We start from the raw sequence: 144,179 nt of genomic DNA, 5'->3' as shown, positions 1-144,179 counted from the left end.
CCAGTGAAGCTAACAGGGTAAGAAACAATGAAAGGAACAGGAATTGAAGTTGGGGGAGTAGTGGATGGCTGGAATATGTAGGACTTTATTAATCATCATAAGAACTACTTTATTCTGAGACAGGAAACCATTGGAAAGTTTGAGGAGAAAAATGATTTGATAATTATAGAAATGATAATCCTTGTAATACTCTAAAAGGATTAATTTTCTCCAGGCTCTAAGCACAGGGAAGGAGCTCTAAGTTGGAAAACTGAGTTTTCATTTTACTTCTGTGTAAATGATGGTTTTCATCCTTTGATATGTTTAAAAGCTTTCTTGAAATATTTTTTTTCCCCTCTGAGTAAATCACAAAGCTGGGCTCTGCTACCCCAAGACTATATTTTAACTTGAATATAAGACAGCTATTAGGTATGATGGCCCTAATAACATCCTATCATTATTAAACATAAAAGCTGATGATAATTACCACCTCACCTTGGCATAGGCTGTATCATTTTATGCAAAGCATTATTTTTGTTACTTGCTGCTTTAGGAAACCAAGCCTACTGGATTTTTTTAAGTTTTTTTTTATTGTATAATATAACATATATACAAAGCAAGGAAAGAAAAAAAATGATAGTTTTCAAAGCATTCTTCAACAAGTAGTTACAGGATAGATCCCAGAGTTTGTCATGGGCTACCATACCATCCTCTCAGACTTTTCCTTCTAGTTGTTCCAGGATAGAGGAGGCAAGAAGGAATAAATATTTTTTTATCATCATAATCAATTTTTCTTTTCTTTTTTTGAGAAAAATAACATATGTACATAAAAGCAGTAAATTTCCAAGTACAGAACCACAATTAGTTGTAGAACAGATTTCAGAGTTTAGTATGGGTTACAATTCCACAATTTTAGGTTTTTGCTTCTAGCTGCTCTAAGATATTGGAGACTAAAAGAAGTATCAATTTAATGATTCAGCAATCATATTCATTTGTTAAAACCTACCCTCTCTGTATAACTCCACCATCACCTTTGATCTTTCTCTCTCTCTCTTTAGGGGTATTTGGGCTATGCCCATTGTTTTAGTTTGCTAGCTGCCAGAATGCAATATACCAGAAACAGATGGCTTTTAAAAGAGAAATTTAAAAAGTTGCTAGTTTACAGTTATAAGGCTGAGAAAATGTCCCAATTAAAACAAGTCTATATAAATGTCCAATCTAAGGCATCCAGGGAACGATACCTTAGTTCAAGAAAGCTGATGAAGTTCAGGGTTTCTCTCTCAAGTGAGAAGGCACACGGTGAACACAGTCAGGGTTTCTCCCTCAGTTGCAAGGGCACATGGTGAGCAAGGCATCATCTGCTACCTTTCTCTCCTGACTTCCTGTTTCATAAAGCTTCCCAGGAGGCATTTTCATTCTTCATCTCCAAAACCCTGGCTAGTGGACTCTCTGCTTCATGGTGCTACAGCATTCTCTGCTCTCTCTGAATTTCCTTCATTCTCCAAAATGTTTCCTCTTTTATAGGGCTTCAGAAACTAATCAAGACCCACCCAAAAGGGTGGAGACACATTTCTCCCAATCCAGCTTAACAACCACTCTTGATTGGGTTACATCTCCAGGGAGATGATCTAATTACAGATTCAAACATACAATATTGAATAGGGATTATTCTGCCTTTACGAAATGGGGTTTAGATTAAAACATGACTTTCTAGGGGACATACATCCTTTCAAACCAGCATACCCATTCTAACTTTTTCATGTTGGAAGCAGCTGTCACTAATATGGGGTAGGGAGGTGAAACTAGCTGATGTTCAGGAGAGGCTGGGCCCTCTAGGATTCAGGACTTATCATGTCCAGTACACATCAAGAGGTTGTAGGTTTCTGGAAAGTTACCCTAGTGCATGGAACCTTTGTAGAATCTAATATATTGCCCTAGATGTTCTTAGGAATGGCTGGAATGGTCCTGGTTGGGTTTGGCACGTTATGATAGGTAGCAATATCTAACTGAAGTTCGCATAAGAGTGACCTCCAGAGTAGCATCTCGACTCTTTGAACTCTCTCAGCCACTGATACTTTTAGTTACACTTCTTCTCCCCCTTTTGATCAGGATGTATGTTGATCCCATGGTGCCAGGGCTGGACTTATCCCTGGGAGTCATCTCCCATGCTGCCAGGGAGACTTTCACCCCTGGATGTCATGTCCCATGAAAGGGGAAGGGCAATGATTTCACTTGCAGAGCTGCGCAAAGGGAGAAAGAGGCCACATTTGAGCAACTAAAGGGTCCTCCAGAAATAATTCTTAGGCATACCTATATGTAGGTTAAGCTTCTCCACTACGTACATAAACTTCACAAGAGCAAGCTCAAGATAAGTACTTGGCCTACTGATTTGGTATACCTAATATTTGACACAGTATCAGGGGTTTCCTGGTAGAAAAATTTAATCCCATAGCCTAAGGTTATACCAAGTGGGAGCCTGGAGCTCTCCAAACACACTGGGCACACAAGTGGAGTCTTTGCTGAAATGCGCACTGCCCATCCTCTACACTGAGACCAGTGGTCCTGGCTGGAATTGTGCTGGGTCTCCATCCTGCTCAGCTGGCTGCCACAGTCAGGAAAGAGGCAGCCCATAAGAATCTGTGGATATGAAAAATTACTCATTATAAACAGCCTGCTAAGATGGCCTTCATAAGTTCTTGGGGAGTATGATACAGCAGAGCTTATGTAAGCAATGATGTGATATGCATGTATCTAATTATGTATCCCATGAGTGAAGTCACTTGTTGATAAAGTGCCACTTTTGTGTAATTTAGTATATAAGGGACTACTGCTCTGTAAGCATCAGAGCAGAGCTGAGGGAAAGATTAAAGATAACCACTCTACCAGAGGCTCCTTGTGCTTTCTTTATACTCACTACCAGACCAGAGCAACGAAACCTTAAGATATGACCCTGACAGAGCCATCTGCTGGGAAGAAGCAGAAAGTGTAGTCTGACAAATTTCCTATCTTTCTAGCTTTTATCAGACCTTCAAGAAGTATTGTCTCACCTCCATGATATCTTTCCTTAGTTTGGTGGGGAATTACTGACAAATTAAATGCAAAAGGGAAGCTTCACTGCAAACCCAAGCAAATACAAAACCATAGAGAAGTTAAGGAAATCAACTTGCAAAATAAGTTTATCAAGATAACCAAATGCCTAAACACAATAGGACAATTGAACTCCAGCACACAAAAGAACAAATAGCAAGAAAGTTGGAGAAAATGGAATTGGATCTCAGGGAAATGATGGATAACATGAGGCATGCAAATATAAGAATCATTGGTGTCTCAGAAGAAGAAGAAGACAGGAGTAAAGGGCTAGAAAGCTGAAGAGATATGGGGGGGGGGAATTCCAAACCCTTATAAAGGACATAAATATGCAAATCATAGAGGCCCAATAACCCCAAATAAAATAAATCCAAATATAAGCCTACTCCAAGAGCCATACTAATCAGACTGTCAAATGTTGAAGAGAAGCAGAAAGTACTGAAAGTAGCACAAGAAAAATGAACCACCACATACAAGGGAAATCACATAAGACTGAAATTGAACTATTCAACAGGCACCATAGAGAGGAGCTGGCAGTGGTATGATATATTTAAGATCCTTAATGAGAAAGACTTCCAGCCAAGAATTCCTTATCCAGTCTAGTTGTCCTTCAAAATTGAGGGATAGATTAAAATCTTAACAATCAAACAAAGGCTGAGAGAAATTGTCAACAAGAGACCTACCCTACAAGAAATAGTAAAGGGAATTCTGTTGGCTGAAAAAAAAAGACAGGAAGAGGGCACAGAACAGAAGAGTACCTGTAAAGATAACTTAAAGGATAAAAAGAGAAAGAAGGAAAAATATATATATAGATCTGACAAATAAAAACTGAAGGATAAGATGCGAGATTCAAGAAATGTTTTACTAGTCAGGATTCTCTGGAGAAACAGAATCAACAGGAGATATCTGTAAAAATGAGATTTATGAAAGTGTCTCATGCAACCATGGGGACATAAAAACCCAAAATCTGTAGGGCAGGCCACAAGCTGGCAGCTCTAATTTACCCCCCAGAAGAGTCTGGTTGGCTGGAGTGGAAAGAGAGAGATTCTCTTTTCTGAATGTTCTTTAAAAGCCTTCATTAAATTAAAGTGATTACATTAAGCATTATTCATTGCACAAGACCCTCCACTTGGCCAACTGCAGATGTAATCAGCCATGGATGTGGCCAATGCGCTCATGATTTAAGTCCATGAAATGTCCTCACAGCAACAGATAGGCCAATGCTTGCTTGACTAGACAACTGGGCACCTTCAGCTGGCCAAGTTGACACATGAATCTGACCACCACATTCCACCCCTTGTCAACTTGGCAGCTATACACATCACTTTAAACCATACTTAATCTCTAAATAGAAAACAACAACAGGTACATTTTTTTTACTTGCCTGGCAATACTCAAATGTCTTACATAAAATTGGAAACAAACTAAATCTCTGTAGAATAGAGGACAAGTCCATGCTAATATTCACTCTTAAACTTGATATCCTACAACTTAAATACCATAACATAGACAGTACAACTTATGTCATATAACAAAGGAGATAAATAGAAAGGAAAACAAAGATATTTGCTTTATGTACAAATACATAAATATTAATTAAAAACCAAGGAAGAAATATTCATGCCATTACAATCCTCATTTCTGTAACTGGTCATGTGCTTGTAGTTCATATTTATCATTACCTACTTCCAGTACCCTCAGTGAAAGTATACTGCTGACCTTGCCAGCTGAAAGCAAACTGCTTCTGGTGGTTCTTATTAACAGGTATTGAGAAAAAAAGCATTTGCCAGATCAATAGCTGCATATCAGGTGCCAGGTGATATGCTGATTTGCTCAAGCAATGATACCACATCTGGAAGAGCAGCTGCAACCCCTTTCTGGGGTGTCCTTGAAGGACAGTGGTTAGGGGAAATCCTCCCAGTGGTCAGAGCTTTGAGCCATGCATCTGGTTGTTCATTTTGCTTGGAAGGGGAATTGGCCAGGCCCGAGTTTTCTCTTCCTCAGTCAATTCACTGTAAGGAACTCCATAAGAGCGGTCTAAAAAAGAGAAGGTAATGTGGCAGGAGTGGGGCCATGGGCATTTGTGCCACTTCCTTATGTAACTTACTTATGCCTTCAGGACTAGCTTGGGCCCTATCTTGTATATAACATTTCCATTTTATGATGGAGTGCTGCTGTGCACACCCAACTGTATGGCTTTGTGGGCACCCATCTTATTATAAGCAACTCAGGTCTCATGGTAACCTGGTGTCCCATGGTTATGTATTCAGTCTCTATTTGAGATCCAGTAACAGGCCAAAAGCTGTTTCTCAAAAGAAGAGTTGTTACCTGCAGAGGATGGCAAGGTCTTACTCCAAAATCCTAAGGGCCTGCATTATGGTTCTCCTACAGGGGCCTGCCAAAGGCTTCAGACAAAAACTCTATTTATCACTGACATTTCCAGTACCATTGGATCTGCTGGATCATATAGAACAAATGGCAGAGCATCTTATACAGCAGTCTGGACCTGTTACAGAGCCTTCTCCTATTGAGGTCCCCACTCAAAACTAGCTACCTTTCTGTCACTTGGTAAATGGGCTAGAGTAGCCAAAAATCTCCAAAATCCAAGGAGATGAACTATCATTGTGCCTCTTTTTTGGTCACAGGAGGGACTAGATGCAGCAACTTATCCTTCACCTTAGAAGAGATATCTCAACACGCTTTACACCACTGGACACCTAGAAATTTTATTGAGATGGAAGGCCCCTGTATTTTTGTTGGATTTATCTCCCATCCTCTGACATACAAATGCCTTAATAATAAGTCTAGAGTAGTTGCTACTTCTTGCTCACTAGGTCTAATCAACATGATATCATTAACATAATGGACTTGTGTGATGTCATGTGGGAGGGAGAGATGATCAAATTCTCTGTAAACAAAATTATGGCTGGAGAGTTGATAAACCCCTGAGGTAGGACAGTGAAAGTATACTGCTGACCTTGCCAGCTAAAAGCAAACTGCTTCCGTTGGTTCTTATTAACAGGTATTGAGAAAAAAGCATTTGCCAGATCAATAGCTGCATATCAGGTGCCAGGCGATGTGCTGATTTGCTCAAGCAATGATACCACATCTGGAAGAGCAGCTGCAATTGGAGTCATCACCTGATTAAGTTTGTGATAATTTGCTGTCATCCTCCAAGACCCATCTGTTTCCTGCACAGGCCACATAGGAGAGTTGAATGGGGATGTGGTGGGAATCACCACCCCTGCGTCCTTCAAGTCATTAAGAGTGGCAGTAATCTCTATAATCCCTCCATGAATCTGGTATTGCTTCTGATTTACTATTTTGCTAGGTAGAGGCAGTTCTAGTGGCTTCCACTTGGTCTTTCCTACCATAATAGCCCTCACTCCACAAGTTAGAGAGCCAATATGGGGATTCTACCAGTTGCTCAGTATGTCTATTCCAATTATGCTCTCTGAAATTGGGGAAATAACTACAGAATGGGTCTAGGGGCCCACTGGACACACTGTGAGATGGACCTGAGCTAAAACTCTGTCGATCACCTGACATCCATAAGCTCCCACAGTTTGGTGGACCGGGGTGATGTTTTGTGTCCCTTGGAATTAATGTGTCCCTTGGAATTAATTAACCAGTGTCTAGATATCTGATCCTTTCCTTTCCCCAGTATACAGTTCCCCTGGTAAAAGCTGATCAATCTCCTTGTGGAAGGCTGGGAGGAAGATTAACAGTATAAATTTATGACAGCATGACAGGGTCCTTCCACAAAGTGACCTGGCCTTCCCCTAATTCAAGGGACTGTGGGTCTGTAAACTGTCTCAAATCTGGGAATTAAGTAGCCATGACTCTTTGTTTTTGTAATTCAAGTTAGAGTTCTTTTCACTTGACCTAGAACTCTTGTGCTTACGCAGCTCAAACAAGAATTTAGTAGACTGCTCATCTATTTCATTTCTGGGTACCCCATAATCTACTAGCCAGCACCATAAGTCTCTGTGTGCCAGAGTATTTTGACTCCTGCTTTAAGTGTGCTGTCCATTATGATAGCCACTCCCACTTTGTCTTTGGTGATTAAGTGCTGCCACTTGGCTTCTGCCAATTCAGAATCTGATCATCCCCATTGTGTTTAAGGATTGTAGCTCAGTGACATCTGTTCCCACAGTAATATCTGACTTCAGTACTTTTCAGGGATGATGGAGCTAGCCTCACAAATTTATTTCTCACAATTCTGGTAAAAATTGTGTCCTCTGAACATTCCTTGGGTATATGCATAGGCCTTCCATGATAAATCCATTCTAACATTCCAATCTCTCTAAGCCTTTGGATCCTCTCCATTACGTTACACGAGGGCAGTTCTGACTTTTCAACCTCAGGTAATGTCTGCTACCTTTAATCTATGTTTCAGCCAACCACCCAAACAAACTGTTAATATCCTTTCTAACCCTTCGAGCTACAATACTGAATGAAGAATTTCTGCCTCATCAGCCCATATCAATAAATTCAGCCTGTCCAGCTGAATTCCTTCCATCATTATCTCACATTGTCAGTACTGAGCTGTTTAAGTCAGGGTTCTCTAGAGAAACAAAACTGACAGGAGATATCTGTAAATATGTGATTTATGAAAGTACCTCATGCAACTGTGGGGATGTAAGAGTCCAAAATCTATAGAGCAAGCCACAAGCTGGCAGCTCCAAAGGTTCTCAATGAACTCCCCAGGCGAGGCTGGCTGGCTAAAGCAGAAGGAGAGATTCTCTCTTCTGATTTCCCTTAAAAGCCAAATCAGGTGACTTTGAAGATTAGATTGTTACTTATTGCAGAACACACTTCCCTTAGCTGACTGCAGATGTAATCAGGCATTGATGCAACTAAATATGATGAATTAAGTCCAAGAAATGTCCTCACAGCAACAGACAGGCCAGTGCTTGCTTGACCAGACAATTAGTCCCCGTCACCTGGCCAAGGTGACACATGGGAACCTGAGCATTACAGATGCCTTTACACAAGTAACTTTAAATGTCAACAGAAACTCACCAATTAAAAGATACAGATTGGCAAACTGGATTAAGAAATATGATCCATATATATGCTGCTTAGAAGAGACTCACCTTAGACCTATGGGCACAAACAGATTGAAAGTGAAAGGATGGAAAAAGATGTTCCATGCAAGTTGTAACCAAAAGAAAGCAGGAGTAGCTATACTAATATTAGGCAAGATAAACGTTAAATGTAAAGATGTTATAAGAGACAAGAAAGGACACTATCTATTAAAAAAAAGGGACAGTTTACCATGAGGAGATAACAATCATAAGTGTTTATGCTCCCAATCAAGGAGCTCCAATGTACATGAGACAGGCATTGACAAAACTGAAGGGAGCAATAAACGTTTCAACCATAATAGTGGGAATATACCACTCTCCTCTATAGATAGAATGACAGACAATCAATAAGGAAATAGAGAACTTAAAACAATGTGATACATGAATTTGACCTAATAGACCTATATAGATCGTTTTGCTCCTAAACACCAGGATATACATTCTTCTCTGGTGCTCATGGAACAATCTCCAGGATAGATCATGCTGGGCAAAAACAGATCTTGATAAATTTAATAAGATCAAAATTATTAAAGTACTTATTCTGACCAAAACAGAATGGAACTGGAAATGAATAACCACCAAAGAATAAGAACTATCACAAATATGTGGAGGTTAAACAACACACTCAAACAATCAGTGAGTCAAAGAAGAAATTGCTAGAGAAATTAGTAAATATCTGGGGATGAATGAAAATGGAAATACAACATATTAGAACTTATGGGATGTGGCAAAGGCAGTGCTAAGAGGGAAATTTATTGCCCTAAATACTTATAACAAAAGAGAAGCATAGGGAAAATTAAGGACTTAACTTACTTACCTGGAGGAACTAGAGAAAGAATAGTGAACTAACCCTAAAGCAAATAAAAGAATAGAAATGTGCCTGTTTGAAAGGATATATACTTTAGAAAAGCATGTTTTAATCCTGATCCATCTTGTGGGCTCAGCCATTTCTTTTAATCCCTATTCAGCACTGTAGTTTGGAAACTTGATTAGATTATCTTCATAGAGATGTGACTCACCCAGATGTGGGCATTAACCTTTGATTAGAGGGAGATGTGACTTCACCTGTTCCAGGTGGGTGTTGATTAGTTTACTGGAATCCTTTTAAAAAGGAAACATTTTGGGAAAAGCTTAAGTCATAAGAACCATGAGAGCCCATGCAACCAAAGACTTTTGGAGATGAAGAAGGAAAATGCCCCTGGAGGAGCTTCATGAAACAAGACGTCTGGAGAGAAAGCTAACAAACATCACCATGTTCACCATATGTCTTTCCAGTTGAGAGAGAAACCGTGAATTTTATCATCTTTTCTTGAATGAAGGTAACCTCTTCATGGTGCCTTAATTTGGATATTTTTATAGACTTGCTTTAATTTGGACATTTTCAAGGCCTTAGAACCATAAACTTGCAACTTAATAAATTCCCCCTTTTAAAAGCTGTTCTATTTCTGGTATATCACATTCCAGCAGTTTACAAACAAGAACAAGAAATAACAAAGGTTAAAGTGGAAATAAACTGGAGGACAAAAAATCAATAGAATCAACAAACCAAAAATGTTTCTGAGAAAATCAATAAAATCAATGGACCCCTAGCTAGGCCGGCAAAGAAAAACAGAAGATTCTATTTACAAATTTTATTTGTAATAAATAAAATCAGAAACAAGAGAGAGGTCATTACCAGGGTTCCTGAAGGGATTTAAAAAAACTTGCATGAGGATACTATGAACAACTATATACTAATACACTGGACAACTTAGATTAAATAGACAAATTCCTAGAAAACATGAACAACCTACACCGACTCAAGGAGAATACACTGACTCAAGGAGAAAACATAGATCTCATCAACCCAATTACAATTAAAGAGATTCAATTAGTGATCAAAAATCTTCCTACAAAGGAAAGCCCAGTTCCAGACAGCTTCACAGGGGGATTTTATCAAACATTACAAAATGAACTAATACCAATCTTGCTCAAATTCTTACAAAAAACTGAGGCAAAAGGAAGCTACCTAATTCATTTTATGAAGCTAACACCACACTAATACCAAAACTGGATAAAGAAGCTATATGAAAGGAAAACTACACAGAAATCTCCTAATGAACACAGATGCGAAAATTCTCAACAACATACTAGCATATTGTGTCCAATGACACATTAAAATGATTATATGTCATTACCAAGTAGTTTATACAAGGAATTCAAGGGTGGTTCAACACAAGAAAATCAATCAATGTAAAATGCATATTAACAAATTGAAGGGGAGCAATCACATGATCATATTGATTGATGTGAAAAGGCATTCAACAAAGTTCAACATCCTTTTCTGATAAAAACTCTTCAAAAGGTAGGAATTGAAGGAAACTTAGTCAATATCATAGAGAGCATATTTGAAAGACTCAGTCAGTCAGCATCATACTTAACAGTGAGAGCTTTCCCCCTAAGATCAGGAATGAGACAAGGATGCCCATTGTTATAACTATCATTCAACACCATACTAGAAGTTCTTGCTGGAGCAATCAGGCAGCAGAAAGGAATAAAAAAACATCTACATTGGAAAGGAAGAAGTAAAACTGTCATTCTTTGTAGATGACATGATCCTATACTTGTAAAATCCTGAGAAATCTATGAAAAGCTACTTGAGCTAATACACAATTTCGACATAATGGTGGGATACAAGACCAATGTACAAAAATGTTTCTATGTAATTTTTCTATACACAAGTATTGACCTAACTGTGAGACAACTAAGGAAAAAATTCAATTCAAAACAGCAACAAAAAGAATTATGCATCTAGGAATAACTTTAACCAGGGATGTAAAGGACCTGTACACAGAAAATTATTTAAGAAAACAGTGGTAAAAGAAATCAAAGAAGATCTAAATAGGTGAAAAGACATTCCGTTCTCATGGATAAGAAGGTTGAATGTCATTAAGATGTCAATTCTACCCAAATTGATCTACAAATTCAATGCAATACCAATCAAAATCCCAAGAACTTATTTTGAAGACTTGGAAAAACTAGCTATCAAATTTATTTGTAGGGGAAAGAGACCCCGAGTAGTTAAAAATATACTGAAAAAGAAGAATGAAGTGGGAAGACTAACACTTCCTGACTTTAAAGCTTATTATAAAGCCACAGTTGTCAAAACAGCATGGTACTGGCACAAAGACAGAAGTATTGACCAATGGACTTGTATCCAGAGTGCAGAGGTAGACCTCCAAATCTATAGTCAATTGATCTTTGACAAGGCCCCCCAATCCACTAAACTAAGACCAAATAGTCTTTTCAATAAATGGACATGGGAGAACTGGATATCAATAGCCAAAAGAATGAAAGAGGGCTCCTACTTTATACCTTACATAAAAAATAATTCAAAATGGATTAAACACCTACATTTAATAGCCAGTACCATAAAACTTCTAGAAGAAAATGTAGGGAAACATCTTCAAGATCTAGTAATAGGAGGTAGCTTTTAAAACTTTACACCCAAAGCAGAAGCCATGAAAGAAAATATGGACAAAATGCTTCTGTGCCTCAAAGGACTTTGTCAAAAAGATGAAGAAACTGCCAACTCAATGGGAGGAAATATTTGGAAACCATATATCAGATAAAGGATTGATATCCTGTGCACAGAAAAGAATTATACAAATCAGCAACAAAAAAAGCAAGCAACCTAATTTAAAATGGGTAAAGAAAATGAATAGACATTTATCCAAAGAGCAAAAACGAATGGCTAAAACGCACATGAAGAGATGCTCATTTTCATTAGCTGTAAAGGAAATGCAAATCAAGATGACAAATATCATCTCACACCTATAAAAATGGCTGCTATTAAACAAACAGAAACTACAAATGTTGGAGAGGATGTGGAGAAATTGGAACACTTATTCACTGCTGGTGGGAATGAATAATGATACAGCCACTATGGAAAACAGTTTGGTGGTTCCTCAGAAAACTAAATATCATGTTGCGTTATGACCTTGCAATATCAATACTCAGTATATAACCAGAAGAGCTGAAAGCAGCAACATGAACAGACATTTGCACACCGATGTTCATAGCATTATTCACAATTGCTAAAAGATGGAAACAAGCCAAGTATCCATCAATGACTGGATAACAAAATGTGGTATATACATATGATGGAATGAATACTATGCAGCACTAAGACAAAATGAGGTCCCGAAGCACATGACAACATGTTGGGACATAATGCTGAGTGAAATAAGCTGGACTCAAAAGGATAGATACTGTATGTTCTCATTACTATGACCCTGGTAAAGGTATAGCTGTACATTATAATGTAGAATATAAGGTAGCTAGAGATACACCGAAGCTAGAGATGGGTGAATAGTTGCCCAGTGAGGTTGAACTTAAATTTCAGTGAATGATAGAAGTGATGGTAGTTCATTAGTGGAGTTAGGAGCAACATTTTCATATCGAAGGTGAGTATGATTGAAAGGTGTTGTATAGAGCCATGTGTCCCACTAATTAACTCTACAATTATAATAAGTTCTTGCACGATATACTTCAAAGGGCTGATCTTGTACAAAGAGTAAATAATAGAGGGAAATAGGAGGGATACTAATATTACATGCTGTGTCTATAGTTAACAAGAAGACATCAACTGTACCAGAGCACTCCCAGGATTAAATAATTGGAGGTAGAGAGGAACAAGAGGATAAGGGGAGGTTTGACATTGGTGAGGCTGTGTTTATTGGTTCTTTTCTCTTTGGACCAATGATTGTTGTTTAAAATTGACAGTGCTGATGACTGTACAGTGAGGTGAGGACACTGTAAGACATGGATTGGTTATTTTGGGCATTATCCATTTGCCCAATAGACAGAGGGGTCTGAAAGGTACAATGACTGAGTAGCAGAAAGGTGAACCGTGATGCCTACGTATGATAGAAGATTGGCTGGCTACAATAAGGAGTGAAGTCATGAGACATGCAATGATGTGAATGAACTTTGGGGTCATTATGTTGTGCAAAATAAGCCAGAAACAAAAGAACAAATGTGGTATGGTCTTTCTTAGTAAACACGTATAGGGAAAATGGAGCCTAGATTGTAAGCTCTTATAGCAGTCATACTTAGTATGGGGTTGTAAGTGTATTTCTAGATTCTGAGGTGCTGTGCTATATGTGTATAAGCTGGTATTTCCCTGGAATTTTGGGTATCTCTGTTACCCAAGACTCACAGCTGGAGTTCTACAGCTCTCAAAGTCAGGATTGCTACATACAACAGTTAAAGTAACTGAAAAAGAGAGATCAGGCTTCAGTGAGAGATATGAATGAAACTGACCTGGTTGTGACCAAGGTAAATAAGAATACAGGACAAAGGATGATATGTACGTATTCTAGAGCTTCACCTACTATACAAGACCAAAGGCAGAGAGGTTTATTGTGTCTAGAAACTAAATGTTCTGTAAGACACAGTCTAAATCTGCGTGGATAGCTCATATAACAACCCAAACATATGGGCCTGGAATGGGAATGAGGCCTTTTTATTCTATACAGCTTAATATAAAGCCTGGATATATTCCAGACTGCAGTGGACTGATAATTAAAAAGTATTGGTAAAGTCTCTTGAGGGACTGGAGAAAAAATATGGAACTATTAAACTTTTCCAACTGGGAAACTCCTGGTACTCTCTCAAGCATTACGGTCTCCCAGGTAAATAGGCCAAGCCTTTGATTTTGAGGTTTTTTCCCTTATGAAACATATTTCTGTAGCAGAGATGCTAAGTCTACCTATGGTTATACCTAAGCATTGTTTCTAGGGAGGGTCTTTTGTTGCTCAGATGGGGCCTTTCTCTCTCTCTCAGCCCAACTCTGCAAGGAAAATCATTACCTTCCCGCTCTGTGTGGGACTTGACAGTTGTGGGTGAAAGTCTCCTTGACAATATGGAACATGATTGATTCCTGGGGATGAGCCTGGCCCTGGCACTGTGGGATCAATAACACCTTCTGGACTAAGAGAGAAAACAAATGTAATAAAGACATCAGTGGTGGAGAGAGACCAAATAAAGTCAAGAGGCTACTCGAGGCTTCTCTTATGCAAGCTTCAGCTAGATATAGCTAATTGCCATGGTTTGCCAAACCCCAACCAACCTCATACCTATTAACCCTAAAGAACACCTAGAGCTCTAACAGATACTCTACAAGTGCTTCATGTACTAGGTCTGCCTTCCAAGAACCTATTATTCAGAGGGTTCCAGGCCAGCTAAATTCTGAAATGCACAGGCCCCAGCCTCTCCAAGAGCATCAACCATTCCATCCCCTTATCCCAAATTATTGACATTCCTTTTCAACATGAAAAAGTTGGAGTGGGCATAGCTCAAAGACTCCTATAGATTGGGAAAAAGTTCAAAGCAAAAGGAGGAGCTATAAACACAGAAGATAAAAGATTTAGGAAATGAGTCTGACTGCTGAATCACTATATTGATATTTCTTTTAGTCTTCAGTGTTTAGGAGCAGCTAGAAGGAAAAAATTGAAATTGCAGAACGGTAACCCATACCAAACTTTGAAATCTGTTCTGCAACTATTTGTTAAAATGTACTTTGTAAATTATTGCTTTTCTGTGTGTATATGTGTATATATAGGTTATATTTCACAATAAAAACATAAAAAATAGATGTTTGAATATTAAATCATTACCACCAAAACATTGGTCTCAGGCTGATGGCAACTTATTTACATTTGAATGTTTTGGTTTTTGGACTGAGTGAGGACACATACAAATCTATCTATATGAATCTATAAATGTAAATTATTTTTGTTGACTGACTTGATTTTTATGTAACAATCAAATACAGTTTTCAATCCTGATGTTTTGTAAAATAATATTCAATGGAGATGAACAGTATTTGAAAATCTTACAGTGTTCTGAAGGCTAAAAGAAAAAGGGAACTCTGAAATCTCTACAAGTAACATTGTGTTTTGCTCTGCCGTTTTTTCAGGAGAATCTGTTTAGTAGCATCTGTTGCTTTCAGAAAGCTAATGTCTAATAAAGAGACTCTAAGAAGAAGGTTTAAATAAAAATGTGTCCTTTCTTCAATAGCCACATAGTTCTCCCACACATAAAGCTTCTTATGCAATCAATGGGAGCTCTGTGCCAGGGGAACAGATACAATAATTGGAAAGAAAATGAGCATCAAATTGAAAGTTACTCTTGTGGTTTTATTTTGGCAGATGTGGTGATGGTACTAAATTCAAAGAGTTTCCCACGAAGGAAATTTTTCCCCAATAACTTCCATTTTCCAAATAAGGCTGCCCCCCCCAAAATCCACCTGGGCCTGAACCTCAGGCCTTTACGAATCAGATAATCATGTTGTACAATATATGGCTTTCAGAATCTTTTTTTTTTTTAATTTTTTTTATTAATCAAAAAAAAGAAAAGAAATTAACACAACATTTAGAAATCATTCCATTCTACACATGCACTCAGTAATTCTTAGTATCATCACATAGATGTATGATCATCATTTCTTAGTACATTTGCATTGATTTAGGAAAAGAACTAGCAAAACAGCAGAAAAAGATATAGAATGTTAATATAGAGAAGAGAATTAAAATAATAATACTAATAAAATATATATATATATATATAAAAAGGAAAAAGAAAAAAACAAAAACAAAAGATACAAATACACAAACAAACAAACAAAAAACCATATTTCAGGTGCAGCTTCATTCAGTGTTCCAACCTAGTTACATTACACTTAGGTATTATTGTGCTGTCCATTTTTGAGTTTTTGTATCTAGTCCTGTTGCACAGTCTGTATTCCTTCAGCTCCAATTACCCATTATCTTACTCTGTTTCTAACTCCTGCTGGTCTCTGTTACCATTGATATATTCCAAGCTGATTCTCGAATGTCGGTTCACATCAGTGGGACCATACAGTATTTGTCCTTTAGTTTTGGGCTAGACTCACTCAGCATAATGTTCTCTAGGTCCATCCATGTTATTACATGCTTCATAAGTTTAGTCTGTCTTAAAGCTGCATAATATTCCATTGTAGGTATATGCCACAGTTTGTTTAGCCACTCGTCTGTTGATGGACATTTTGGCTGTTTCCATCTCTTTGCAATTGTAGATAATGCTGCTATAAACACTGGTGTGCAAATGTCCGTCTGTGTCTTTGCCTTTAAGTCCTTTGAATAGATACCTAGCAGTGGTATTGCTGGGTCGTAATCCATTCTGCCATTCTATGTCTTTTGATTGGGAAATTCAGTCCATTAACTTTTAGTGTTATTACTATTTGGATAATATTTTCCTCTACCATTTTGGCTTTTGTATTATATATATCATATCTGATTTTCCTTCTTTCTACACTTTACTCCATACCTCTCTCTTCTGTCTTTTCGTATCTGACTCTAGTGCTCCCTTTAGTATTTCTTGCAGAGCTGGTCTCTTGGTCACAAATTCTCTCAGTGACTTTTTGTCTATAAATGTTTTAATTTCTCCTTCATTTTTGAAGGACAATTTTGCTGGATATAGGAGTCTTGGTTGGCAGTTTTTCTCTTTTAGTAATTTAAATATATCATCCCACTGTCTTCTAGCTTCCATGGTTTCTGCTGAGAAATCTACACATAGTCTTATTGGGTTTCCCTTGTATGTGACAGATTGTTTTTCTCTTGCTGCTTTCAAGATCCTCTCTTTCTCTTTGACCTCTGACATTCTAACTAGTAAGTGTCTTGGAGAAAGCCTATTTGGGTCTAATCTCTTTGGGGTGCGCTGCACTTCTTGGATCTGTAATTTTAGGTCTTTCATAAGAGTTGGGAAATTTTCAGTGATAATTTCTTCCATTAGTTTTTCTCCTCCTTTTCCCTTCTCTTCTCCTTCTGGGACACCCACAACACATATATTTGTGCGCTTCATATTGTCATTCAGTTCCCTGATTCCCTGCTCAAGTTTTTCCATTCTTTTCCCTATAGTTTCTGTTTCTTTTTGGAATTCAGATGTTCCATCCTCCAGTTCACTAATTGTAGCTTCTGTCTCTTTAGATCTACCATTGTAGGTATCCATTGTTTTTTCCATTTTTTCTTCTTTGTCCTTCACTCCCACAAGTTCTGTGATTTGTTTTTTCAGATTTTCTATTTCTTCTTTTTGTTCAGCCCATGTCTTCTTCATGTCCTCCCTCAATTTATTGATTTGGTTTTTGAAGAGTTTTTCCATTTCTGTTCGTATATTCAGCATTAGTTGTCTCAGCTCCTGTATCTCATTTGAACTATTGGTTTGTTCCTTTGACTGGGCCATATCTTCAATTTTCCGAGCGTCATCCATTATTTTCTGCTGGTGTCTGGGCATTTGATCAGATATCCCTGGGTGTGGGACCCAGCTGGTTGAAAGGTTTTTCTGTGGAATCTCTGGGCTCTGTTTTTCTTTTCCTGCCCAGTAGGTGGCGCTCGTGGCGGTCGTTTGTCTGCCGGGCAGTCGGCCCGGGAAACCGTGCATGGAGGCGGGGGTCGCTGGCCGTGGCTTGGGAGAGTGCCAGTCCTAATTGCCCAGCTGGCCCGAGATGCCAAGCGTGACGGGAGGGCCCCGCTATCCAATGTTTCCAGTCAGACCGGGGAGCCACATGCGTGGAGGGGACCCCAGTCGCCAGCCGCCCCGGCCAGGAAAACGTGCGCCCCTCGGGTATCTCACCGCAGCAGATTCTCCCTGCCCGTTCAGCCGTTCCAGAATGGGGTACGCTGTCTTTTTGGTCTCTGTCGTGACTCCGGGAGCTGTTTTGTGTTGTTTCTGTTTCTTTAGTTGCTTTTCTGGAGGAGGAACTAAGACCCGCGCGTTTTACTAAGCCGCCATCTTTTCCGGAAGTCCTCCAGAATCTTTTGAACTCAAATCATTTTGCTATATTTAAAATACCTTAAGCTTTTAAAACTGCTTTTCTCACTATTTTAATTCAATTTCAGAAAAGCTCTCTGTAAGAGAAAAAATATTGAGAAAGAAAAAGTGAAAATGTGATATAATGGCATAAATGAAACTAGCATTCAAGGGTTATGATGCTCAGCTGTTTTTCTCCATATGACACTGATTTATTTCTCATTCTCGTACTCTCTCTATCTGTCTCTCCATGAGTTTCTTTCTATTTCTCTCTCTTTCTCTTTATACACATATATAGTTATATAAATACCATGTATGTACACACACATATGTACATATTTTTAATTTAAACACATATGATTTTCTTCTTTATTTCCTCTTCTATTTCAACTTTAATGGGTTGATATGCTCCTTGAAATTTTTCAAAAATATATCATTTAGAATGGAAAAATTTATTTTTTTGTACAGAAGTTGAAATAACAGTTTGAAATGCAATCTGGGTTTGACATTTAGGTCTCAAAAATCACAAAGAAGAATGTTATCTGAATATACATAGTTATGCTGACCACGTGTCATAGTTTGCTTGGAACAGTCCAGGTTTATGCCTACAGTCTGGTGGGATTTATTAATAGCTCTCCTCCTACCTTCAATAGTATCTGGGTTTGAAGGATAAAGTATATGGGTGTTTTACCAGCTTCCTGAAAACTATTGGAGAAAAATAAACATTGAAAGTAAGTATAATATATGAGTTTATTAAGTCTTCACGTGAATAGATGAATAAACTGTTCTTTAGGTACTAGATGTCAATAGAACATAGCCTGAGATGGGACTGTTGAGAAGCAATGGTTGTTCCAATGTTTCGTGCTATTTTAAGCAACCCTCATACAGTTTCAGTCTTTTTGTGAAATCAGAAACACTATTATCAGCTTCTCTGTGATATTCTCCCACCAGGGTTTTCAGCATGCTAACTTCTGGCTCTGGGCAAAAACAAGCAGTAAAAATGTTGACTCACCTACTGTATATTCTATACAAAATATATGATGAAGTTCAGTTCCTAAACTAGTTATGCTATAAAGGGGTGTTTTTACTCTAGGAATTGAAATGCTGCAGATCTTAATTTATTATTTAAATAAACGAGGAAGAAATTAAACCACAATATAGAATCTTTGCCGAAAAAAACCCTCATACCATGAAAAAAATTTGTTACTTATAATAACATTATGTGATTGACTTTTTTCACTGAGATTTTCCTTTACATAATAACGAGACTGTATATGTGAGACATTGGTAAACAATGGAAAAATGTTAATTTGTTTAAATAGATGTAGATATGATAGCTTCTGTAAAGGAGAAATTTCCTCTGTATGGAGAAATTTCCTTTAGCATTGCCCCTTGCCTCTCCTTGGACCTTACTCACGTTTGCTGGTAGGTAGACACATGTCTGCTCCCTTTCTCATGGGAACCCCATGGCAGTGCTGTGTGCAGAGTAGGTCCAGTCTAGTGTCCACTCCTGACAATTGCTGTCACATTATTCTTAAATTCACCACTCCATGACTCTGACATTTAATTTTTTAAAAAATTAGTATTATCACTGAGATCAGGAAGGCAATGGTAAGAGTTCCAAAATCCAAGAATAGTTTCAAAATAAACGATTTGAATAGGAGTAAAGGTGCCGGTAAACCAACATGTTGAAATTCTAACATCTGGGTTAGCAAATAATGATTTGAATTTAGCAAAATAATTAACATGTGAAATTTTCCTTCTTAGGGAGGACTTTAAATTTTGTTCTTAATGATGACTAGATCTCATATACCTGGGTGTCAACTCGATCCGTTAGGGTTTGTAATAACATTCCAAGCTGGTGGTTTTGTTTGTCTGTTATAATGAATGTATGTATGCATCGTTTTTACTAAAGAAAAAAAAGAAGAAAAAAGAAAACAAAGAGGCAGGGATGTGATTTTGTTCCTCATGGTATCTTGGATGGTTGTTTGGTATATGGGTACTCAGTAAACACAAATGGAAAGGAAGGAGAAAGGAAAGAGTGGGGAGTTAGTAAACAAAGGAAAATAAGTTCTCTGAACAGTTTGTGGTGCGTAGTGCCTATGCTGGTATCTTACATATGTTTGTATAATACTCTGAAACATTATGGACTAAATTGATCTTTTTCAGGCTAATCCAGGAATTAACAACTGTGCATAACGCTATTCACAGGGGGATATCTACAGTGATTTTCAGATGATGATTGACAACAATCTCTGGAATGTAGCTTGTTCCATAATTGACGTGGGAAATCAAAAACTATTTCAGGTATTTGAAACAGAAATTTAAGGTATGGAATGTTGGAAACACTGGGAAAGTCAGTGGTAGGTATGGTAGGGACTGGAACAACCAGAGGGGATGAGGGAGGAGGGTGTCACCCAGAGGCCAGAGGCCAGGACTGCTTCTAGGCTGGAGTTTACGAAGCGTATTCTCTGCTCCATGCTAGAAGGAATGCCATTGCTTTTCTGGAGCTGTTGGGATCTTGCCGCTGCCTTTTTTTTGGGAGGGGGCAGGCAGTGCGTGGCCTGGGAATCGAAACCCAGGTCTCCCACCTGGAAGGCGAGCCTTCTACCACTGAACCCTGCATGCTGCTGCTCCCTGTTGGTGCTGCCTGACCAACCCCAGTTCCAAAGGCCCCTCCAGTTATTGGCAGGTCCCACACTTCCCTGTAGTAGCCCACAGTCTTCTGTAAGTGTTAAGGCTTCAGAAGCAGAAACAGGTGCCTTCCTCCTTCTTCCTGCCTTTTACCTCCTGACAGGGTCTCCGCTTGTAGAACCAACCAAGAGCTAATGGGAAATGGATCTGAGCAATGCTGTTGGCAGACTTGGAGCCTCCTGAGGTACAAAGGCAGCAGAGGATGGAAGTGGAGAAAAGAACCAGAGGGCAATCAACCAGCACAGCTCATAACTGTATTCATCTGGTTGTCACATATATTTAGATCTTTTTGTTAGGGTGCTTTTTATATTTATTTTTCCATAATGCAGGAAGGATAACTAGAACCATCTAGTGTAACCATTTGAAAATAAAGACTTTGAAAGCATTCATCTCCTTTGGTTATGACTAGTCTAGTTTGTGAGGAATAAAGTTAGAGAAAGAGTGAGAGAGAATAAAAGGCAAACACAAAAGAAAAGACAAGCACTCTCAACTGATATGTTCAGTCTGTAATCAAGATAATCGATACAAAAATTTGTCACAACTACGCTGAAATTTTATTAGAATCTTTCCTCACTTATCTTCTTTCTTCCTTTCCATCTCTCTCATCATTCCATTCTCTTCTCCACTCAAACTTGCACAGACTGTTCTGCATAGTCACATATGTACTGTGTTCTGCATAGTAACATAGAGCAGTCTGCATATGTACTTGCTTAATCCCTTTGATGGCAATTGAAAATATTATGTGTTTGTCTTGCTCAGTTTCATAGCAACTTGCGTTTGTATTAAGGTGAGTGTGTCTCTTAACTGGTGATAAGGACAATACAGGTTTTGCATGTGTGCAGTCTAATGATCTCACAGAGTAATCATCTAAAGGTGTCACAGAGCACTGAGCACGTCCATCAGTGCCCAGCTCACCAACAAATACTCAAGAAGAAAAAATGCCTCCAGCAAGCCATCATCTCACCCGTTTTAGAGAACGACCTTCCTATTTATTTTTTGACACAAACAAGGCTAGAAATCTTAAAGTTCTCTTCATTTAATTCTTTTCATTCCTACCTTGTTCTCTTTCACCCATACTCTTTTTTCTTTCCTCCTATTTCAGAAAAGCCATCCCCCACCTCATTTCTAAGATGTGTCTTGCCAAATATTTACATTCTCCTCATCAACTATTATTTTCTGTCCATGATTCTCAGAAACCTTCCCTTTGGTGGTTCCTTCCCTCATATGTGAAGTACACCCATCTTAGTAAAAGGGTCCCTTGGCCTTACCTTCACCACCGACCTCCACATTGTCCGCTCAGGATACCGCTCATATTTGCGTGGCTGACACATGCTGCTTCCACCCCTCACAGGTATTCCCTCTCTCACTTTTGCAATCTTATTTTTTCCGTTTCAGTCCTGAGAGTTCACAGCCCCCCAATCATCAATTCCAGAGATTTTTTTTTTAAGGCCATATCCTACCAGACTTTATAGAATTTGTTAATTCTTAAAATATAATGTGTATTTGAGAAGTAAAAAGACACGCAAAATGGATGTTAAAATTATCTATCATGCCACTGTTTTTAAGTCTGTATTATGGAAAGAAATGAAAGTCCTCTTCTCATCTTCCAACCAGCAATGCAGAAATAATTGCCTATTAACATTTTTACGTTAATTCCAGTAACTCTGGTAATTCCAGTTTTTCTAGTGATCATTTTTAAAACTTTTTAAAACTTTTAATATCTTTATTTGCATCATTATACTTATCATGTGAACACATATAAATTATATGCTCATATTTAAAAAATCATTTCATATTTAAAAATCATTGCTCTTTTTAAATCTCCTTATTTGCTAATCTTATTTTTAAGCATATCATTTATTTATTTATACACATATAAATCATACTTATTTTATGGTCTGCTCTGATGATTTCAATATCTGCTGTCTGTCTGTTTCAGTTCTTGTCAGGTTTGTTTTTAGTTTACAATTCCGAGTTTTGTTCTAAGATCTGGGAGTTTTTCAAACCACGAAGTTTTGTTTTTATTGGTTTTTCTTGGAATTTTCTCTGTAAGGTACTTTGAGTTTTGATTTATAGATTTTTTTTTTCTCTAGGGAAAATTTTTATAAGTTTCTTTCAGAAACTGTGGAGGGCTATAAACTTAAAGCCACTTTATTTCAAATTTTTGTATTCATTATTTTTTTTAAACATTTTAAATGTAAATATGAGTTGCCTATAGAGAAGTGCTCGAGTCAAGAGTGGACTCTGAATTATCAAAAGGTGAACACACCAGTGTACCCACCACCCAGTAACAAATGAGGCCGTTGTCGTTACATGATCTCTCCTCATACCCTCCCAAAGTTAACCATTAAACTAACAGTTAATAGTGACTTTTCTCCATGCCTTTTTGTTTGTTAAAATTTGCAAGCCTACAGCCTAACTTCACTGATCGCCAACATTTTGCAGGCCCTGGGTTGTTTCTTTTCTCACCCATACCCTGAACTATGCTGTGTAAAATGGAGAGTTGGTCTTTGGAAATTCTTGTTCAGCAATTTGTAGTTATTACTGTTTTCCCATTTCAATAGGGGTTTGACGTTTAATTGTGTCTGCATTTTAGCTGTTACTAGAAAAGGGGGAAACTCTGAGACAGGGTGTTCACAGACCAAGCTGGTTGAGGAGGGAAAGTCCTAAAAAGGAGGGAACACGTGCATAATTTGTGGTTTAAATGGGGTGATTTTGAGAGTGAAGGGATGCTACTCTGATGCCAAAAAAAAAAGACAAATTTTTTCTGCTTAGGGAAAACCAAGATATATGTTTATCCTTTGTATGGGTTACTACATACTTTCAAGAGATGGGAGTAAAAGTAAAACCAGATATGTGGAGTGTGAACCCCCTACTAATGCTATAGGCTTCACTAAGGGTACGATAGGCGAGCAGCTGCCTGTGTTATCAGACCTGCACTGTATGTCTACAAAAGTGTGGTGGTGTCAGCCATTGCGCTTTGGTTTGAATGAAGGTTAGGAAAAAAAATCCAGATATCTTATGAGCAATGATTAATAAATTAGTATATTTTTCATAAGAAGTAGACAAATATAGACTTGAATAGCTCCTCATAAGGGATGTACCTGAGGACGGTTAAACATCAGTAAGTCCTAAGGTTCTTGAACTAAATTAAAGGCCACTTTCAGCTTTGAAGTTCTGTAATTCCCTGTTTTCTTCCTGTGCATTATAATGATAAGGAAAAAGTGCCATTTCCATTTTCGGAAATTTGGAAGTTTGTAAAAGAAGAAACATGGGAAATTGTCAGAAACATTTAGTAAATAAGGAGAAGCCAGTCACTTATGCCTCTTCTCTTTCAGAATGTTGGAGAGTCATATTTACTCTGGATTATACTATTAATTGAAATGAAAAGCAATTAAATAATTTCTCTATAGCTTACTTTCAGAAATAGGAAGAATATTCTAAATATTGGCATTTCATATCTTCCTTACAAGTGCCCACATTTCTTGTGAAATCTTTTCATTCTTCAGTAAGGAGATTATAGTCAAAACAAGTGCAGTGAGGCTCTGATTTTGCCTTGCAGCTATCAGAGCCCTTTAACAGGAGCTCAGTGCAAGGGGCCCTGGTCCGGCCATCTGGGCAAAAAAGTCCATTCAGTCCTGCCAGAGCGGATGTAGCATCCTGAAGAGAAACTTTGTGGTGTATAAGGGAAAGGAACTTCGTTTTATGATCTGAATCAATAACTTTGTCATAATACAACGTTGGGAGACTTGTTTTGACAGGTTTTTCAATCCTTTATAGAAACCTCTTACAAAATCTCTTCATCATATTTTTAAGTGTTATTATCTTTTTAATTTTTGGCAGCCCATGTTACCAGAGTTTAGAATGTATCTTCCTAAAGTTTCATTAACTTTGCCAAGAAAAGAGAAAAATTTAAGATTTTTTCTCCTTTTCAATCACAGCATATAGAAGTTTTTGATTTTCATTTAACAGAGGAAATGAAAGTTTTTATCTTTCTTAAGTATTAGTATACTTAGATGAAGAAAAAATTCTGTTGGCATAAATGCTACTAATGTTTTGAAAAATAAAACAAGGAAAGGTGAGGTAGCGGATCGGAGATGATTTTTAAATCTTTTTCATTCTGGGATTTTCCTGACAAAAATTTCCTCTCCCCACCTCAACATACACACAATTAGATGATACTTAAATGTATCAGCTTCTCCTGGGGGTCAGTAACAAGTGAAAGAGAGAAACGTAAACATATCCTTATACCTTCCTGCTTATAAAGAATCAGACTTCGTGCCTTCTGATTCAGTATTTTCTACGTCATTATTTTCTGGTGAGAAGTGAATGAGTATGAGGGAAGTAACTCAATTAATCAACACACATTCATCAACTCTAAAATGTACATCTATAGTTTCTCTTTTTATTTTCTAAATCAATTCTTGAATCTACAGATTTATGGATGTTCTGTAGGTTATCATGTGGCTTTTTATTCTAAGCCTCTAATAACTGTTCTGTACACATTGTATCTAGCACAAGGGATAAGCTCTTGGGTGCGTGCTCAGTGCTCTCCAGGGTTAACAGCAGTTTAAGGATGCAAGTGTCAATCTGGTAAAGAGAAAGACCGGCCAGCCCTTGGGAGACCCAAGGAGTGAGGCTTCCTAAGAGAGCAGTGACCAGGTGAGTTCTCATGAAGAGGTTGTACATCTTTGTGCTAATCATGTTGTTGATGAGATCTGGCTACTTTTGGGTTGTGTCCCTTCCCTGTGGGCCTGTGATCTACTCCCCCAAGATGGGGAAGCCTCATTCACCCTACAGAATCGCTGTTCTGTCACTCACAGCTTATGTGGACTCATGACTTCTGTTGCTTCAGAACCCCTCCGATCTCCTGTCTCAAGGCCTTGCTCTGTGCATCTTGACAACTCCAGTCCCCAAAGATTGCTCACATCCGTCTCGGTTCAGAGTCGGACCAGAGAGAGAACTGATTGGTCTTGTCTCTTCTCACTGGGCAACAGCACTTCAGAAGCTTTGCCCCCATCAGCTAGGGCCTGGGGAACAGGAGCAGGACTGTGAGCTGCCCAGTAAAGCTGCCTGGAGCCTCCCTCTCTGCAAGTGCGCTTTCCCTTAAAGAGAGCTCCCGATTTGCAGGATCATAACCATGAGTCCAGCTTCTCCCCCACCCAATCTGTGTAGGCTTTCTGCCTGTGTGCTTTGTTACTGCTATGGTCGAGGTTATCGCTGATCTCTTTAGCCAAATACATGGTCATTTCTCAGCTTATCTGTCCTTTCAGCAACAGTCTGCTTCGTTGATCATTTCCTTCCTATTGAACTGTTTTCCTCCTACTTGTCAGAAGTCTATAGATTCTTTGTTTTCCTCTTAAACAGCAGGTACATTAACTCAATCTTCTTTACTATTTTCTCCTCTTTTATCCAACCTTTAATCTCAGGACCCCCAGGCTTAGTTCTAAATGCTGTATTTTTACCTACCTACACTTTCTTTCTGAAAAGTGTCTTCTAAATCTCTGGTTTTAAACACCATCTTTATTCTATTAACTAACAAATGTGTATTTCTAACTCTAAATCTCTTTAGTACCAAACTTCAACATGACAAATTTGTTTGAAATCCATCAGACAATCACTAAGTAAATACAAACAATAATGCTGTATTCTTGGCATTATCCCCAAACCTGTTCATCCCTGATTTTCTCTTCCATCCAGTTGCTCAAGTTCAAAACATGCCAATAAATAAAACAAGCTAACAAACACAAAAGAAGATGCTAAGGGTGTTAAGTAATACCATTCCGTGATTTAATGCAAAAGTTGAGCTTAATATTTATTTTTTGGTAGATGTCTCTAACAGGATCATATAAACTGCTTTTCAACTAATGTTACTAAAATGAGTTCTAAGAAAGTCACTGCTATGTGGAAATGCCTCTAGAATAAGGAGCAAGTCTGCTTTTTAATTTTCATTCATCCACAAAATTCTTATCGTCAGCTATAAGATGGGACCAAACAGAGTGTATGCATAAAACTCAAAAACTTTGATTTAGCATGTCAAGCGGTGATCTGAGACTCATTGATAATTCTGGTATCCTAAGATGAGAAATGTGGAAACATTTTAAAGATATCAGCAGTTTATTATTATTGTTGTTGTCATTTATTATTGTTGTTGCTATTTTATTATTACATAGAAGATGAAAACTGGTCTTTTTAAGGGGGAGGAAAAGCCTTGATGGACTTTTGGTTAGGTAAAGATAAAGCTTCTATCTCACCCTGAAACCAATGTATTAGGGCAATAAGGTACGACATTAATTTGCAAAGCAATACAGGCTGTCTTTCACTGTGGACCTGAGGAGTAGCTTTGGATTATGTGTCAGGCTTGGTCTTGTCCAGTGGGTGGACATGGCATTGGTGGACATTACCAGTCCCTGAACCCCCTGGCTGGTGGGCCTCAGGGGAAGGAAGTCCCTGGGAAGGAAGCCCCTGGGCTGGCCATGGGGTGCGGCAGGCACACCTGACTCTGGGAGCACTGCTGCGCAATACCCCCTTTGATGTTTCCTCTTCTCATTTGCATCTCCGAGCCTTCATTCAAAAGCACTGCCTTGATTGCATTGCTCTTTTGAGAACTAATGTGAGAGAAGCAATGTGAAAACAGCAGCAAACAGTTTAACGACAGGCCAGTTAGGAGACAAGGCCATTCTACTTTGTCATCATTAGTGTCTGTTCCCAGAGCACAGAGGAAAAGCCATAGCTCCAGGAGTGACCATTTTGAATAAGTGGAGGGGAAAACAACTTTCTGGTAGACTAATACAATTTAATTTTCCAGGAATTGGGAAAAATTATTTGTGGAGGAAGTCCATTAGAAGAATGTGTTTGTTGCATTTACACGATGGGCCGTCAGGGCCACTGTGTTTTAGAGATCAAAAGAAGCCTAGCAAATAGGACTTGTTGGAGTCTCAGGTTGGTGAGTCCTTGGCGACATTCTAGTTACACTCTGGATTTATTTGTAATGTAGTATATTTTGCATTTTAATATAACAATGTCTCAACATATATTTCAGATTGCTTTATGTTCATGGAACTCCCTCTAGGTGTTATTTCATTTTGATATTAATGCTATTTTGTTACCTGATAAAGGCAGTGGATTCCTTTGTCTGGTTACTCAAATGAACAACTTCTGAGATGCTGGGGTTTTCAGGATGGATAAAGTTTATTAATACATGTGGAGCAGGGGAGCAGATGGCCTGTTGGCCCCAAAATCTGTCTCCCTGAACTGCAATAATTTTGATTGTTTTATAGCATTAAAAGATGGACAGGGTTTAGGATAATGAGCACAGTGGCTCCAGATGATTTAATTCAAGATGATGTAATAATTAAATTATTGAGCATGTGCAGATTGATTTCATGCTTACTCACAGAATGTATGTAAGAAAATATGCTGATGGGTGTGATTTTTAGTATTATAATGAGGTAGGTGACATGTAGGTTAAAGTCTAAGCTACTGTGCCTGTCAGGCAGGCCCTTTTTGGTTATATCCAGCTGCAGTTATCAAGATTACTTTGGACTTGGGGTGTGTTAGCTCTAGACTGACCCAGGGCCCTTCCTTAATGAACATTAGGGGCTGTGTTTAGGGATCACAACACTCTCAAGTCGAAAAACTGGATAAAAGGGCACAAATGAAGGTTAGTCACAGAGTTTTCGCAATCACATGCGCATAAGATGAAAGCTATACAATCATTGTCAGAGATCAAAGTAGCTAGATTTTAATTCAGAGATTCCATTGTATTTCCCTCTGTCTAATGTATCAGAAAATAAAAAGGAACATCTGTATAATGCTTCAGCCATTATCATCCCTTAAATCCTAAATTCTCCATTACAAGTTTAATCCTCAGAAATTGAAGCTTGGATTATTGCAATGAAAATATTTTTAAGTCTATGGTGTGTTTTTTTCCTCCTCTTTTGTTTTTTCTTGATTAATAAATCATTTTGTTTCCTGGTGTGTTTTACTTGCCATGAACATTTCCTACATTTGTTCTTACATTTCTCTTAGAGCTTATTTGCAGAAACATGTAGTTGATTTTCTCTCACCAAAGTATGTATTTCAGAGTCTGCATACAAATATTTTGAAATAAGCAGAAAAGACATTTAAATGATATAGACATATTTCAGTATTGTGCCCCTTATCATAATGTATATTTTATAATTAAATTATCTTCTTATGTTGTATTTGACTTAGTTCTTTAGCTTTAAAGGCAAATTTATTATTTTTTACTTCATAGTGGAATAGGCTCTGAGAGGACTTTAATATTTTTAGTGCATGGACATAAGCTTGATTGGATAACAGAAGGCCATTCTGAATGAAGGGATGTTTAAAACATTAGATAACTGTTTTAATAAAATACTCTATTTGAGGGGAATCCTTAAGTAGCCTCATATAATATGCTTTGTACTCATATGCCTTCTAATATTCTCTATATGTCATAGTGTTAGAAATGTCCCGTATATTTGATTAAGACCGATATTTAGCCTGTTATGCTCAGATCTATTCCTGCCTTTGCCTCAGGGCCAGAGCCCTGAAAGTTATGGTTTCCAACTTCCTAATCAACCATTACCTGCTAATTTAGGAGGAAATTGCAGGTCAGCAGGTAGAGGAAAGGGTGCCAGCCGTGGGGGCAGCCTCCTCCTGGACTCCTGCCGCCCCTACCTCCATCATGGGTGGCAGTGACACTGACCCATGCCTTGGGGTAGCAGCAGTGACACCCGTCCCCTGGGGTAGCAGCAGCTTTCTGCAGAGCCTGTTCTTTGAGTTGCTTCAGCTTCACAGGATTTCCTTTTTCAGGTCCTCTAACAACTTTAATATGTTTTTCCATGTTAAATTTCCTTTATGAAATAACCCAGGGTTATAAAATAGCCCATTGTCCCTCTACACCTAGTAACCCTGAGTGATACAGATACTGTGTGGCTAGCATAATCATTATTATATTTCGTCTTTAAGTGCTTTCAATCAACACTTAAAGTTTAGTTAGGTAATTGTAATTGGAATATGTGAGTAAGTAATAGACCCCAAATTTAGAAAATGTAAATGAATATTGAATCTTAAAGGATCGATTCGTTCATTTTTGTATTTTTTAAAAAAATATTACTTAATATGGCATTAAATACAGATCTATTTAATTTAGTTATTTCCCAGGCTTTTAAATAACGATCCTAACATAGCTTTCCCAATTTTGAAAAATTATTGGTGCTATTTTTAGGGAGTATAACCTATTATTTTTTAAAAAGTGAGTTACGCTTAGTTTATTTTGAAGAATCCATGCCGACTGTAAAATTTTTATATGCCGTTGCTGAAATTAGTTCTTAAAATTTTTAAAAAAACATCTTGATAAAAAAACCATGCAAGTTTCTACGTGTGTCGTCAACTCAACTGTGTGAGGTTTAAGACCATCTGGGACCTAACTACAGGGCTGCCTTAAACAGACACTACAGGCTCTGATTAGTTACCTAATATGGGGGAGAGTCAACTTATGTTCCCTTTAATAACAAGTGTCATTATTTTGTTCATGCAGATGTTTCAGTAGATAATATATATTTTTAAGAATAAATGAAGTACTTTGGAAGATATCTTAACTATATGATACCAAATTACTTTAAAATTAGGAAACCATAGAAATGTGAAGAAAAAATGAAATGTAATATTTATCAGAACTATAAAATGATAACTTTTTAGAAAATTTAGAAAAAGAAAAAAGTGGAAAATTTCCCATACTGTAGTAACATTTTGAAAAGCACTGTGGGAAATGTGAAATGTAGAGTCCAAGGTTAGAAACACGTACATTCAGCGTCCGTCATGACTATTAGTGGTTCTCCCTCTTCAGCAGGTAAAATCGATGGTTCTCATGCTTCAGCAGGTAAATTCAGGGCAGCATTTTTCCCACTGATGAAAATGTAAAAATAAAGAAATTGTGAAGATAAGGAAAGAAATTAAAATAGAAGATCAGAAACAAATTTTTAAAATTACCTTAGGAGTACTTCTTGTTCTTGCCTCTTTCCTTTGAGATATTCTCCCTTTAATTAATCTCCCCAGACTAATACAAGTAAATATTAGCTATGTTTTTAAAAAAGGGCCATCCTATCTGTTAGCCTTCCATCAGCATCACTAAGGGGAAGTCATTTGATGGGCAAAGTGACAGAGCCTACTTCCTGGCGGTGCTGTCATAGGACAGGGGCCTAGGACAGGAGCTAGAACAGGGGGAAAAAGGGGGCAAAAAAAAAAGTAGGAGAGTCCTTGGCATATACAGGTTCTCAGTAAGTGATATCTGTCTTTATTTCACATAAATTTAGCATCTCAGCTCAAGGCCTAAGTTGTTTCAGCGCTGAACACAAAATCTCCTCAGATGTTAAACTTTCCAAGCTCAGGTGTCATGTTGAATGGACATGTGTTTTGTAGACAGTAGAGGGTCATGTCAGCAAGTGCCAAAATGGTCCATGAAATTGCTGTGAAATATATTAATGGGTGTGTTCTAGTTTGTTAGTTGCCAGAATGCAACACACCAGAGATGGATTGGCTTTTAATAAAAGGGGATTTATTTTGTTAGTTCTTCAGAGGAAAGCCAGCTAACTTTCATCTGAGGTTCTTTTTTACATGAGAAGGCACAGAGCAATCTCTGCTGGCCTTCTCTCCAGGCCTCTGGGTTCCAACAACTTTCCCCGGGGTGATTCCTTTCTGTATCTCCAAAGGCCTGGGCTGAGTTGCGAGTGCTGAGATGAGGTATGCTGAGCTGGTTGGGTTGTGTTACATTGAGCTCTCTCATTTAAGCACCAGCCAATGAAATCAAACATCATTCACTGCAGCAGGCACGCCTCCTAGCCGACTGCAGATGCAATTAGCAACAGATGAGGTTCATGTACCATTGGCTCATGTCCACAGCAACAGAACTAGGTGCCTTCACCTGGCCAAGTTGACAACTGAATCAAACTACCACAGGGTGTTTCTCAGAAAAAGGTTTTGTGACTAGACAAGCCAGGAAACATAGAATTTAGGACTTTTTAAAAGAAATTTTCATATGCCAACATAGTTTCCAAATCTCCTAGTGGAGGGTATATGGTACACATAGAATTTCCCAAACGTTTATGAATAAGCAAACTTCAGTTTTTCCATGAGGCATCTCATGACTAGTTTTCAGGGCAGGGATTTTGGAGTGAAGTGTGTTTTATAATTATCGTGTCTACAAACTATGATGCATAGTTCTTTTGACGTCTATCTCCATCATGCTTTCCTCCTGCCTGAATGTACTTTGGTCCATTTGATCACTGGGTAAATCAAACATAAAGGTGTTGCTGCATTAGTTTTCAGAAGAACATGGGAAGTCATTACTTAGTCACCACTAAGGCAGAATAAAAATGTCTTTATTTCCAGGTTTACATGTCCGATTGCATTAGATTTCATTGCAGTGCCCCTAGGCAGGGGTTGTTCCTGCTGTTATGGTGGGGAGGAGGCAGGGAAAAGAGAAGATGAATGAAACCTAGTTTTAAATGAAGAAAATCGACATTGGCCATCCTTCTCATTGGCATTGCAGAGAGTATTATTTTGTTTGTACAGTTTGAAATAATGTACCTCGACATCAGTGTGCCTTAGCATAACATTTTGGTGTGTACAGGCTGACGTGAATGTAATTATCTGTCTTTCCTATTGGAGAGAAGGGGAAACTTGGGTCATTATACAATTTAAAAAGTAATTTTAAAATCCCTCTCCAGATACCCATTGTCTTCCTAGGACAATCAGGAAGAGAATTTTAGATTCATAACTCCACACATATATTCATTAAATCAGCACATTGCATCTGACACTTTATAAGTCCACAGATACTTATATGTGACTCCAGAGAGCAATAGAAATATTAGTAGGGGTTCTTCAAATATATTTTAGTGATTGCAGTTGTGCATATTGGCAGGGTCTGTCCCTGTTCTTTGTGGTCTCTTAGTCATGAAAAGCAGCGAAGGAACACAGCCTCCAGGTGTAAAAACCCGGGGCCTGGATGATCTTGGGGTGAGAGGCTTTGGAACTCATGCAGATCAAGGCAGTTGTCTCTTCTTCCATACAGTCTCTCGTCTCTTTCAATAGCCTTTCCAGTCATGGAATTGATAGTTTATTTTGATAATAATCCCTTCTATTGCAATGGTTATTGGATATGTTATTCTTCACAAAAATTGCTACAGTAACATGAAATGATAGCCTGAGAAAAAGAGCATCATTAAAGCTAAAGTTAAGGGTATGCATATCTGCATTAAATCCTAATCTTGTTAACATCATAGCCTCCAAGGCAAAACCAACTCTCTAAAAATCTTCCACATTTGATTCCCTTTGATGTTTAAATCATCACACAGCAGTAATACTCTTCTCTTGGTAGCAAAGATGTTTTCTCAAAGAGGTTTAGGAAATTTATGATTATCTTTATTTTGAAAATGTTAAACATAATGTTGGGATTGGGACAAAATCAAAGCAAAAGAGATGACTCAGGAGATACTGTTTATTTTCCTTATGATTTTAACCTGGTGAAATGAACTATCAAAACAAAACTCAGCAAAGCACCAGGCCTGTGGGGTTTAGTAGAGATGAAGCTCTGTGGGCAGCTTGTGGCAACTGTCCTAACAACAGAGCACAGTTAGCAGGTTAACCAGCTGACCTCCATCACCGGAAACAGTTCTTTCAGTGTAGCAGGGAAGCAAGAGGAAAGCATCCAGTTAGGAGCCTCAATCTGCGAATGCCCTAAATTCAAAAGACTGATAGCCATTCAATAAATGTGGAGAAACTGAGACTATTTTACATCACCTACATATCAATATATCAAATCTAATTCTATGAAAAAAAACTAATGAGGCAGAATCATTTCCCATAGACATCGTATTGGAAAACATCTCTGTCACTCTGAATATATAACAAACACTAACTCTTCCTTGGGCTACCAGGTAATAACTGGTGAGAGTTACTTTAGTTCATATATTTCTGGTTTGAAAAATTTGAAGCAATTCTTCAAATTTGACATAAATGAAACATAAATGAAAGAGACATAAATGAAACAGAGAAGAAGAATTTATGGAAAAGAACCAAACCAATAAATGGTTTTATCAGATTAGCTTTATCTTATATGTTTGACATATTTCTATAAGTATATATATCTTGCATATAATACTGATGCAGACATATTTTGCTATCATTATTGCCTTATTTTAGATGAATTTTGAGGTATTTGCATTAAACACTCAGGACTCACCTGTATCCTCTTGCTTGCTTAGTCCCTCTTTATGTAGGTCTGGTATTGTTTTATCTCCTGTATTTGCTTCTTATGTTCTATGATAAACCTGTGATGGTATGTTGGGAGCAGAGCACCTCAACCTCCTCTAACTGCTTTCATTTTAGAGCACAGCCTAGAGCCTCAGAACTTTGGCTATTGAAAGAAATAGGCCCAGATGATGGATGGGGAAAGAGGGAAATGAATGAACTGGAACTGTCCTCACCATTTTGCTTTCTTCTTGACTTTCTCTTCTTCCACCATGGAGAAGACCAGGCTGCAGCCAAGAAGTAAACCAACCTCCTTCTTAAGTTCTGAGCCAGGTGTGACTAGAACTTCTTTTAGTTTCCCTTATTATTGCTGAGAAAGGTGGCAACTTCCAAGGAAATATTACATGTCAGAGGAAAATAGAAGAAAACTGAACCTGAAGAATTTGAAAAAGATCAGACATTTTCTCTTACAAAGTATAGATTTATGAATTTGCTAAACTAGCTGTTTTCAAATACCTGCATAAATCCATTCATAACTAGAATGGTAATTGTACTCTTGCTATGAACTGTCTTCTCCAGGAAAGTAAGCATATTTTTTTACCCAGAACATGAAAGTATTTCTTAGACATCTTAACATTTTCATACTCAACTCAGAGATTGCCTATTCTGCTGCGTACCAAAATTCTTCTGTTTTTATTTATGATTTGCCTTAGATACGTCTTATTTTAGACACTGGAAACATATTGCTTAAACCAACAACACACACACACACACAATTTACCTATTTATGTTTAGCTTCTAGAGGGAGGGAGTGAAAGAGTAGCTGTGCTTTGTTAAATATGTGTTGCTAAAGAAGTGTGATATTGTACAATTGAGTATAGGTCTGCTTCCTCGTTCTCGCTATTGTTTTTTTTTCTTCTTTATCAATCTTGCTAGGGTTTTAATAATTTGATTAATCTTTATTTAAAAATACCAAATTTATGGCTTCATTGCTTTTCTCTTTTGTTTTTCTTTGCTATATTTCATTCATTTTAGCTGTTTTCATTTTTTTACTTCTCCATACTTTGAGCTTAATTTATTCTTTCTCTAAATTTTTAAGGTTTCTGCTTACTTTATTGGTTTTAAAACTTTTTTTTTATCTAATATAATAATCATTTGAATCTATAATTTCCTCTGTAAGCGCTGCTCTGGTTTCATCTCGCAAAGTAGGACATGTTGGGTTTAAATCAGAAAATCTAAAATATTTTCTAACTTTCATTGTGATTTCTTCTTGAACTCACAGCTTATTTATAAGATGGTTATTTCATTCCTAACTATGTAGGCATTTTCTATTTACATCCGTGTTATTGTTATTATCATTTATTTTTGCCTTCATTTTTGAAAGATGTTTTTATATACTATAGAATTATGGGTTGAGTTTTGAGTTTGCACCCCTGCTTTAAGCACTCTAAAGATATTCTGCATTTTTCTGGCCTCCATTCTTTTTATTGAGAAATCAACAGCCAGCCACTCTTATTGCAGTTCATCTATAGAGGCTATGCTCCTTGTCTCTCACTGCTTTCAGGATTTTGTCTTTATTTCTTACCTTAACCAGAATGACTATGTATAATGTGTCAAGATGTTTTGTTTTTCATTTATTATGCTTAGATTTCACTTATTTTTCTGCATCTCTGCAATGCTTTCTTTTTAAAATTAAATTTGGAAAAATTTTGTTCAATATTTCTTCAAATATTTTTTGCTGATCCAACCTTTCTATTCCCCCTTTCTGGATTTCATTATAAGTATGCTAGACAGGGTGCTATCATCCCACACTTATTTTCTATTATTTTCCCTCTGTGCTTGAGTTTAGATTTTCAATTTTTGATCTCATATCTGCTCTAGTGAAATTTGTATTTCAACATATTGTGTTTTAGTACTGTAATTTCCATTTGGATATTTTTATAGGCTTCTTTTCTCTGTGAAGATTGCCCATCTGTGTATTCCTTTTTTTTTTTCTCACTGCCTCTTTGATCTGAATCTGGTGTCTATTCAAAATAATGTGTCCAAAATAATTTTGAGTTTTATGGAGTAAGCAATTTAGACAGCAGGATTCTTTTCTTCTGTGGCAGGTTTCTTTTCTGCTGGCTTCTTGGCAGATGCAGCCTTCTTTCTCAAAGGCTTCTTAACATCATCAGCCTTCTTTCCTTTCTTCCCCACAACAGGTTTCTTGCCTAGAACCCCTTTCTCATCTGATTTAGCCTCTAGGGCTGCTGCAACTTTATCCACCCTGAGTTTGTGATTTCTGGCCTGGTGAAGCATGGTGTTTTGGCGCATGGTCTTTGCATATGGGTTTAGTTTCAACATGATTCTCAGGTTTTTCAGTGGATTCTTCTTTAGGAATCTGTGATGAATCTTTTTGTGTGGTGCTTGGAGGACTCTTTGGATCTCTGGGCTTTTAAAAATCCTGCTAAGGTCTGTATTCATCATCTTGTGCATGGGAAGCATGCAGTCACTCTTTAAAGAGGCAGCTTTACGCCAAATGTCATATAGGTCATCCAACTTGCAGAAAGCACTTTCAGTCCAAATGCAGACACGTCCCACATGCCCACCAGGAGCAAGTTTCAAAATGTTCAGCTTGCTTACCTTAAGCAGAGTAATTCCAGGGATGTTTCTGAAGGTTTTGATGATACCATTGTCTTCATTATAGATGATGCATGGTCCCCTGCTCTATTTGCGGTGACGGTTTCTCATTTTGCCCTTACCAGCTCTCATCCACTGAGAAGCATAGACCTTTTTGATATCATTCCAGGCCTTGAGTTTCTTAAGAAGCAAAACAGCCTCCTTGGTCTTCTTGTAGCCTTCAACTTTTTCTTTGACCACCAAAGGAAGTTCAGGAACCACCTCAATATGATGACATTTAGACATGACCAGCACTGGTAAGGCTGAATCTGCCAGGGCAGAACAGATGGCATATCACTTCTGGGCTGTGTTTACTCTTTGGTGCCATCAATTCCATGTTTTGGTTGGTGCAAACATGCAGGCTCCACAACACAGATTTCCAAAAGCACCCTGGCCAGATCAGTGAGTCCCACCACCTTGAACTCTGGGAATTCAAGCCACAGCTCTGCCAGTGCCCCAGGACTCAGCACTGGTTTGATGACCTGCTAACTCACTGACAGCATAGGGCTGTCTGTTGTTTTTGTGCAAGTTGGTGTGAACAAAGTTCACAATATCCGCTCTAATGGGAGCCTTGAATACAGTGGGCAAAGTAACCTTTTTGCCGGATGATTCCCACTTTTCAGAGTACACCGATATCAATGGGTGAGCACACGCCATGGCAGGGAGAGGAGAGGGTCACACTCCTCTCCACCCGGCAGGTCCCACAGGAAAAGCCCATCTGTGTATTCTTTATGGTAGTATTTTTAAGTTTTTGAATATTTTTTTAAAAAGTGGCTTGAAAGTCCTTGTTTTCTTCTTTCAACATCTTAATATTGGCTCCTCTTAATTGTGAGTATGCTTCACATTCTCCTGTTTCTTTGCATACCTTATGATTTGGATTGAATTACTGATATTGTGTGGATAATATATTATAGACCTCCTGGATTCTATTTTCTTTTGTAGAGGTTTTGTTGTTGTAAATGCTGTTGTTATTTCTAGTACCCAGTTATGTTGTTACTAGCCAGTCACCGAGAATCTGCGGTATTTCACTTTTATACCTTGTTGAGGCAGGTAAGTCTTGGTTTTGTCCTTAGAGCAAGGTACAGGTTTAGCAGTGGGATGTAGTCTTTACTAAAAAGTAGGGCTCTTCTGGAATTTCAGTGCAATGCCTGAGGCATTTACCAGGCGCTTTTAAGTTTGTGCACCACAAAATTTAAACTCTACCTCCCCTGCAGGGACCAGTAGCTGAGATAGCTGCTTACTGAGCTTCCAACTAGGTTGCTTCTTATTAACAAGTGCATTTTACGAGTCAGCCAAGGTTAAGAGGGATGTTTAGAAACATATTTGGGGGCTCTCTCCTTTGGGGATCCCTTTCCTGTTGTGCTTCCCTTTCAGTTGCTCTAGCAGCCCCAAATTTCATGGTTGCATCTCAAACTAGGAAAATTGAAGCTCTTTGCTTTGATTTTCCATAGCGCATCCTGAATGGACTTGGAGGTGATCTAAGGGGAAAAGTGCATATATACATGATTATCCAGAAGAGTTCCATATTTTCAGGAATCAAATACCTTCCAGTTCTATCCAGTTTGTTTGATTTCTTGGAGCTTTCAGGCTTAATATGGTTTCTTCCTGTGCTTCTTTTCCACTAGGTTTCAGCAGGGAATATGTTGGAATCAGCATGTGCCCATGGTAAAGGGAAAATTCCTTAGCATCTTTGTAGTATCGTCTACAATGAGCTTACGACCTTTCTTGCTATCTTATTTCTCAATATTCCTCCTTACCAGTAGCACTGGCATCACCTGGGAGCTTGTTAGAAATGTTGACACTCAGACTTCGCCTTAGACCTGCTGAATTGGAGTTTCCATCTTAACATTAATGTGTGAGAAGCACATGTCCTTTGCACTCTAGGTAGCAGAGTTTGCTCTCCATTGCCTAATTTATTATGATTTCTCTATCATAACTTAGTCACGTATTTTACCCTATCTGTAATTATCTTCATTCTATCTATTTTATTTGAAGTTCAAGCTCACATGCTATCTCTTCTATTTCTATTCCAACATGTGTTATCATCTAGATCATTTCCCTACTCATCTGCATTCCTTAGTTTATACAACTCATAATATTAGTTATGTTATATTTTGATTATGTATGTGTATGTTACTAATTCCTGATTGTGATCTCTTTAAGTTAAGAAATATATTTCATATAAGTTGTGGTCACATGCAGTGTCTAACACAAAACCTTCTACAAAGGTTTGCTCAATATTTGTTGGCTAAAGGAGACATTAGTCGGGTTCAGAGTTGGTTATAGGATTCAAAGGAATGTACATTTTTGATAAGTTATATAATAAGCTAACATTCTTCATGCCCTATATTATCCTGAAAGAAAAAATGGAAATGTTAATCTTAGCTTCAATAAGCTATTGAAGGAAATAAAATCAATGCTAGTAAACAGCTGTATAAAGCAGAATTTATGTAAGTCCACAGCACCCTGCCTTGTCTCAAACCTCTCAATGTAGGATAATTAGTAATATTGGTTATTTTCTCCCTGTAAATTGATGGCTGGTGAAATAATGCCTGGTTATGAGCATTTGTACCATTGAAGACTTTTACAATTTTAATAAATGAGCATGTTAGCATCAAATCAGCAAATGGAATAGGTTGATGGCTTTGAAATTCAACATGAATTTCTAAGCCTAGTTACCTCTCCAGGAAAAATGAAATTACTGTGACTCATGGGCAGATTTGTCAGTAAAAAGTTATTAAATAAAACATTCCTTCCAATAAAATCCATTCAATTATTATTCTTTTTGCTAGGGGGCTCATGACATTTTTCCCTAAACAAAAGCAGCAGAAGCATAAATGGAAGCTGAAGAGTATGATGGATGGTGTATTGTGTGTGGGTTGAGTGCCCTTGAGATGAGAGATTATCGTGGAATGTGAATGTGCTAAAAGAAAGCTCGAGTCCTAAATTGCTAATGACACATTGTCAGATTATCAGTCAGTAGAACTCTACTGCTACTTGCATTTTTTCTTTTCTTTATCTTTTTTCCTAAAGCAGCTCTTCAAAACTATTATTGCTTTTTAAAAACATACACTTTCAGAACATTAGTATTATTTTTATTTCAGTAAGAAGACAAAAGTATTGAAACACTGTTTTCTCCTTGTCTTAGTCTGCCAGGGCTGCAGTGCTGGCAAACATCACATGACGCTTTGGTTTAACAACGAGCATTTATTGTCTCACAATTTTGAAGGCTAGAAGCCTCAAATCAAGATATCAACAAGGCTACGATTTCTGATATATCTTGATTTCCTCTTTGTTAGGGCTCCTTTACTACAGACTCAGGCCGGCCTGGTTCAGTTTGGCCGCAGCTCACCCAATAGCATCCCCTAAGCCTTATTTACATAAGACTCCACACAGGAATGTGAATTAGAACTCAAGTGTGTCTTTTGAGGGAACATAATCCAATCCCCAGCACCTCTATTGCATTTCAAAGTTTTTCTTTATAAAAATGATGTTCCTTTTTTTTTTTTAATCAATAAACTCCTTTTAGATTATCCTAACTAAATAAATTTTAGAAATCCAGAATTTATTGTTCCACATACCAAAGGGGCTAGTAATATTACTAGAGTTTAAATTGATTCCATTTTTATGCTCGTAAATTCTGTACATTTTGAATCCTGTCCTCAGATTGGCCCTCATGATAATAAAGTGACTGCTGCAAGTCTAAGGTATGTATTCCACACTAAGGAAAAGGATACAAAGGATGAAGACAATTTCTCCTTATATGTGTCATTTTGAGATTATGCATTTTCAAAATGCTTGGTGACTCAATATCACCAACACACTGTTCCAATTTCCACCTATCAGCTTTCACCACTGCCTGTCCTTCTCCTCTCCTATATTTTTCTCCTCAGCACTCATCACCTTTGACACACTATGCATTTTACTTCTTTATTTTATTTATGTCTTCATCCTCAAATATAATTCTCAGGAGGACAGGGATTCATTTTTTTTCTAGTGCTATATTCCCACTGCTTAGAATAGTGGGTAGTATATAATATATTATCAGCAAATATTTGTGGAATTAGTGAGTACATTAATTGGCCATAAATTGGTCACAGACCCCTTCTATTGGGACACAGTTCCCCCCTGGTGTATTGAGTTTGCCCTGCCAGCAGAGGCACTGGCTGCCTCTCTTCTGCACTGTCTGATCAGGGATATACAAAAAGTAGACAACCTCAGCAAATGGAGCGTTTCCTCCAGAGTAAAGAGCAGGTGTGTTTAATGTATGGTATAATAAAGACACTGTCTTTTACTGGAGTAGAGACAGGCACACATCACCTTATAAAAGATTTGAGTTCTTTAACTCAGGTATCTTGTCCCTTAATAAAATCCACTGCATGTAACACCTGGCTCTCTTTGCATCAATTGGGACTCAGAAACAAGGCACAGATATGCTTGTACTTATGCTTATGATTCACGCTGCCATGAGTAATAAAGTCCTATGTCTCTGAACAAAGATTTCCATATCTTCTTTCTGCATTCATGAAATTGAGGCAGAGTCTGTTAGCCTGGATGTAGGGTAAAAGCTCAGATGCTTCACAGTTATTGACACATTCCTAACATAACCTGCAGCTTCGTTTTAGTCAATGACAAACAATGAATGCTTGACACTGGTCTCTTGACCTGGGATGAAACTCAACCTCTTTTGAAATGCTTGGCTAACCAATACCTGGATTCAATTATGGGCATTCCTAGAAGAGAAGAAGATGGATTGCTTTTTAGTGTGGAACCAATCACGAATGCCACTTCTTACTTCAGCATGGTTCTCAGTATTTATAAATTTACTCTTTGGTGGTTTTGATCATATCTGCTTTGGTTTTCTCAAGTATGTTGCCATGTTTTAACTGCTTCTCTTTTTGCTATCTTTAACTGCTGTCTCTACAGGGTCTCTTTATTTTGGACCTAGAAATATTTTATGCTCTCTCCAATGCCAAGACAATTTAAAATCTCCTTCAATATGCCTTCTCTTTGAGCTCAATTTCTTTCCTTATTTTTACTCTCAAATGTCTCAAAATAGAAGTTAGTATTTGTTGCCTTCCCTTTCTTACTACTAATTCACTCTTCAAAATGTTAGATTTTGTTTTATGCATCCATAATTCTACTCATAGTGTCTCAAGTATTACCAATAAATTGCTAATGACCAAATCTATTAGTCTTTCCTTAGTATCACCCATTTTTATGTCCCTTTTTCCTGTGAACAGAGCTGGGACAAGGCGAGGCAAATAAGCAGTTAGGGCACAAAAAAGGTGCTCAGAGGTAATCCAGAACCTGAGTGCACTCTGAAAGTGCCTTCCTGAGCTACCTCTTTACCTCACCCTAGTCCAATCTTTGCTACTGACACAGGAAGTTTTGCCTTCTCTTGGTTTCTCAGTTTTGGCAACATACTCACCAACATTTCTTCTTGCTTTCATGGCCACCCTACAATTTGTTTGGGTATTATTTCTCAACTTTCTTAAATTAAAATTTAAGCAGAGCCATACAGAAGAATTATAGCCTACCTTTTTCATTTCTTATCACCTACCTAACTGGGGCAGTTAAACTGAGCACTGAAAAATGACCACTTCAAATAAATTGGCCTATTTATTGGATGTAAGGCATAAAGAAAGGAAAGGAAACATGGAAAACATGCCTGTCACTTCATTATTTTCCTACACTTAGTTCCAAGTTTGCATATTCTCATAGACTAATGGATCATTGAGATGTACATGGTTTGTGATGGGTATAATATTCTTAACCACATGACTTTGTTGAGACTTACCTTTGGGTGCTTTGCATTAACCAGAATAAGATGAGGTGTGCTGTGATAACAGATAGCCCCAAAATTTCATCGCTTAAACCAGTTATGGTACATGTTAATTGCAGGGTAGGGAGACTGCTTCTTGCAGCCAGGGATAAAGCTGTCATAGTCATAGAGTCAAATATATCTAAAGGATCTCATATGGAAATTTAGTGTTCTGGCTTAAGCTTGATAAAGAATATTTCCTAACAGAGAGGTCAGGAAGTACAATCTTATCAAAAGCCCAGAAAAAGGGGAGAGCTAGAACTCTTTGGCAAATAGAAATAATGATCACCATACGCTATTCAGAAAGGAAATCAAAAGGATCATAGCAGTCCTCAAAATCATTACCTGAAGAAACAAGTTATTTCTAGTGCCTATGAGGACATTTGTCCCTCAAACTAATATTCCAAGATGAAATACAGGATATTTAGTTAAATTTTAATTTAATGAACTTTTTTATTAACTATGTCCCATGCAATATTTGAGAAATAGTTATGATAGAAATATTTTTTGTTGATCTGAGATTAAAATTTACCTAGGCATCCTGTTTTTCCTTTGGTTTGCTTAAATCTGTCAGCCCTACCTACAGCCAATGCATCCCAGAGTTATTCTGGCATTTATTTTTTATTGAATTGCTCCTAAAAATAATCCAATGATCCATACGGTCTAATATATTTTGGGTTCAATTACTTTTTCTGCACAGGGACACCAAGATCAACCTGTTAGAAAGTTTTTGAAGCTAAGTCCATTCAGTACTCAAATATATTTAGTGTGCTTTGTGCCTCTTTTTCCGAGGTGTTTAGTGTTCTTCAGTAAACCCACTGCTCTACCTCTGGCCTTAAAATACAGGGCATTTTTAGTCTCTCTTACTCCCTACATTTCTGTTTTAGAATTTCATCTGTTGTTTTTTTTATACTGATGGCATTCAAGGAAGCAATTTTTGATGCAATTCTTAAGCGAAATTCCAATATTTAAATCAGATAATAATAATTTGTACAAACATGTCCTTTAAGTTCAAATTTATATAATGTACCTATTACAAATCTATTATTGAGCATAAAATTATTTTGATTGATACAAATTTTTTGTTTGTTTGTTTTTGCATGGGCAGGCACTCAGAATCGAGCCCAGGTCTCTGACATAGGCGAGAACTCTGCCTGCTGAGTCACTGCAGCCTGCCCTGATGGATAGAAATTTTGAAAGAGGTATTATAGAAAAAGTTTGTAACCTTTTTATCAACCATAACATCAAACTGCTATATTTTGTTTATTTCATAGTATTAAGAAAATTCTGGCATACACATTAAAGTTGTTAAAAATGGTATCAGGTTTTTTATTGTCGTTGTTTTTCATTTTTTTTTTAAATAAGCTGCCTCGTGTACGGGTGGTTCAGTGGTGGAATGCTCACCTTCCATGCAGGAGACCCAGGTTCAATTCCTGGACCATGCACCTAAAAAACATAAAAATAAAAATAAATAAGCTGCCTCGAGTTCTCAAAATATTCTTCATTTTAAATAGTCCAGAAGCTTAGGAAAATTGTTGGAAATTCTTGAACCGAGGTGATGCAGCAAATAATACCTAAAATATGGACCTAATCTCATATAGTTAAATATTCAATTGAAAGGTAGTTAACAGGGTTGAAAGGGTAATTCAATGGTAGAATTCTCACCTGCCATGAGGGAGACCTGGGTTTGATTCCTGGCCAATGCACTTCCCAAAAACAAGCAAGCAAAACTAAGATAGAAAAAAACAAATAAACAAAAATTCAATAAATGGCGCTGCAATAACGGGCTACTCACATGGAAAAAGAATGAAATGTGACCTCCGCCATACAGCACATAAAGAAAAAAAAGGGTATTTAACAGATTTCTCAGCCTATATGAATAATCATTTGCTCATGGAAAATGTTCTTTCAAATATATATTTTGCAATAAGAGGTTTTAACAAAGTAATATCTAGCAACTACCTCATGCCTGAATTTGTCACAAATTTACTTACCATTGTAAGACAGTCAATATTGTCTTGTTTCACATGTTAAGTTCACGTGTTAATTTTTTTTTAATTTTTTAATTTTTTTATTAATGGAAAGAAAGAAAAAAAGAAAAAAAAATAAAAATAAAAAAAAGAAATTAACACAACATTTAGAAATCATACCGTTCTACATATGCACTCAGTAATTCTTAACATCATCACATAGATGCATGATCATCGTTTCTTAGTACATTTGCATCGGTTTAGAGGAACTAGCAACACAACAGAAAAAGATATAAAATGTTAATATAGAGAAAAGAAATAAAAGTAGTAATGATAGTAAAAAACAACAACAAAAAAACCCTATAGCTCAGATGCAGCTTCATTCAGTGTTTTAACATGATTACTTTACAATTAGGTATTATTGTGCTGTCCATTTTTGAGTTTTTGTATCTAGTCCTGTTGCACAGTCTGTATCCCTTCTGCTCCAATTACCCATTATCTTACCCTGTTTCTAACTCCTGCTGGACTCTGTTACCAATGACATATTTCAAGTTTATTCTCGAATGTCTGTTCACATCAGTGAGACCATACAGCATTTGTCCTTTAGTTTTTGGCTGGATTCACTCAGCATAATATTCTCTAGGTCCATCCATGTTATTACATGCCTCATAAGTTTATCTTGTCTTAAAGCTGCATAATATTCCATCGTACGTATATACCACAGTTTATTTAGCCATTCTTCTGTTGATGGACATTTTGGCTGTTTCCATCTCTTTGCAATTGTAAATAACGCTGCTATAAACATTGGTGTGCAAATGTCCGTTTGTATCTTTGCCCTTAAGTCCTTTGAGTAGATACTTAGCAATGGTATTGCTGGGTCATATGGCAATTCTATATTCAGCTTTTTGAGGAACGCCAAACTGCCTTCCACAATGGTTGCACCATTTGACATTCCCACCAACTGTGGATAAGTGTGCCTCTTTCTCTGCATCCTCTCCAGCACTTGTCATTTTCTGTTTTGTTGATAATGGCCATTCTGGTGGGTGTGAGATGATATCTCATTGTGGTTTTGATTTGCATTTCTCTAATGGCCAGGGACATTGAGCATTTCTTCATGTGCCTCTTGGCCATCCGTATTTCCTCTTCTGGTAGGTGTCTGTTCAAGTCTTTTTCCCATTTTGTAATTGGGTTGGCTGTCTTTTTGTTGTTGAGTTGAACAATCTCTTTATATATTCTGGATACTAGACCTTTATCTGATATGTCATTTCCAAATATTGTCTCCCATTGTGTAGGCTGTCTTTCTACTTTCTTGATGAAGTTCTTTGATGCACAAAAGTGTTTAATTTTGAGGAGCTCCCATTCATTTATTTCTTTCTTCAGTGCTCTTGCTTTAGGTTTAAGGTTCATAAAACCACCTCCAGTTGTAAGATTCATAAGATATCTCCCTACATTTTCCTCTAACTGTTTTATGGTTTTAGACCTAATGTTTAGATCTTTGATCCATTTTGAGTTAACTTTTGTATAAGGTGTGAGATGCGGGTCTTCTTTCATTCTTTTACATATGGATATCCAGTTCTCTAGGCACCATTTATTGAAGAGACTGTTCTGTCCCAGGTGAGTTGGCTTGACTGCTTTATCAAAGATCAAATGTCCATAGATGAGAGGGTCTATATCTGAGCACTCTATTCGATTCCATTGGTCGATATTTCTATCTTTATGCCAATACCATGCTGTTTTGACCACTGTGGCTTCATAATATGCCTTAAAGTCCGGCATCGCGAGACCTCCAGCTTCGTTTTTTTTTCCTCAAGATGTTTTTAGCAATTCGGGGCACCCTGCCCTTCCAGATAAATTTGCTTATTGGTTTTTCTAATTCTGAAAAATAAGTTGTTGGGATTTTGATTGGTATTGCATTGAATCTGTAGATCAGTTTAGGTAGGATTGACATCTTAATTATATTTAGTCTTCCAATCCATGAACACGGTATGCCCTTCCATCTATTTAGGTCTTCTGTGATTTCTTTTAGCAGTTTTTTGTAGTTTTCTTTATATAGGTTTTTTGTCTCTTTGGTTAAATTTATTCCTAGGTATTTTATTCTCTTAGTTGCGATTGTAAATGGGATTCATTTCTTGATTTCCCCCTCAGCTTGTTCATTACTAGTGTATAGAAAAGCTACAGATTTTTGAATGTTGATCTTGTAGCCTGCTACTTTGCTGTACTCATTTATTAGCTCTAGTAGTTTTGTTGTGGATTTTTCTGGATTTTCGACATACAGTATCATATCGTCTGCAAACAGTGATAGTTTTACTTCTTCCTTTCCAATTTTGATGCCTTGTATTTCTTTTTCTTGTCTAATTGCTTTGGCTAGAACTTCTAACACAATGTTGAATAATAGTGGTGATAGTGGACATCCTTGTCTTGTTCCTGATCTTAGGGGGAAAGTTTTCAATTTTTCCCCATTGAGGATGATATTAGCTGTGGGTTTTTCATATATTCCCTCTATCATTTTAAGGAAGTTCCCTTGTATTCCTATTTTTTCAAGTGTTTTCAACAGGAAAGGATGTTGAATCTTGTCAAATGCCTTCTCTGCATCAATTGAGATGATCATGTGATTTTTCTGCTTTGATTTGTTGATGTGGTGTATTACATTAATTGATTTTCTTATGTTGAACCATCCTTGCATACCTGGGATGAATCCTACTTGGTCATGATGTATAATTCTTTTAATGTGTTGTTGGATACGATTTGCTAGAATTTTATTGAGGATTTTTGCATCTATATTCATTAGAGAGATTGGTCTGTAGTTTTCTTTTTTGTAATATCTTTGCCTGGTTTTGGTATGAGGGTGATGTTGGCTTCATAGAATGAATTAGGTAGTTTTCCCTCCACTTTGATTATTTTGAAGAGTTTGAGGAGAGTTGGTACTAATTCCTTCTGGAATGTTTGATAGAATTCACATGTGAAGCCGTCTGGTCCTGGACTTTTCTTTTTAGGGAGCTTTTGAATGACTAATTCAATCTCTTTACTTGTGATTGGTTTGTTGAGGTCATCTATTTCTTCTTGAGTCAAAGTTGGTTGTTCATGTCTTTCCAGGAACCCGTCCATTTCATCTAAATTGTTGTATTTATTAGCGTAAAGTTGTTCATAGTATCCTGTTATTACCTCCTTTATTTCTGTGAGGTCAGTAGTTATGTCTCCTCTTCCATTTCTGATCTTATTTATTTGCATCCTCTCTCTCCTTCTTTTTGTCAATCTTGCTAAGGGCCCATCAATCTTATTGATTTTCTCATAGAACCAACTTCTGGTCTTATTGATTTTCTCTATTGTTTTCATGTTTTCAATTTCATTTATTTCTGCTCTAATCTTTGTTATTTCTTTCCTTTTGCTTGCTTTGGGATTAGTTTGCTGTTCTTTCTCCAGTTCTTCCAAGAGGACAGTTAATTCCTGCATTTTTGCCTTTTCTTCTTTTCTGATAAAGGCATTTAGGGCAATAAATTTCCCTCTTAGCACTGCCTTTGCTGCATCCCATAAGTTTTGATATGTTGTGTTTTCATTTTCATTCACCTCTAGGTATTTACTAATTTCTCTTGCAATTTCTTCTTTGACCCACTTGTTGTTTAAGAGTGTGTTGTTGAGCCTCCATGTATTTGTGAATTTTCTGGCACTCCACCTATTATTGATTTCCAACTTCATTCCTTTATGATCCGAGAAAGTGTTGTGTATGATTTCAATCTTTTTAAATTTGTTAAGACTTGCTTTGTGACCCAGCATATGGTCTATCTTTGAGAATGATCCATGAGCACTTGAAAAAAAGGTGTATCCTGCTGTTGTGGGAAGTAATGTCCTATAGATGTCTGTTAAGTCTAGCTCATTTATAGTGATATTCAGATTCTCTATTTCTTTATTGATCCTCTGTCTAGATGTTCTGTCCATTGATGAGAGTGGGGAATTGAAGTCTCCAACTATTATGGTATATGTGTCTATTTCCCTTTTCAGTGTTTGGAGTTTATTCCTCACGTATTTTGGGGCATTCTGGTTCGGTGCATAAATATTTATGATTGTTATGTCTTCTTGTTTAATTGTTCCTTTTATTAGTATATAGTGTCCTTCTTTGTCTCTTTTAACTGTTTTACATTTGAAGTCTAATTTGTTGGATATTAGTATAGCCACTCCTGCTCTTTTCTGGTTGTTATTTGCATGAAATATCTTTTCCCAACCTCTCACTTTCAACCTATATTTATCTTTGGGTCTAAGATGCGTTTCCTGTAGACAGCATATAGAAGGATCCTGTTTTTTAATCCATTCTGCCAGTCTATGTCTTTTGATTGGGGAATTCAGTCCATTAACATTTAGAGTTATTACTGTTTGGATAATATTTTCCTCTACCATTTTGTCTTTTGTATTATATATATCATATCTGACTTTCCTTCTTTCTACACTCTTCTCCATATCTCTCTCTTCTGTCTTTTCATATCTGACTCTAGTGCTCCCTTTAGTATTTCTTGCAGAGCTGGTCTCTTGGTCACAAATTCTCTCAGTGACTTTTTGTCTGAGAATGTTTTAATTTCTCCTTCATTTTTGAAGGACAATTTTGCTGGATATAGGAGTCTTGGTTGGCAGTTTTTCTCTTTTAGTAACTTCAATATATCATCCCACTGTCTTCTAGCTTCCATGGTTTCTGCTGAGAAATCTACACATAGTCTTATTGGGTTTCCCTTGTATGTGATGGATTGCTTCTCTCTCGCTGCTTTCAAGATCCTCTCTTTCTCTTTGACCTCTGACATTCTAACTAATAAGTGTCTTGGGGAATGCCTATTTGTGTCTAATCTCTTTGGGGTGCACTGCACTTCTTGGATCTGTAATTTTAGGTCTTTCATAAGAGTTGGGAAATTTTCAGTGATGATTTCTTCCATTAGTTTTTCTCCTCCTTTTCCCTTCTCTTCTCCTTCTGGGACACCCACAACACATATATTTGTGCGGTTCATATTGTCCTTGAGTTCCCTGATACCCTGTTTGAATTTTTCCATTCTTCTCCGGATAGTTTCTGTTTCTTTTTGGAATTCAGATGTTGTATCCTCCAAATCACTAATTCTGTCTTCTTTCTCTTTAAATCTATCATTGTAGGTATCCATTGTTTTTTCCATCTTTTCTACTTTATCCTTCACTTCCATAAGCTCTGTGCTTTGTTTTTTCAGTTTTTCTGTTTCTTCTTTATGTTCAGCCCATGTCTTCTTCATGTCCTCCCTCAATTTATCAATTTCGTTTTTGAAGAGGTTTTCCATTTCTGTTCGTATATTCAGCATTAGTTGTTTCAGCTCCTGTATCTCATTTGAACTATTCGTTTGTTCCTTTGACTGGGCCATATTTTCAATTTTCTGAATGTGATCCATTATCTTCTGCTGGCGTCTGGGCATTTAGTCAGATTTCCCTGAGTGTTGGACCCCACAGGTTGTAAGATTTTTCTGTGAAATCTCTGGGTTCTGTTTTTCTTATCCTGCCCAGTAGGTGGCGCTCGTGGCACACGTTTGTCTACGGGATCCACCAGTAAAAGTTGCTGTGGGTCCTTTAACTCTGGAAAACTCTCGCCGTAGGGGAGGTTTGGCAGCCGAAGCGTCTTGGAAGAGTGCCAGCCGGCCCGGGGGTCCAAATGCGGGGAGGGTCGCCTGCCACCGCAGCACGGGAGAGCGCCCGACCAAATTTCCTAGTCGGCCCAGGGCGCCAAGCGTGGCGGAAGGGCGCCAGCTGTCGCAGCCCGGGAGAGTGCACTGTTCCCAGGTGGACCGGGGGGTCACGTGTTTGGAAGGGACCGCCTGGTCACCGTTCTCCGCAGTCTGGGGTTTCTGACACAACTCTTTCAGTTGGTCCAGGGAGCCTCACATGGTGGGGACACCAGCCGCCGCGGCCCAAGGGGACCGCCTGCCCAATTCTGCCAGCTGGCCTGGGAAGGAGGAAGGGAGGGATTCCGGCCGCTTGCCGTCCTGCCCAGGAAAGCCCGCGTCCCTCGGTGTTCTCACTGGATCTGGTTCTCCCAGACAGTCAGCCGTTCCAGGATGGGGTACGCTGTCCCTTTGATCTCCGTTGTGGCTCCAGGAGCTGCTCTGTATTGTCTCCACTCCCCCAGTAGCTGTTCTGGAGGAGGAAAGGTGAGGGTGGCAAGGCTGTCGAGGCTGGTGGTGGAGGAGCCGGTGAAGGCGGGGGAAGAGGGCACCGTGGTGGTTGGAGAGCCGGCGGAGCAGGAGGGGGAAGAGAGGGGAGAAGGAGGGCGGGCGGGTCGGCTGCTGCGGGGCGTGGGCGCCGCGCGGCAGGCCGGTGGAGAAAGAGAGGGGAGAAGGAGGGCGGGCGGGTCGGCTGCTGCGGAGCATGGGCCCACGTGTTAATTTTTATCGTCATTTTTGACACTTTATCTGCAATTGTAAGCACTATAATATTCTTATCTTCATTGCAAAATTGGTTTCTTGCATTTATTAAAATTCAGGCCAAGGAAACACCCCAGAATTGAAAGAAACTTTGAAACCCATTTCTTCTATGATGTTTCTAGCATTTTCAGTGGTACACATTTGCCAAGGAAGCATGCTCTATAGGCAGGCATCTGGGTCTTGCCGGCTATTTCTCTGAGCCTAGTGACTGTTAGCTGTAGTTGAGTAATTTTTTTTTTTTTATTTTAAGTGAATGAAAATATTTCTAATCTTTCTAAACCATGAGGCATTTCAAGAAGTTCAAATACTTATCCAGAGTTGGCAGAACTTTATGTGCTTTTCAAAAAAACAAGTTAAGCTGACATCGCAAAAAATGCATGCTTCTTCTAATATGTTTAAATTTAATAATAAAAAAAAGCTCATGTGTTTTATTTAGTGTTTTTAAGTTAAGCTACTCTGCTAGAATTTCTCCATGAGTATCTAATACCATCCTATGGTTTCTATTATCATTTTCAGAAAATGATTCCTAAACTTATCTTTCTAATTTATAGTCCCATAAATCCTAGACTTGTATTTTCAACTCTCTGCCTTGTTGGAATAGCCCCTGGTAGATACAGAGAGTTAGCTCCAGCTGCTTCAGTGAGCCCTAACCATTGATGCTACATATGTAGGCAATAAATCAGGAAAGTCTTCATATGGAAAGACTCAAGGTCTCAGTTTTATTAAAACTCTAATCCTAGTCTCAGATACACACTATTGTGCAAGCTTCTCCATAAAAATAATACATGATCAGATTACCCCTCATATGATTGTCGTTCCCAGGTTTTCAACATGAAAGGCATTAATTATTGTTCCTCTTTCAGTAAGTAATAATTTGGGGAAATATTTGAAGTTTGATGGAAAAAGGCAAGCACAGAGCTGAGATTTTTGTGACGGTGAGCACATTCAAATTTTAGAGTTTATGGGTTTTAGCCATATACTCTTGGAAAGGGTATATCATATATATCTGAGTTTTAAGATGCAAATAGTTAGGAAATATCCACCTCAAATAAGTTCAGGGCATCTCTAATGGAATATGTTCTTCAATTTGATAGCACTAGCTCTAAATCATACCACTACTTCACCACCTACTCAAGTTTGCCTTTTTATTTATTTATTTTTTAACTTGTTTATTGTATAATATAACATATATAAAAAGCAATGAGAGAAGAAAGCAATAGTTTTCAAAGCACTCTTCAACAAGTAGTTACAAGACAGATCCCAGAGTTTGTCATGGGCTCATCTCAGATTTTTCCTTCTAGCTGCTCCAGAACATTGGAGGCTAGAGGGAATAAATATTTTTTTTTTTTTTAGCATCACAATTGACCTTTTTTTTCTTGTTTGTGAAAAATAACATATATATAAAAAAGCAGTAAATTTCAAAGCACAGCGCAAAAATTAGTTGTAGAACAGGTTTTAGAGTTTGGTATGGGTTACAGTTCCACAATTTTAGGATTTTTCTTCTAGCTGCTCTAAGATACTGGAGACTAAAAGAAAGATCAATATAATGATTCAGCAATCATACTCATTTGTTAAAACCTACCTTCTCTGTATAACTCTACCATCACGTTTGATCTTTCTATCCTACTCTTTAGGGGTATTTGGGCTATGGTAATTCTAACTTTTTCATGTTGGAAGGGGCTGCCAATAACTTGGGGTATGGAGATGAAAATATCTGATGTTCTGGAGATGCTGGGCCCTCAAAGTTTTAGGACTAGGGACCCATTTGGAGGTTGTAGTTTTCTGGAAAGTTACGCTAGTGCGTGGAACCTTCATAGAATCTTATATATTGCCTTAGGTGTTCTTTAGGATTGGCTGGAATGGTTTTGGGTGGGGGTTGGCAAGTTATGATAGGCAGCAATGTCTAACTGAAGCTTGCTTAAGAGTGACCTCCAGAGTAGCCTCTCAACTCTATTTAAACTCTCAGCTACTGATAACTTATTCATTACACTTCTTTACCTTTTTTTGGTCAGGATGGCATTGTTGATCCCACAGTGTTAGGGCTGGACTCACCCCTGGGAGTCATCTCCCACCCCTGGATGTCATGTTCCATATGGGGGGCAGGGAGGGCAATGATTTCATTTGCAGAGTTGAGCTTGGAGAGATTGAGCAACATCTGAGCAACAACAGAGGTCCTCTGGAAATAACTGTTAGGCATGCCTATATGTAGGCTAAGCTTCTCTGTTACAACAAACTTGTATCTTAAGGTGATTTAAGTCCTCTTTATTCTTCACCTATCATAACTGCTTGGTCAAAAAGGCCTTTCAAGTTTAAATGTAAAATGTTTCCAAAATAGAATTTTTTTCTTTCCATTTCCAACACACTACACTTTATGAGTCCCTCACACCCTGCTTGCACTTGCCAAGTTCCAAATTCTCTTCCCTTGAATCTATTGAGTTTAGGACTACAGGAATTATCTTTTAAAAACACATAAAAGCTCATATTGTTTTGTTGGGAAATGCTTGAAGTCTCTCTATTCCTTTAGAAGTTCTCCAAACATCTTCATTTCCCCTCATGATCTGATCCCTATTAAATATTTTCTTCCAAACCATCCATACCTGCTTTCAGAATGGAAAAATCCTATAGATGAACCATACTAAATTTTAAAGACCAAGTCTTTGCTCCTTAGTAATTTCTATTTCTTTTGTATCAACATATTCTTTCCTGAGTTTTATTTAACACTTCTCTCATTTTTCAAGATCCATTCATATGCTTTTTGAAACCTCAGCCAATTTTATAAGTTGGAATTAACTACTCTGTCATCTATGTTGTTCTAAAAGCTTGATGGATTTGTCAAATACAATCAGGTTTTGTTTTATGGCTAATTGTGGCTATGTCTGTCTCATTTTCTTTCTCCATCCCCTGCCAGCCCTGGCCCCTCCACTATAAATTCCTTGATGGAAATTATTAGATTTTTTTTCTAATTTTATCCATTTTAGTAACTGCATAGTTTCTAAAAAAGATTAATAAATGAGTGAATTCATAGATAAACAAGAGAATGATTGAATATAAACTAAGGGTAAAACTAAGACTTTCCAGTTGTGAGAACATATCCAAGAATAGGTGATCCAGCATGATTTTTTTTTGTGGCCTATCAAATAAGAAACCTATTGCTGTTTAGTTTCAGGCACCTTAGCCTCTGCAGGAATGGCTCACATAGCCCTCAAGCTATGTGCTCTCTCTACCTTTTCATTTGAGCTCATTACCAGTTATGTCTGCTCTGAACACACATTCTCCACCAGGAGAGAATGTCAGAAGGCTTTGACAGTAACATTTATGAAAATACTACAAAGATACTACCAAAGATTGGAGGTCACGAGTGAACATGTTGTCAACGTTTCTCTGGGCTGAAGATTCTAGCCTTCAAAAAAAGTGTTTGCTATGGGAAGTGAAGATCCGGGTTACATAAATGAAAGCCATGAAACAGGGTCCATTTTATAGATCATTGTTCCTATTTCATATATGTAAGAAATAGGCCACAAACCTGTACCTTTGCTCAGATATTTGAGGAACCAATTAATTTTATTAAAGGAAACTTATTTTGATGATAAAGAATTTAAACATTCTTAACTGAGAGCTGCTTGGGGTTTATATAGCTTACCAGAAGGACAATCATGGGTATATCATATTGTCTCTCTATTTGACGTCTTCTTGGATGTGGAAGCTAACATTATTAGGTGACGGCCAGGTGAGGTACGTGGTAGGTGTTTTACATTCATTATAAACAACCATCTTTATAATACCGTGGGGTGGATGGCCACTCTTTAGATGAGAACTTTGAGGATCTGAGGATTTTCATGTTTGTCTTATCAGTATATATATATTTTTTTGTATATGCTGTATGGTGGGGGTCACATTTCATTATCTTTCTATGTGAGTAGCCCGTTATTGCAGCACTATTTATTGAAATTTTGTTTGTTTGCTTTTTGTTTGTTTTGTTTGTTTGTTTGCTTTTTGGGAAGCTCACGGACCAGGAATCGAACCCAGGTCTCCCACATGGCAGGTGAGAATTCTACCACTGAACTACCCTCGCAGCCCCTGTCATGTGAGTATATTTTGAAGATATTAAGTAAGCAATGTGTTTAAAACCCTCTCAAGTTACTGGAGTGTGGCTAATCTATGTTGCTAGCTAAATATAGTCATGCTTAATAACCATTAAGTATTTCCTTAACTTACCCAAGACGAAAACAGTTTGATACATGGTAGGGTCAGAACCAGGATTCAAGCCAGTTCTATCTGACATCAAATTCTATCTCCTGACCAAACCATGCTCTCTACCTAAGGGGAGCTGAATCATTAGATACGCAGGAGTTTACAAGTCTCAGTGATAAATGAGCACTGTGCTTCTTTTGCTTCAATATTCTGAAAATTCCTTTTCATCCTGCACTTCACTATCACTGGGTTATATTTAAATTCACTTTTATAAGAATGAAGTTATTTTAGAGAATTTTATTGATTTTATTCCACACATTTTCATTAGCTTACAACTATCTTCCCCAACTTTATTGCTTATTCCCACTCACGTTTTTGTTATTAGGTGGAACAATTACTTTTCTTTCTGCTTTCATTTATAAAGGCGCACATTTATTGTATGTGTGGCTTTTTAACAAGCATAGAACTAAAGATTACAAATACAATTGAATGAGACGACTTGATGAGTTCAAGTGAGGAAATACACATAAGCAGATGTCGATAAAACTGTAAGGAAATGCAGTAATGAGGATGTGTGCTGGGAAGTATAATAGCTCAGAAGAGGGGCATGTCACCAAGCCTCATTTGAAGTTTTTTGAGAGTTTATTATGTACATAGTTACATAGGCAAACCCAAGGCTTGCATGCCAAGTTACTGCATACTCAGTAAAAAAGGTTCATTCCTGGTTGCAGTATTTCACATTTATGCAAGGATGTGGCACATAAGAAGGCAAACCTAGAATCATCTTTCCAATTAGGTCTGCTATTCATCCTTTTTTTTTTTTGCATGGGCAGCCACCAGGAATCGAACCCGTGGGTCTCCGGCATGGCAGAGGAGAACTCTGCCAGCTGAGCCACTGTGGCCCACCCTGCTCTTCACCCTTTACTTCCATGCACACTCTAGTAGGAGACACAGACAAAACAAATAAACATACCATAAGAACAGTATTTAATAGATTATGTGATGACTAATAAACTAGAAATAAATAAAGGGTAAAGGAAGGTTCTGCTTTACACCAGATAATAATAAATGTCCTTATATAATTGCCATTTGCACATGTGAAAGTATATCTATATGATAATTGCCCAGAAGTAGATTTTCTGGTGATTTTAAAATACAAAATCAGGCAGAGTACCTTCCCTCCTGGAGTTTATTCTCTGAAGAAAGCTATGTCAGTTGGTTGATCACAACATGAAAGTATAACTCTGATAAGAATTGTAAAGTGGTGGTACATATGGGATCCCAATCTCAAGTTAGGATTATATCAGGGACAATTCTGAAGAAGTGATATTTGTGCTAAAACTAAAATGGCAAATACCAGTTAGCTGGTTGTAGGGATGGGCTGAAGGGATTTAGCCAGAGGGAAAAGGCTTGTGGTAGGAAGAAACATAGCAAAGGTGAGGAACAAAGGTCGGTGTGACTGGAGCAGAGAGTGAGAGGGGATGCTTGGTTCGACAAGCCTGGGAAGGTGGCAGGTGGCAAACAACACAGTAATACATGCTCTTTTGAGATTAGGATCTTGGCACTTTTACAAATATTTATATATTTGCAAGTTAATATGTATAAAAGGCCAAAAATAAATACCTGCCAAAAAAAGTGTCGTATAATTGTTTTTATTAATATAATAATGATGACGTTTATTATTTTTATTAATAATGTATTTTGCGTATAGATTTAGTATATCTGGTATCTCTTGTGAATCTCTATTGAACTTTTCCATTTCATTTGCTTATTTTCCAGATGCCAGTGGGCCAACCACCTTTTGATGGGCTCCTGACAACTCCCCACAGGTAAAATCTAACAAGTTTTATGCCTTTGCTTAACACCATAAACATGCAGCTCTGGGGCCACCCTACTGATTCTGAGGTCAGAGATGTGATAGGACTCACACATGCACGTCTCAGATGTGGGGGCCACTGATGCAACATGAGACAGGTTTCTGACTGAAAGAAACTGGAATTTGGTGTCTAAGTTCTTCCCCTCTCTTCCTCTGAAGCAACTATCCTGAGATACAGGTTTAAAGTTTCTAGCCTCTGAGCCTTTAGCAATCAGGTGTATGCATGGCTGCCACCTTGACTCCTACCTTCACATTGGCTCTCCCTCCCCCCAGCTTTGCTTTGCTTGTTCTTCCTTCCTGCTCACTTGGACTATACTATTTAATGTGATGAAAATTAGATAGTGAGGTTCTCAGCAGCACAAATGGACTTGAGAGTAAAAGAGTGGGACCCAGAGTCCTGGGATGGAGTAATGTGGGCCAGCCTGAGAACCTTGAGTTGCCAGATTTATCTGACCCTACAGAGAGGCAGAAGCAGTATCAGCTACCTGCCCACTGAAGAAGAGCTTCCCTTTGCCTGGAGGCCATCCACTAAGGGAAAATGAAACAGGTGCAAGGAAATGCTTTTACCTCTTCTGGCCCTAAGCCTCATTGTACCAGGCCAATTTCTAGAGTCAAGTCCCAGCAGAGTTAAAAGTGGGAATTTCAAAAGGTTTTCCAGGATAAATTAACTTATATGTTGAATGAGTTGCCGACCTGAGTAACACTCAATGATAGTAACCAGGATAGCATGCGTGGGAGTGAGTTTGACAGTGTTAGACTGAGTGGAGAGGATGTCACGAGGGGCAGAGGAGAAGGTACTGACTGAAGCGCTGGGTTTGAGGCTGGTGATCTGGCAAACTCCTTACGCACAATCCTTTTGAGTAGAGATGAAAACAGGTAACCTTCACAAAGCAGGACAACAGCCTAAACTCACCATTTAGCCCCAGGGCTGTGTTAATTTTCTTGCAGTTTATAGTGTAGACTACAGGGATCTCGACAATCGCTATACTGATGGTGTTGTGCTGATGGGACCATGTCCGCAGGAACCAGCAAGTACCTGCAATGCCTCAGAATTCCACATGTGCCAGAGAATGAAAGGTGGGCACAATTGGGATTCAGGGGCAGGGCACATTAGTGATGTTTCAGGAATCCAGCAGTCTGGATATGATGAGATATTCCTTCCAAGGTAAAGGGCAAGTTTTTGTACCTTGCACCACTCTCCATTAAGGAAAAGGCATAGTGCTAGTGAAGTCTGTTTGGAGAAGGCACTGTTCTTAAGTAGTCACTGGGAGATTTGGGAAGGCATCAGTATTGAAAAGGGCCAAAGGAAAAGAGAAGAATCTGTGTTATGAGTGGAAGAGTGTTGTGAACTACTCTTCCATTCAGACTGTACAACCCCACTGATTCCATGATCCTAGTTTGCAGACGTCATGTGGCATTCCTGGCAAGAATCAAGAGGAGGATTTCAGATCTCCAGGAATCTGAATTAAACCAGACAACTAATCTGAGTAGGAAACATATCTTCTGAAATGCTACTGACCCTGGCTGAGATTGATTGTCTACCAAGGAGGCAGCAAATAGCTGTACAACTATAGCATTCCATTTGGTATACTGAGTATTACAAGATTCATCTAGTTCTGTAAGCACAGCAGGAATCCATAATTTAATGGACATTGTGCATTTGGGATCTAGACATGCTAGAACATATCTAGAAGGCACACGTAAATTACTAGAATAGGTAGCCCATTCCCCAATCCCTTACCCTACTGTGAGGCCTCCTCATCAGCTCACACATGTATAATGGAAATTGCATATTGAAATTGAGTCTAGGCAGGTCAAGAAAGCACAAATAAGTTATATCCAGATATTTACAGAATAGTCTATTGCTATTTTAGCCCACATAATACTGTGTTTGAGCAAGAGACAATGGAAATTTGCAGTGAGGTTGTGTCCACAGGATCACACTGACTTACCATGTTTCCCACCATCCAGAGGTAATCATCGAATCAGAATACTGGTGTAGCCTTTTGGAGGCTTAATTAAGATGCCACTTTGGTTATGAAATCTAGTGGGCCTATGTAATAGAGTAACAAATGTTACACAATTCTCTATGTTATTCTGGAACAGAGGGGATTCCCTGGAACATCTCTTATTCTTATGCATCCAGTGATAATGACAATTGGACATTTGCAACAACCATAGCTCAAAAAGAAAATGTCAAACCTGGTGTCCACCAGTCAATGAATGGATAAGTAAGATGTGTTATATACATACGATGGAATATTATTCAGCCATAAAAATAAATGAAGTCCTCATACATGACACAACACGAATTTCTTAAGATATCATTTTGAGTGAAATAAGCCAGGTACAGAAGGACAAATATTGCATGATCTCACTGATTTGAAAGAAATAGCATAAACATATTCACAGAGTCAGAATTTAGAATATAGGTTACCAGGGAACAGGGTGGAGATAGGGAATGGGAAGTTAAGGATTAAAATGTTCAGGGTTCCTATTTGGAATGATGGAAATGTTTTGATAATACATGCCGGTGATGGTACAACAACATTTTGAATGCTGTTAACACCACTGAACTATATATCTGAATGTGATTAGAAGGAAATATTAGATTGTATATATATGGTAACAGAATAAAATAAAAAAAAATGCCATGCAACTACACTACAAAAACAGAGAACCCTAAGTTAAACGTGGACTATAGTTAATAGTACAATTTTTAAAAATGTGCTATCATCCATCCATGGTAACAAATGTTCCATACCAATGCAAGCTGTTGATAATAATGTGGTATATGGAAATCTTGCATTTTATGAATGATTATTCTGTAAATGCACAAGTTCTCTAATAACGAAAAAAAAAAAAAAAAAAAAGCAGAAAGTCAACTAAAGACCTGCTCTTCAGAGCTGGGGATTTTTCCAGCCTGGATTCTGACTAACCTCATGTGGGTGCAACCTCAGAGCACTTTGCTTCATACCTGAACCATGTGCCTCTTGCCTCCTGTCTGTGGCTTTCCTGTTGACAGAGTTGTGACAGAAATCCTGCCCAGCACAGAAGGATGATGGTATTTATGCCCCATGAGGCAATTCTCTGACCTGTGAAAAATGGGATTCAGTGGATAAATTATTACCCCTTCCTCCTTCTGGAAGAACTCATTTCAAATGCAGTTTCTATGGCTGCTAGAGAGTTTATGGGAAATAGAGCAATCAGTGGTACTTGGGTTGCATTTTCATATCGGTTCTCCCTATTTTCTGCCTCATTTCTCTTGTCTTTTACTGCAGCTCCATGTGATTGCCTTCCCTAGTAAATCTGTAACACATACATCTTTGCCTTTAGGCTCTGAATTCCAGGGAACCCAACTAGGAGAGTTGGGTCCCAAGAATAATTCCTAGGTTCTACTTTATGGAATGCAACTCACTGATAAAGGGATAATTGAACGAAGATTATATTTGGACAAAATGATTATAAATTCAGTATTGGACTTGACAGCTAATTGAGACATACGAAAGAAAAGGCTATGGAGGAATTTGGATATATGTGCTTCCAGCTCAGGGGAAGGTTAGGATTGGATATAAAATAAAATGGGAGTTATTAGTATATAGATTATACCTGGAGATATGATAAGGATGGATTTTCTAGGGAGATAGTGCAGAGTTTTAAAAGGATCTGTATACAACCCTGGAAATATTATATGCATTACTTGACATGAAGAAAATGAAGTATAGGAGCAGAGAAGCAGCAGCTAATAAGATAGAACAAAAACCCAATGAAGTAGGTAACTGTGGAAGCGAAGAAACAAATGTAGTTGGAATAGGAAGCAACTGGTGGCAACACTGCATGATACTGTGGAGACAAGTAAAATTAAGACCAGAAAGCCCCATGGGAGGCAAGTCATGAAGGTAATTGTTGATCCTGGGGAGGGAGGGAAGGAAAGCCACTTCCGTGGAGTACGGGGTAAAGGGGACAGAAGACATTATGCATCTGGAAATAGCACAGAGGCACGAAAAAGCATGGCATGTCTTGTGAATTCCCTGCAGTTTGATGCCATTAAAATATAGCAAGAAGGATGCCAACATAGGCAGGAGTTTTGTCTAAGTATCCACTATAAATTATTTAAGAAAGTTCCAATTAATTTGAAATATGGAGAGGTAAGTTTATTTTTCAACCTGGAAAACATACAGTGCAGGATTTTTTTTGTGCTGCTCTATGGTCTCTAGATAAAATAAGAAAATGCTTTAGGGAGTAAAGAAGCTCCTTAAATTCTTTGCAAGTGTGTGTACGTGTATGGGTGCGTGTGTGTGACTAGAGGAAAGAGGCTCTCATCTAATGCTCAAAGAGGTCCGAGAACACCAGAAGATTAATAACCACTTCTCCAGGGTGGGTTTGTTCTCTATAATCTCTGTTTACAGAACGTCCATCGCTTTAAGCAATTTTAAAGATTGCTGAACAAAATACAAGACCGTAATTACTATTTCAAATATGCTTTATAGATCTGAAGTGTGGGAAACAGTGCATACTCTGATAGGGGCAGAATAACGAGAAGCAGAAGGCAGAGTATAATTGTAGGTGTGAACGCCAAAAACTGAGAGAAGCGTGAACAAAGGAGGGTTTTAAAAAGCAAATTAGTTTAAAGGAATCCAGGTACCTGAAACAGCAGGTAAGAGGGGTTAAGTTCCTCTGGGGCAATTTGTAGTAGAATGGTAAAGCAGCAAGCTGATGAATTATTAATCATATTTGAAAACTTAAGATCCAAAATATTGATAAAAAGCAGATTATTTCTTTGGACTGGAGTGATCTGTCTCCCACTTCTGTCTTTTCTGGTTCAAAGATAAGAAGTAGCCAAAAAATAATTTGAGAATGACCATAATAAGACATATAACACACTTCCATTATCAGGTCAAAGGCCTTTTTCTTTTTTTTTTTTTCTTTTGGTAATTCAAGTTTGCAAATATCACTGAATATTATAAACTTAAGTAGTAGATGTGATTTCTTCTCTTTTATTCCCTTCTTAGTAGGCACTTCATGTAGCTACAAATAGTAATTTGTAAGAATTCGTTACTAGGAAATTCACAGATACTAAGGGTCTGTATTTGATTTCTCTGCTTTGTCATTTTCTTTCCCATTGTTTGCTAGATGGTAGTTCCTAGAATAGGAGGGTGGATCTAATGCAAAACTCAGGCTTAACTCAAAACCTGTTGCTTTTTTCTCCTCAGGTTTCTATTAATTCTGTTCTAAATTTTTCCAGTTTATTAACGAGCTCTTCCCCAATGCTGTCTACCTTTTACACTACTTTTTATTTCCTTGATTACTGGGTTGCTCTTCATTTCTTTTGTCTGTTTTTTTCTTTTTACCATGGCCAGGCCCTGGGAATCGAACCTGGGTCTCTGGCACAGCAGGCAAAAATTCTGTCTCTAAGCCACTGGTGCACTTCCCTCTTTTATCTATTTTTGAGCTTGTAACTCCCCCATTAAATACTAGACTTGAAGTTTCTGTCTGCTGTGAGTTTCTGTGGGAGAATTGAATTTCATAGTTTCAGAAATGCCTAAAATGACATCTTTGGTTATAATATCTGATTTTCAAGTTTCCTTCTTCAGTCACCTTCACATAACTCTCATTTGTTATTTCCTTTGCTGCTGATGTTAATACATTGATACTGAGTCATCATTCCCTCCCACTTAATTGTTTCCTTTTTTTTTTTGTATTATAATCTACCAATCATAAAACACCAAAGTTTGTCTTTTATTCCTGCCTCTCTTTCTCTATCCTTTCCCTTGGTATTTGTTACTTAGCGGACACATTTCATTATCTGTTATCTCCCCAAATCCAAATTTAGCCCCTTTAAGAAATAGTATCTTATCACTCCTTGTCATTCCTCTATTTTTACTGAATAGTGATCTGCAAGTTATGGGACTCGAAAAATGTGCCATTCATCCTTCTTATATCTTATTTCCAGAGCGTTGATTTTTGCTTCAGGATGCTTGCAAAAAGTGTGTAGTCAGGGCTTAAAATATACAGGGGTCTTTGGAATAACGGAAAGGTTTGGGTGGATGTAGTGATGTAGCAAAATGCTGTGAGTGTAACAGCCAGCACCAAAATACATATCCAAATGTGGCTAAAAGGGGAACTGTCTGATTATGTATATGGTAACAGCATAAAATAAAAAAAATAGTTCATGGAGCTGCACCATACAGTGAACCCTAAGTTAAACATGGACTATAGCTAATAGATTGTAAAAATGATAAATTATAAAAACAAATTTTATTATTAATTTTTATAAATTTATTATAGAAGCATTATAATTTATTATAAAAATTTATAATAAAAATTACAAATAATAAAATTATTAAAATGTACCTGCGTCAATTGTAACAAAAGTTCCACATCAATGCGAGATGTTAATAGTAGGGCGGTGTATGGGAATCCTGTATTTTTTGCGTGATCATTCTGTAAATCCACAAGTTCTTTAATAAAGAAAAACTTGTAAAGATATATAACCACAATGCTATTACTATACCTCAAACAATTAGCAATAATTCCTTGATATCATAAAATAAAATGTTCAAAATTTCAAAACAGTAGGTAGCCAGAATTGGTCCTGGGAAAGAAGGAGCTATTGTGAGTAAACAAATAGGGTACATTTTTATATCTTATATGTTGTTTTATTTAAAAGAAGTATACTTATATTGAATGTTAATTGCCATAGAAAGAATAATACAATATTTCAAAATAAAATATTGATTTTATTTTGAAAATAGAGAAACATAAGCAAAAGTAAATTTAGCCCTTACTGTTGTGTCTGCCGAAGTGTGTTCATTGAGAGATATTCTCAAGAAAAAGTGTTGTGGGCATGCTGTAGTCTCTGTGAAACCTTTGAGACATTTATAATGGTCATTAATCAGATAAGGTTTCCAACAAGTTAATTTTGTTAGACTCAACATATCCCAAACTTCTCTGGCTATGGAACCCTAAGTAATATGTAGTAATTTCTCAGGGCACAAGCATTAAATAGAACATGCTTTGGAAATGTTAAGCAAGTCTCTATTTTTAAAACATTCTCCTTGAGATTAAATAATGAAAGGTAAATTATAAAGAGGTACCATTCACCAATGTGGTATTCTTTGTCATAGGATACAGGCTATTTAATAATCTAATCTGATAAAAATAATTTCCCTTTGCATAACAAATTGCCAATATTGAGTTGTACTGTTTATCCATGGCTTATTTAATTTTCTTTAGCTTTATTATAAAATTTCCAAACATTTGTACTTGAAGAACACAGTGTAGGTTACTACCCTTAATGTTATTGAAACATCCTTTTTAGTAACCTTGGAAGAATGATAACACTTCTCACTACTTCGTTCTTAAGCATTACAAAGTTCATTTTCATTTTATAATATTTTATTCACTCCTTGAATTATTCAGTTTAAATCCCAGAGGATCAATTTTGTTTAGTAAGATATTATGCATAAGGTCAGAAAGGAGATATTTAGAGAAATTATATCAGCTATTTAAGGCCACAAGAGTACCATATAGTACATAATGAAGGAGTAATTTGTTTTTAAAAATATTATAAAAATAATATAAAACTTTGAATCCCAAGTGAGTTTGTATACAGTGTGAGTGTTTACAGACAGCTGTTTAGGAAACACTACCAATACCAATGATTGGTACTTATTTTAAAATAAGATTTTAAAATAATTGGTTTTTATTGCATGCACTTTTATCATTCAAGGCCGCAATGTGCCTGCCCTGTGCTATATCTGCACTCAAGGGTTTGCAGCTGGCTTAAAACACACACCTGCTATATTCTCATTCCCTTTTCACTGTATCCTTGTGGGATAGAATGGAAAGACATTATGATCCTTTTGTTTACGTTTTTAAAGGAGGTCATGAAAACATTAAAGTGATATTGTGGTTATGTCTAAGTCTCTCCAATCCCAGCCTTTCACTTTTTGTCAATAGATTACATTTCTCAAAAGTTATCCTTGGCATCTGAAAAAAACTCAGGGCAGATTTTTTTTTTTTGTATCCTGTATGGTGGGGTCACATTTAATTATTTTTCCATGTGAGTATTCCATTATTGCTGTGCCATTTGTTGAGATTTTCTCTTTTTGGAGGTACAGAGGCCGGGAATCAAATCCAGGGCTCCTGTGTGGCAGGTAAGAATTCTCCCACTGAACCACCATCACACCCCCTCAGAGTAGATTTTTAACAGGGCAGTTTCCTGCATACTATTATTATGAAATAGTCTTATTTAAATAATTTATTTTCTATTTTTAAAGATTCATTTAACTTAAATAATTAACAGTCTGATTTTGTCTGTACTACTTGAATTTGTCTATTACTGCCACCAAAAATATGCATTATTACCACAAAATCAATTATATGTTACATTAAATATTGATTATTTTGGAAAACTTAATAGTGAGGAAAAAGTTTAATTTTCATCTCCTTGAAGCATAGAAATCAGGGCAAACAATTTTCTTAACACCTAGGAAAATGTTTAGCGGTACTTTTTCCCTCTCTCCTCTCTCTCTTTTCTCATTTACGTACTGATGAAGGGAATATGAAGTGACAACCTGGAGGTTGCAGGGGTGGGGAGGACATTGCCCATCAAATATGTGCATGAACCTCTTTCTCTGGTTGTTGTTCATACGTATTGGCCATCTCTCTAGAACTCTGTAGCTCAGAATATAACTATCAGTTTACCACTGTGTCATGCAGAAAACATAAATAATAATTGTTAGCGTAAAACATTCTGGTAAACTCAGCAAAAGTCCAACATGTATTTTATATATATATATATATATAAAAAATATATATATATATATTTTAATTGTGTCATTTGCCTACTTTCTTTCCGTAGAGATTATTTTGGACAATCCTTGAAAAAATTCCCATGTGGATCAAAATATCTTGGAATCTATAATGTAATAGATATATTTTTGAATATAAGGGGATAATAATAAATTAAGGCTATTATTCTTCATGATAACAACCTCCATCTCTGGAGGTCATTCTCTGTAAAATAGCTACATGTACATGCTGGGGGGAATTAGGATTATATAAAAATCATCTCCTTGAAGCCCTTTTTATATGTCTGTCCCCCTGATGTATTTTGAAGATAAATGGCTCTTTGTTTCCCTAAATAGATAAAAGAAGTCTTTATAGGAGTGGACCCTAGAGTCTTTGCCTTTTGCATAAACTTAACACAATTACGGCAAAGGTCCGAGGCATTTGTTGTAGCAGGACCAGCACACCTGTGTGCGGGAAGGGCCAGCCAGGTTAGCCCGCCAGCCCCCCAAGATGAACCTGGAAAAGACCCTGAAATTAACCGCCTCAACCTGGGAAGCACCGTCCCAACACATGGGAACAGAGTGTTGGGAAGATTAGACTTCTCACCCTCCGGGAAAAGACTGAAAACAGAAATTAATAATACCTAAATACAAATTGGGCATTAGGTTATATGAATTACATAATAAATAAACCTAGTGGAACTGTCTCTCACATGCACACGCACACACACAGACACCCATTCACCCACCCATCTCCCATTTTCTATTTCTCCCCTATTGTCCAGGAATTAACATTTCAAAATAATTAAGTAATCGATGTATAGTTTAACTTGGATGGTGAAACATTTATAAATTTAAGAGATCCTAATGCAGAAGCATAGGACGGGGAGTTAATGCTTAATTAATGCTTAATTGGTAGAAAATTTCTGCTTGGGGTGATGGAAATGTTTTGGTAATGGACAGAGGTGATGGCTCACAACTTTATTAATGGCACTGATTTATATATTTGAATATGATTAAAGGGGTACATTTTAGATTATATATACATTACTAGACTAAAAATTTTTTTTAAAAATCCCCAGTCTTGTACAACACAAACAATGAGCTATAATATAAATTGTGGACTATATTTAATGGTACATTTATAATAATATTCTTCCATCAGTTGTAACACAGGTACCACAGTAATGCAAGTTGATAATGAAAGGAAGAGTGTCTATGGGAACTCTGTATTTTCTGCAATATTTTAATATAAACCTACAGCTTCTCTAATTAAATCCATGTGAAAAAGGTAACCTGGAAAACCATTTTCACTTCTTAGCCAGTATGTTGATGCTAACAGAGCATTAAATGAAGGACTGGTGCACTCCTGGTGGGTATTATATGGCAGCGACACCCATGGTCTCTGTAGTCCTTCACAGTGACCCCTGGCCTTCACCCTTTCACTGCTCCCCACTTTCCTGTAGGATATGCCAAACACCAGACTGAGTGGGTCCAAGGATCAGATAAGTTGAGCAAGCTGTCAAAAATCAGCACAGTGAAGCTAAAGCTCAAGTGGGGAGTTTTGTAATGTGAAGGCCATTACTCATTTTCACCTCTCTCCAAGAGCAAGTACCCTTGTGCAGGTGGTTAAGTCCCAACACCTTCCCTAGGCCCACAGTGGTTGAACTGGCAAGACACTTATGAGGAAGTCTCTTGGCATGGACAGGGCCAACTCAATGGTTGTGTGACCATATAATTACACAGGACCCTGCGCTCAAAAGGGCCCCCATGCTTGGTGTCTTACCCTGTGGTTGCTGTTCTGGGTATATTAATCATTTTTATTTTTGTAAGTGAGAGCTGATGAACAATGGGGCATGTACTCATAGCCTGGAGTCTTGGTTCATGTGTGGTTCAGTCTTCCTCAGTTTTCCTGCCTCTCCGGGATGGCTTCTCAGCCACCTGCTCCCTCATTTCCCGGCACCCCAGCCCCTTCTCAGATGCTTCTTCCCCTTTGCACTGCTACACAATAGCTGCTTCTGCCCTTTGCCTCGATGGGCCCAGGCCTGGGGAGATCAATATGGAGGCATGTGCCCAGGGCTTCTCAGGACCACACATGAGGCCGGCCTCTTGCCTGTCCTAGGAACTGAGTGCATCTGGATTGGAGATGCAATTCCTCGGGGATCACTTGTCCACTGTGGGTTGAGGCAGTGAGCCTGTGGGAAAGGACATTGACTTCCCTGCCCCTAGCCAGGACATAGCATGGAGGTCTGACCCCTGGAGAGAAGGGGTCATGCAGGGTGTTGCAGGAAGAGGACCCCACAGTGCCTGGAGGTTCTCTATTCACCCAGTAAGCAAGTACACAGCACGATGGCAGTTTGAGAGGTCACAGTAGAAAGGAAAACATTTTCTATTCTAGTATCTTTAATGGCAAGGTTTTACTACTTTTGGAATAGGAAACTCTGAATTTTCATCATGCAACAATTAAGTACCCCCCTTGGGTGTGGTTGTCAAGTTACAAGCATGTTTTTACATTGAATATCCATTTTTGCGTGAATTAAGTAACTACAGAAAGTGTCCTGATTTCCCCAACCTTAAACACTCTGTCCCTGTCTCACTCAATGCAGGGCATTAAAAAGGATTGTTTCATACAGCAGAGAGATGTGTCCATTGGATGAGGAACCAATGAATGATGGTAAGAGCACTAAAGAAGGGGTAGCTTTGATGGGCACATCTTGTGGTTTACCTATTCAGGTACTATGTGACTGGCATTGCTAAGAGGTGGGAAGCTGATGGCCAAGTCTGCAGTCAGAGGCACAGGAATGCAATGGACGAGCTGTGATTATCCTATGGCCAGTTGCCGTGTTCTACGTGGATAGCCCTTGGAGAATTGCTCACCACAGGAAGAAGAGTGTAGTGGTTGTGTGAGTGGAAGTAACTGATATGAAAAGAGTAGTTTGCATACATGTAAGGGGTACTTTGGAAAGAGTATATAATAATGTTAATGAAAAGTCTGGAATTGCAGGAAGGAATTATTTATTTTGACAAGTGATATATTTGAATTGTGCTAGCTATAAGGGGTTGTTGTTAGCTCTATGAAACTTCACATCTGGTATGACACAGAATTACAGAAATGAGAAATAAATTGAGGTTTGGGCAATGTCTATCAGGCTTGCAGACTGGAACTCTGTAAGATATCTTCCCTTAACCCTTTTATTTCTATTAGTGGTTGTAGTGGGTGGCTTAAAAGGGATGGAGTTGTATTAGATTCGTTACAGCGTTGCCTAACACAAACACAGGGAGACAGGCATTTGAGAGCCTTGTTTTATTGTTTGTTTTAGGAGGCCCTCCAGCCTCCCGGCCTCCCCCTCACCTACTTGCACATTGTTTATCTTCCCATCCCTTTGTCATATATGGCACATATAGTAACCCTATTTTTAATGAAACAGTATTTGAAAACTTTTGTTTACATTTGAATTAAATTGTGTTTTCTTTTAATGCTTTATGTTCGTTTTTGAATGAGTGGTGTTTCAGTACCTGACTAGAATTAGGGGGATTTTAAGATCCTATACGTACTTAAACCTTCATAAATATTTGTTGATTTTATATAAATGTACAAAAAAAAGTCATGCTGTTAACTCCAAACAACATAGGAGATATCAAGTTAGGTTACTATTACTGAGCAAAGAAAATAATTTTTTTAACAAAGCAAAGTTTATATATGGGGTATTTAGTATAGATAAAAGGAATTGGTTTGGCTAACTGGCTTATTTTAGCTAAGATAAAATGTGTTAAATCTGTATAGATGATTTTGGAAGATTTAGCTTACATTGAAAGCAACCTAAAACATTTTTTTTTTTTTTTTGGTAATCAATGTATGTTCAGCAGGACTATATTACATGTTGTTTGCTTAGGGAGTTCAAGAAAGTGCCTCTTAATTCCTAAATATTTCTTCACCCAGTTCTTTGGCCTTGAAATACTTAATATTGAGAAGGTTAAAAAAAAAACAATTTTCATTCTATATATATTACTTTTTAAGCTGGAGAATTAAGCATTCCAGTTTGATTCAAACCGTTCATTTCCTGTACATATGACTGAGGATTTTGATAGGGGACTGAGGGAACCAGGAAGACATAATTTTGACACAAAAGCAAGGAAAGATAGAAAAAGAGGCAATAGAGGTTACTGAAGACAAACTGCCTATGTCTTTTCCCCTCTGACTCCTAACCTGAGAAAGTCAGGTGGTAAGACTTTAATGGAGTTTTCATTCTCATCCTTATGAGACAAAACATTATAATGCATCAGAGGTCCTCTTAATCACTGCCTGATATGATTTATGAAGCAAATCCTCTAATCTCTCTCAAAAGAACTAGGAATAATAAAATAACCCACCAAATGCACTTTGAGATTAGTGGCCTTTTCCTTAATTAAAAATGTCTTGTGGAGTGAGATTGTATGAGCCTCCATCTTAATTAAAATGTACAAATATTACATTATTAGGTAACAAATGCCTTTAATATCCAACAAAGCACTGATGCATTCCAAGCCAGAAGCCACGTATGAACTTGTACTTTCTGGTTTAATAGCAATAATAGAATATAACGCAGCAGAGTTCCAGAAAATATCTTATACTGATCATGCCTCTGAGGAGTCAAAGAAATAGTTCAATGGATTGTTTCCTTCACTCTGTTGATCTGGGGTTCTAGATCTGACTTGAGCAAGTCAGTAAACACCTCGAAAGAGTGTGTATATCTGCATGGATCGGGGGAAGCTGCATAGAGTTCATCAGCTAATTAAAATGATTCATAACTTAAACTGTTTCAGAACCATGCCGCAGCATTTCTCAACCTCAGCACCAGTGAGATCTGGGTCCGAGAATTCTTTGTTGTGGGAGACTGTCCTGTGCATTGTAGGAAGTAAGAGGGCAGGCCCACCTGACCCACACCCACTACCTGCCAGTAGCACACCCGCCATCACAGTTCTGACAAGCAAAACGGTCTTCAGACAATGCCACAGGTCTTCATCCCCAAGCATGCCCAGTAGCAAACACCTGTACTATATAATACAGATATTACATGTTGTTTTTTTTTCCCTTTACTACTTTATACCATTTTTGTCTGTTCTTACCACATCTGGTGACACATATGATTCTAGAAGGCAACTGCATATTTCTCTGAAGTAAGCATAGTACAGGGTCACCTTTTATTGTTTCATGTTTTAGAGAGGAAGAGAATACAAACCCAATGATATGGCCTACACAGCTGAGTCATGTGTATTACAAAGAAGTGAATTCTAAGACAGAAGACTTGGGTTGTGGTCTCAGTTCCACAAGTTTTAGCCATGAGACCTAGAAAATGTTCCTAGCCCTAGATGGATATTATTACTCAAGCCTATCTCATAAGGGTGTTTGAGAATCAAATATGACCATGGATATAAAAATGTTCAGTAAAATGTGTTTTAAGGACCTTGGATAGTGAGGAGGAAAGGGTCTGCTGTTTCTCTCTTCTCCCTTTTCTTCTTTCTGGACCTGGCTTCCTGGAATTGGGGATATGAAGGAGAGATTGGGGAGGCAGAGGATATTTTAAATAACTAGTTTTCTGTTTCTGTTCCTGGTCTCACTGTTTTGGTCTTATGCTGCTTTGCTCTAATTCCATCTGCTTTGGTAGATGCTGCTAATGCAGCACTAAGGTGGTGTGCATGTTTCTTGTGGAGTAGTATCCAGCTTTATTTAGTCCTCTCCATGGCACAGCTGTGCCTTTCTTCAGCCTCCACACAATCTCCAAGTGGGTGATAATCTGGGTGGGAACATTTTAGTCAGCCTGCTGCTTCCTGGGAAGAATGCATCTTCTTCTCTGTTCTCTAACTCTACGATCACCCACATGGAGTCATGTTAGTACTGAGTTCCTCTTCTGTGCCCTCTAAAATGGATGTGTGCAGTTGCTTCTACCTTCCCAGATTTCCTTCACCATGATTTCTTCTTCTCCAGTTGGCACTGGCTACTCAATGGGCTTCCTGTCTCGAGGAATTTCCAGGTATGTATCAGATGCTGGTCTTATGTTCACCTACACCTCAGACCTCAGGGACACATGACAAGGGTTCCCAACAGCTCTCCCCCTGTTCTCTGCACTGCCCCGATGACAGCTACATGGTGGGCATAGCCATTTTGTAGCTCATGGAGTGACTAGCTGGGGGTCAATGGCAGTCTCCCCATTCTGTGGTCTCTCTAATCTACCCAACTGCTCCTCTCAGAGCTCACTCTCAGTTTGGCTTTGTAAAAGGAAAGCAGCATCACAAACATTCCACTTCACATGACCTTTGATTAAGGTCTCAGTTCACTTATCTCACCCCCAAATCCGTAGGGCTCCCTTGTTCTCTAACTATATGCATAATAGTAAGGGGGTGGTTTGTGGAAGTAGTACTAGTTCTGCCACCTCTTAATAAAATCTTGGGAAATGTCTGGCCCCATTGTTGGTTGCTTTCTTTAGGATATAGGGTATTCTCTTTAGAATATATGATTCTTTACTCTAGACTTTGAGCCTTGGACACAATGCCAGGATAACAGGAAATGTTTCATTCAACTCCCTGTTACCAAATTTAACACTAAAACAAACAGTAGCATTTGAGAAAAAGATCTATTTAAGGACATTTGCACAGAAGACATCCCAAGCACTGCAAAAGCTGTTGTTCCTTCCTGAGGAAACCACCTGACATGAAGTCAGGTGCTCAAAGGCAGCCCTATTAGTGAACAAGGTTGAAAAGACAATCTTAGGGACAACAGAAAAATCAGAAGAACTTTCTTGGAAAGATGACTAGCTGGGGAGTTGTTCTGCTATTCTTGGTTCGTTACTCAATTGCTTGGTAGCTGGTCTCTTCGCCTCCTTGACCTCAGTGCTTTTATCTTACAGGGAGGAGGTTGGACAGATGATCTTAAAATGCTCAGATCTATGATTCCAATGGCTTCCCAAATGAAATTAAAGCTTTGTTAAAGTTTGCATGTTAGGCATATGAGGCAGTTCTTTGGGATCCTTTCACAGTTGGATTCTAGCACATTGATTGGTCTGAACTTGGAATTACATTATTATAGTACAGATTTCACCAATGCCTGTGGGGCACAGAGACATTAAGTAAACAGTCAGTTCAGTGGCATGAAAGAGTTGAGGTAGCATCAACGGAAAGATAATCTACATGGGATAAAGCAGGCACTAAGAAAACCTGGCTTAAATGCAGCAAGCAATGACAATAATAGCTCCCAAGACTCACATGGGATGTAAAGAGAAGAATATACCACACACATACATGTATGTGTGTATGAATGTTTGCTGGTATGTATATATGTATGATATGTGTGTGTGGATTCTAGCCTTCCTAAGTAAATAGTTATTTTTCTGACTTTTCAACTTTTCTCTCTTAAAGAAACAGAAAATATGTGCCCTTATTAATAGAGTATATGTTATATTACTTGATATGGAGATGAGACTGAAATGGATGTGATAGAGGAGATAGGTATCATTTGTCAACAAAGCATGTTAACAAAAATGATAAAATGAAAAATACCACTTATGAAAAACAACCACATTAGTATAATTCAGGAGATAAAAACAATGGCTAGCAGTAGTTTTATAGTGTTACAAGTATTTTTTGAATAAATGTGAATATACATAAAGATGTTACTTCTACCCCTATCAAATTTGCAACTTTCAAAAAGGATTATGGGAGCTGGTTTTGATTCTGGAGGCTGAAAAGTTTAGAACTAAATATGCTTCTTTGTACTTTGTTTACCACAAAACAATGATCTTGATATGACATTAATGAGATGTGTGAATGACTGTCCCTTTTATTAAAACACCTAAAATCCTGTGCATTTCAGTAATTAATAGAGGGCTCTATGGTGAGTCACCCACCCCCACCAGAAAATGGAAATGAGGGACAAATGCTTGCCTCCTGAATGAAATCCACACATGCTGTAATGGAGCAGAAATGAAAAACAAAAAATTAAAAGCATGGAGTTGATCCCAGGTCCGTAATCCTTGACTGAAATATGATTTATCATATTAACATATCTGAAGAACTAGCGTTCAGCCAATCATGTGCTCTCAGCGGAAAGTACAGGTACAGAGGCAGTGGCCATCTGAGTGCTGGCCCAGAGGGAAAGCTGTGGCTGCCCCATGTCTAGTGTCCCCATCACGTCCACGCCATTCAGTGGGGAGGTAGCACATGACCCATCACACACTCATGCCACCGAGCATCTATTTCCTCTAATTGCCCTTTTCCTAATGTGAGGCTCCTAAGCAACCTTTTAATCATCATTTACTTTACGATATGGTTTCCTTTGGCGAGAGAGTGCACGGCCATAAGATCTGCAGGGATTCTAGTCCTTATGGCCATTGTTTCTTTTTATGAATTATTAATTCATAGTTATCCTGATTATTTGTACCAGTGTAATAGTCGTGGTAATGCCAATCTGGAATGAATGCCGGGGGCTGGATCAGGCTTAAGAGCGAGCGGGTTAGAGGGTCAGACCCGGCTAGTGGTGGTTTCCTCAATGCGGAGAAGGCCAGCTTGGGGTTCCTGCCTTTGAGAACTTTCCATAGCTGTGGCTGGGGGAGGCCTGTTCCCCTGAGCGGGAACGAATGAGGAGATATGATTTAATTTCTGTAGCAGTGCAGCACTGTAATAGTGAGAGAAAGCAGTCTCTTATTAGGCACCAGTTTCTGCACAGATTTAAACAAAACAATGGATTTATAAAGTATTAAAAGGAAACTGTAAACAAGTTCCTAAGAATTATTAGTATTTACACACACACACACACACACACATATATATATATATATATATATATATATATATATATCCTAATTAATAACTCTTTGTCATCTCTTTTTCCCTAGCAGAGGACTCGAAAATGTATCAGGACAACTTTAACAAGCACACAGTTTTAAAATAGCAAACTCTTCACACTTCTCTATCTCCTGAATCATTCCCAGTGTATCTAACCCTAGCCACTTATTCTCTTTTATGTTCTTACCTTATTCTCAGCTGCAAGGAGTCAGCTCATAGACAGCTTTCGGTGTTGTGAGAAGGAAAGCAGCTGGCACGCATGCTAGTTTGTCTTTACACCAAGTGACATCTGTGCTCTTCTCTTGTTGACTTTCTGTTAGAACACCTCTTTGCACCTTCACATGTATCCTATCATCTGAGGAGAAGGGAGATATAAAACATCTTCTTTTACAAGAATTACTTATTTATTTATAATTTATTATTTATAAGAATAATTATTAATTATTTCATTCACTTATTCATTCAAATTAACAAATATTCATCAAAAAATACCATGTAGCAGGCACTATTCTCCCCATGAGGGTTAAGAGCTGTGAAAACAGATGCAAATATCTGTCCAACAGAGCTATTATACTGGTGGGGGAGACAGACAATAAACAAGAACCCTTAGTAAAATATATAAGAAAATATGTAAGTGCTTAGGAGAAAAATAAATCCGGAGAGGGGAAATTGAGGGGAAACTTTTATCTAGAAGATCTTGGCAGAGGTGAACTTTAAGGCATGACTCAAAGGGCCATTAGCCATGGGGTAACTGTTGGAAAAGGAACCAAGAAGTTCATTCAAATACTTATTGAATTCTTCCTACTTGCTGGAAATATGGTGAACACTCTAGACTAGATTCTGTTCTCCTTAAGCTAGAAATTTGGTTTTCAATTCCTTAGAAATGCTTCTCATTCTCATATCCCATGTTCAATTTGGACAACTTGCAGTTCTTAGTCCTACTTAGCTCTAGAACTGCCCAAAAAGTGTTATTAAAGAGAAAACTAAAATTAGAACTGATGAGTAAAAATTTGGTTTAACTAGAGATTGTTTTCCAAAGCCAAAGACAAAATGTTTTAGTGGAGGAAAAACTTCATAAATCTAATGGTTTGTAATTCTAAAGTGAATAGTATAGAATAGAACATGTTTTAATTTTTTTGCATTTTTTTCTAAAAAAATCCTGCACCATTCTTAGGAAAACAGTCTGGTAGTGCTGTGATATAAGTTCACAGTCAATCATAATGCATCTAGCAATGCCACAGCACTTAGAACTATTATGGCAACAATACTTTTTCCTGTTTTAAAAGCATCTTTGCAGGTCATTGGCAACTGAATTTTAAAAAAAAAAATTTTTCAGGAAATATCCCACTTTTCTCGTTACCGATCTCAGTGTATGTGCTCAATGGGACAGGGGAGGAGTTCGGCAGGCATGAGCCTGGGCAGGAAGCACCTGGAGGCTGCGTCTCAGTGAAAGTAGGAAATCTGGAGCCTAATGTTAATGTGTTACAAATTTGCAGGAAATATTATTTTTCTCTTAATTTTCCAAAATGCAGATATTATCTTTTGCAAATCCCAGTTTTGCACACGTAATGGATGGCAAACTAAAAGTAAACTAAAATGGAAACTAAAAAGTGAACTAAAAGGGAAATTATCATATTTACATTTAAGAGGGGGAAAATGATTAATATAGGATTTAAGGGATTTTCCTCATGGTCACACTTTAAAGGCAATGCTTGTATTTTGTAAATTTATTTGGGATAAATTTTATTCCAAGCATGGAATAGAAGTCAACAAAGCAGACATCTTATTGTACCTATCAGCGCATTCATCTCAGTGATGGCACCTTCCTTTTTAAAAACCCCTTTTCACTTGCTATCCTCAGTTCTCCCCATCTTATTATCCACTCTCTCACCATCTGCTTTGCTGGTTTCTCATCCCCCTAGCCTTTAAAAATTGAAGTATCCTACATCCTCAGACCTCTTCACTTTCCTCCTGTCACTAATTCCCTGAGTAACCACTCATTTCCAGCGTCTTTGCATACCATTTATCCCTTAACAACACCCGTCTCTTTAACTCCAGATTTTCAAATCCAGCTCAACATTTCATGTATCTGTCTAATAGTCATCTCAAATCCAACAGTTTCAAAACCAAATTTCTGTTTTACTTAAGATTTATTTTGCCAGAGTCTTCTTCACGACCATTTCAGTAAATCAAAACTCCGCTCATCCAGTTGTTCATGCAAAAAGTCATCATCTTGCTTAGGGGACTGCTGCAGTAGGCAGAGTTTGTACTTTGATCCAGATCTCCTGATTTCTAATCAAGGATTTTTTTCAAGCAACAAGAAAAGATAAGACCAATTTATGTTACAAGTCGAATCTACACTGGACTCTCCTGGAAAAGGCAAGGGTACACGGAAAGTTAGAAACCATGCTTGCACCACATAACACGTCCATCTGTCTTTAAACAAAGACTTTTAGAGATTGCATAGGACTTGCAATTTAACAAGATGACACACAATTTTTTTTTTATTTTCCTAGAGAAAAGGTTATTATCTATTATCTTTAATTCATAAATCCTGTATATAAGTGGTGGCAGAAATAAGAGTGCAGAGTGTTAAGGAAAAAAAAAATCTAGGAAACCAAAGTCTAAAGTAGGAATGGAGGAAACCCTCAGCTCACCATGTGTCTACAAGTAGGAGAAGAACTTGTCAGCTGAAGTATTGGGGGGCTTTGGCATGAAGCCCCCTCCCCCCAAACACCTCTACTCCCACCAAGCAAACAAAATTTAACACTAAAAAGTGTTTTTAGTCACTGCGGAAATGTAAAACCTTTACAAGAGAAAGTGGAGAAATAAGTCTTTGCATGTTTTACTTCCTAGTTGCCCAGTAATTTACTGCTTTTTATGGAAAATTTAAAAAGAAATCTCATCTGAATGCTCTTATATCCATAAACCCTATAGATGTAAGATACTTAGAGAATTAAAAAATTGTCAAATGACTATGAATATATCCCTTTGACAAATATTTCTCCATAAGGAGGTTTAAATCCTTTAACAATTCCCCCATTACCTTTTATTTCCCATTATCCCAAAGTCATCATTATGTTTGAAAGTTTGAGAAACTGTTGTCAATTCTGCCATGCTTTCCTGCTCAAAGTAGGATGAAAAAATGAGTAGGATGATAAAAATTCAGGCCCAGGGTGGAGTGGACTGCAGGGAACAGGGCTGGAGGCGAGGAAGTGTTCTGTTAATCAACTGGAAGTCATTTTTCATACTTGAAATGTTCCACATCCTTTAGTGTGTATATATATATATATATTTAATAGATATTTAATATTTTTATTGTTAAATATAACATGTACAAAGAAAATAAAGAAAAATAATATTAACTGGGGTTAAGATTTCAGTAGAATGGTGACTCTTTGGATATAGGTTCATCCACTCTGTAAGACTCTAAATTCTTTTGTGTTTTTCTTCCTTGTCTTTTTTTTTTTTTTTCCAGGCTCTTCCATCATGTCAGTGGTTGAATGGTGTAGTGTTTCTCCTCCCACACTGCAGTTTTTGGTTTATCCTTTCTTGTTATACTTACCATCCATTTCCCATGAGGTGCCAAATCAATTAGAAGTTACTAGTGGACACAGATAAAAAGTGTTGTCTTCATATCAGTGTAATCAGCTATCACGTCTTTTAGACCGTTCGGCTGCTGAAAGTACCTAGGGGAATTTATTACAGGAGATGGGGTGTGGCAGCCTCTTGGGTCCAGCCTGGTTTACAGTTTTGTAGCTACAATGCTACCCTCTAATGGTGCACTGAGGTATGCCCCATGGGTGTCAGAAGAAACTTGGCAATCTTGTGGATGAAATGTATGAAAATAAAATTAGAAACTTCACTCTTTTGAAATCTGCCCAGTTGTTTCATAAGAAAGAATCTGTATATTTCCCAAAAGTTTGTCCTTATTCTGCTATATAAATGTCACTTTGGGATATTTTTGGCCAGTGTAGGCAATAATCATTATTCAAAACAAAACAAAAAAGAAATCTTGGCTTATTAGAACTTCAGCTTCCTAAATCTTGGCTAAACACCATGTTTTCTGAATCTGAGAATTTATTCTCTGCAGTGGATTTATATTTAATTGAATATGGAAATGTGACAAATATGAACTTTAAACTGTTTTAAATAGCAATCCATATTTGAAACATTTCCCAATCTGAGTGACAGGCAATTAAATATACTTTGCATAAGCTTGAGCTGGAAGAGGAAACCAACTGATCCTTTGAAGGCTGAGAAGAAAGAAGGAGGTATTTAATCTTTTGCTGCATGCTGTGGTTTTCTGAAGCAGGAAAGACAATTGATGGGAAATCAGGAGAACATAAAGATTCTTTCTTTTTTTTTTACAACACGTGTGGATTTAATGTTAATGCTAGTCTTTAAAAAAATAAAAGACACTACTTTCTTAGTAATGGTGTGGCCTACATTTGTTTTTATAAACCAGCCATAGAGAGCCTCCGGAGTTTTCAATTAGCTTTTTCTGGTATGAGATGCTGTGCACTTATATATAGACCATATCTCCATATAATATAATATCATAGTACTTTGTAATTTATATCTTTTACAGCCTGACATAGAAACATCTCAAAGAAAATGATCTTTTCCTTTCTATAGATATTCAAAGAAGGTCCATAGGAAGCTGTTTTATTGGCTCACACATCTGGCCTCTTCCTTTATAACAGGAGCATGATTCACCAAATGTTTCGCCCAAATTCTTGTTCTTGCATCTTATATTCCACTATTCAACTTTCCTCTTTAAGTCCGTTACTTTTCCCCAGACATTTGCTGCCAAACAGATTCTCCTCCTAAGGGAAGAAAATATTGGGTACCAGGAATTGATAAAGCTAATGCAATGTACTAAAGGGGAAAAAAAAAGATTGTAAGTTTCAAAATCCTTATAGTTCCTTAACTACAACCACAAAGAACTTGCTATATAAGACTATAATATACACTTTATTTTTATAGGCAAAATCTGTCAATTTTGTAAAAAATGTAAAAAAATTAGTATTATATTTTTTGGTTTTTAATATATTAACAGACATTTATCTAGAACCTATAGACCCAATGATAAAGATATATAGACAATTTTTGCTTTGAAAGATTTTGGAATATATTTTAGGGGCAGGCTAGATACATGAAATAACTGTGATACTATCTGATAAGTGCTACCTTAGAGGTACTTATAGGGTGCTGTCATGGTTAGGGACAGGTGTCAACTTGGCCAAGTTGTGGTACCTGTTCATCTGATTGGGCAAGCACTGGCCTGTCTGTTGCAATGAGGACATTTCATAGGATTAGGTCATGATCACGTCAGCTACATCCACAGCTGATTCCATTTGTAATCAGCCAAAGGGGAGTGTCTTCTGCAATTAGTGATGCTAAATCCAATCATGGGAAGCCTTTTAAGGAGGACTCAGAGGAGACAGGTTGCATTCCTGCTTTGGCTGGTGAGCCTCTCCTGTGGAGTTCGTCCAGGCCATCCATTGGAGTCATCAGCTTCGCAGCCTCCCCTGTGGATTTTGGACTCTGCGTTCCTATGGTCACGTGAGACACTTTCATAAATTTTATATTTGCAAGTGTTCCCTGTTGATTCTGTTTCTCTAGAGAACCCTAACTAATACATCTTGGTACCAGGAGTGGTTCTTAAGGAACAGAATCTTAAAAATGGGTTTTTATGAATGGTTTTCTACTCTGACTGGGCTCAGAGACACTAAGGACTCTGATTCCCGTAATCAGAATGACACTCCCAATCCATGGGCTGAGTTGGCAAAGGAGATAGTCAAAATATCATCATTCGATTCTCCTAATGCTTCGCTTGTACGAAGCCAGACTCTGGGGGATAATGTTTTTGACACCTTTACAGAGTTTTGTAGAAATAAGAGTTATAGAGATGTTGGTTGGTTGTTGTTAGATACACTGTCTACATTAAAGGATGAAAGGGATGGGCTTAAGGCTTCAAACAAGAAGCTTAAGTGCCGTCTGAAAGATTTAGAGGTTTCTATGAGTATCCTGAAGGAAAATTTTATTTCCTGTAGCCGTAGACTTGAGATCTCTGAAAATCAGACTCAGAATCTTATTGTTAGAGTAGCAACTTTACAACGTAAACTGAAATCTCAGTCTTGCATGGTGTCTGCTGTTAAAGTGAGGGCATTGATTGGAAAGGAGTGGGACCCTGAAAAATGGGATGGTGACATATGGATTGATAATGATGTTGGGGGTGAGGTTGAAACCCTAGACCATGCTGAGCCTTCTTTAGATAACCCTGTAATAGTCTGCCCTGAGGACATAGCCGCCCCACCTCCAGCCTGCCTTGAGGAATTGGCCACCCAACCTCCTCCTGAAGGGATTAGCCCTAGAGTTATTAATCCTGTTTCACCAGATGAAACTGCAAATGAAATCCCTGAAGCAAATGGCTTGGAAGATATTTCTAATTCTTTTCATGACCCACCCCCACCACCCCTCATTTCTTCTAGACCTATAACTAGACTAAAGTCCCAACAGGCCCCTAAAGGTGAGGTACAAAGTATCACACATGAGGAGGTACGTTATACTCCAAAAGAACTGTGTGAGTTTTCCAATTTATATAGACAGAAATCAGGGGAATATGTGTGGCAATGGATTTTAAGAGTGTGGGATAATGGTGGGAGGAATATAAGGCTGGATCAGGCTGAATTTATTGATATGGGCCCACTAAGCAGAGATTCTGCATTCAATGTTATAGCTAGAGCAGTTAGGAAAGGTGTTAACAGCTTGTTTGGGTGGTTGGTTGAAACATGGATCAAAAGGTGGCCAACATTACCTGAGGTTGAAATGCCAGAACTGCCCTGGTATAATGTAGATGAGGGGATCCAGAGGCTTAGAGAGATTGGGATGTTAGAGTGGATTTATCATGCAAAGCCTGCTCTTACACCCCAAGAATGTCCAGAGGATGCACCTTTTACCAGAACAGTGAGAAATAAATTTGTGAGACTAGCACCATCATCCCTAAAGAGCTCTGTGGTTGCACTTCTCTGTAGGTCAGATATTACTGTAGGAACTGCTGTCACTGAGCTGGAATCCTTAAACACAATGGGGATGACAGGATCCCGAGTTGGCAGAAGCCAGGTGGCAGCACTTAATCACCAAAGACAGGGTAGACGTGGGTATTATAATAGACAACAAACTCAAAGGAGGCATCAAAATTATATGACACGCAGAGATTTGTGGCATTGGCTAGTAAATCATGGGGTGCCTAGAAATACAATAGAAGGGCAGTCGACTAAATTCTTGTTGGAGCTGTATAAACAAAAGAGTTCTAGGTCAAGGGAACAGAAGTCTAACCTGAATTACAAAAACACAGAGTCACGGCCCCTTAACCAATTTCCAGACTTGAAACAGTTTACAGACCCTGAGCCCCTTGAATGAAGGGGAGGCCAGGTCCCTATGGGGGAGAAACCTGTTACACTGCCACAAATTTATACTGTTAGCCTTCCTCTAAGTCTTCCCCAAGGAGACCGACGGCCTTTTACCAGGGTAACTGTGCATTGGGGAAAAGGAAATGATCAGATATTTCGGGGATTATTAGATACTGGTTCAGAAGTGACATTAATTCCAGGGGACCCAAAACGTCACTCTGGACCACCAGTCAGAGTGGGGGCTTATGGAGGCCAGGTGATCAATGGAGTTTTAGCTCAGGTCCGTCTCACAGTGGGTCCAGTGGGCCCCCGGACCCATCCTGTAGTTATTTCCCCAGTTCCGGAATGTATAATTGGCATAGACATACTGAGCAACTGGCAGAATCCCCACGTTGGTTCTCTAACTTGTGCAGTGAGAGCTATTATGGTGGGAAAGGTCAAGTGGAAGCCACTAGAACTGCCCCTACCAAGCAAAATAGTAAATCAAAAGCAATACCGTATTCCTGGAGGGATTGCAGAGATTACTGCCACTCTTAAGGACTTGAAAGATGCAGGGGTGGTGATTCCCACCATATCCCCGTTCAACTCTCCTATTTGGCCTGTGCAGAAAACAGATGGGTCTTGGAGAATGACAGTGGATTATCGTAAACTCAACCAGGTGGTAACTCCAATTGCAGCTGCTGTTCCAGATGTAGTATCATTGCTTGAGCAAATCAATACATCCCCTGGTACCTGGTATGCAGCTATTGATCTGGCAAATGCTTTTTTCTCAATAGCTATTAGTAAGGACCACCAAAAACAGTTTGCTTTCAGCTGGCAAGGTCAGCAATATACTTTCACTGTCCTACCTCAGGGGTATATCAACTCTCCAGCCCTATGTCATAGTCTTGTTCGCAGAGAACTTGATCGTTTCTCCCTCCCACAAGACATCACACTGGTCCATTATATTGATGATATCATGTTGATTGGACCTAGTGAGCAAGAAGTAGCAACTACTCTAGATTCACTGGTAAGGCATTTGTGTGTCAGAGGATGGGAGATAAATCCAACAAAAATACAGGGGCCTTCCACCTCAGTAAAATTTTTAGGTGTCCAGTGGTGTGGGGCATGTCGAGATATCCCTTCTAAGGTGAAGGATAAATTGCTGCATCTGGCCCCTCCCACATCCAAAAAAGAGGCACAACGCCTAGTTGGTCTTTTTGGATTTTGGCGACAACACATTCCTCATTTGGGTGTGCTACTCCGGCCCATTTATCGAGTGACCAGGAAAGCTGCTAATTTTGAGTGGGGACCTGAACAAGAGGAGGCTCTGCGACAGGTCCAGGCTGCTGTGCAAGCTACTCTGCCACTTGGGCCATATGATCCAGCAGATCCAATGGTGCTGGAAGTGTCAGTGGCAAAAAGAGATGCTGTCTGGAGCCTTTGGCAGGCCCCTATAGGAGAATCACAACGCAGACCCTTAGGATTTTGGAGCAAAGCCTTACCATCTGCTGCAGATAACTACTATCCTTTTGAGAAACAGCTTTTGGCCTGCTACTGGGCCTTAGTAGAGACTGAACGCTTAACCATGGGCCACCAAGTTACCATGAGACCTGAGTTGCCTATCATGAGTTGGGTGTTGTCTGACCCACCAAGCCATAAAGTTGGGCATGCACAGCAGCACTCTATTGTAAAGTGGAAATGGTATATACGAGATAGAGCCAGAGCAGGTCCTGAAGGCACAAGTAAGTTACATGAAGAAGTGGCACAAATGCCCATGGTTTCCATTCCTGCTGCCACATTACCTTCTCTTTCCCAGACCAGAGCTATGGCCTCTTGGGGAGTTCCTTACAGTGAATTGACTGAGGAAGAGAAAACTCGGGCCTGGTCTACAGACGGTTCAGCACGATATGCAGGTACCACCCGAAAGTGGACAGCTGCAGCATTACAACCCCTTTCTGGGGTGTCCTTGAAGGACAGTGGTGAGGGGAAATCCTCCCAGTGGGCAGAACTTCGAGCAGTGCACCTGGTTGTTCATTTTGCTTGGAAGGAAAACTGGCCAGAGGTGCGTTTGTATACTGACTCATGGGCTGTTGCTAATGGTTTGGCTGGATGGTCAGGGACTTGGAAAGACCATAATTGGAAAATTGGTGACAAAGAGGTCTGGGGAAGAAGTATGTGGATAGACCTTTCTGAGTGGGCTAAAAACATGAAGATATTTGTGTCCCATGTGAATGCACACCAGAGGGTGACTTCAGCAGAGGAAGATTTTAATAATCAAGTGGATAAGATGACCCGTTCTATGGATACCAGTCAGCCTCCTTCCCCAGCAACTCCTGTCATTGCCCAATGGGCTCATGAACAAAGTGGTCATGGTGGTAGGGATGGAGGTTATGCATGGGCTCAGCAACATGGACTTCCACTCACCAAGGCTGACCTGGCTACAGCCACTGCTGAGTGCCCAATCTGCCAGCAGCAGAGACCCACACTCAGCCCCCGATATGGCACCATTCCCCGAGGTGACCAGCCAGCTACATGGTGGCAGGTTGATTACATTGGACCACTCCCTTCATGGAAGGGGCAGCGATTTGTTCTAACTGGAATAGACACATACTCTGGATATGGGTTTGCTTTCCCTGCACGCAATGCTTCTGCAAAAACTACTATCCGTGGGCTTACAGAATGCCTTATCCATCGTCATGGTATTCCACATAGCATTGCTTCGGATCAAGGAACACACTGCACAGCAAATGAAGTGCGGGAATGGGCACATGCTCATGGAATTCTCTGGTCTTACCATGTTCCCCATCATCCAGAAGCTGCTGGATTGATAGAACGGTGGAATGGCCTTTTGAAAACTCAATTACAGTGCCAACTAGGTGGCAAAAACTTGAAAGGCTGGGGTAATGTTCTCCAGGAAGCTGTGTATGCTCTGAATCAGCGTCCACTGTATGGTGCTGTTTCTCCCATAGCCAGGATCCATGGGTCCAGGAAGCAAGGGGTGGAAATGGGTGTGGTGCCACTTACTATTACTCCTAGTGATCCACTAGGAAAATTTTTGCTTCCTGTCCCTGCTACCCTGAGTTCTGCTGGTCTACAGGTTTTAGTTCCAAAACGGGGTGTGCTTTTTCCAGGAGAAACAACAGTGATACCACTGAACTGGAAGTTAAGATTACCACCTGGCCACTTTGGGCTACTTATGCCTCTGGATCAACACATCAAGAAGGGGATTACATTATTGTCTGGGGTAATTGACCCTGACTATCAGAAGGAAGTAGGACTGCAACTACATAATGGAGGTAAAGAAGAGTTTTCTTGGAATATAGGAGATCCCCTGGGGCGTCTATTAGTACTACCATGCCCTGTGATTAAAATCAATGGAAAACTGCAACAACACAATCCAGGCAGGACCACTAATGGCTCTGAGACTTCAGGAATGAAGGTTTGGGTCACCCCACCAGGCAAAGAACCACGGCCAGCTGAAGTGCTTGCTGAGGGGAAAGGGAACATGGAATGGGTAGTGGAAGAAGGTAGTGATAAATATGAACTTCGACCACATGATCAGTTACAGAAATGAGGACTGTAATGCTGTTTTGTTTGTGTTATACTATTTAAGTTGTAAGGTATCAAGTTTAAGAATGAATGTTGCCCAAGGATTTGCACGCTATTCTGGAGAGATTTAATGTGTTTCCAGTTATATGCAGGACAGTTGAGTATTGTCAGGTAAAAGAAAAAATGTGTGCTTATTTGTTTTCATTTGGAAATTAAGTATGGTCTAAGGTGATATATATATATATATGTGCCAAGTTGACAAGGGGTGGACTGTCATGGTTAGGGACAGGTGTCAACTTGGCCAAGTTGTGGTACCTGTTCATCTGATTGGGCAAGCACTGGCCTGTCTGTTGCAATGAGGACATTTCATAGGATTAGGTCATGATCACGTCAGCTACATCCACAGCTGATTCCATTTGTAATCAGCCAAAGGGGAGTGTCTTCTGCAATTAGTGATGCTAAATCCAATCATGGGAAGCCTTTTAAGGAGGACTCAGAGGAGACAGGTTGCATTCCTGCTTTGACTGGTGAGCCTCTCCTGTGGAGTTCGTCCAGGCCATCCATTGGAGTCATCAGCTTCGCAGCCTCCCCTGTGGATTTTGGACTCTGCGTTCCTACGGTCACGTGAGACACTTTCATAAATTTTATATTTGCAAGTGTTCCCTGTTGATTCTGTTTCTCTAGAGAACCCTAACTAATACAGGTGCTATGTGTGAACAAAAAAGAATTATCTAGTTCATCCTGGTCTAGGTGGGGATAGGAAACCAAGGAGAACTTCCTTTAGCTAGAGATGCCTCAATTCAACAGGGAAAGATATCCTTAAAGATGTGGAATAACAGAAATTCAGAGGCTCTCATATGCCATGATGAAAAGTACATATTCTATCCATTAACTCAGGGATTCTCCTCCATTTTTTTAAAATTTTATTTTATTTTATTTTATATTTATTTTATTTTATTTTATTATTTTATTTTATTTCATTATTTTATTTTATTTTGTGCATGTGTGCTCCAACTCAGCTAAACATTTGAAACTCTCCCCTTAGAAACAGTGGCTGTCTTTAAGAACGATTCTTAAGTGAGGAGGTTGCACATCAGAGTCCTAGAAGGTGATTGTGTTAGTCAGGGTTCTCTAGGGAAGCAACCAACAGGAGATAGCTGTAAATATGAGATTTTATAAAGGTGTCTCATACAACTGTGGGGATGCACAAGTCCAAATTCCATAAGGCAGGCTGCAAGTTGGCAACTCCCATAAAGGTTTTCAATGAGCTCTCCAAGAAAGGCTGGCTGGCTAAAGTAGACATGAAAATACTTTCTTCTGACTGCTAAAGTCATCACTTCTCCTTTCAAAGTCTTGAACTGATGGCATTAAATGTTTGTCATTGCAGAACACACTTTCCTTAGTTGATTATAGATGAAATCAGTCATAGATGCAATCAGCTGACTGATTATTTAAGTCTATGAATCATCCTCACAGTAATGGTTAGGTCAGTGGTTTCTTGGCTGGACATCTGGGTACCACTGCCTGGCCAAGTTGACACATGAACCTGACAATCACAGAGATGTCCAATTTTAAATAGTTCATCAGGTGATTCATATACACTTCTTTCCCTTTGTTTCCTGCAGATGGAATATTGATAAGGAGATACTGAAGGGATTTAAACAGAGAATGACTACATATATATATATATATTAGTACTAGTATCTGTATAACAGTGTGATATGTACATATTACATTACTCTGGTTTAAGATGGAAGTAGATTTAAAAGAAGATTAGAGGTAGGGTAACCAATGAGATGACCATTGAAATAATCCATTAAATGTTGTGAAGTTCTGAATTTAGTAATGTTGCTGGAATTGTGGAGCTGTGAAGAGATTTAAAAGCTGTATAGGAGGTTGATTTAACAAGATTTTATAAAAATATTCTAAATAAGATTGGTAGTAATGATTCTTAGTTTTCTTGCCTGTATAAATGCACAGGGGATTAATTAAGAAAGAGAATAAAGCAGAAATTTTGTTTAGGGATGTGCTGAGGATACCCAAGTGGAAACGTCTGGAGGTAAGTTGAATATGTGATGTGAGGCAAAATAAAGAAATAAACTATGACATTAATAACATACGCACATTAGCTGAAGCCATGGATGAGAATGAGATTTTCTAAAAGAAAATATATGGATCAACAAGATAAAGAGACTCAAAACAGTTTTGTGAAATACTAACCCATGAAGGGTAAATGGGTGGGTGGGTGGGGATGAAGAATTGCATGAAAGAGTCTAAGAAGGAGCAGTCAACAGGCAGTTAAAAAAAAACAAACAGCAGAATAGTGTCCTGAAGTCAAGAAAAGAGGGCATTTCAAGGTCATAGGAGGAGACAGGAGTTAAAATGGTTATGGTTACATCACCATTATATATGGAAATCTGCAGTCTTTTAGAAAGTGTTTTTTGTAGAAGTAGTATGGGAGTCATTACGGGAGAACCAGGAGTAAATGAAAGATGTAGATTAGGGATATTCCTGTAACAGAAAATGGTCTGCAGCTTGAATATATATGGGGTATATGTTAGACCAATCATGAGCATCTTTGGCACTTGTGTCAATTCAGTTGTGATTTTAAAGGGAGCAGCTGCATTTAAAGGCCAGATTTTGAGGAGTTTATGACCTCAGGAATAGAAGCCATTAGTTTTTAATTCACTCAAGATGTCTTTTCAAATTGTAGTTGACTCGATTCACACTCTATTTGTAATAAAATCATATATATACAGAAAATACACTTCAGTGAATTTTTACATTTGTCATTGTAAATTGTTGGACAGAGATATGTTGACACCATTTTCATTCATCTGCTTTAGAACAAAAATACTAAAATTTGTCCTAAGGAATATTGAGTAAAAAAATCCATTTAGATTCTGAGATGCTGTATTCTCTGTGCATAACTTGGTAGTTCCCTTGATCTATAGGTAACTGTGTGGCACTTAAGACTCAGAGTTCTGCAGTTCTGAAAGTCAGCATTACCCCATCCTGCAATTGTTAAAGAAACTGAAAAAGAGAACAGACTTCAATTAGAAATGTGAATGAAGCTGATGTGGTTGGGTCTAAGGTAAATCAGAATATAGGGTAAAGGATGATTTTGTCTGTATTTTAAATGTTAACTTCTGAGTGATATCAAAAGAAGCGATGTTTATTTGGTCCAAAATTTAAAGTTTCTGTAGCACCTTATCTAACTTAACCTGTCTGGCCAGTTTATTTAAACAATCTAAATACATGGACCCTAGAATAGAAATGAGAGCCAATGATTCTGTATAGCTTGAAGTAATACTATGTTACAATCCAGAGTATTTTGGACAGATAATAAAAGAAAGATTTGCAAAGTTCCTTGAGTGACTGGAGAAAAAATATGGAATTATTAAAATTCCCCACCTAGGAAATTTCTGAAATTTTCTCAAGCACTAGGAACTCCCAATTCAATAAGCCAAGTCCTTGATCTTGAGGCTCACTCTTAAGAAACTTCTTTCTGCAGGGATAAGCTAAGCCTACTTACAAACATGCCTAAGAATCACCACCGGAGAACTTGCTCAGATGTGGGCTCTCTCTAAGTCAAACTCTTCAAATATACCCATCCACCCCCATTCCCCAGGTGGGACATGACTCCCAAGGGTATAAATCTCCCTGGAAATGTGGGACATGATTCCCAGGGATCAGCCTAGTCCTGGCATTGTGGGACTGAGAATGCCTGCTTGACCGAAAGGGGGAAATGATGTGCAATAAAACAAGGTTTCAGTGGCTAAGAGATTTCAAACGGAGTGAGAGATCATTCCAGAGGTTACTCTTAGGCAACTTTCAGGCAGATATTACAGATTGCCACAATATGCCAACCCCCCACCAATAGGATTCCTGAAAATGCTAAAGAAAACCCAGGGCTCTATCTAAGACTTTATACAAGTTTTACTTATTAAGTTTATTTTTCAGCAACTTAAAATCTACAGATTGTTCCTGTGCCAGATAAGCCATGGAATTTAGAGGCACCAGTCGCTGCCAGAACATCAACCAGCTGCATTTCTCTACCCCATAATGTCAACACGCCTTTTCAACATGAAATTGGAATGTTCATAGCCCAAATATCCCTGAAGATGGAGAGAATGATCAGATGAGAGGGAGGGCATGTAACAGAGAAGTTAGGGTTTAAGAAAAGATTATGACTACTGAATCATTACATAGATCTTTCTTTTTAGTTTCTAGTGCATTATAATAGCCAGAAAGAAAATACCTGAAATTATGGAGCTGTAACCCAAATTATACTTTGAAATTTGCCTTATTACTACTTGTTAAACTGTACTTTGAAATTTATTACTTTTCTGCATATATGTTATATTTTATAATAAAAAACATTTCAAAAATCAGTTTAGAATAATATTGATGTCTCTGGAAGCATAAACTTTTATTGAGATGCTTCCATTCCCATTCTACTGCATTACGTCTGTCTGTAAGTTTCTCTTGATCTGTAAACAAAATTGTAGATTTTTGGGGTACACTGCATTTTTTAGAGTAGAGAAAAACTGGGCTGTGTAAATCTGTTCTGCCCTAGGTCACCTCAACAACACTTTGTGCAAAGAACATTTTTAACATTAGGGCTTTCAATTTATTGTGGGTTTTTTCCAGCAATTATCTATGATTTTCAACATGTAGTCATTTCTAACCAGTCTTCACAGTTTACCTGAAAGCATCCTTATACAATGCAGAGCAGGTGTGATGATGGAGTTAAAAGTTGTGCTGTTTTATATTATCCTGGGCACTTTGTCACATCTGTTCTCCAGGTATTTCAAATACTTCGGACTTTATATTTGTAGCTTGTTTTGTTCCTTTATGAGTCGTTTTATAGCCTTGGAGAAGAATGGTGCAGGAGGGTGAGGACAGGTGGAATGGCTGCGAGAAAACCAGCTATGCACTTTATTTTTGAGGGTCACCCTGAAGGAGAGTAATGAATAAAGGGAAGTATTTTGCAGCTTAATATTTAGCAAATAGGTTTTATAGATATGTAAAAATGTTGACTTCATTTATTAATTGAAATACATTGTCAGTTTTACTGTAAGAGAGAGAGAGATTGCTATTCCTAGACTGAGCAAACTTATCCATGAAGATGATGATGTTTTTCATAAGGCAAACAGTGACTTTCATACAATTTCAAATGGAGATACTCACTTCAAACCTATTTCATCAATAATTTTTATTTCTAATGGACATGTACTGAAATTACTACATCTCTTCTGTCCTCAACTGAAATCAGCATTAGTAGATCAAGCAAGAAAACTCAAGTGTCCTCTTATTCAGACTGTTATTTCCTAAAATAAGCTCTCTTCAATTAAATACAGACTTTTGGTATAAATTTATTCTGAAATTTACAACGATGTTTTACTCTTTTAATTCATTTTAGCTATTTGTACATTCTTGGGCATGAGAATGAGACATGGGAAAAATCAAGGTTAATATGTAAGTATTCTGCAAAAAGATGTTAAACACCTAATGTTAACTAAGGGAAGGAAATATGAACATGAAAAAATGAAAATCAATAAATTTTGGACACTCAAAAGGGCTTGGCTTGGTGGATTTTTAAATTTTGTATCTTTTTAAAAACATTTTTTAGAACTTTTTTTGTGAAATATAACATATGCACAAGAAAGCAATAAATTTTGATGTACATTTTAACAAGTAGTTTTAGAAGAAATTTCAGAGTCTGGTATGAGTTACAATTCCACAATTTCAGGTTTTTCCCTCTAGCTGCCCCAAGACCTGGAAACTAAAAGAAATGTCAATATAATGATTCAGAACTCATACTCATTTTTAGGTTGTGTTATAACCTCTTCCGCTCCTTTGATTCTTCTCTCAATATTTAAAGGTATTTGGGCCGTGACCATTCTAACATATTCATGTTGGAAAGGGGTGTCAATAATATAGGGTAGGGGGATGGAGCTAGTTGATGTCCTTGGAGAGGCTAGCCCTCTGAATTTCAAGACTTATCTGGCCTAGGAAACATCTGGAGGTTGCAGGATTCTGGAAAGTAATCTTAGTGCATGACACTTTTGTAGAATCTCAGATAGAGCCCTGGATATTCTTTAGGGTTAAGAGAAATGGTTTTGGTTGGGATTTGACAAACCCTGTAATTAGCAATATCTAACTGAAGCTTGTGTAAGAGTAGCCTCCAGGATAGCATCTTGATTCTCTTTGAACTCTCTTATACACTGATACCTTATTTTGTTACATTTCTCTTCCTCCTTTTGGCTAGGAAGGCATTGTCAATCCCTCAGTTCCTGGGTCACGCTCATCCCTGGAAGTAACTTCCCATGTTGCCAGGGAGACTCTCACCTGCTGGATGTCATGTCCCATGTAGGGGGAGGGTAATGATTTTCCTTGCAGATCTGGGTTTAAAGAGAAATAGGCCATATCTGAGCAACAAAAAAGGTTTCCTGGAAGCAACTCTTTGGCCTCGTTATAGATTCTCCATTACAGAATTAAGTTTCCTAAGGGAAAGCCTCAAAATCCAGGGTTTGGCCTATTTTCTTGGGAGTACCCAATGGTTAAGAGTGTGCCTGGGCTTCCAGATGGGAGAGTTTAATGGTTCCATTTTCCTTTTTTATTCAGACCCTCAAGGGACTCTTCCAATGCTTTTTAATGATCAGCTCACCACAGTGTGTGATGTATTCAGGTATTACATTTAGCTCTACTGAACCACAAGACCTCATTCCCATTCTGGATTCCAAGAGTTTGGGTTGTTTAAATGAGCTATGCAGACAAATTACTTTAGATTGTGTGTTACAGAAAATTTAGGTTTCGGACATAATAAACCTCTCTACCTTTGGACTCATACAGTAAATGCACATCTTTTACCCTGTACTCCGATTTAACTTAGTCCCAGCCAGATTGCCTTTGCTCTTATCTTTAATTGAGGCCTCATATCTTCATCTGTTACTTTAACTGTTATTATATGTAGCTATGCAAACTTTCAGGGCTGAAACACTCCATTTCTTGGCCTTAGGTATCACAGAGTTACTCAAATTTCCAGGGAAATACTACCTGATACACTTATAGCTCAGTGTGTCAGAACCTAGAAATACACTAACAACTTCAAACTAAGTGTGGCTGCATTAGGGCTTAAAATCTAGGCTCCAATTTTCTTAAAAGTATTTTCTGAAAGAGACCTTGAGAAATTTGTTCTTTCATTTCTAGCTTATTTTGTACAACACATTGTCCCCAAGGTTTATTCAATTTGTTGTGTGCCTCTTGATGTTCTTCCTTTTTTCAGGTACACCATATTCCATCATATAAATGTATCACAGTTCTCCATTCTGCTTCTTGTCATAAAATCCTTCATCTCTCTCCTTTTATTGGGCATCATGAATAATGTCCAAAATAAATAAATCAGATCTTACAGTATCCTCACTTGTATGTACAATCAGCATTAATGGTAGAAAATTTTCTTTGGTCCATAGAGACTGTCATGGTCAGGTTCATGTGTCAACTTGGCCAGGAGGTGGTGCCCGGTCATCTGGTCAGGCAAGCATTGGCATGTCTGTTGCTATGAGAATGCTTCATGGACTTAAATCATGATCACATTGGCAGCAGCCACAGCTGATTGCATTTGTAATCAGCTAAGGGGAATGTCTCCTGCAATGAATGACACTTAATCTAATTACTGGAAGGCTTTGAAGTAGGATTCAGAAGAGACTGTCACTCTTCCTGCTTCAGCTGGCAAGCCTCTCCTGTGGAGTTCATCCAGACCCTTCATCAGAACTGCCAGCTTCACAGCCTGTCCTTTGGATTTTGGGCTCTTCCATCCCCACGGTTGTCCAGCCAGCCTCTCCTGAAAGTTCGTTGAGGACCTTCATCAGAGTTGCCAGTTTATGGCCTGCCCTACAGACCTTGGACTCTACATTCCACAGACTTTCATAAATTTTATGTCTACAGATATCCCCAGTTGATTCTGTTTCTCTAGGGAACCCTAGCTAATACAGAGACAAAGAACTGATAGATACAGTCTCACCAAATATCAAATCAAAACTACCACTTATTACCTGTGTCTCCCCACAATTAGTTACCTCTGATACTGCTGTGGTACTGTTGTTGTCTGTTGACTATTGGCCATAGCATGCAATTTTAGTCCCCCCCCAAACCCCTCTAATATTAGCTCTTTGTCCAATATCAAACCTTTGAAATAGTTCATGTGAGAGCTTATAACTGTAGATTTAATCAGTGGGATACATACACACTACAACTCCTTTCAATAACATTCACCTTCAATGTGGCACTGTTACTTATAACCCCACTAATTAGTTGCCATCACTTCTATCTGTTCCCTTGAATTTAGATTCAACCTTGTTGTAGCCTTTCCCGTACCTCTAGCTTCTGTGCACTTCTAGGTCTGCTATATTCTACACTTATAGCTCAGTGTGTCAGCTACAGTGTAACCTCTGAGATTACCTCTACCAGAGTCCTAAAGTGAAATTATAAAGTAACTTTCCTTTTGCAGCATTATGTCCTCAAGGTTTATCCATGCTGTTATATGCTTCAGGACCTCATTTTGTTTTACTGCTGAATAGTACTCCATCATATGTATATGCTAAATTTTGTATACCAATTCATCTGTTGATGGGCACTTGGATTATTTCCATGCTTTAGCAATTGTGAATAGTGCCATTGTTAACATTGGTGTGCCAGTGTCTGTTCATGTTACTGCTTTCATCTCTTGTGGGTATATACCAAGAATTGGTATTCAGGGTCACAGGACAACTTGATATTTAGTTTTCTGTGGAATTGTCAAACTGTTTTCCACAGTGGATGCACCATCATATATTCCCACCAACAATGAGTAAGTGTTCCAATTTCTCCACATCCTTTCCAACATTTGTAGTTTTCCTGTTTGTTTAAGAGCAGCCGTTCTTATAGGTGTGGGGTGAAATTTCATTGTAATGTTGATTTGCATTTCCCTTATAGCCAGTGAAAATGCGCATCTCTTGATGTGCTTTTTAGCCATCTGTATTTGTTCTTCAGAAAAGCCTCTATTCATATCCTCTGCCCATTTTATAATTGGGTTGCTTGTTTTTTTATTGTTGAGTTGTATAATTTCTTTATGCACACAGGCTATCAGGCCTTTATCTGATATATGGTTTCCAAATATTTTCTTCCATTGAGTTTGCTGCCTCTTCTGCTTTTTGACAAAATCCTTGGAGGCACAGAAGCTCTTAATCTTAAGGAGTTTCCATTTATCTATTTTTTCCTTTGCTGTTTGTGCTTTAAGTGTAAGGTTTAAGAAACTAACTCCTGTTACTAGATCTTGAAAATGTTTCCCTGTATTTTCATCTAGAATTTTTATGGTATTGGCTCTTTAATTCATTTTGAATTCATTTTTATATTAGGTGTAAAATAGGGGTCCTTTTTTCACTCTTTTGACTATTGGTGTGCAGTTCTTCCATGCCCATTTGTTGAAAAGACTATTCTGTCTCAATTCAGTGGATTTGGGGGCCTTGTCAAAGATCAGTTGTCCAAAGCTTTGGTGCTTTGTCTTGGCATTCTTGGTTCAATTCTATTGGTCAATATTTCTATCTCTGTGTCAGTACCATGGTGTTTTGACCACTGTGGCTTTACAATAAGCTTTAAAGTTAGGAAGTGTTAGTCCTCCCACTTCACTCTTCTTTTTTAGGCTATCTTAAGCTATTCAGGGTCTCTTTCTGTTCCAAATAAATTTGATAACTAGCTTTTCCAAGTCTCCAAAGTAGGTTCTTGGGATTTTGATTGGTATTGCATTGAATCTGTAGAACAATTTTGGTAGAATTGACATCTTAATGACATTCAACTTTCTTATCCATGAACACAGAAAGTCTTTCCACCTACTTAGATGTTCTTTGATTTCTTTTACTAATGTTTTTTAGTTTTCTGTGTCTCTTACATCCCTGGTTAAGCTTATTCCTAGATACATGGTTCTTTTTGGTGCTGTTTTGAATGGAATTTTTTTCCTTAATTGTCTCCTCAGTTAGGTTAATACTTGTGAATAGAAACATTACTGATTTTTGTACATTGGTCTTGTATCCCACTACTTTGCTGAAATTGTGCATTAGGTCAAGTAGCTTTTCATAGATTTCTCAGGGTTTTCTAAGCATAGGATTATGTCATCTGCAAAGAATGAAAGTTTTCCTTCTTCCTTTCTTTTTTAGATGTCATTCACTTCCTTCTCCTATGCAATTGCTCCAGCTAGGACACCTATTGCAACGTTGAATAAGAGTAGTGACAGTGGGCATCCTTGTCTCATCCCTGATCACAAGAGGAATGTTTTTAATCTCTCACCATTAAGTATGATTCTGGCTATGGGTTTTTCATATATGCTGTGTATGTTTTTGAGGAAGTTTCTTTCTATTCTTACCTTTTATAAGTGTTTTTATCAAGAAAGGATATTAAATTTTGTAAAATGCCTTTTCAGCATCAATCAATAAGATCATGTGATTTTTCCCTTTCAGTTTGTTAATGTGCTGTATTACGTGGACTGATTTTCTTGTGTTGAACCATACTTGCATTCATGTAATGAACCCCAGTTGGTCTTGGTGTATAATTAATTCAATGTGTCATTGGATTTGCTAATATTTTGTTGAGAATTTTTGCATCTATATTCATTAGGGAGATTAGTCTATAGTTTTCCTTTCTCATTGCATCTTTACCTGGTTTTGTTAGAGTGATATTAGCATCATAAAAAGAGTTAGGTAGTGTTCCTTTTTCCTCAGTTGTTTGGAAGAGTTTGAGCAAGATGGGTTTTAATTTTTTGGCATATTTGATAAAATTCCCCGCAAAGCTGTCTGGCCCTGGGCTTTATCTTTGTAGGAAGATTTTTGATGAATGATTAAATCTCTTGTTTGTTGAGATCTTCTATTTCTTCTTGAGTCAGTATAGGTAGTTTGCATTTCTCCAGGAATTTGTCCATTTCATTTAAGTTGTGCATATAGTTGTTCATAGTATTCTCTCATGATTTTTAAAATTTCTTCAGGATCCAGGGTAATGACCCCTCCCCTTTCATTTCTGGTTTTATTTGCATCCTCATTCTTTTTTCTTTGTCAGTCTAGGTAGGGGTCCATCAATATTATTGATTTTATCCAAGAACCAATTTTTGTTTTGTTGATTCTTTTTATAATATTTTTGTCCTCTGATTAGTTTATTTCTGCTTTAATCTTTCTTTTTATAATATTTTTGTCCTCTGATTCATTTATGTCTGCTTTAATCTTTATTATTTTTCTACTTTTGCTTTGGGGTTAGTTTGCTAGTCTTTCTCTAATTCCTTGAGGTGAGCAGTTAAGTCCGTGATTTTTGCTTGTAATTGTTTTTTTTTTTTTTACTATTTTATTGAGAAATCTTCACACACATACAGTCCATTCATAATTTACAATCAATGGCTCACAATATCATCAAATAGTTGTGCATTCATCACCATGATCATTTTTAGAACATTTGCATCACTCCAGAAAAAGAAATTTAAATAAAAGAAAAAAACTCATACATTCCAAACCCCTTACCACTTCCTCTCATTGGCCACTAGTGTTTCAATCTACTCATTTTTACTCATTATTCTCCCCTGTTATTTATTTATTTTTCCCTATTTTTTTTTTACTCATATATTTATACTCTAGATAAAAGGAGCATCAGACACAAGGTTTTCAAAATCACATGGTCACATTGTAAAAGATACATAGTTATACAGACATCTTCAAGAATCAAGATTACTGGAAAAGAATCCAACAGTTTCAGGTAACTCCATCTAGCCTCTCCAATACACCATAAACTAAAAAGGGATATCTATATAATACATCAGAATAACCTCCAGGATAATCTCTCAACTCTGCTTGAAATCTCTCAGCCACTGAAACTTTGTCTCATTTCTCTCTTCCCCTTTTTGGTCAAAAAGGCTTTCTTGATACCACGATGCTGGGTCCCAGTTCATTCTGGTAGTTCTATCCCATATTGCCAGGGAGATTTAAACCCCTGGAAGTCATGCCCCATGTAGGAGAGAAGGCAATGAATTCAACTACAGAATTGCCTTAAAGAGAGAGGCTACAACTGAGCAACAAAAGAGGTTCTCTAGGGGTGACTCAGGCATAATTATAAGTAGGTTTAGCTTCTCCTTTGCAGGACTAAGCTTCATAGGGTTGAACCCCAAGATTAAGAACTCAGTCTATTGAATTAGTTGTATCTGCTGCTTGTAAGAGTATCAGGAATTCCTCAGATGGGGCGGGATATATTGGGGCATCACACTAACCTGTACAAACCAACAAATTCTCATGCCCTTCTCAAGATTCTGTGTACTTACGGTGTTCAAATAAACTGACCATACAAGTTAGATTAGGAAATATGCTGCCCAAAATACAAATTTTGCATCAAATAAACATTCCTTCCTTTACTCTCATACAGAAGTTTAAGTTTTAAAATATGGACCATGTTATCCTTTACTCTGTATTCTGATTTACCTTAGTCCTATCCAAATCAGTTTCATTCATATCTCTACTTGATGTCTGATCACTTTTTTCAACTTTTTAAACAGTTGCCCTACGGGGTGATGTTGACTTTCATAGCTTCAGTGCTCTAACTGTGATTCTCAGTGATCATATAAATACCTGAAGTTTCAAGGAATGATCAGGTTATACACAAATAGCTCAGTATCTCAAAATTTAGAAATAACTTACAACTCTTGAATATATATGACTGCTGTAAGAGCTTTGTAGTTTTTTTTTTTTTAATATAGGCATTTAGGGTAATACATTTCCCTCTCAGCACTGTGTTTGCCACCTCCCATAAGTTCTGATGCTTTGTATTCTCATTCTCATTCATTTCTAGATATTTACTGACTTCTCTAGCAATTTATTCTCTGATCCACTGATTATTTAAGACTGTATTGTTTAATCTCCAAACATTTTTGAGAGCTCCGTTTCCTTTGGTGATTATTAATTTCAGCTACATTCCATTGTTGTCAGAGTAAGTGCTTTGGATAATTTCAATCTTATTAAAGTTATGAAGGCTTATTTTGTGTCCCAGCATAAGATCTATCTTGGAGAATGTTCCATGTGCACTAGAGAGGAACGTATATCCTGGTTTTAGGAGTGTAATAATCTTTATGTGTCTATTAGGTCTAATCCATTTATCACATTGTTTAGGTTCTCTATTTCCTTGTTGATCCTCTGTCTGCTTGAGCAATCTATACTGGAGAGTGGTATATTGAAGTCTCCCACTATTATTGTTGAAATGTCTATAACTCTTTTCAGTTTTGCCAATGCTTGCCATACTTTGGAGCTCCTTAACAGGGAGTGCAAATATTTGTGATTGTCATTTCCTCGTGGTGAATTGTCCCCTTTATTAACATATAGTGTCCTTCTTTGTCTTTTATAGCATCTTTGCATTTAATGTGTATTAGTATAGCTACTGCTGCTTTCTTTTGGTTACAGCTTGCATTGAACTTCTATTTCCATCCTTTCACTTTCAATCTATTTGTGTCCTTGGGTCTAAGATGTATCTCTTGTAAACAGCATATAAATGGATTATATTTTTAATCCATTCTTTCAATCTGTCTTTTAATTTATGAGTTTAGTCCATTAACATTCATGTAATTACTGTATAAGCAGTTCTTGAATCTACCATCTTATCCTTTAGTTTTAATTTGTCAGATCTATATATTCTTTTTCCTTTCTCTCCTTTTATCCTTTATATCACCCTTACGGTACTTTTCAGTTCTGTGCCCTCCTCTATATTTCCCTTTTCTGTCTTTTTATTTTTTTAGCTGACAGGATTCCCCTTAGTATTTCTTGTAGGGCAGGTCTCTTATTGACAAGTTCTCTAAGTCTTTGTCTTTGAAAATTTCAATCTCTCCTTCAATGTTGAAGGACACCTTGGCTGGATAAAGAATTCTTGGCTGGAATTGTTCAGGATCTTAATTATATCATACCACTGCTTTCTTGCCTCCATGGTGCTTATTGAATAGTCCAAACTCAGTGTTACATGTTTTCCCTTGCATGTACTACATTGCTTTTCTCATGCTGCTTTCAGGACTTTCAGCTTCTCTTCAACATTTGACAATCTGATTAGTATGTGTCTCGGAGTAGGCCTATTTGGATTTATTCTATTTTTTTTTTTTAGGCTTCTGATTTGCATATTTATGTCTATTATAATGGTTGGGATATTTTCCCTGGTTACATTTATAACTAACCTTCCTAACCCTTTCCTCTTCTCTTCTCCTTTGGGGACACCAATGATTCTTATATTTGCATGCTTCATGTTGTCCATCATTTTCCTGAGATTCAGTTCCATTTTTTTTCTATCTTTCTTGCCATCTGTTCTTCTGTATGCTTGAGTTCAATTGATCTGCCTTCTAGCTCACTTATTCTTCCTTTTACTTCTTCAATTCTGCTATTGTATGTCTGTAGTATATTTCTAATTTTGTCTACTAATCTTTCATCTCTGTGAAATCTGCTGTTTTTCTATTTAATCTTTCAAAATCTTCCTTATGCTCTTCTAGTGTCTTCCTGATATCCTTCATTTTTTCACAAATATCTGAGTAGTTGTTCCATATTCCATATTCTGTGTCCCCTGCAGCATTTTTTGATTTGGCCATTTGGCTGAGCCTTTCTGCCTTGATCTTCATGAGCTTTGTGATTTTCTTTTGTGTTTGGGGTATTTGATTTTCATAATAAGGTTATTTTGCAAGTTGGTTTCCTTCACTCATCTAGTTTCAAATTTACTTTGTTTTGGGTTTAGGGTCCCCTTTTGCACTTGGTTTCAGTTATTCCCCATCAAACCAGATCTCATGTAGGGGGCACAGCTCTCTTTCAGGGTCTATTAAAAGCTAGGCGGGGGAGCACAAGTAATTCTGTGACAGAATGCCTGCCCGTTACACTGCAGACGGAGCTTGACTCCTGGCTCATCCATCCCAATCCCCAAAAAAAGAATAAAAGAAAAAATTTAAAAAAAAAAAAAAAAAACCCTCAGTAATAGTAGGCTCAGATATCAGAAGGACACGCTCCAAAATGTATTGGGAATAAACTCAAACTGGTCCCCACAGAAGAGAGAGAAAATTTTAAAAAGTAAAGATATAAATATTTTAATATATAAATGAAACAAAAATAAAATAAAAATACCAGAAACATCTATTTTAAAAAACCTAAGCGGACAGGGAGCTTGGCAGACTGCTTTTACAGCTTCCTCCCAGCAGCTGGCGCTCCTGAGGCACCTCCTCCCTGGCGGCCCCTCCTGGCTGGGAAGCTGCTGTGAGCAGCAGGGGCTGTCCTGGCCCGGGTGGGCAGTTGGTCACTGCACCCACCCATCGGGTCATGGCCCATCAGATCCACCCTGCTCTCCCATCCCGCCCTGTCCACCTCTCCTACCTGTGAAACATTAAGGAGCCTGCCCAGTTACTCACCAGGACTGCAGTTGTTTTACCCCCTCCCCGATCTTGCTCTGCACAGCAGGGTGACCACCTGCCCTACTCCACCATCTTCCCGGAAGTCCTCTCGCTTTGTGGACCTTACAGTGGGAGAGGCCGGGTAACACGGGAGCCGATGGGCACCGGTCCCGACCGCTAGAGTCCACAGTGCGGATCCTTGATCCACCTCTTCAGAGTCTGTGAACAGGAACAGACAGCTAACTTCTCTCGGTCCGAGTTTTTTTTTCTGCTGATAATTGAGGGTAATAGTCTCTGCCTCCACAGGAATTTATGAGGATTAAGTGGGATGAATTATATTACATATTTAGGAAAGTATCCAGCACATGTTGGAACTATAATACAAATTAAATGTCATTGTTATTATTATTATTATTGGTAGGCACAAGATGGTGTTTCTTTCAAACATTTATATGTGTAACATGTTTACATTTGAGTTGTGCCCAGTCCGATATTCCATAGTTATTCACCATGCTTTGTTGAGGCATAAGGGTAGAATATTTCCAGCTTAGTTCTCTTTCCTGAGCGGCAGATCAATATACCCAAGTACATGAATGACTTTCCTTGGATGTCATAATTTAAAGCCTCTATTTTACTTTTTATTTTGTTGTGAAACTGTTTTCTAATTTTCCCTGAGATACTCATAAAAATACATGTCAACCAAGCCTGCACATACACAAATTATCCTAGACTTTTCAGTCTCCAACAGTCACCCACCAATCAATCTACAGATTCTATTCATTCTACTTCATAAACGTTCTTTTTAAAACTGCTGTCTATCATCTTCACCATTACTGACTCTGCCTTATTTCAGTCCATTCTCCTTCCCTCGCTTTCCACCTTCCTTCCTTTTCCTCTCCCCCTATTTTCTTTCTTTTCTTTCACTTTTCTGATCTCTGAATGTGTCAGGGTTGGGAAAGACCAGCTTTGCCCATATCACAAGCAGGGTGACCTCCCTTAGATCTATTAGCTTTATTAAGAAGCTCAGGCCCTGAAAATACCCTATTTCTAGGTACTTAATAGAAAATCACGTATGTAGGTTTGTTTATACATTACCATAGTCAAGATACTAAAAGTTGCATTGTCACAAAGATCTCTTATGCTGTCCTGTCATAGCCACACAAACTTGCTCCACCTCAGTATGCCCTCCAGCCTCCTTCCCTCATCCTAGCAACCACTGTCCCAGTCTCCTGCTTCTAAATTTTGTCATTTCAAAAATGTCACATCAAAAGCTATATATATATATATATATATATATATATATATATATATATATATATATATTACTTTTGGGGATTGGCTTATTTTTATTCAGAATAATTGCGTGAAGCTTCATCCATGTTGTTGACTGTGCCAATGGTAGCTTTCTTCATATTGCAAAATCTATTAGTCCACTGAAATTTAGACCAGTAAATACTTGATTTCTTTGTACTTTTCAAGATCAGCTTTACTGAGGTACACTTTATAATCAATAAAGTGCAGCCATTTTAAGTGCACTATTCAATAAATTTTGACAATTTATAGCTCAGTGTAACCACCGCAGTAATGACAAAGAATATTTTCATGACTTAAAAAATTTATTTGAGCCCCTTTTGCTTAACATGTATTTTGGAGTTATAAGATTAGAGTATCAACTATAAAAGCCTCTAATTTCAATTTCATTGCAATTGGGGACAATTTCAATGTTTAGAGTCTCTTTGAATGGATCGATCAAAGAATACTGTGTACTCCTTCAATAAATAATAAAAAGGATCAAAATAATTGAATGTTCCTATGGAGGTTGTTTTCTGATTCCTAGGGACTTCAATTTCAGGGATTGTATTAAGTTTATTGAATGCTTTGTCTTCATGATAGTAAGATAAATATTTTGAAGAAGTAAAGAAAAAATTGGGGTTATTTATAACTATATGTGTTTTTGTATAACAGGAACTAGAAGTCAAGTCTTATTTTCCAGAAATTGTTGACAAATAGACACAGTAGTTTTGATTGTCTTTGTTTCTAATTTGAGTTTTCAAGGTATTCAATGTATTTACCTGATTTTTGATATTCTTTCTGCTTATTTATTTAACTTATTTAGTGTAAAGCACTATAATATAATAGCCAGTATTGGAAATCCAGAAGGGGAAGTAATGCCACCCTCTGATCATAATCAAAACAAAATTATCCCCAAATAACTCATTATTTTTTCATTTGAATTTAGTATTAGATAAAAGGGACAAATTAAAATAAAACAAAAAGATACCAGAATTCCCACTATACTTCCTAGAGATTATTATATCCTGCTTTATCTTCCATGTTGTATTCCTCAATAATTTTTAAAAATCATTCATTTTGAAAATAATGAGAAATGTATAATGAAAAACCCTAGGACTCTCAATGTAAATTAGATAACATTTCAGAAATCATTTAATGTTTCTGAGTTTTATTCCTTCGTCTATAAAATTAGAGGCTTAAAAGTGCTAGAAAATGCAGTGCGACAGTGGCTCAGTGGCAGAGTTCTTGCCTGCCATGCCACAGACCTGGGTTCCATTCCCGGTGCTTGCTCATGCAGAACATAAAAAATTTTTAAAAAGTGCTAGAAAGACCACACAGTTTCAAATACAATGCTCAAATTATAAATTGCTGTATTATTAAATCTTCAAGGTCCAAGTGAGCCGAGGTTAGTGCATGTGTGTGTACACATACTTATTTCAGTTTTTCCATAAGCATGTGGACTGAGTAAGCACTGCATATTTAGTGGTTCATAATCTTTAGTACACTGTAAAAATACTGAAGGAGATTGAAAATAGAAACTCATTTTCAAAATAATATTTCCTATATATTTTCCCTTCTGATAATGCAATCATTTTTTTTAAAGTAAACTACTTTTCAATAGCTGACACATAATCTGTAGTTTGTTCTTTATCTTTAAAGCGCTGAAACCATCAGAAAGCACTCAACCCAGCATGGGGCAGCCTCGGCATGCTGTTACCTAGGTCAGGAATAATAACATTTGAAAAGCTCCCTCTAGTTTGTCCAAAATGACTTCTCAAACAAAAAGAATTTTTTAAATGTCGTGAAGCCTTTTTTTTCTGTTGGAGCTACGGTTTAAAAGTTTTCGGCCCTGGGCTTATGACAATGGAGTACATGGTCTTTGTGTCCATCTTATGTTCTTAAATTTCCAGTTTGGGGATTACTAAATTAATTCCATTTACCAAAACAAACCTTAGTTGATATAATTATTTTAACATCTTAGAAATTCAAAATTAATCTGACTGTGCTTCATGTTCATTGGATTCCTTTAACGGAATATGATGGAAAATGTCTTAAGTGGTGCTCGGATAACCATGTGCATATTTTCAAGCCTCTTAAATCAGGTGCTTTTGGTACTTACTGTTTGCTCTCCCCAACTTCACCATCATCCCCCCATTCTAACACACAACCACACACACACACACACACACACACACACACACACACACACACACACACTGCAGTGAACACTCAGTGGCACATCTGCACGATCTTGGTAAATTTGAATCAACTTTTTTTTTGCTCTTTACTCTTGTATTGGATTATAAGAGCAGTAAAAAGATCTCCAGCAAAATCAGCCCTTTAGTTTTTTCATGAAACACACATAGGATAAAAAATATAGCTTGTATGAAAATCAAATTATGAATGTGAGCCAGTAACCTAGAATAAACCAGAGTTAGCTAATGGAAGTAGAAGTCAGACACTGAGCATAAAGTAATCTTTTTTCTATTTTCTTTGCTTCTTCTCCCACCCCCGTTTTTAGGGCTTTCTAAGGGAGGCTAGAATGTTGCATATCTTCATGGAATACTCTGAGATGCATTTAATTCATGCAGAAGCTTTCCCTCGCATTGCTTATTAATGTTAAAAATATTAGAGATGTGAAATTACTCTAAGGAAAAGGAAGATGCAACACCGTCAATTGTGGGTTTATCTAATGCGTACTTCAAACGACGCTGATGAGCATATTTACATATTTTATACACTCAGTGACATTGGCACAAAGAAGCTATTTGAAATTTTGAGTTCTGTTCTCCAGGAAATCTCATGACACTTTCCAATAGAACAGACATCATTTGGAGGAAGAATTTTCTTCCCTGATAATACTGGCAACTCAAAAAAACTGTATTTGTGGAATACAGTTTTTATAACAGTGAACTTCACACCCATGTAACCAGTATTTGGACCACACCCAAAAAGACTGCTTGTGCTGCTTTCCCATTATCCCCTACAATTGGCATCCTGACTCCTCCAACAGAGGTTAAATGTGTCCACTTTTGTACTTCATGTGAACAGAATGTGTCAGAAGTGGCAAGACCATCCTCTGGCTCAATGATTCACCATAAGTAGTTTCAGGACTTAGAAGCTATTGTATTTACAATTACAGTTTATTACAGGGAAATGGTATAGGCTTTAGAATGAGCACAGGGAAAAGAAACATGAGGTAAAGTCCAGGAGAAGCCAGGCATAAGCTTCTGAGTGTCCACTCCCAATGGAGTCTCCTAATTCCTCCTGAAACTATGTGTGATAATATGTTTAGAGTGTTGCCAACCAGGGAAACCCCTGAGCCTTGGTGTGTAAAGATGTTATTGGGCCTAGTTGCAAAGGCAGATAAAGTTGCACAACTGACCTCTGCTACTCCGAATCCAGCTTCCCAGAGCAAAAGCAGTCATTTGCCATAAATGCCATTGTCAAGGTACCGTGCAGCCCAAGACTTCAGCCTAGAAAAATGCCCTTATCGTGCAAAATATTCCGAAGGTTCAGAGGTTATATCTCAGGAACTGGCAAGGGCCAGTTTTGAGAATAAGCCTCTAGAAGGTGCAGGGTTTGATGACCTGTGGTAGAGGGCAGTCTTAGCATGTCCTCCTGCTCTTTCATAGGACCCCTTGCTCAGGACAGGTGTGCTGGTATGGTACAGGTACGCAAACCCCTGGTTGCTAAGTGGATGCCAGCACATGCCTTCTTCTATTGTCCTGAGCATGTAGATACTCACTAGAACAGTCTGGTTCTGATAGGTCTGTTCTATGATATCTAGCTTATATCCACTGGCATGTCTCAGTCTAGCAGGGAGGGAGTAGGTTTACTCCAGCATGGCAGCACACAAATACAAGAGGGGGACTTCATATAGAACACCCTGCGTTGGCCATGGTTGAGACCTACTGGTAATGGGGAACTGATGCCTGCTAGTGAAGTTGGCCTTACTCTCTCTTCCCTGTGTAAATAAAACATCTTTCTACCAGAGTCTGGGTGAGTCATGCTTTTCCTGGTGACTCTAACAACTATTCTAGAATGAGTTGACTTGTCTTTAGGGGTCTCTCCTCCTGACTGATACAAACTAGGTGTGTTAAGTTAACCCTTTCCTGTCCACATACAGTATCTATTTTGTGCCTGTTTTAACCCCCATTCAACATTATAGTTATGAGATTTATCCATATTGTCTATGGTTGTATATAAGCCATTCTCATTTTTCTAGTATTCTATTGCATATGTGATAGTTAGGTTCAAGTCTCAACTTGGCCCAGTGATGGTGCCCAGAGGTTCTCTTGCTGTGGACTTAAAGCATCAGCATGTGAAATTTATCTATGGCTGATTACATCTGCAGTTGGCTAAGGAAAGTGTCTTCCTCCATTGAGGAATTTAATTTAATCAGCTGGAGGCTTAAAATGAGAAATCAGAAGAGAGAACTTCTCTCTCTCTGGTTTGACCAGACAGCCTCTCTGGGAAGTTTATCAAATAGCTTCATAGGACTTGACATCTCACAGTCTGCTCTGTGGAGTTTGGACTCAGGCATCCCCATGGTTGCACGAGACACTTTTATAGAGACTCATAATTACAGATATCTCCGGTTAGTTCTGTTCCCGAGAGAACCCTAACTGCATTAGCTTTGGTGCCAAGTGTGGTTCTTGAGAAACAGAATCTTGAAAATAGACACATGCTCATGGAATTCTCTGGTTTTACCATATTAACCATCATCCTGAAGCAGTTGGATTGATAGAATGATGGAATGGCCTTTTGAATACTCATTTATGGCACCAGCTAGGTGGCAATTCCTTGCAGGGCTGGGGTGATATTCTCCAGGAAGCTGTGTATGCTCTGAATCAGCATCAACTCTATGGTACTGTTTCTCCAATTGCCAGCATTCACGGGTCCAGGAATCAAGGGGTGTAAATGGGACTGGCACCACTCACTATTACCCCTAGTGATCCACTAGAAAATAATTTTGTTTCATGTCCCTGCAATCTTGAGCTCTGCTGGTCTACAGATTTTAATTCCAGAAGGAGGTATGCTCCTACCAGGAGGAAAAACAATGATTCTGTTGAACTGGACTCTAAGACTGCCATCTGGTCACTTTGGGCTACCCATGCCCCTGGATCAACAAGCCAAGAAGGGGGTTGCTGTACTGGCTGGGGTGATTGAGCCTATCAGGGGGAAATAGGACTGCAACTACGCAATGAAGGTAAAGAAGAATTTTCCTGGAATATAGGCGATCCCCCAGGGCATCTTTTAGTACTACCATGCCCTGTGATTAAAATCAATGGAAAACTGCAACTACCCAATCCAGGCAGGACTACCAGTGGCTCTGAAACTTCAGGAATGAAGGTTTGGGTCACCCCACTGGCAAAGAACCATGGGAATTGAAGTGCTTGCTGAGAGTAAAGGGAACATAAAATGGGTAGTGGAAGAAGGTAGTGATAAATATGAACTTCGAAACATGATCAGTTACATAAATGAGGACTGTAATGGTATGCAGATTTCTTCCTTGTTTTGTTATCAGTATGTATGTATTGGTACATAAAGCAAATATATTTGTTTTCCTCTCCATCTTATCCCCTGTATCATATGACATAAGTTGTATTGTCTATGTTATAGTATTTAAGTTATAGGATATCAAGTTTACAAGTGAATATTACCATGGGCTTGCATCCTATTCTGGAGAGATTTAGTGCTTTATACACAGGACAGATGAGCATTGTTAGTGAAAGATATGTCTGTTATTGTTTTCTGATTAGAGATTAAGTATGATTTAAGGTGATGTGTATAGCTGCCCAGTGGACAAGGAGTGGACACTTGTGACAGTTAGGTTCAGGTGTCTACTTGGCCAGGTGATGTTGCCCGGTTCTGTTGCTGTAGACTTAAATCATCAGCATGTGAATTTCATCTTGTCCGATTACGTCTGTGGTCGGGTAAGGGGAGCACCTTCCGCAACGAGTGGCATTTAATTTAATCAGAGGAGGCTTAAGAGGAGAAGTCAGAAGCAAGAATTTCTTTCTCTATTTTAGCCAGTCAGCCTCTCCTGGGGAATTCATCACAGACCTTCAGCGAGTTGCTGACTTGCGGCCTGCCCTTGGAGTTTGGTCTTGTATCTCCATGGTTGTGTGAGACACTTTACAGAGACTCATCTTTTCAGAAATCTCCTGCAGCTCTGTTTCCCTAAAGAACCCTGACTACTACAGTATGCTGAAAATTATTGATCCGTTTTGTTGAGGGGTATGTAGCTAGCTCCTAGGTTTTGTTAATTGTGAATCATGCTTCTATGAACCTTCTAGAACAGCTTTTTTTGGAGTGTGAAGATACATATATTTTTTAATTGGATGTATACCTAGGAGTTGAATCACTGACCATAATGTGCATAAATCAAGGCTACATAAAACTGCCGAAGCATTTTTCAAAGTGTCTTTATTGTTTTACAGTCACACAATTGGACAGAAGTCTTGGGTGCACAGCAGCTTATCAACATTTGCTATTATCAGTCTTTTATTCTAGCCATACTGGTAGCTATTTCATTTAGGTTTTAATCTGCATTTTTAATGAACTTGAGTATTTAAATTTTTAATTGCCATGATACAATGAATTGCAGCCCCTGTAAACTAATAGTCCATCACAGCTTCCTTGCACTTAGGAACGCAGCTACCACTTCAGCACTGTGCCTGAGGGCTGGTTTATACAACCAAATCACCAAAAACCAAAAACCAAAAAAAAAAAAAACAGAAAGGAAGAAAAGCATAAAAATTTGCACTGAATATAGCGCAAAAAGGATACTTATTTACAATATGAGATCTGCAACAAGAGGGCTGGGCAGCACCTGTTCAACTCAGTTGGAAACTGCGCCTCAGGTGACTCAAGTTTCTACCACTCTACATATGCCCAAGCGTGACTGAAAAAGGGTGGCAAGTATTGATTTTGGGGTTGAAAATAAGTGTTTGCAAGTAGATAAATTCACAAATATAGAATGCAAATAATAAGGATTGACTGTGATCCAATCATTAAAATGAGGTGTGATGTCTGACACTTTCACTGAAGTACTTTGTTGGCTTCAGATCTCATTATAAAAATGTGGTAAAAATATCACATTGTTTCTTAAGCACCTAGTTAGCTAAACGAAACAGAAACAACTGCAGAATATAAAGGGAAATACCTGCAGCCCTGGAACTTATATGCGCAGAGAATCTTTATTAATATAGAGAGAATGTATAAATAAATATGTAGACAAAATATCTATATATCAGATACTTGCACAATTTCATAGTGTTGAACAATTGGGATATTGTGACATTATCAATGCCATTGAATGAATTACTTAATTGCTGAATATAAGCTTAATCTTGAAAGTGTTTCTACCTTCTCAGAATTGAAGAAGCTGAATATTTAGATGTAATATACCAAAAAAATAGAATGTATAAAACTCGGAATAAGCTGAGTTTGAGGTAATTTGGAGCTATTTTAAAACACTGAAGGGTCATGACAATCATAATTAATAATGGAAACCATGAAGTCTTTTTAGGAAAAATATTTTGTTGCATGACTTTAAAGTCATAAAAGCATCTGTTCAATAACCTCAACGTGCTAAAAGCATGGAAAAAACTACAGAACGTTAAAAGGTTACAGATGAGGATTAATAGTAACTCTAATTACAACAGGAGAGAATATAAAATGTTTTACTTTAGAGACAGGGACTTGTTTCTTTTTCATGATGTAAGAGTGAAAAACACAGAGAGGACCAAACAGACCCTGCTTTAAATTCTGAACATGGACTCTGTATTGGAGGGCAGATGCATAAACATTTGAGGTTGATTCTCCTTGTACTTGAATTACATCGCGAAGGCCAAAGAGAACTGAGGTCTCTGTGGAGCTGTAACTGTACTTTGCATGGCCAGATTTCCATGGCTGAATCAAAGAGGCAGGGTGGACTAACAAAATCGACCCACTTGATTATTTTCATCTGAGGAGGAAGTACATGGATTAGAATCTGCTGAACAAAGAATCATAAAATCAGGTTGCAAATGTGAATGTGACTACTTTTTAAAATCACTGATCTTGGATGAACTCTTAACCTCTCTGAAACTCGGTTTCTTAATTCCCTCTGTGGATCTCAGGGGGCTTTTGCAAGCAGGGCATGAATTACTGCATGGAAAGCTTCACTGAAAAATATAAAATACCACAACAGTCCTCGGAGGAAAGTTAACAACACAGTGACTCTGTCTTGGCGCTAGTGAGAGATGTGCAGGGACGTTCACTTACTAGCCCTGTGGCCACGTGCCTTTCCCTCTAGGGGTTAGGGTTCCTTTAACTCTAAACCAGGAGCATGGGTAGTGCCTTTCTCCTCAGGCTGCTACGATGATTGAGTGACACAGCACAGGGAAGCATTTAGTTCAAAGCATATACATAGCAAGCCTTCAAAAAAAAATTTGCATAGTATTGTGAAAATGTGAAGCTTATCTTCTGAGTTGGTCAGTGACATCATCAGAAAATCCCAGTAATTATAATAATACAACTCTAATAAATGATAATAATTTAATTTCACTGAATGACATGTTATTATTTCCAGGAAATGTACCCTTTATCATGATGATGTTATTCTGGTATAAGTCATCACAGCAAAATAGAGGAGAATCACTGTTTGTTAATTATCCAAATAAAAATTCTGGAAAAATGAAAGCCACTTTTTAGTTTTATTACACTCTCAATTCTGTGTTGTTGCCATCACAACAGGTGTTTTAATGGGGACGTGTCAAAGGCAGGAGCATATTCTCCTTGGCATTTATCGGACAGCTATTCCTATAAATGACTTTAAGTTCAAAGTGGTTTCTCCTTTCAAACCCACCAGACAACTTCCTTAAACCCTTGCTGCTGCTGGTGGATAGAATTCAAACATGTGCTTCCTCTTAATCTGCATCCTTAGAATGCTGTGAATCTATTCTAAGTGTCATCTTGCTAATATTAATTAAATAAATTTCAATAGATATCACAGCTGTTATTTTAGCTCAAAGGCAGTATTCTTGATGGTGGCAGGACTTTGGAAAGGATCAGGATGAATATTTTTGAATTTTAGATCCTATCAAAGGTTACAATGCAAATTCACCCATCTATGGAAAACCCTTGTGGAAAAATATCATTCATACTCCCTTAGGATTTTCAATGGTTTTCCTCTCCATTTCAACTGGCCTCTTGTCTCTTTCACTATACGAGTTCAGATCCTAATTATTCTGATTTTCCCTCCCTCCCCAAAGCTGAGTGATGTGATGAAGCAAGAAATGTATTTTGTTCACCAGAATGCCTCTTTGTTTAGAAAATATATTTTGAAATAAACTTGAAATGGAGAATCAGAGTGCAAAGTCATGCCCAAGCATTAAAAACAACTGTAAATGCTCCCTGAGAGACGCAGAGGGGAACTTTCCTGAGAGGTAGGAAAGGGAGGGAGCAGGGCTGGAGGGAGGAGGCAAGTCAGACCTGTGCGAGGCCTGACCCGCCACATTCGTAAGGTTGGACAAGCTCATGGAACAGTTATTGCGAGGGTGCGTGCCCATGTGCGGGCGTGTACAATAGTGAAGGAACCGAGTTTCCGCTGGAATTGACAAGGGATGAGTCACAGGAAGAATCTATGGGTACTACGGCTCAGACAGAGGCGAGCATGGAATATGATTTGGACTTTCATGGGCTGTAGAATTGGAGTAGGAAAAGAAATCAAGCCATATTTTGTCTTCATTTCCAAAGTCCCAGTTACACCTGGGCTACAACTAAAAATCATGAGAAAGTCTATCTCATTTAAAATTCATGGTGGTAGCCAGCAAGACCTGTGTCACTGTAGTTGTGTTAATACCTAATCATGTTGTTTTCTTTAACTTTTTGAGAAAGTTAATTGAACCTTACTTGTGATTAGATAATATTTTACCCCAAAAGTCTTGTGGGATGGCCTCACATGATTTTTCAAGACATGATTGAGACTATCATTTAAATATGTCATTGCTATTATCTAAAGAACATTGACACTAAGAATGAAAGATATATATTACTGTGAAATAGGTACATAAGTAGGGGCCAAACATGTAACCAGCCCTTTCAAGAAAAATGGAAACACAGATGGTGGTAATAGGGAAATAGTGCTCCGAGGGCAAGATGTGCAGAAAGCTCACAGCGTCAGGAGAGACAGCACAGACTTTGACTTGGGTGACGGGTCTTCAAAAATGCATAGACATTTATTAGAAGGAGAAGAAAGGAAACGATATTCTAGGCAAAGACAATACTATGGGATAAGAAACCACAGGATGCTCAGAGTAGATGGATAGAGCACAGGTTGAGATGGTGCTGAAAAAATAATTAGTAGTCAGATCATGAAGGGATTTGTGTGCCTTATTAAGAATTTCGGATTTTATTCTCAACATGATGGGTGTCATTAAAGGATTTGAAGTGAGAGGAACAGACTTGTGTTTTTGGAAGATTGCACTGGGGTTGCCTCGTGTAGGAACTAATGGCAGAGGCACCATGTCAGTACATTTGGGAGAGAGCCAGGAACAGCAGGTGTCAGCTTGAGGGTCCTCAACTAAGGTTGGTTGGTGGCCCAAATCTATGACATTGGAGAGCATGTGTGCACATATTCAGTATGTGTGTGTGTATATATATATATATATATACACACAGAGTGTGTGTTTATACAATGAGCTGTGAAGAAGCAAGGCAAGGAGGAGTAAGAATTCTGGATAACAGGATAAAAGTCACTGACATTTCTCGTATGTAAGAGATTATTTGATTTAAAAAAAAAATATGTCACTTCTAAACGAAAATTTCCCTTTTAGCAATCTAATGTGCTAATTTCCCCCTACTTTGCCAGTCATCAAAATAGGTCAAAGAGTTAGAAGATTCCTTATCCTTTGTCACAGAACATTCGAAGATGAACTTCCTGGAAAATGCCAAGTAGCATCTTCACATAGGCACACGTGCACTTTCTAGAATTAAAAAGGAATCATTTCCAGTTATATTTGCTTTTGAAAAAATGTGTAGTTTCATGTAAAAGAGCTTGAAAAAAGTTCTCTTTTTTTTTTACCATGCTGGAATTAGTACAAAGGTCTCTACCTATAATTAAAAATAAATCCTTGTCAATAAAAACGCACCTATTTTCATATTCATACATATACAAAAAAACATTTAAAATATTGTAACATAATTCATTTGAAGAAATTATTTTCTTTTGAGAACTTCATAACTAAGAATGCTTTAATTGCAAGAAATTAGCTTAGGAATTTTAAGAGTCAGGAGAGGTGACAGAAGATATAGTTTGTCTGGTTTTGATCAAGTTTCTTAGCACTTTTTTGTAAGTAAAAATCATGTACCATGCCCAAACATCTTTCTAGGAAGTTTTAATATATTTAACAACATGGCATGTTATTTTCTACAACATGGCATGGTCCTTTCTGCTTCTGAGTTTTGTTATGTAAACTTCAAATGATTGTTCTAGCAGAAAGTTTAGATAATTGCAAATTGCATTACATTTTACAGGAAGGAGAGTAATATATTTTAAGAAGTGATGACGTGTTGCTGATCTACTTAGATATAGCAGAGAAGGACAGATTCAGAATTTCTGCAGACAACAGTGTTAGAACAAAGACTCTGTTTCCCTTTTTTCACAGTGAACCAAGGTCATTGTAAATGCAACGCTCTGAATGAAAGAGCTGAGATTGGACAGACTGGCAAACCAGTTTATTTAGGGCACTGTAGACCTTAGTAAGAGGTGGGATGGTTTTCCTGACCTTTATAGGACATCACTGGAAGGCTTTAACTCAGAGATCACGTGATGCTTTCTTAATGGGATATGTTATGGCCAGATGTGTGTGTAACCATTGATTTCTTATTGCTTTAAATCTTGGCCTGTAATTCCACTTTTAGAAATATAAACAGCCATTTCCACTAACATGGTGCTGCTGTGCTCTGTTGGCCAGTTTGCAGGAAAAGAGCCCTGGCCACACCATGTTAAATAACCCAGTGGTCTTCTCTCCGGCCTTTTCCTATGAACCCAGTCAATGTTGCCGCTCACCTTTCTCTCCCTCCACTTCACTTCTGGCAGCACAAAGTGATTAGAAATCATTTGATAATGGCTTCGAAGCCATCTGTGCCAGAGGTGCTGGTGTCATCAGGCAGATCTTATGCAGAATTGTCCCAACATGCAGGTAATAGGGCAGTAAATACTAGTCCCAAATGTGATAGTGTGGACAGAGAAAGCTCCTGGTAATGTTGATAACTGGAGAGTTACAAAGTAGGAAAAATATGAACAGTGTTCTAGCTTAGTATAAATGTTTTTACTTTCAGGCATAAGTGATACCAAATATGGTTTCTGGCTAGATGTAGAATGGAATACATTTTGAAAACACCTAGTTGGCATGTTTCAACAAAATGTGTGCCAAAAAGCCTAGCCCTGTAAACATCTATGATTTCAGAACATTTTGTTCTTTCAAACAGTACAATCACAGAAAAATGATCAAATAGAACCTTTCTTGTTTTCAATAAAGCTTTCCTTTTTTTGAAACATAATATTGTACAAATTTTTGACTATACGTTTTCAAATTCATTATTAGAGTCTATGAAAATGAATACTTTTGTTTTTACATTTTTCTTTTAGACAGAAGCACTGTTGTTTGTGCTGAGAAAGTATTTTCTTGAAATGTTATGATGAACAATATTTTGGGAATTACCAATTGTTCTAGTCTGAATTGCCGTGACTTATAGGTTCTTCTTTATTCATTTCAGCTGATATAGGTTTGCTTTAAAAACATTTGTTTTGTGATCCATAAGTCTTGTAAAAATAATAAAGTATATGTGTGAAGAATATACATTTGTTAATTGATCTTCATACTGGTTTCCCTGATTTAGTAATGGGATAATACACACTAGAAAATGATATAGATGTGGTTCTGGTTATGACCCTGTGTCTGGAATCATATCCTTACTGCTACTGTCCTGGTCCAGGCATGTGAGGCTAGAGAGGAAGGATGGACCAACAGGAATAAGGAGCCCTCTCTGACTGTCTAAGCATTTGCAATCCTTGCGTCTTCAGAGCCTGGTGCAACAATGGGTGCTTTGTAATTATGAACAGATGTGGTTGATGGGCTTGTGAATGGTATATCTTTGGGGCATAATAAAGCCATAGGTTTGCATTCCTTGCCTCAGGTAGACTTATTGAAAATACATAAGAGATTTAAGATGGTAGGATACCATGACTAGTCCTCATGGCACTTCAGTAGCCAAGGAATTGTTTTAAAAGACACTGCAATGATCTCTGTTGAGCAAATGTGACATTGTGCTTATAATCAGGAATGAGGATAGTGATAAGGATCATTTACTAAGCAGCTATTACATGTCAGGTATTCTACTGAGTGCTTTACATAAAGTGTATATAACAATCTGTAAAACTATATATGATGGATTTAAAATATCAGGGAACCTAGATATAACTAGTCTAATGGTTACAACTAACAAGGATTTGAATCAAGAATCTGAACCAAGTTCTGTTTGATTTCATAGCCCCAAGCATTTCATTTGATACACTTACTTCACCTGGGAAGACATGTAGGAAATTATTTACCACATTAGCTGCTACATAAAACATGAGTGACAAACTCACACAAGTCAACAAGGAAACACTCCATGGTGTTAACCAGTTAAATTAAATTTTCATATCAAGTTGAAGCTACTGTCAGACTCATAGAGTTGAATACTGTATTGTCCCCTAATCAGAGTAATATATAATCAACAAAAAGCCAGCTATTTTGTGGGAAGGGAAAGAGCAGATTTTGGCACTAATATGACTTTAAGCCCCAGAGGACACAAAGCAAATAAAGCCATTTTTAGAATTGGCTATTCTTCTGACTTTGTGGTTTCCTGTGAAAACTGCCTTGGCACTAGGAGAGTTTTAGCAGAAGTGGTTCTCCATCATCTCAGGCTTTTGGGGCCGTTTGCCCTCTTTCACATCCTCCTCAAAGTCCACACAGCTTGTTAGTGGGTAATTTAGATGGAAACAAACCAAAATGGCAGGGGAGCCTTTCTTGGCGCAAGGAATCATGAAAATTTTTGAATTTTAAAATATTTTTCCATTGATTAATTTATTTTAAGAAATTTATTTGAAAATAAATAGAAAATATCATGTCTATTTCACATATATACCATGTGTATCCATTGATAGCCAATTTAAAAATACATAATTTGCTTTCATAAAAATTTGTCATTCAACTTTACTCTGAAAAGAAAAAACAAGATGAATATTGATCCTTGAACAAATCGTGTTTCTTGTCTTTGAAATTCAAATTCAAGGATATCCTTCCAGTATATAAGCATATAACATAATTGTAACAGATTCTGTATGCAGGTATACAGTAAGTATAGCTAAGTTACTGCTGATGATATTTATTTTCTTTATTATGGAAAAAATCATATGATTTTTCTTTAACTCATGGTTGGTTTCACTATTGATAGATTTTAAATTATTTCAACATCACAATATATTCATTATTTTTGTTATTCTACCATGAATATATTAATGAATAATTAATCATAACTTTAAATTAGGCAATTTCAAAAGTAGATATGTTTTATCAGTATTTCATATTAAACTAATTGGTTAATTATAAAAAATAATCCTTAAAGAGAATAACATTGGAATCAATAGAAGTAACACATTTCTTACTTGATTTTATTCCAAAACTTTGTTTTTTTCTAGAAATCTTGCATTTCCTCTGCTGTCTTGGTAACTAATATTCAAACTGCTGAGAAGACTAGTCTTGACCCAGAATGCACATTAAGCAATCTAATATAATCTTCTGAATCAACTTAAATGCCAGAAAGCATGAACAAATATAAATGAGTTCATATTTGTCACCAATGTAAGGTCTCACATATCTATAGAAACCGATAAATCATAAATCTGATTCAGGCTTTAAAAATTATTTAACTCATTTGGGGTTACCTTTTTTTTTCTTTTTTTTTTTTTTGCATTGGCAGGTATCAGGAATCGAACCCAGGTCTCCAACATGGCAGGCGAGAATCCTGCCTGCTGAGCCACAGTCACACCACCCTGGGGTTACTTTTAAACGTAATAGTGAAACAGTTGTCTTCATGGTAAAATTTTACAAAGTTTAAGATCTGGCTGTTCACAAATGGAGAAGACACAGGCACACCTACGGGCATGTGAAAATAAATTAACTAAAAGCTTTTCTGGCAATGTGGGACAGAAATCCTAGAATGAGCTGGGACTCAGCATCAAGGGATTGAGAAAACCTTCTCCACCAAAAGGGGGAAGAGTGAAATGAGACAAAATGAAGTGTCAAAGGCTGAGAGATTCCAAACAGAGTCAAGAGGTTATCCTGGAGGTTACTCTTATGCGTTATATAGATATCATCTTTTTCTAGATAAGGTGTAATGGAGAGGCTGGAGGGAACTGCCTGAAAATGTAGAGCTGTGTTCCAGTAGCCATGTTTCTTGAAGATGATTGTATAATGATATAGCTTTCACAATGTGACTGTGTGATTGTGAAAACCTTGTGTCTGATTCTCCTTTAATCTACCTTATTGACAGATGAGCAAAACATATGGATTAAAAATAAATAAATAATAGAGGGAACAAATATTAAAACATTTTTAGTAGATTGAAATGCTAGTCATCAATAAAAGGGATGGGTATGGGGTATGGTATGTATGAATTTTTTTCTGTTTTCTTTTTATTTCTTTTTCTGAATTGATGCAAATGTTCTAAGAAATGATCATGATGATGAATATACAACTGTGTGACGATATTGTGAGTTATTGATTATATATCAAGAATGGAATGATCATATGGTAAGAATGTTTGTGTTTGTATATTGTTATGTTGAATTAAAAAAAAAACAGTAAAAAAATGCCCTTCTGGGATTAACATCTGAACCCAGCAGAAATGCCCAACCCCACAGCGGTTTATGCACCTATTTATAGAACACAAGCATGTGCCTTCTGTCTTCCTCAAACTATCCCTCCATTGATAATTGTATGCTTTTTATCATACAAAAAAAGATGAGAGGTTTTATCAAATAAAATATTAAATAGCTATTTGTCAGTTTACGGGACTTGATGTGAAAACTGAGAATTGACGCTGAAGAAACCTATCAACTCTTAGAGAACAGCGCCTCACACTCATGGCTTCTGAGTTAGCCCTGGGGCTGGCTAAAGCACAGATTGCTGCCTGCCAAGAGGTTCTGGTTCCCTAAAAGCCCCAGAATTTGCCTAATAACAAGTTCCCAGAGGGTGGCTATCAGAGCACACTTGGTGTACCAATCTTATGAATGATATTTTATTTACATTTCTTTTGTTTAAATTTAAGCATATGTGCAAAGGAAAGTAAAATGTCCAAGATAAATATTGACCACCAAATTTTAATAGGTATCCTAAACCCATATCAACTCCACAGCCACCTTACACAACTTCGGCTATGTCAAAGATTTTCAACAAGTGGATGAACGCATTAACATGTTGAAGCAAGGCTTGTCTTTCGTATTTTAAATTTTCTTTCCATTAGCTGTGGTGCCAAATCCAGAAATATTTCTGCTCTATTTATAAAACATGAGGATGAAATCCATTTTTATTTGAGATGCAGAACCAGCCTGTATGTTCTATGGTAAAAGTTTCTTCAAATACTAAATATCCTTTGAATGATAATGGTAAATATTGCATAGAAAATACTGTTTGGGCTTAATCCATCATAATTTTTTTCTCTTTTTTCCACAACAGTCAATATTTTGGGAGACAGACACTGAAAATCTATATAAGATGAAGATCATTTTTAAAAGTCAAAAGAAGTAAAGAAGCCAAAAATATACATATTATAATAACTACAACTTACTTAAAATATTTGAGCATAAACACCTCCATGAATTTATGAAAGCACTGCTTCCAGCTTCACTTCTAGGGATAGGCAGTTGCTCTAAAAAATAGTAAATCCACCCACTATTTTGATTGGTTAGCATTATTGCAGAATAGCTACCTTCTGGATCTATTTAGTAGAAATCCTTCAATTGTCCTTGCCTTGGTCAACTCCTAAACTTTTTGCCAATGAGCACACTGAATTAGCACATGCATATTGGATTGTTTATTAACATCATGACTCTCAATGATGAAAATAAAGACATTTGAGATAGTGGACTGACTGACCAATAAAACTCAAGCAAGGGTAGCGACAGCCTGCTCAGGAGGGAATTTCTACAGTTCTTATAACAAGACATTGGCTTCTGGAGGGCTTCTTATTGTCTGGTACTGACTCCAAAGGTTATGGAACCCTGCTTGAGAAGGAAGGTTCATATGTCTGTCTCAAATGAACATTTTATGCCTGGCAGTGGGATGCGTGGAGCTTACAAAACAGATGGAATAAACGATTCGGGGCCTGCTTGTTAATGAATGTGTGGTAAACATCTTCCTGCTGTGAGACTTACTTCATTAAATTTTGGTGGTAAAATTGTAGGTGAGAACTTAATCTCCCACAACCAAATCTTTGGCAGCTTTCATTATAAGTAGAGAGAACCTAGGAGTCATACATAACCAAAATGGCTTAGGTCAAATTGCAATATTCAGTGCAATCAGTCAATTTGCAAAAGGTATAAATGTCTACTTGTAGCTGTCTATCTTTCTAGCTGCCTTTATGGAGATAAAGGACAGCTTCTTCCTGTTTCTCAAGAATTCAACTGAACCAAATCATAGCTGAGCAAATGGTCTGCTTTTTTTTTTATCTCATCCCTAGACACATTGGGCTCATTTCGTAAGCATTTACAGTTTTTCATAATTTACAATCAGTAAAGGTAAAAGCACGAAAGCGTGTCACACATTTCTTTTTTTTTGCATGGGCAGGCACCAGGAATTGAACGTGGGTCTCCGGCCATGGCAGGCGAGAACTCTGCCTGCTGAGCAACCGTGGCCTGCCCCACACATTTCTTAGAAGTGTCCTAACAGTCTGATAGTGTAACAATTATTTCTGACAGTCTAGGGACATAGCCTGAAATGGTTTGCTAAATAAAATAAGTTAACACAAACTAACAAATGAACAAACAAAATAGAGTGAACGTGATCATGTATCTTAAAAATTCGCAGATGCTGTGTATTCAACTTTAATTCTACATTTTTAACTAAGATGTTTAAAATCATTTGCTGGCTCAAACACGTTTGGTTTGTTTTCCCTACAATTCTTTCAGTACAATTGATCTCGCTTGAATTTGTCGTCTATGGCCCTTGTTCTCATCTAGTGAAGGAGCAGTGCCGGGAACAAGGCTTGCTTGCAGGAAGATTTCTTTTGCCATGGCTCTTTTCCTTAAAAAGTGACACATAGGTAGGATATTCTAGGCCTGATGCCAAAGTTAGGAGCCTCTGAGATAACTCCAAGAATAGATCAGATTTATAATCCTGCTGTGGCGTGGGGAACAGAATGGACACTGAACAATATGAACTTGCTTAGAGTCAGTATTGAGACTTGGAGAGGCTTTCTTTGTTGCAGAAGCGTGGCCTTTGCATTAGGAGCACGGAACTTAGACTTCGATGGATGTACAGGTATGATTAAAAAGAAATTCTTGGCAAACTCTGTTATGTGTAAGTTTTGTGGAAGAAGGAGTGTGGTAGGGTTTAAAGATTAAAGACCTCACAACAAAAGCATTGTCTGTTAGGGAGGGTAGGCTGGTGTTATCAGAGGGCCATCTCCCAATACTAATCCAGATGTTTTCTTCTCTCCATAGTCTTTTTTTTTTTTTTTTGCATGGGCAGCCTCCGGGAATCAAACCTAGGTCTCTGGCACAGCAGGCAAGAACTCTGCCATTGAATCACTGTTGCCCGCCCTCTCCATAGTTTTAGTTTTATTTTTTTTAAAAGGTTAGTTTTGGTTTTCTTTATGAACAATATCCACTTTCTAACCCACCTTTGTTTTCCAACCAGCAGAAGCATTTTTATTTAATTAACACACTTACACTTTTCAGCTGCTGGAGCCAGCCGAGGTCTACACAATTTGTATTCACTCTGGGTTGACCTTCTCAGAAGCAGCACCTTGGCCATCACAAATAGGGTATTTAATTCACAAGGAAAGCCCAATGCTTTGGTATATATCCACTTTAAGAGACTGAAATTAATTTTCACTTTTCTGAACTCTGGAAGTTGTCACCTAAAATTTGCATGTTACATTTGGGTCCAACTTTGCCCAGACTCCCTTTTCCTGGTTTTCAAAATTCTCTAAGACAATATAGCAGAGAGGTAGAACGTCAACTGAAATCTCGTGGATTCTAAAACAGAATATTCAGCAATCATTCTAATATTTCGAACACAGGGGGATAAATATAGGGATTTACTACAAAAGTATTGGAAGAAGACCACGTGTTCCTTAAAATCATGACGTCTGCGACCCTGCTGCTGCGTGGGAAAGGATGGCTGGGGGGGGGGGGGGGGACGGGGCTAGGCTGCAGCGCTTCTCCTTCCCTGCCACCTTCGAGGTCCCTTCCAGGGCATCCTAATGGGACAAAGGAAGGGAAAAGCTGGCAAGGGAGGCAGAGAAGTGGGATCAAAAGCCCCAGCATTCCAGAGCATAAAATGGAAGGGCAAACACCAAAATCAATTCCCCTTTGCTGGTTAAAATTAGACCGAAAGTAGCTTTCCAGTCATTATCACTCTCCACCTTCTGATAACTCTCTTTTTCATCTCAACTCATATGTGCCACTTACTGTCTGTGTTCTTCATAACATATTTTATTACTACTTACATTATACGCAGTGCCCTTTTGGGGGTGACATAATGCATTTATGTATTATATAAGTGCATTTTGATTACCAATATGCATAAAATACTGATTAGGGAATATTGATGTTTACTGTAAATTGCATATTTAAAGTCCAATGCAGAGGCTAATTCACACAGACTTCTGCTAAAAAATATGAAATGTGTTCCAGAAAAACAATAGCTTTTCTTTTATTGCTGTCACAGTAATATTTGTTGACCCTCTCCTGGGAGTCTGATTGCTTTTCCAAAAACTTCTCAGGACAAGTTCACCATATTACAGGCAAGGAAGTTATCACACTGAAGACTATCCTTCCTACCAAATGATTCAACTGGTGTCATGAAATTGAGAACATATACGATTCCCATTTTGGTAGTGCCATTTCAGAAAGCATGATATTGTCGCAAAGTGTACCCTAAAGTGCAAAATTTTCAAATTTGAATAGCAAAAATCTCAAGACCCAATTTATTATAAGTTAACTCAAATATATAAAAAATGAAATTTAAAAGAAAACATTACACTGATATTTGCATATGTAGATGGTAATTTTATTGATTTTTATTGTTGATTTTAATTTTTTCATTAAATGTTTTTAATACCTCATCACCATTTTAATCATAAATGCTAACTACCACACACTACATGTCCATTATAGCCCATGGACATATATATATATATATATATATATACATACACGTGGTACATTAAGGCATCTTATGTGCAGTATGATATTTAACCCTCATAGAAATTTTTCAAGTTGAGTGTTATCCTGTTTTGCAGATGAATTTAAATAACTTTATTCAGCTCACACAGAAAGTGGAACAGATATTCGGAACCACATCTGCCTAAATTTATGTCCATCTTCTTTCCACTGTGCCATGCTAGAAGAGTAGTCAGCTACTGTTTCTTAACAACAATAGTTGTTTCTGTAGCCAACTTATCACCTTAGCTCTCCTATACTGTAAATTAATAGAGCACCGGGTTGTCTTATACGTCTTCATCTGTCCTTAGCGCTTATCGCAGTGTCTTTACCACATAGAAGATGAACGGCATGAGTGAATGATTTCAGCAATTCCCCAGAGAAGCAGCTTTCCAAGGTGACCTGTGTGTGTGAGTATATCACTTTAGTTTTGCGATCAGCATGATTTGGTATTTAGGAGGCTGAGATGAAGTCTCGCTATACAAAATTTCAAAAGCTGGGGACAAAATCCAGTTTTATTTTACCTGTATGCAACAGGAATTGTGGTTATTTGTTCCTCCATTACACTTTTTATGTTTTTCATGCTGTATGGGCTCTGTGCTACTATCGGTGTCTACTACTCTGGGCCTTTGCATGAAAACATTACAGTCAAGAAGCCTGGTCTATGCAGATCACAGAGGCGAATCTTGGATAGTAATGACAACTTAGATGCAGGACTGCAGCTATGCGCTTCTTTTTCTTATTTGCTTATTTGTTGGTAAGAGATACTTTTGGAACATTTTCAAAGCAAATTTCCTCTAAAAAGTATGAAAAAGCTCAGCAATGATTCTAAATCATTCAATTTATTATCTGACATAATAGGTGCCAGTATTTTCCATCCTTATGAGGCCACAGGGCATTTAGGAAAGCAGTTTTTGATATGGAATTGGCCTTAAGTGAAATGAGAATATTGTTTGTGCAGTTGAGGTCAGCTTTCGCAAATCTCTACTCTGGGAATAAAACTTCAAGAGAAAAGTAAGCAGCTGAGACTTCCCTGAGCACAAATATATGATAATCATATTTATATTATTCTTTTCTCTTTCCCAAATACTGGATTTTATATAAAATTATATTTTATGCTATTCAGTCAGCAGAGAAACATCCTTTTTTTTTTCCTGGAAGCTATTAAGTGTAAAACTGCTAATATTTTCTTGTATGCTTTTAAAGTTATCTAACTACGGGCATGTGCATGTAAATATACTCCCACATACATACATACATAGAAGCTCTGTTCTATCTACTCCTTGATATTGGCTTTTTCAAATTGTAAATGATATTGTAAACAAACCATGTTGATTCATCTGTAGATCTGTCATCAGAGTTCAAATCAGCTGCTTTCTTGTTTCATTTCCTTAACTATTGAAACTGTCACTGAAGCAGGAATTGCACATTTGGGCAATGGCGAGAGAGGAAGGGGGAGATGGGAGGGAGATGGAGCAGGAAGAAAATGTGAGGGGAAAGCAAAGGCAGGGCAGTAGAAGGCAAGGAAGAAGTGACTCTGAGGGGTCAGAGTTGGAGGAGGAGGGAGGTGAGGAAGAGAAGAAGAATTTCTAAGTGGTTTCCTCATGAACTTCATAAAGATGACTGCCCATGAAATATGACAGGCGAAAGGCCACTCACACACACACACACACACACACACACACTGAAAAGTAGATGATACTGACCTCTAACACACAGAAATATTGTGTATGAATCCACCCTCAGGTGACATCAAAAGAGCAGATGAAAAAGGAACCCTTCTGTAGTCAGAGGACCGGGCCACTATGCTAACCTTGTTAGTATTGTTACAGAACATTCCATAAATGCTGCGAGGAAGGACTCACATCTAGAAACTTGGCTTTATTTAAAGGATTAATTTAAGCCTCACCTCTAATTTTGGATAGGATCATTTTTAAATGTTAAAAGTATATGCTTAGATAAAGACTAAATAAATGTGTTAGTTACATCTTTCAGTTAGGATCACAGTGATTTAACAAATTCATCTGGGCCTAATGTAGTTCCAACTGTTTTTTCTCATATTGAGTGAAATTCACTTATCCAAAGCAATTAAAAAAAACCTCAAGCAAAGGTGCTGATGCCTAGCAGGGGGGAAAAGAATGGAGCAAACATAATTCTTGTAAATTAGATGAAACAACTTTTCTTCTCTTTTATTTATTTTCATTTTGATTTCTATGATTGTAGGTAGAACATGTAACCCATTTTCAAACATCTGTGCATATAAATAGTTGTAGCATATTTTTTTAACTTTATGAAGGTATCATTTTATTTCACTGAATGTTCCAATTCAGCTCTTCACCTGTACTATCTTCTTCAGTGACAACTTTTAAAATTCAAAGAAATATCTTGAGTGCTGCCTTGAAAGGAGGTAATTTGACGTATGCTAAACCTCATTTTAACTTTGACAACCTAATTGAACTACATGAAAGTGAGAACAAAATGTACTGCATTTTTTTGCATGCTTTTATTAGATTGAAGCTCTTGTAGAACTTATTTTCCTTTGTAAACCTTTTCATAGCTGAACCTTTTATCACCTGTAAACCTTCCAAAACCAAACAGGTCAGCGAGTTTTGTTACAAAGATCCAACTTCACATCCTGACTGAGTAGAATTAAGTTTTAGTTCTTTGTTCTGATATGCCTAGTGGTCACATATCCCTACATTGCTTATTTTAACTCTCTTCTTATAAAACACTATCATTTACCACTTAGATTTATAGTTCTGTAATATATGATGAGTACATAGAAGTTGATAGGTTGGATGTTTATTTCCATTACAATAATGATTTCACGACCGTAGTCCCTGATTTCATCACATACTTGTGGTGTTGCCTAGTCTGCTGCATTTAGGGGGTGAGGAGTTCAGGCTTGTCTCAGGAGGCCAACACACAGCTCAGGCACAACCAGCTGACCCAGAGTCTCACCCTCAGATCCACTGCCCAAAACTCTGTAGGCAGTCCTTAAAGGTTTCAGGCTCCCAGGCACTGATTGCCTAATGCTAACTCCTAGGACATGGGTACTTTTAATTTTTTTTAATTATGAAATATAACATATATGCAAAAAAGCAATGAATTTCCAAGTGCATTTTAACACGTAGTTATAGAAAATATTTTAGTTTGGTGTGGGTTACAGTTCCATGATCTTTTGTTTTTTCTTCTAGCTACTCCAAGACACTGGAGACCAACAGAAATATCAATACAATGATTCAGCAGTCATACTCGTTTGTTAAACCCTATCTTCTCTGTTATGTTCCACTTTCTCTTTAAATAACATATAGGCCTAAAAGCAATAATTTCAAAGTACATTGCAACAATTGGTTGTAGAACAGATTTCAGAATTTGGTAGAGCTTACAATTACACAATTTTAGCTTTTTATTTCTGTCTGCTCTAAGGTACCAGAGACGAAAAGAGATATCAGCATGATGATTCAGCACTCAACCTCATTTGTTAAATCTGACCTTCTCTATATAACTCCACCATCACTTTTGATCTCTCTCTCTTGCTCTTTGGGAGCATTTGGGCTATGCCCATTCTATCATTTTCATGTTGGAAGGGGCTGTAGGACATTGGCATTTAATTGATTTACAGTGAGAAAGAGTACCTATGAGGGAATTAGGCTCTCAAGTCCACTCATGAAACTATTATTTCTTGGTTTATCTTCCCAGGGAGAAATTTTTATTTGTTTGGAGTTAATCCAAATGGTTAGTGTAATCAGTGTTTGTATATTCTCTATAGGATAAGTCCTGGGGTTTTCAGATCAGAGAACATTCTTCTTCAAACAGAGCTGAAAGCCTATTGCAAATAAATGCTTTTGAGTTACATCTTTTCTGTTTCTTTCTCATGTTGCGCAATAGGAGTTTAGGGAAACTCTGCTCTAAACCTTAAGGGCCAGGCTGATGGAAGATTATTTTTAGTATGGGATTTCAAAATAACTTTGACAAGAGTGGGGGATTGTTATCCTGATAATCAAGTGACTTTCTAGAAACAATATGCCATTTCTTTGTATAATTCATTGGTTAATCAAGTCACATAATATATAATTTCAAAAAAGGTGCTAACAAAGATGTAGAAGGGTGGAAATTAGAATATTTGTTAACGTCCCTAACGACCAGCCCAAAAATCAAAGCGGCTCTTTAGAATGTTAGATGATAACAAGTATTTTTCCTCTCACAAACTAAAGAGATTTTATAGGCCTAAGATAATCGTGCTATGGGGACTTCTGAACATCAGTTGCCATCTTATCTGGGTCAAGATTGTGAAGGTAGGGTCGATTTTCACTTGATAAAATCCAGCCCTAATTTATTTATTAAACTTAATTTTATTTTTTGAGCTGGTAATACATTCACATGGTCCAAATATAAATTGAGATGAAAAAGGCATGCATTGATAAATTGCATTTTTACTCTCTCTTCCCTCTACTTCTAACTCTGTTTCTGTAGATATAAAAAAATCTTCTTTCTTACATAAATGTTAGCACACTTTATCCACTTTGCATAGTGCATATTGCATTTTTCACTTTGCAACATATCCTGGAGATTCTTCTATACCACTACAGAGAAAGTACCTTCATTCCCTTTTCAATATGCATGGTATTCAGAGTGAATATTCCATACAAGGACACTCCGTTATTACAAACCAAGTTACAAACCACATTTCTTGAATTTGGGTATACCAGAGGGATAAATTCCTTGACATGAGATTTCTATATCAAAGGGCATTTGATATTTGATAGATATTGCCACTCTTCCCTCTATACCTGAGAGATACCTCAAAGGCATCACTCAAAGTAGATTGAACCAACAAATCAATAGTATTGAACACAGAGTTAACTTTTTCTCACTCCCATGATTTTATCACTATTCAGGTAAACTTTTCTTTTGTTGGAATATTCGAATATTACCTGTAATATTATATTTTAATATGACAGTGAAGAGTGCACATCACTCACATCCTTGAGGTTCTAAATAAATCTGGGTGACCCTGGAGAACATGTTTGCTGGTACCAGCCTGGTGATAGCAAAGAAAACGTGAGAGGAGGAGGGAACCTCCACACTCCACTTCCTGCCCCCTAAACCCACTCTCCCTTTCTATGTACTTGGTTTTCAAATCAAATTCTGCTACATTTAAAGCCACACAGCCTCCCTTTCCTACCCAAAGTCTCACGGAATTTTCAACACCCACAAGCCTCGACTTCTTGTAAGACTTTATTAAACTCTGTACCCCTGTCGGTCCCCATTTGAATTTGGTAGGTCACAGATGTGAAAAGCAGAATTCCCTGAAGTTCAACTATGGCCACATTCTGTTTTCAAAAAATAGAAAGGTTAAATATTTGGTGTGTGTATGAATCAGGGTTCACCAGAGAACCAGAACTAACAGGATATACACAAATACTGGAACATAACATTTATGAGATTTATCAGAGGAATTAGCTCACATGACCCTGGAGATTGACAAGTCTAAATTCCATGGCACAGGCTGCAAGTTGAAGCTCTGATGGTTTCAGTGAATTCCCAGGAGAAGCTGGCTGGCTGAAGTAGGGACAGAATTTCTTTATCACTGCTGAAATCACCAATTCTTCTCTTAAAGCCTTTGACTAATTGTATGAAACTTCTCTCTTTGCTGAAAGCAATCTCCTTTATTGACTGAGGTGTAATCAGCCAAAGATGCATACAGCTGACTGATGATTTAACGCCACAAAATACGCTCACATCTGTTGCTTGACTAAATAAATGAATTAACGACTGTGGAAATCAGTGCTTGAGTAGCATTTATTGAAAGAATGTGTGTCCTTGCTTAACCATATGCTAATAAGGACTCTTCTCCCAGTATAGGAAAAGCACTTTGCCATTTCTTCCACAAAATCAGCAATAAGCAGGAAAGAGAAAATGAAGGAGAGAGAAATTTTTGTGATCCTTTTTTTCATCTGCGAATAGGGCATACCCTTTATCTTCTTATAGGTCAACAGTAAAATACAGGTGTGAAGAAGACATACAGGCATAAAATACAATTCTATTATTTTTCTCTTCAGAAGAAAATGAGATAATAAAAGAAAAAAGATGAATATAATGTTAAAATCTAGGTGATATGGCAATTGGGGAAGCCGATGAATTTATAGTATTACTATAATATATTCACAAGAATATTTCAATGGAATATTTATGCTTTGATAAATTCATTGAAATTAGATATTAGTATACAGTCCAACACCTATAATGTATCTGTGTGCAAAGCACAGAACTAATTGCTGCATTGTCCCAGGCAGAGGCGTGCATGATAGTATATTGAACAATGAATTCACTGGAAGGGATTTTGAAATTAATTTATGTTATTGAAAATGTATACATGTGCCTAAGTATTAATTGATAAAGTGGATTCATAAGAAGGTACTTACCTGATAAATAATTAAATGTTTTTGAAATGCCATTACTCATGTGAGTCAACTTCTCGGAAGCTGTTTCAGTACTTACCACCACGCTGTGATTTACTGGATTGAAATTACGGATCACTGTAATTCTGAAAACCTTGAAATCTACACTTTTCCTTTATGGGTTGGTGTGAAATGAGCTCCCATTGGAGCCTCACAGGCAGCATCATTTTCCTTCTTCATTGTATTTACTCCCAGATGTTCATTTGCACTCCCCGCTTCCCCTACAGAGAGCAGGAAGCTTCAGGGCCGCCACTGAGGCAGTTGCTGGCCCACCTACGCTGGTTCCCTCCCTCCAGCAGTCAAAGCTGTTTCACTACAACCTTCCTATCAGCCCTTCCTAGAGCAGAGAGAACTGTTCCTTATTTCTAGCCAGAACTGGAAATAAAAGGGTCTTCATCCCTCCTGTATCCCTACTTTGAAATAAAAAAGGACATTTGAAAAGATATTTCTGAGCTAACTGCTGCCCAAAAGTGGATGGGCAAGTAAAATAAATATTGTCAATATACTTTCATTGTTCTTTGAGAACTTACTATTTCTGATTTCTCTTCATTGCTACTGAAGTTAATGTCCAAAAATGATCACTGTGATCATTCTCCTCGATCTTTCCAAACATTTATTTAACTGAATCTCAAATACTACCTTGAAAGGCGGCCTTTCTGACTTCTATTAATTACAAAATAGGCAGTAATAAATAGGATACTTGGACACTTTTACTTTTATTCTCTGGGCATAACTTTTGAAACTTTTGGTCATGAGATGCAGAGTGAGTGGCTGATTTTTAGAAATAAGCTCTCACAAAAAGACGAATCCATATTTGAGAGTATTCAAATTAATTTTGTTTTAAATTTTCCCCTTAAACAGTTGTCCTTCTTTCCTTTTTACATCCCAAGAGCTGAAAATTACAGTTTATAAGGTTATATTATATATACTATTTATATAAATATTTATATATAATATAAATATATTATATATTTATAAATAAATATAAATAAAAATATTTATATATTATATATTTATATATAAAATATTTATATACTATTTTCATTAATTTAATGAAAACATTTTCATTAATATTATATTTAATATATATAATATTAATGAAAATGTTTTGGGATGATTTATTTAGAGTTTTGCAGATGCAATTAGGGGTTGCTTTAATTTTTTACAGCTTATATTTTCAAGAAATTAAAAGTTCTTCCTCTCACCACTTTTTCGATAAGCATCTATAGCAACTTCTCCACTGAAATCTCCCTTTGCTCCCCATCCCCATTACAACATCTCTTCCATAGACTACGGCAGTGGACCAGACACATGTACCTGGTGACCAGGCTGTGGTAGGCTGAGGCTGCCCAGGGGTGCAGGACCACTCAGTGGGGGTGTGGTCTGAGTGGGGCTCTATGGGGACCACCCAGTGGGTGTGCGGTCTGAGTGGGGATCTATGGGGACCACTCAGTGGGTGTGTGATCTGAGTGGGGCTCTATGGGGACCACCCAGTGGGTGTGTGATCTGAGTGGGGCTTCTGTGGGTCTGCTTGGAGGGAGGCTCATTCAGAAGCAGACAGTACAGGACAGCGACACTGATCTCTGAGTCTTTCTAATTCAGCAATATGTCCAAAGTTTAGTGTATACAATCTTTTATACTTTTAGCATTTATTTTTCATCCTGTTTCATGAATATAGAGGAGTTAATATTTTTCAACATAACCAGTGATTTTAAAGTAGAATATGTTAAATCAGTTTTGAGTCATCAAATACATGCTTTTTTTGGAATAGCTATGCTAGATAATATTAAAAACACAAAGATGGAAATAAATATCTATTTCAATAGGGCAATTATTAATTTTGCAGTATCTCCTTTATAGTATGTGATAAATGTACATAGTTATGTCTCACTTATTTGAAATCTTATTTGTGGGAAATTTCTCTTGTCATTAGGTGTTAAAATAATTTTAATGGGCTTGAATATTGTAGAGATGAATTAGTTTGCTTAATTTCGAAAATTAATTCAATATTTAAAGTCATAACTTTTTTCAATATAAGTAACAGTTCCTTGAAAAATATCAGAATTTCTGGCTGTTACCTTAAGATGGCTTATTCTGACTAAATTATCTGGACAAAGGATATTACTATTTTGAAATATCTTGATAAATATTACCAAATTATCACCTTGAAAGGGTTTACTAAGCTTTAGTAATAGAAAGTTAGATCGTGTTTAACTGTATTCTTGACATGTTTGAGATACACACACAGTGTGATATTCAAAATAATCCCGAGAGGAGTGGCGCAGCACCGCACGATGGCGCTGACATTGGCCATCAGCTGCGGGCACAGAGGCTCATAAATACACCTGTGGAAGTTCTTTCCTGCCTCTACTTTTCCATATGCACATCACGAAAATATATTAATTTCTAGCTTTTTTGGTTTCTGTTTATGCTGAAAACACCCCTTGATGTGGTCATTAGTTACTTGTTTTCTCCCCCCATAAATAAGTTTCATGATAATAAAATTTTAAGGAATAAAGAAAATAGAAAGTGACCCTTTGAAATATTTGCTGAGACCTGAAAATCCAAATTATTATCAAAGCATCTCAGTTTCCTTATTTGATTTATACTTTTCTCTCTTTTTTTTAAATCTCTATCACCAATTTATCTATGAATGTCCCAAAAGGCCAAAGGACACCATGACCTCGTCGTATGGCTGATGCTTGGGGAGTTTTGAAGGAGGAAATCAAGGTGGGAAGCCCTGGATTCTGTTTTGCTGAGAGGCACACGAGAAAGCACAATAAAGGCCAATAAAGATCCCATTTCTGACAAAGTTTGTTGTAGTCTTATTTTTAAATGAACAATGTTTATTTATGTTCAATTTCCACCACTACTATAGAAAATCATAGTGCAAAACATTTACAATTTCAGAATTGTTGTGATACATTTTACTTTTATTGCCTCTATTAAAGTAAAATATACTCGGATTACTACATGAAATATTGCTGTCTAAATGATTCTTGGTAAAAAGATTGTAAATATATGTATACATGACATGCATTAGATAGTAATGTATTCTAAGTCATTTATTCTTGCTCATGGAGAATTTAAAAAAGTAGTAAAATATCTTTCAGGAAGGTAAGAGAATGTAGTGAAGGAGAGACATGGTGAGAATTCAAATAGTCAAGTTAAAACATGCAAAGGTATTTAAGACCATGCTGTGATTTAGTGGGAAGTGATGGCGAACCTCTATATGCTGATTTCTCCTGGAAAAGCACTAGGGGCAACTTCAGCAGTTGTTTCTTTCCACATTTGCCATAGGGACTGGGTGATACTGAACAAGATCACAGCCTCGTTTATGAACACTGATATTGGCCACTTCACCACTGTGAAGTGATGAAACAGATAGAACAATTGCATAGGAAATTTGGGGGGAAGCACACAATTGCATCCTACCGTTAAGTATTCAATTCCAAACAAACTGGAATTTATCGCGTTTGGTGGAAAGAGGTTTAGCTCCTCTGTTGGGTGCAGTGTCACTCCTATCGGGGATTATTTTGAATGTTATGTTTGTGTGTGTATCTCAAACATGACAAGGATGCAGTTAAATAGGATCTAACTTTCTATTGCTAAAGCTTAGTAAACCCTTTCAAGGTGATAATTTGGTCTGTCCCTTATTAGCTGTGAGGTCTTGTTTCAGTTTCAGAAATGACCTATAGTTCAATTTCCTGATTTTTAAACTCAGGATAAGTATATTTACCTCATACGTCTGTTAGATTACAACGCATTGCCTACCAACGCTAAATTACTTATTTCACTGATCTTATCTAACTGAACTTGGCTCATGGACTATATGTCTCTAGAATGCTCAAGATGTATTAAATTATCTTCAAAGTCCCTTCTAATTCTCACACTGTATGATATTCTCATTCTTTTACTTCTCTGTTGGGAAGCCATCCTCTGACATTTAAATCTCATCCAGGTACTCAGTGATCACATCTTTTCCATTTCTGCCCAGTGTACCACTTTGTGTGCTGAATAGATTTCTTGTCATTACTCAAAATCTGGTCTCTAGATCAGCAGCCTCAGCAACACCTGGGGATTTGTTGGAAATGCCAATTCTCAGGCCCCACCCAGACTTACTGAGTCAGGAATCTGAGTCTGGTTCCCATCTAGATATTTGTGTTGAACAAATCCTTCAGGTTATTCCCAGGCAGGCTAATGATTGAGAATCACTGTTCTCCATTTCCTGTTATACCCTCTTTCCCTTCAATTACAAATCTGGAGAACCCAACTGTGACCTAACTCCTACAAAGTTATCTATTATCAATTAGATAATTGCATTATTTCAGAAGTATGGGGTGAAGGGCAGTGTTTACAATTATGCATTTTAGAAAGATCCCAATCCAAGAGCTGATTCTAATTTTGAGAACACAGATCACTCTGTTAATTCCTCAGGAGTCATAAATATGAGATAGGCACTCACTTTATCCAGCAGTATTCCTGGTCTCAGGTATGCCATCTTATTCTTTCTCTAAAATTAACTTGACTTTTTATTTAAAGAACTAGAGGAAAGGCACAAAAGTAATATTAGAAATGGAAACATGGGCATATTTACTGCTAAAGCAAAGGATAAAAGGTAATAAAATGTATCATGGATAAATTTATTACAAACATAGAAGCTTTGGATGAAATAAATTCTTTAAAACATGGCTTTCAAAATTGACTCTAAGGAGAAACATTAAATGTGAATAGCCCAATCACCATTTAAAATTAGTTTTAAGTTTTCCCACAAAAAAAATCACATATAACCAGTTTTTCTAAACAAAAAACTTTCTGAAATTACTGAGATGATTGTGAGGATTCTGTCCTTTGCTCTGTAAGGTAACATTTTATGTTAGCAGGTTGATAATGGTTACACGGTCCTTGCTTCCATGGATGGCATTGGAGATGTCACTATTTATACATTGCTGGGTTTAGTTTGCTAACATGGTACTTAGGAATTTTACATCTCTGTCCATAGTTTACCTTCATTTCTCATGCTGCTATTGTCTAATTTTGATGTCAAGATTTTACATATTTTAAAACATTTTCTAGGATAGTTTGTGAAAAAGTGGAATGACCCGATTTGATTTTTTTGGTGGAACCCATATAAAGCATTGACTATTTCAGGAGATCCCTGTCAAGGCAGCAGTAAGGAGCTCCACAGATTATCACAGGGAGTAGGAAGGAGATATAAAATCCCAACTGGCCAGTTACTGAAGATAAATATCCATATCATGCCATAAATCTTCATGAATTATAGGTGTGTTAAGATTTGAATGCTAAAGATAAATATTTAGCCTTCTAGGAGAAAACTGAGAATAGCTTTATGACCTTGGGTTCAAAATTATTAAACTAGACTCAAAAATCCTAAAAGTAAAAGATAGATAAATTTTAGCACATTAAATAAAAATCATCCCTTCCTCAAAAGGCAATATATAAAGTATAAAAAGGAAAAAAAAAACTAATTGAAAAATGATAATTTCTAAGAGATATAATCATCAAAGAATTACTATCCCCCAAATATGAGTACATATAAATAAATCAGCAAAAAATATATAATAGAAAAAATAGACCAAAGATATCAACAGGTATTCACATAGCAAGAAACAAGAATAATGAATACATGTATGAAATATCTCAACTTCATTTTAAAAATATTTTTATTGTGGAATCTTCACACACATACAGCCCATACATGATGTATAATCAATGGCTCACAATATCATCACATAGTTGTGTATTTATCACCACGATAATTTTTAGAATATTTGCATCACTCCAGAAAAAGTAGTAAAAAGAAAGAAAAGAAGCTCATACATCCCATATCCCTTACACTTCCCTCTCATTGACCACTAGTATTTCAATCTATCTAATTTTTTACTCTTTATCCCCTATTATTTATTTATTTTTAAACTTGTTTTTTTACTCATCTGTCCATACCCTGGATAAAAGGAGCATCAGACACAAGGTTTTCTTAATCATACAGTCACACTGTAAAAGGTATATGGTTACACAGTCATCTACAAGAATCAAGGCTTCTGGAACACAGCTCTACACTTTCAAGTACTTACCTCCAGCCACTCAAACGTGCCATAAACTGAAAAGGGATATCTATATAAGGCATACGAATAACCTCCTGGATCACCTCTCAACTCTGAAATCTCTCAGCCACTGAAACTTTATTTTGTCTCATTTCTCTCTTCCTCCTTTGGTCAAGAAGCCTTTCTCAACCCCATGATGCTGGGTCCCAGCTTATCCCAGCACTTCTGTCCCACATTGCCAGGGAAGTTTACACCTCTGGAAGTCCTGTCCCACGTAGAGGGGGATGGCAATGAGTTCACTTGCCAAGCTGGCTTAGAGAGAGAGGACACGTCTGAGGAACAAGAGAGGTTCTCTGGAAGTGATTTTTAGGCAAAATTATAAGTAGGCTTAACTTCTTTTTTGCAGAAGTAAGTTTCATAGGGGCAACCCCCAAGATCAAAGATTCAGCCTATTGAATTGGTTTCCCCCACTGCTTGTGAGAATATTGAATTGGTTTCCCCCACTGCTTGTGAGAATATCAGGAATTTGTTTAGTATTTTGTTCTTTCTCCCCAGTTCCCCAAGGGGACTTTGCAAATACTTTTTTATTCTGTGCCCAAATTACTCTGTGATATATTGGGGCATCACTCTAACCTGTAAAAACCAATAAAATCTCACACATATTCAAGATTCCATGCACTTCTGGTATTCAGCTAAGCTGACCATACAAGTTAAATTAGGTAGTGCGCTACCCAGAATATAGTTTTTGTACCAAATAAACATTTCTTCCTTTGGTCTCACACAGAAGTTGAAGTTTTAAAATATGGACCATATCATCCTACCCTCTGTTATGATTTACCTTAGTCCTATCCAGATCAGCTTCATTCATATCTCTAGACAAAGTCTGATCACTTTTTCACCTTTTCAAATAGTTGCTGAATAGGGTAATGCTGACTTTCATAGCTTCACAACTCTAACTCTGGATGCCAGTTTGAAAGTATTATATACCCCAGAAAATCCATGTTTTAAGATTAATCCACTCTTGGAGGCAACTGTTTCTTTTAATCCTAATTCAATACTGTAGGTTTGAACTTTTGGTGTAGATTATCTCCATGGAGGTGCGACACATGCAATTCTGGGTGTGACCTTTTGACTAGAGGGAGATGTAACTGTACCTGTTCTGGGTAGGTCTTGATTAGTTTACTGGAATCCTTTAAAAGAGGAAGCATTTTAGAGAGAGTCAGAAATGACAGAACCTACAAAAACAATGGAAGCCCCAGAGCTGACAAAACGCACAGCAGAACTGACATGTGGAAAATGGAGACATGGATGTTTGGAGCCCAGCAGATGTTGCCATGAGATGTTAAGCAAGCCAGAACCTGGAGGCAGGCAAAGGAAACCAAGAGATGAAAGCCAGCCCAGAGAAGAAAAGTGAGGAACCCCCACAGACACAGAGGCTGAAAGCAACGGAGTCCAGGAGCAAGGGACCAGCAAATGCCAGCCACATGACTTCCCAGCTGAGAGAGTGTTCCTGACCCATCGGCCTTTATTGAATGAAGGAACCTCTCTTGGTGCCTTAATGTGGGCACTTTAACTTCTTTAGAATTGTAAACTTGTAATTTATTAAATTCCCCTTTTTAAAATTCGTTCCAGTTCTAGTATATCGAATTTCGGCAGCTGGCAAACCAAAACGCTCCAAATCTCAGGTTTCATATAAATACCCAAAGTTTCAGGGAATGACCAGGTTATACACAAATAGTTCAGTACTAACAGTTACAACTCCTGAACATATGTGACTGCTGTAAGAGCTTACAAGACCCTTTACCTTTACAATAGACCCCAACGTGATAACCCATGCTCTAGATTTCAATTCTCTGAGTTTGTACAATATAATTAGTCCATATGAGTGAAGCATGAGAATATTTGTCTTTTTGTGTCTTATTAATATGAACTAACATTAATCAGTGAGTTTGGAGAACTGCAGTTAAGAATACAGGTTATCAGGAGATAGAAATAGGATAGAGATGGGACATTTCATGCGGAAGGAATACAGGTGATCAACAGGACTGATCATAAAAAATCAGAAATTGATAGCACAATACTACCTGATAGTAGCACAATAATATTAGTACACTGAATGAAGCTGAATGTGAGTACAACAGAAAGAGAAGGGCTGGGGCACATAAGAAACCAGAAGGAAAAATAGAGGTTGTAGACTGAGACAGTATAATTTAGTAATGTCTAGAGTAGACAATGATGGTGATTAACTGTACAAATAAAAAAAAAGTTTTGCATGACAGAAAACAAATGAATATCAACATTTCAGGGTGTTGAAAATAGTTGGTATATGGGAAAAAATACAACCCATGCAAGCTAGGATCTATAGTCAACAGTAACATTGTAATATGCTTCTACTAAATGTAGCAAAGGCATTATGCCAAAACTAAATGCCAACTGCTGGGGGGAATGAGGAAGAGTATGGGGAAGGGGTATGGATTCTTCACAGAAGAAAAGGAAAGGTCTTCATATAAATTATGGTGGAGAAGTCATGTCTATTTACTTAGGTTGGATTATATGATGTGTGAATAAAACTGTTTAAAAATGAACAGAGCGAAAAGTGCTAGAGAAAATAGGGAGAAAGGGGAGTACCTATTCACTGTCAGTAGGGAAATGAGAAGTGCAGCCCCTTGAAGGGCAGGGAGGTGGTTCCACAGGAGACTGGGGTAGGGTTGCCACAGGATCCTGAAACCCCATTGCTCAGTATACACCCGGAGGAGCTGAGTGTGGGGACAGGAATGGACATTTGCACACTGGTGTCTGTGGCAGCAGTGTTCATGATTCACCATGGATGGAGGTGGCCTAAGGGTACAAGGATTGAGGAATGGAAGGGGGAACTGTGGTGTATAGCATACAATGGACTATTGAGTGACCACAAGAAGGAATGAAATTGTAAGGCATGCAACTACGTGAATGTACCTTAAGGACTGTATGTTTAATGAAATGCCAGGAACAAAAAGACAAATATTATCATGCCTCAGTCATATGGGCTAACCATAACATAAAACCTTGGTGAACTTAAGTTGAGAACATGAGTTATCAGGTTGGGGTCTATTGTAAAGGATCCTAGAATAAATTCTCCAAGGTCACTCATTAATGTTAGTCCATAGCAGTGAGACCATACAAAAATATTTGTTCTTTTGCTTCTGGTTAATTTCACTCAGCATGTCTTTAAGATCCATCAATGCTGTTCATTGTTCATGATTTTATTCTGTCTTACAGCTGCATAATATTCCATCATATGTATATACCAGAGATTGTTTAGCCACTCATTCATTGATGAACATTGGTCTGTTTCCATCTCTTGTTAATAGTAAATGATGTTGCTATAAACATCGGTGTGCCAATGTCCATTTGTGTCATTGTCTTCAGTTCCTCTGAATATATACCTAATAGCTGGGTTGCTGGATCATATGGCAATTCTATCCTTAGCTCCCTGAGGAAACACCATACTGTTTTTCCATTTTACATTCTCACCAATACTGGATAAGTGTACCTCATTCTCCACCTCCTCTCCAGGACTTATCATTTACTGTTTTTTTTTTGATGATGACCATTCTAATAGGTGTGATATGATATCTCACTGTGGTTTTCATTTGCATTTCCTTAATAGCCAGTGAAATTGAGCATATTTTCATGTGCCTTTTAGCTATTTGTATTTCCTCATCTGAAAAGTGTCTATTCATTTCTTTTGCCCATTTTTAAATTGGGTTGTCTTTTTAATTGGGGTGTTGAGTTGAAGAATCTCTTTATATATTCTGCATACTAAACACTTATCTGATATGTGGTTTCCAAATATTGTTTCCCATTGTGTAGGCTGCCTTTTTACTTTCCTGGCAAAATTCTTTGAGGAAAAAAAAAAGTGTTTAATTTTGAGGAGATCCCCATTTATCTATTTCTTTTTTCAATGCTTGCGCTTTGGGTGTAATGTCTAGGAAAGTGCCTCCTTACAAGATTTATAAGAGATTTCCCTACATTTTCTTCTAAAAGTTTTATGGTCGTAACTCTAATGTTTAGGTCTTTGATCCATTCTGAGTTAATTTTTATACAGAGTATGAAATGTGAATTGTGTTATGGTTCTCTAGAGAAATAGAAGTAACAGGAGAGAAGCGTAAATATGAGATTTATAACAGTGTCTCATGCAACTGTGGGAATGGAAGAGACCAAAGTCTGAAGGAAAGGCTGTGAAGCTGAAGTTCCAATGAAAGGTCTGGATGAACTCCATAGGAGAGGCTCACTGACTAAAGAAGCGGTGAAAGAGTGTCTCTTCTTCTGTAAAAAAATATCAACAGATTGGATTATCTTATTGTGGGAGGTACACCTTAGTTGATCACAGATGTAATCAGCCACAGATGCAATCAATTGACTGATGATTTAATATGCCAGCATTCTGGTTTATCAACCAGCCACAAAATATCCTTGCACAACAGTTAGGCCAATGCTTCCCTGACAAGATAACTGGGCATAATCACTTGACCAACTTGACACCAGAACCTAACCATCACATGGATCCTCTTTCATTCTTTGCATTTGGATATCTAGTTCTCCAAACACTATTTATTGAAGAGGTTGGCTTGACTGCCTTAACAAAGATCAATTATCCATAGATGAGAGAGTCCATTTCTGAACACTCAATTTGACTCCATTGGTCAGCATCATGCTGTTTTGACCACTATAGCTTCATAATATGCTTTTAAGTCAGTATGAACCTCCCTCTTCATTTTTCTTTCTCAAGGTATTTTTAGCTTTTCAGAGCACCCCTCCCTTCCAAATAAATTTGGTTATTGGTTTTTCTATTTCTGCAAAGTACGTTTTTGGGATTTTAATTGGTATTGCATTGAATATATAAATTAATTTACGTAGAACTAGCATCTTAACTATATTTAGTCTTCCAATCCATGAGCATGTTATGCCCTTCCATTTATTTATGTCTTTTGCAATTTCTTTTAGCAATTTCTTATAGTTCTCCATGTATAGGTCTTTTGTATCCCTAATTAAATTTATTCTGAAATATTTGATTATTTTGTTGCGATTGCAAATGGAATTTTTTTTCTTGATTTCCTCCTCAGATTGCACATCACTAGTGTATAGAAACACAACTGATTTCAGGGCATTGATCTTGTACCTGCCACTTTGTTGTGCTCAATTATTAGCTCTAATAGCTTTGCTATAGATTTTTCAGGATTTTCAACATATTCCTATCCTTTGAAGTGTTTTCATCAAGAAAGAATGCTGAATGTTGTGAAATGCCTTTCCCGTGTCAATTGAGATGATCATGTGTTTTTTCCACTTCGACTTATTGATATGGTATGTTATATTAATTGATGTCTTGCGCTGAACCAGCCTTGCATACCTGAAATAAATCTCACTTCGTCATAGTGTATAATTCTTTTCATGTGCTGCTGGATTTGATTTGTAAGTATTTTGTTCAGGATTTTTGCATCTATGTTCATTAGAGAGATTGGTCTTTAATTTTCTTCTAGTATCTTTATCTGGCTTTGGTATTAGTGTGCTGTTGGCTTCATAGAATGAGTTAGGTAGCTTTCCTCCTCTTCAAAAAAATTTTTTGAAGCATCTGAGTAGGATTGGTACTAATTCTTTTTTGAATGCTTGGTAGAATTCACATGTGAAGCCATCTGGTCCTGGTTTTCTTTTTTGGGAGCTTCTTGTTAACTGATTCAATCTCTTTGCTTGTGATTGGTTTGTTGAAGTCATCTATTTCTTCTCCAGTCAGTGTTGGTTGCTCATGCCTTCATAGGGAGTTGTCCATTTTATCTACGTTGTCAAGGTTATTAGCATATGGTTGCTCCTAGTATCCTCTCATTACCGCCTTTATTTCTACAGGGTTAGTGGTTATGTCTCCTCTTCCACTTCTGATTTTACTTATTTGCATCCTCTCTCTTTTTTTGTCAACCTAGCTAAGGGTCCATAGATTTTATTGATTTTCACAAAGAACCAAATTCTGGTTTTGTTGATTTTTCTTGATTGTTTTCATGTTCTCAATTTCATTTATTTTGGCTCTAATCTTCATTCTTGCTTTCTTTTTTATTTGCTTTAGGGTCAGTTTGCTGTTCTTTCTCTGGTTCTTTCAAGTAAGCAGTTAATTCTTCAATTTTTTATCTTTCTTCTTTTTTATTATAAGCATCTAAGGGAATAAACTTATTTTATATAGTTTTTTCTTTTTATAAACTTCTCAACACTGCCTTTGCTGCATCCCATAAATTTTGATATGTTGTGTTTTCATTTTCACTTGCCTTGATGTACTTACTGATTTTTCTTGTAATTTTTCCTTGACCCACTGGTTGTTTAAGGGTGTTTTGTTTAGCCTCCATATATATGCAAATTTTCTGGCTGTCTGCCTGTTATTGGTTTCCAACTTCATTCCATTATGATCTGAGAAAGTGTTTTGCATAATTTCAATCTTTTTAAGTTTGTTAAGACTTGCTTTGTGACCCAGCATGTGTTCTATCCTTGAGTATAATCCATGAGCACTTCAGAAAAATGTGTATCTTGCTGTTGTGGGATGTCTATGAAATGTCTACTGCATTTATTATATTATTCCAAATCTCTGTTTCTTTGTTGATCATCTGTTTAGGCATTCTATCCATTGATGAGAGTGGAAATTGAAGTCTCCAAGTGTGCTGGTTTGAAAGGATGTATGCCCCCTAAGAAAAGCCATGTTTTAATATAAATCCCATTTCATAAAGGTAGAATAATCCCTATTCAATACTGTATATTTGAACTGTAATGAGATCATCTCCCCGATGATGTGATTTAGTCAAGAGTGGTTGTTAAATTGGATTAGGGGATGACATGTCTCCACCCATTTGAGTGGGTCTTGATTGGTTTATTGGAGTCCTATAAAAGAGGAAATATTTTGGAGAATGAGAGATTCAGAGAGGGCAGAGAATGCTGCAGCACCACGAAGCAGAGAGTCCACCAGCCAATGACCTTTGGAGATGAAGAAGGAAAATGTCTCCTGGGATGCTTCATGAAACTGGAAGCCAGGAGACAAAGCTAGCAGATGACACCATATTCGCCATGTGCCCTTCCAGCTGAGAGAGAAGCCCTGACTGTTCACCATGTGCCTCTTCACTTGAGAGAAAGACCCTGAACTTCATCGATCTTCTTGAACCAAGATATCTTTCCCTGGATGCCTTTGATTGGCCATTTCTATAGACTTGTTTTAATTGGGACATTTTCTTGGCCTTAGAACTGTAAACTAGCAACTCATTAAATTCCCCCCTTTAAAAGCCATTCCGTTTCTGGTATATTGCATTCCAGCAGCTAGAAAACTAGAACACCAAGTATTATGGTAAAGGTGTCATGTCTATTTCTCCCTTCAGTGTTGTCAGTGTTTGCCTTATGTATTTTGGGGCAATCTGGCTCACATAAATATTTATGATTTCTACATCTTGTTGAATTGTTTCTTTTATTAATACATAGTGATCTTCTTTGCTTCTTTTAATTATTTTACATTTGAAGTCTACTTTGTCAGATATTAGTATAGCTATCCCTGCTCTTTTCTGTCAACCTCATTCTTAAGCAGGTAAATGTAAATTAAAAACATATGTATATGTAGGTAGCAAAGAAGCTTAGACCACCTATAGGCATGCTTAAGAGTAACTTCTAGAGGACCTCTTCTGTTATCTCAGACATGGCCTCACTCTCTCTAAGCCCAACTCTGCAACTGAAATCATTGCCCTCCTCCCTACATGGGACATGACATCCAGGGGTGAAAGTCTCCCTGGTGATGTGGGAGAGGACTCCCAGGGATGAATCCAGAACTGGCACCGTGAGATGAACAATCCCATCCTGACTAAAAGACAATGAATAACGTATCAGTGGCAGAGAGAGCTCAAATAAAGTCGAGAGGCTAATCTGGAGGTTGCTCTTATGCAAGCTTCAGTTAGATCTTGCTGCTTATCATAACCTGCTAACCCCCAACCAGGACTATTCCAGCCAATCCTAAAGAATACCTAGGGCAATATATAAGATTCCACAAAAGTTCCATACACTAGAACAACTTTCCAGAAACCTACAACCTCCAGATGGGTCCCTGGTCCAGATAAGTCCAGAAACTAGCCCAGTCTCTTGAGAACATCAGATAAATTCCATCTCCCTACCCCATTGTAGTTTCAGACCCTTCCAATATGAAAAATTCAGAATTGCCATAGTCCAAAACCCCTAAAGAGAGGGATGGAAAGATCAAAGGTGATGGTGGAGTTATACAGAGAGGATAGGATTTAACAAATGAATATTAATGCTGAATCATTAAATTGATACCTCTTTTAGTCTCCAGTATTTTAGAGCAGCTAGAAATAAAAACCTAAAATTGTGGAATTGCAACCCATGCCAAACTCTGAAATACAACTACAACTAATTGTGGTGTTGTGCTTTGAAATTTATTGCATTTTTGTATATGTGTTATTTTTCACAATAAAAAGAAGGAAAAAAAGTCGATTGTGGTGATAAAAAAAATATTTAAGCCCTCTAGCCTCCTATATTCTGGAGCAGCTACAAGGAAAAATATGAAAGGCTTATATAGTAGCCCATGACAAACTCTGGGATCTGTCCTGTAACTACTTGTTGAACAGCATTTTGAAAACTATTGCTTTTTTTATTTCTTTGCTTTGTATATATGTTATATTATACAATAAAAAAGTTAAAAATAAAAAACATATTGAAGATACTGTATCACACCTATTAAACTGACAAATAATGTAAAGATTTACAATACCTGATGCCGGTAAAGATAAGAAAGCATTAGAGATGCTTACATATTGCTGATGGAATGTAAATTCATACAATACTTGGGAAAACAATTTGGCGTTATCTAGTCAAGGTATACGAAAATGCATGTACCTATGATCCCCCATTTCCTCTCCTAAGCATATACCCTAAAACATGCCTTGCAGAAGTTCTTTAAGAATCAAAACCTGGAGATAATTAAACTTTCTATTGACAAAAGTTTAATAAATGAACAATCTAAT

At 37.6% G+C, this 144,179-nt stretch overlaps 1 long non-coding RNA gene and 1 pseudogene across 3 annotated transcripts; both read right to left on the bottom strand.

Moving 5' to 3' along the window:
* Positions 1-35,969: 35,969 nt before the first annotated feature.
* LOC143686017 (large ribosomal subunit protein uL4 pseudogene) lies at positions 35,970-37,268 on the bottom strand (annotated as a pseudogene).
* Positions 37,269-43,745: 6,477 nt separating this feature from the next.
* On the bottom strand, positions 43,746-100,994 carry LOC143686002 (uncharacterized). Of its 3 annotated transcripts, none has more exons than XR_013176842.1 (4): positions 100,862-100,994; positions 74,673-74,840; positions 59,851-59,968; positions 43,746-43,866 (listed from the first exon to the last, which is right to left on the bottom strand). It is a non-coding gene; the product is annotated as an uncharacterized LOC143686002 (long non-coding RNA). The 3 variants fall into 3 exon arrangements; XR_013176850.1 differs by lacking the exon at positions 100,862-100,994 and adding an exon at positions 76,629-76,850; XR_013176854.1 differs by lacking the exon at positions 59,851-59,968.
* Positions 100,995-144,179: the final 43,185 nt, after the last annotated feature.

This window comes from Tamandua tetradactyla, chromosome 1, assembly GCF_023851605.1.
Source record: "Tamandua tetradactyla isolate mTamTet1 chromosome 1, mTamTet1.pri, whole genome shotgun sequence".
NCBI lineage: Eukaryota > Metazoa > Chordata > Mammalia > Pilosa > Myrmecophagidae > Tamandua > Tamandua tetradactyla.
This window is presented reverse-complemented; position numbering and strand designations above follow the sequence as displayed.